General features: G+C 41.0%; 1 protein-coding gene and 1 pseudogene across 4 annotated transcripts; both read left to right on the forward strand.

The window, feature by feature from the left end:
- The first annotated feature begins 3,215 nt into the window (after positions 1 to 3,215).
- On the forward strand, positions 3,216 to 112,673 carry CDK15 (cyclin dependent kinase 15). 4 transcript variants are annotated; one of them, XM_055122780.1, is made up of 14 exons: positions 3,216 to 3,438; positions 4,141 to 4,290; positions 4,502 to 4,599; positions 13,037 to 13,116; positions 25,679 to 25,773; positions 26,675 to 26,737; positions 36,025 to 36,148; positions 38,381 to 38,501; positions 52,605 to 52,698; positions 60,957 to 61,020; positions 78,111 to 78,159; positions 83,534 to 83,673; positions 101,329 to 101,471; positions 112,039 to 112,673. In XM_055122780.1, exons 1-13 carry the CDS (start codon positions 3,313 to 3,315, stop codon positions 101,436 to 101,438), a joined length of 1,314 nt encoding a protein of 437 aa, XP_054978755.1. In that variant the 5' UTR covers positions 3,216 to 3,312; the 3' UTR covers positions 101,439 to 101,471; positions 112,039 to 112,673. The 4 variants fall into 4 exon arrangements, 3 of the variants coding, with proteins under 3 accessions (XP_054978755.1, XP_054978754.1, XP_054978756.1); XM_055122779.1 differs by lacking the exon at positions 112,039 to 112,673 and adding an exon at positions 106,275 to 108,774; XR_008627394.1 differs by lacking the exons at positions 83,534 to 83,673; positions 112,039 to 112,673 and adding an exon at positions 106,275 to 108,774.
- LOC129399597 (pre-mRNA-splicing factor SLU7-like) lies at positions 84,189 to 98,546 on the forward strand (annotated as a pseudogene).
- Positions 112,674 to 144,179: the final 31,506 nt, after the last annotated feature.

The raw sequence follows: 144,179 nt of genomic DNA on the forward strand, positions 1-144,179 counted from the left end.
TGGGTAGAGCAACTAAATGAGAGGTGGTTCTGAGCTGGCCTCCCTCCTTCCACAAAGATTGCTGGTTTTGCAATGGGAATTGATTGATTGCGTCACTTGGCCCATAAGAGAAAGTTGCTGGGAATTAAGAACTTCAGATGGTCTGTTCTGACTGGGTCTTTCCTTGGCAGTGAACTTCATTTGGGGGCTCTTTGGTCTAGAAAGTAGTAGAAGCAGTAACTTTGCTCCAGGACCACAGTAGGTTGATCTGGCCTCATTCACAATTAAAAACGCCCTCATTTGAGTCTCTATTCTTATTCAGAAATCTTAAGTAACAAAAGTGGTTTCAGACACAGAGCTAAAAATCATCTTTAGAAGCATCTAATCTTTTTTCTTGACTTTCAACAAGACCACAAGTTGTTTTTTTTTAAATTCTGAAGAGTATTTTATAGTTTTCCTCCCTTACTTATTCTAGTATCTATTTTTGTTTGTTTTGGGGCCACACTGGGTACTCCTCAGGGTTACTCCTCGCTCTGCATTCAGGGATCATTCCTAGAGGAGCTAGGGGGACTATTTGTGGTGTCTGGACCAAATTTGTGTCTGCTATGTGCAAGTCAAGTGTCCTACCCACTGTACTACCTCTCTAGCCTTAATTTTAGTATCTAAACATAATATTCTAACCATTAACAAAAAGCTAGCTATTCCATTTTAACATAGTTATTACTTGAATAATATTCTGAGCTAACAAAATCATCATTTAGGGGGTCAGACCAATAGTAGAGTGGGTAGGTCTTAGCCTTGCATGCGGCCAACCCAGGTTTCATCCCTGGAATCCCATGGGGTTCTCAAAGTACTGCCAGTAATTACAGGTTAATTACATTAATTAATTAATTAATTAATTACATTAATTACATCTCTGCACTTCCTGAGTGCAGATCCAGGAGTAACACCTGTATATCACTGAGTATAGTCCCAAAATAAACAAACACACACATACAACACATACAAAAATGCACATACAACAGCAAAAAAGCATGATTTAAATTTTCCAAAACTTTTGATAAATAGAAGGTGATAAATAAAAGCTTGCAATTCTGGTTTGGAATAAAACTTTTTAGTATTGCAATTCACAATCTCCTTTTTGGAATAAATCAGGTTTTGATAAAATGTACTATATACAAATTATGATAAACTCCAATAATATCAAGAATTTTTTGAGAAAGTAGCCACTTTTGTACTCTAATGATTGTTATTTAAAAGTTTAATAGTTTTAAACCAAATATTCTTTGCTTGTTTTATGTTTTTGTCTTTGGGCTGTATCCAGAGGTACTTCCTAGCTATACTCTAGGAACTATATGGGTTGGGGATTAAACCCTGAGAGCCATCATACAATGTGTCCACCTGAGTCCTTTGAACTATCTTCCTAGCCCTAACCAGATATTATTTATTGCTTTATTTATACTGGCTGGGAATCAAATCTAAGATTCAATCATACAAGGCAGGTACTCTATTGCTGAGCTATGTCCATGGCCCTAAATATTGTGTATTTATTTATTTATTTTTGCTTTTTGATGCACAGGGGTTACTCCTGGCTCTGCACTCAGGAATTACTCCCCGTGGTACTCAGGGGACCATATGGGATGCTGGGAATCATCACTCGGGTCAGCCACATGCAAGGCAAATGCCCTACCTGCTGTGCTATTTCTCCAGTCCCAATATTGTGTTTTTAAAAATTATTTTCAATTTTTATTTTCACTTGTATATTGTTTGGTTTGGAGGCCACACCCAGTAGTTCTCTGGCTACTTCTGGCTTAGCACTCTAGCAGGGGTCACTCCAGAGGTGCTAGACCAACCAGGCAGAGTGGGGAACGAGCCCTAGAGATTCTGCAAGCAAAGCGAGCACTCCAGCCGGTTGTTCTATGTCTCCAACCCAAGTATTCTTTTTTTTCATATTGCATAACTAGCACTTACAATTTTTACTAAATAACTGATTTGAATGATCCTTTGAATTTGGTTTGTTTTAGTCCTTTTGTGGCAATTTATAAGGGAAACCTCAATACATGGGCCAAGAAGACCAGAGAGATAGTGTGGAGGTGGGAAGGTTAGGGCACTCACCCAATACATGGATGGCTCCTTTTTGATCCCTGGCACTGCATACAGTTCCCTGAGCACCAACAGAAGTGATTCCTGAGTACAGAACCAGCAATAAGTGCATTGCCTGGTGTGCCCCTTCCTCCCAACAGTCTCATTACATGCTCATATTAAATTATCTGGAAGTTTTTTTTTAAGCCGCTGGAAAATTTCTTATATCAAATATCAACAAATTTATTGTGATAACAGATGTGATTCTCTATGTGTATGGTGTATGTATGCTACATTCTTTTTTATTCCAGTTAGTAGATTATTGTGACAATAACCTTAGAAGTCTGTCAGAGTAAAGAACATTCTGATCAAAGACTGCAAACTAGCTTGAGCTAGTTCCTTGACAAGCCATGCTATTAATATAGTAAACACTAATTACATTTATGCGGAAGGAAGGGGAAAGAGGAGGAAGGAGAGAGGGAGAAGAGATCTTTGCAACAAACTTTTCTCTTTACCACTGGGTATCATTGTTATCTGTAATAGTAAGAACAACACAGGTGCTCACTAGATAGTTTTGAATCAATGAATCTGGAATTGTCTGATACACACTATTGCTTGAAGGCAAAGAGATGAGTGGATAACTTCAGCATTCTTCCTGTCTTATGATTCTGTGGTTTCTGACTACTGAAAGTTGGCTTGGTCACAAATTTAAAGTCTGAACAGCAAAACACTTTTAGATGGAAGGCAGAGAGAAAATACCAGGGACAAGCAATGTAAATGCAAATGCTGTTTACCAACCACACTAACTTGCGGTTAGAATAAGAATATAAACTACGAGCTTTTATTCTAAACAATATCCCCTGTGCCATCTTTCAGTTGTGTATTTATGAATGTTGGCAGCTTTCTTTCCTACATATAGTATCTGTTTCCTTTTATTGTTGTAGGCGCTGTACTGTGCGGACTCAAAGTCCCTCCCAGTGGTGCTCAGGGGACCGGTGCGGTGCCAGGGAGCAAACCCTGGCCTCCCGCATGCGTGCGCTCCAGCCCACTGAGCGATCGCGCTCCTATCCCTGACGTTTAGTTTCTTAGGAGAAAAAACTGCTGAAGTCATGAGGCTCCTCCAGGCAGAACCCTCGTGTGAGTCAGATGCAAGCTTCAGCGCTGCTGACTTCTGGCAAAAAAGGGAGTGAACAGGAGAGGCAGACGGGGGAGAAGTTCAAGTGCAGGTTTTCTCCTTGAAACTAGAAGATTATGGGTCAAGAGCTGTGCGCCAAGACTCTGCAGCCGGGCTGTCGCTGCCATCGCTGTGGGGAGGGAGGCGATGCGCCCCGCTGCCCAAGGAGCGCGCCGGGGACCACCGCCGAGGCTGCCATCCAGGTATTTGCATCCCAGAGGAGCGTCTTCCTCTGCATAAGCCAAGTTGCTCAGAGACTGCTTTGCCAAAGCGGGGGCTGATCCTTCTGCGGTAGGTCTAAACCAATAAAAAGGAAGTTCTATTAAAGTCAAGGAGATTTACGGCTGCTGTTATCAAATGTGAGGATTTTTCTTGTAAACCAAAAGGGAGCCAGGGTCCTAGGCTTGGGCTGCTGGAAACTCACTTGTAGTTGAGAAAGTCCTTATTTTCTTGAAATCTCTGAAGGGCTAACCAAAGGACAGAGCTGAACCTCGGAAAAAGCAAGCTGCAGTACTGGTATGCTAAGGCTTCAAAATGTCCATTATTTTCTCCTAGTGATTAGCAATGCAGTACTAGGACTAGTAGGACGATATTCTCCTAAAGTGAACATTTAAATGACATGGAAAAAAAATAATAAAAGCCCGTGGTAAGCAGAGAAAAATTGGAAATCATCCAACAAAGAGATTTAAGGACAAATGACATTTTTAGGGGGGAAGAAAGAGGCTGGTGTTTCAGCAGAGGATACCACTTTTTTTTTTTTTTTGAGAGCTGGCTTAAAGGAATTATCTTGGGTGGGGGCTGTTTCAGGAAGAGTGAAAATTAGGCAAATAAAGAAAAAAAGTTTATGCCAATTTCTGAGTCTTGACTTTGCATACATTTTACTTCTGTGCTCTCTTTTTTCTTAGCTAACAGACCTAAAAGAAGCATCATGTTCCATGACTTCATTTCACCCCAGGGGACCTCAGGCTGTCCATTCCCGGAAGTTCAAGAGCAAAAGGCCTCGAAGTAACAGCGATTCTTTTCAGGAAGAGGATCTGAGGATGAGTGTTCAGTGGGTGAGTAGCAGCTGATGTTGATCAAGAAGAATGTGATGTGTTTTTGTGCAGGAAGGCTGATCCTTACTTCCAAGGCAGTTTCTGAGACACTTTCCTAAGTGCATGCAGTGGTGTAGTCTAATTTCTCTAGAGAGGGAAAAGTCAACACTGAACAATAAGTGCCTTTTCTTTCTTTCTTTCCCATCTCTCACCCCTCCCCATTGCCCTGCAGCAGAGGAAGAACCTCCCTTTTGGGGCAGCCTCATCGTACTTGAACTTGGAGAAGTTGGGTGAAGGTTCTTATGCTACAGTTTACAAGGGGATTAGCAGGTGAGTGACTCAGCTGGGAGAGACTTTGGAGATGGAGATGAGGTTACTCCCCATTCCCCTCACCCTCTCCAAACCTTCCCCCAACTCTCCATTGATCTTTCATTTCTTGTAAAAATTTGTCTTGGGGCCACACCCTGCGGCAGCACTCAGAGTCTACTTCTGGGCTGTTCCTTGGGGGAGGGGGGGAATGAGGGGAACCCCACCCCACGCCCACCCCTTTGCCTACGGAATAGCCCAGAAATAGACCTCAGCCAGGGTTCAAACACGGGCTCCTGAATGCAAAGCAACTGTTTAGTCCTATTGAGCCCTGGCCCTCCACTAGCCATTTAAAGCTAGGTGATACACGAAAAATCCAGAGTATTCAGGGTTTGTACAAGACCAGCACAGCAGGGAGAGACAAACAGGAGGATTGAAACAGTTTGGAAAGGAAACCAAACTTCCCATAGCGAAGTTTAATTGCCCATTAAGATGTCATCAGATTTTCTTCTTTCACTTAGTTCAAAGAAAGTTAACTTTCTCTATCACTGACCTAAAGAACATTGATTGTTCTTCAGTCTGATGGAAAGTGCACTTGAAGTATATAAAAGTATCTGAAGGGTTCCAATACCCCTTCCTGAACTGCAACCACTAAGGTTTGTGATGGCAACCTTGAGTTTTGCGCCTTTTTCTTCCACTTTGGTTTCAGAGATTCCTGGTGACACATGGTTCACTGAGCACTGCCCCCCAAGCACCAAAGCACAAGCAGTACCTGAGCACTGCTGAGTGTGGCCAAAAAGGCCAAAAGAATAAAAATGAATAAAATTAATAAATAAAATACAGAAACACACAAATTTTTTTGATAAACTCAACATCAAGCAGTAGTTTTTAACACTGTGTTTCTATGTCTAAAATATAACTATAGAGTGATAATTCCTCAATTGCTTACATACTTGTTTTGGTTAAATATTAGAGTCAGGGGGCTGGAGCGATAGCACAGCGGGTAGGGCATTTGCCTTGCACGCGGCCAACCCGGGTTCAATTCCCAGCATCCCATATGGTCCCCTGAGCACCGCCAGGAGTAATTCCTGAGTGCAGAGCCAGGAGTAACCCCTGTGCAATGCAGGCTGTGACCCAAAAAAGAAAAAAAAATTAGAGTCAGTACCTTTAATTAGATACTATTGATACGTCCATTACCCTTTATTGTTAAAGATTATCATAAACTTCCTAGCCATTGCAATGGAAAATATATGACTAACTATCAATTTTATGTATTAGAGAATTGTGTACCAAAGAAACAAAACAAAAACACCAAGAGAATCATCTAAGAAATCTTCAGGAATAACAAAAGTAATTAAAAAGTTAAAATAGGGGACTGGAGTGATAGCACAGCGGGTAGGGCGTTTGCCTTGCACGCAGCCGACCTGGGTTCAAATCCCAGCATCCCATATGGTCCCCTGAGCACCGCCAGGAGTAATTCCTGAGTGCAGAGCCAGGAGTAACCCCTGTGCATCTCCGGGTGTGACCCCCCCAAAAAAAGCAAAAAAAATAAAATAAAAAGTTAAAATACACCTATAAAAATTTGTCTTGTGCATTCAGTTCTTCTGCCCCTCTCAGAGAGCCCAGCAAGCTACTGAGAGTATTCTGCTCACACAGTAGAGCCTGGCAAGCTACCCATGGCATATTCGATATGCCAAAAACAGTAACAACAAGTCTCACAATGGAGACATTATTGGTGTCCGCTCGAGCAAATTGATGAGCAATGAGATAACATCAATGACAGTGATTAACAATAACCATGTGGAAAGTATATTAGAGGAAATTATTCACATACTAGCAATAGCAAAATTACCATTAACATTAAAAATGGGTTTATATATTGTGGCTGGAGCAATAGTATTGTGGGTAGGGCACTTTACTTTGCATGTAGCCAACCCAGGTTTAATCCTTGGCACCGCATATAGTTTCCTGAACCCACTAGGAATGATCTCTGAGCATAGAGCCCAGAATAACTCCTGACCACCACAGGGTCTGGATCCCCTTTGGTGACTCTTTACATCACCAAAGAATGTAGAAGCTAGAAGAGAGTCAGACAGTCACCGTATTAATATTTGTTAAGCACCTAATAGTTGCTGTTAGAGCCAGGAACTATTTTAGACATAACAATTCACTGGGAAAGGAAAGAGAAAAAAATCTCAGCTGTTATGGAAATTACAGTATAGTAAAATAAAACAAGCAAATTAGTAAAAGACTGTCAAGGAATGAAGAGACTTTGGATAAATCATAAAAAAAAAACCAAACCGAACTTAAGTGGAGAACAGGAAGTATCAGAAAAGAGAGGTGGGTGCTATGACTGCCAAAGAAATAGCCCCTGAATACCACCAGGTGTGGCCCAAACACAAACAAAAAACTTAATGAAGTAAATGAAAATAAAATAGTGATTAGAGGAAGCCTCACTAAAAAGGATATTTGAACAGACTGTGATACAGACGAGGAGTGAACAGTGTGCGTGTGGAAGAGTTCAGGCAGTGGGAACAGGAAGTCATAAATCCCTGACACAGGAGCAAGCCTGAACTTGGAGGGGAATAGTGGAAGGAGGTGATGGCAAGGAAGATTTGCACATGGGGAGATTGTAGATCACTCCAGGGACCCTTTTAAGTATAGGGTATTTGGGAAATCTAAAAGTGTCAAGATGTAATTGTTTCTCTAGTTTAGAGTTAGAAGATAGTCTAAATATGTTCAAGAGCTACAATAAAAACAGTGTGGCACACATACAAGAAAACACAGATCAAAGAATGTGACTTTTTTTAGGGGGCTGGGGGGAAGGCATACCTGTCAGTACTCAGGGATTACTCCTGGTTCAGTGCTCAGGGATCACTCCTGGTGATTCTTAGATCATGTGATGCTGGGGATCGAACCCAGGCCTCTTGTGTTTTGTACTTTCAAGGCTGTTCAGCGTTCTCTTTGGTCTCTAAGAAACATTACTTAAAAAATTTCAGACCAGTAATATATCCAACTACTAGAAAGATGGAATATTTAGTTATGTTGGCATGTGAAGTCAACAAGGAAAAGAAAAAATCCAATAAACAGAGCTGGAGTATTTATTAACAATTGGAAAAGAAGAAAACAGGCAATATAAATTCCCACTAGATAAAACATTTAAACAAAGAAGAAAATATACAGGAACTAGAATAAGGTAGTTCTGTGTAATCTTAGGACTCTGAAGGGACTATATTCACCACTTAAGTTAGAACCCATAAGGGATAATAGCAAGTGTCCATGGTATTCAATATCTGCAAGTATGTTCTAGGGAACCCCACTCCTGAGACACCTTAGGTGTTTTATTGAAATAGTTACATCTGGCCATTTGATAAGGAGAAATCAGAATCAAATATGATCCTTTATTATAGGTTTTCTCAGCATTAAAAAATGTTAGTGTATAAAAATATAATGTTCTCAGCATTAAAAAATGTTAGTGTAAACCATAATTATCTAAAAAAATTAGGAAAATTCAAAAGTATAAAACATTTTCTAGGGGCAGGACAGGGTGTAAGGGAGGTGGAAAGAATTTAGAAAATATTTAGGGAAATAAATAACATGAACTTCACAGGAAGGCAATGTGGCTCAGTGGCAGGGTTCATGCTTTGCATGTATGAGACCCTGGTTTTGATCTCTAACACTATACTAATACACAAAAATCATAGAAATTGTAAAAGGCCAAGTTCAAGGCTGTAATACAGAAGGAATTGGTAAAAATTATATGTAGAACAGTTGAATACAAAGTTGTGAAAATTGGTAAATCAGAAAAGACAGAAAAATTTTGTTTCATACTAGTTTAATAAATTAGAAATTAAAATATGCTCATACTTTTTACTTAATAAATTGTTCCCAAAATGAAGATGCAAGCATGTTCTCCCAAAACCCACACTTACAGGTCTCTGAAAAAGTTCCCAAAAGACTAAATTGGAACAAATAGAGCAACAAAATTAATACATGAGCATTAGTTTTTTTGTGTGTGTATATGTGTGTGATGCTGGGGATCTAACCCAAGACCTCAGACATGCAAGGCAAATGTTCTACTACTGAAACACATCCCAGGCTGCTTATTTTGTTACTTAATTCAAAGTAAAAACATATAAAAATGAGTTCATATAGATATAAATGCTCAATAAGTTAATAAATTGGAGAGAAGCAATAATTTTCCCATGAAGAATAATTCCAAACAATTAAAAAAAAAGAATTCCAAACACCAAACAATTGATACAGATAACTTCTTCAAGGGGGTGGAGCTTATCTGGACATTCCTAAAGTGTGGCTACTTGCAGTGTGTGGCTTTTGTCTGAAAGTACAATTAGCAATGGGGAGACGCTCTATAATGAAGACTCTTGACTTAAACTGTCTCAGCTCAGCGACTAAAGACCACATCAAAGTCAGTAGTTATGCTAATTGTATAAACACTTGCTATAATGTCAGAAAACTAATATTTTACCTGCCCTAAACCAGTTATCCCAGTCTAAACATAGAAAAAAACTCAGAAAAATGCCAGAGAGCTAGCTAGCTATACTATAAAACATTTGAAAGGTATCCCTCAAAACTGTCAATCAAGATAATCAAAAACAAAGGAAGTAGGACAGAAAGATAGTACAGTTTAAGGAGATTGCCTTCATATGGTTGACCCTGTTTGATACCCGACCCCCAGAGAGCCACCAGGAGTGAACTCTGAAGATAGACGAGTAGCAGCTCCTAAAACCAAAAATCAAGGGAACTCTAAGAAATGATCACAGCCAAAAAATGAGTAAATTGACATGAAAAATGTGACATACAGGAACAAAGAAAAATTTACGGTAAAAACAATGAGAAATCCTTGCTTATAAACTATAAATGATATATATGACAAATACATAAATCATATAATAATAAAATATAAATTATAAAATATCAATGTATCAAATGAGAATTTTGTACTCAAATTTATGATGCTTTATGTCAGATTTCAATTGATAATAGATTAAGATAAGTTGATGGATTTAATACATGTATACATATACATGAACACATATTGATTATTATAAACCTTTCCATGATTTTTCTATATGTCTCCGAACTTAAGCTTTTATTATGAATACAAAATATTCCATTGCATTAATTTACCGACAAGCGTTAAATTGGTTCTCTAGTTTTAAAAATAATTATACATTTCAGCTATTTCAAGCAGTTTTTTTAATTGAAACTAACAGTAGTATATATCTTTCATGCATTTGGAACTTTAAAAATATTTGTTAAATCACTTTACTGGGAAAAATTCCTGGAAGTGTTAATTTTATGATATTTCCAATTTTTTCTATATGCCGTGTTGCATTCCCTTCCCAATTTACCATTCAACCCCTAATAGACACTGTTAAAAAAATCGCTGAGGGGCTGGAGAGATAGCACAGCGGGTAGGGCGTTTGCCTTGCACGCGGCCGACCCAGGTTCAAATCCCAGCATCCCATATGGTCCCCTGAGCACGGCCAGGGGTGATTCCTGAGTGCAGAGCCAGGAATAACCCCTGTGCATCGCCAGGTGTGACGCAAAAAAAAAAAATCGCTGAGAAGTCCACAAATTCTGGATGATCCTACGTCAACATTAGTTCATTAATAATAACATGTATGGCACTAATATAAGATGCTTAAATAGAAGAAACTGGATGTGGTGTACCTGGGAACTCTCTGTACTATTGTTTCAATTTTTCTGCAAATCTAAAATTTTTCTAAGAAATAAAACATTAAAAATAGAACCAAAAAGAGCAAGCAACCCTGTACATTTTGGTCAACGATGTGCTGAATGACTGCTCTCATGACCTGTTGGTTGGTGGGCACTTGATGGCACAATTGGAAACATGGGTTCAAAGCAATGGAACTTGAAGCTGGAGTGCAAAGGCAGAACATATATTGTAAGCTCTATCTCACACATAGCATGTACCCCTGCCTTGGCTCAGCACCAACAATGTAGCCCTTGTGGTCCCTAATACACAAAGGAGTATGATGCAAACCCTGCTGGGTAGGAGGACCCCAAATCCTAAAAAATAAGAACTTGTACATTGCATGCTCCTTGATTTAGTAATACCATCCCTACCCTAATAAAATCATAGGAACTATTTATTAACTATTAATTTAAAAGATTTTTCAACTACTTCGATCCTCACTGAATTATTTTTTCAGAGTTAGGAATCACACCCAGCACTTCATATTCACAAGGTGTGGTCTGCTGATGAGCCACGCCCAGCCCTGTATCACTGTATTTTCATGAGAGTCAAAAGTTAGAAGCAATTTAAAAGCACCTGGTGTTGGCTAATTACATTTTAATATGTTTCTACGATGAGATATTGTCATTATAAGTAGCACATGGTGTAGGAATGAATAAAAGTAAAAATTATAAAAAGGAAAAGCAGGTTGTTAGTAATGTGATATGAATGCTGTTGCATTAAAAATGACATTTTATTCATCAAAACAGTATTTTGAAACTTGCAGTATAGTCTGTCATTTACCATACATCAATAAATGAAGTGATAAATGAGAGAAAAGCAGTGAAATAATTGCTCTATATCATGGAGTATCCAGAAAACCATCATGGAAATTTGGTTTTCATTCAGAGTGAAATGTGGAAATAATGGTGTATTTTGAATTGAGAATAGATTCACTTTGGCTTTTTCTTGAAAGGCTGTCCTGGGTTACTTGGTTGAGAATAATAAAGGTACAAATGTTCAAGCAGATAAACTGTCAGGAGTTCATTGCAATCTTGGTGGAAAGTAAGGATTTTCAAAGACATGTACAATAGAAGGGACATATATAGAAAATCAAAATCATAGTTTTATGAGAAGGAATTTGGTGCACGCATGTATGGGTCTTTATTTTCCTGGCCAAGTATCTCTGGGGGAGGGGTGGGCTTCACCAACACCTCCTGGCCTCCCATCTGGGAAGCAAGCAGCTGCTGGGTGCCCACCAGGGTGCCAGGACCTTGGGCCAGGGTCTTGGGGACTAAGATTTCAGGAGGAAAGCACCGTGAGGCTTTTCCTCTGCCACCTGAGACTGGGTGGGAGGGGAGTTAGAGTGAAGCTAGAAGTCCCCCCATACCCCCGCAAAGCTGACCCCTCCTCACAGACGTTCTCCAAGACCTTTCATCTTTAACCGAGGGCTGGGAGAGAGCTGGTGTGTTGCCCATGGGGGGAGGGGAGCCTGCAGTGAAACAAAGTCAGTGGCATGGAAGCTCTCTCACCTGCCACTACAGTAGACTCTGTGGCAACCTGGCTTGACTTGGTACAGCCGGGAACCTGAGAGGGGCCCAGCCCACACATGCCTGTAGTCATGGGAGCTCCTCTAGAGGGTCCAGAGCTTCTCCCAGTTCAGCAGCCCCTCTATTCTGAGGCATCTTTCGAAAGGTGCCCAAACCTTGGGCCTGCTGCCATGTGGGGTGGCCCCGTGGGACTGTCCAGCTTGGAGGAACCTAAGTGGTTGAGGTCCCTGTTCTGCCCTCTGCCAGGAGCGGCAGCCGGGCCTGGCTGGACAGAGGCTGGAGGGGGCTGGGACACAATTTTTATAGTATTTTTGTGTTTCTTTAGGGGGGTCATACCTGGTGGTGCTTGGGGGCTACTCCCACCTCTCTGCTTGGTGGGGCGGCACTCCTGGCCATACTAAGACCCTGTGGTGCCTGAAATCAAATCTAGGCCTCCTGTGTACAAAGCATGTGCTCCAGCCCTTTGAGCGATCTCCCTGGCTCAGTTTTTCTGTGATGGACATGTGTTGCTTCAGTGAAGAGAGAAAGTTTTGTAGGCATATCAAATATTTTGCTCTTACTTTCAAAACTCTATTTTGAAAAGAGGGTAGGAGCTGGATTGATAGTACAGTAGCTAGGGTGTTTGCCTTGCACACAGCTGACACTGGTTGGCTTCCCAGCATCCAATATGAGTCCACCAGGAGTCATTCCTGAGTGTAGAGCCAGGAGTAACCCCTGAGCACTGCCTCAGATGTCCTATATGTCCATTCAAAAGAAAAAGAAAAAGAAAAAAAGTATAGGTTCATTTCCTGGAATAAACTTTGAAGAAAAGCTACTTTTTTTTTTTCTTCAATGATTTTCTTTTGTCTAGTTTTGTTTTGGGCCACCCAAACACTGTTGATGTGGCTGGGTGGCAGGGGCAGTTCCCTCCCAGGAATTCTTGGCCACTGAGCTGGTGGCTCAATGTGCCTGACATGTGGTACTAATTAGACACTGTGATTCTAGGTATCCCCCTGGTGATACGTAAGGGCTGCAACTGGTGACTCTGGAGGGACCATATGGTGTTGGGGATTGAACTTAGGTTGGCTGCATGTGAGGCATGCAACAAAGCTTCAGCCCCTGTACTGTATCTCCAACCCCATATTGAACTATCTTTATTATAAATTGCTTCTATAAAACATCTCAATAAGTGTTCCACTAACTCTCCTAGGATCAATGGACAATTAGTGGCTTTAAAAGTCATTAGCATGAATGCAGAGGAAGGAGTCCCATTTACAGCTATCCGGGAAGGTAAGTATAATAAAAATAGACTCAAGAGATCTGTTTTAAGTTCTTGATTTGGTAAAGTACTAAGTGCATTGACTGTATTCAATATCAAGCTATTGTTATTTCTAAAAGAATAAAATTGCATTTTTATATTTCATACCAGATTGCCAAGAGTACTTACACTATCATCTTATTATTTATTCTTGAGGTAATTGAGATTCAAAATTATTTTTGGAATTTTTTTTTGAGATTTTATTAATTAATCAAGACTATGAACTTAATTAACATTTTCTGTATGTTTTGCGTTTGGTCCCTTGCTAAATGCTGTTTTCTATAGAGCCTCAAAAAATCATCGTAAAAGAGAAAAAACCCACATAATTATGAAAATTTTCAAGTAGGCAAATAGCTAAAAATAATTAATTGTACAGATAAAACATTAAAATTTAAAAATAAAACTCTTTGTGGAGCTGGCGAGATGGTCCAGCGGGTAAGGTGCTCGCCTTGCATGAGGAGTAACAAAAATACTGACATACCCTGAGCCCCGCTGGATGCCCTCCCGCTCCCCAAAGAAATGTCTTAGTGTCGTGTCTACTATGTTCCCTGCATTTGTAGTAAGCATATGAGAAAAATAACGTCAGATGAACTTGAATCTTAGTTCTATCAATCATTGGTGTTACATCAATAACTTGACCACTATAAAATTTAGTTTCTTGCAGAAAGAGAATGCAGCAACTATGTCATTGAGTTGTTATGCCAGATAAATGAGACTGTGCATGTAAAGTACTTACACAGAGCCAATTTTCAGAATTCAACAAATGTTGGCAATTATTGTTTCATTCTTGTTCTCTTCCCATGGTGATGATGTCTTGTTCACTACCAGACTGACTAAAAATCTATGCTGTAAAGTTCAATAAACCAATAAGGTAAAAAATAAATCATTAAAAGAAAATTAACTTATTTTTACATGAATCACCTGAAATAAAATGTTAGGGTTGTTACCCATTTCAGCAAACCCCAGACTATTCCCTGCCCTTTCTTTTTTTTATGAAACACATAATATATACAAACATGTTTCTGGGTGTTATAAAAGATGAGAAAAAAATAGTTCTGATCTTTATATCATCAGCAGCAGTCTTAATAGAACAGATGATTCAAGTTACAACAAATGTTATAATGAGGTTAAAAAAGTGCATTCCCAATTTCCCAATTAAGATGAAAACCAATTAGCCTCAGTGTGTCTAATAGAATCACTAGATTTTGACCTGATCTTGGAAGGATGGGCTATGTGAACAGGCATGCAGGAAAAAAATTAGAAAATGAGCTTATAACCGAATCCAGTGCCATTTTCAAGAGTCCTTCAAAGCCCCTGGGAAATATGTTATTTTTCATTTAATAGGAGGGACAAATGGCTCTCAGGCGAGCCAGGAACATAGCATGTAGGATCAGGTGCAATCTGGTCGTGTTTAACCTAATGGAAACTGCATATCCTAATGCATTTCTTAGTGGCCCCCATGACAGGATGATCAGATTTAGAAAGATATGTGACTCAGAGTTTTCTGGATAGAATAGAAAACCCTGGGCCAAGTGCATCAGTTCTCTGGGCTGGGTTTCTCTCAGCCTCAGGAGACATTGCTCCGCGTGCTCTTGAGCTCGTCCCTTGCCTGTAAGATCCACTTCGAGCTCCAACTCAAACTTTTTCGGTTGACTTGAGAACTGGGAAACCTCTTGTGGATTTTGCTAACAGATGGTTCTCAGCGTGGCTCAGAAAGGCTGGCTCTGTGTTCGCTCTGTATAGGAGATGTTTCTTTTATTGCACATTCACTGCGGAGTCGGCTCTGCATCACAGGTGTTTGCAATTACATGTGGTCTTCAACTGTGGACTTTCTGGGTTTGTTTTATGGACTTACCTTTCTGAACGCTTTGCTTGTATAATATAAAAAAAGAACCACAAAAGGATTTTTGACACATTGGAGGTCTTTAGGCGTCCAATTTCCAACAATGGATGTTTCTTTTCCACCAGTACAAAGGCTGGAGTCCTTGTGAAGGGGAGCCTCTGCCGCTCAAGAAGGTATCAGGCCTCATTTGAAAACTTTGGCTCTATCCCATTTCTCCTGTAAGAACTTTAAGGATGTGAGACCAGGGAAACAGGAGGTTAAATGAGAAGGGCTGGGAGGCAAAACAAGAACAGCTGGAGTTCATTAGTTAAAATCCAGGGTCATGAGCTAGAAAGGCAACTGAGAGCCACGTGCAGAGATGCTGAGAGTATCACAAAGTTCTTTAAAGGGCCTTGAAGAAAGAATGGCTCGTCCTGAGCAGTCTGACTGCTCTGACTGCTACAGAGTCTCTCTTCTCTCAGGAGAAGACATGCGACCACTAATTAATCTGATCATTTGGAATACTCTTTGATCTTAACATGTAATATTAAGAAATTAGCATAAATATGAACAGCAATAAGGAAGACATATCTGAATATATATGTGTATATGTGTGTATACTCTATATATCTTGCCAGAAACTTTTCATGCACTCCTTCTCTCAATCTTCTTAACCTTTGGAGAATGATATCATTATTCCTATATGAAGTTGCTATTCAAATCCAGTCTCTGCAATTCAAAAACTGCAGGTGATCTCTGTGTATTCCTTCTGTTTACTGAAAGCTCCTATGATGTGGCTCTTAGCTGACTGCTAGACACACAGTAGTGCCCACAATACACAGGTCTGTGCAGAGAGAGGACCTTGGACCCAGTCCACTGGGTCCATGCTATGGGATGGTAGAAGAATTTACCAGGAGAGTGAGATGGAGGTGACAGCAAAGTCAGTTTTTTATTTTTTGTTTTTGTTTTTTTTTTTTTTTTGCTTTTTGGGTCACACCCAGCGATGCTCAGGGGTTACTCCTGGCTTTGCACTCAGGAATTACTCCTGGCGGTGCTTGGGGGACCATATGGGATGCCGAGGATCGAACCCGGGTCGGCCGCGTGCAAGGCAAACCCCCTACCCACTGTGCTATCACTCCGGCCCCCAAAGTCAGTTTTTTAAAGACGGACACAGAGGAGTCCGAGAGAGAGAGAGAGAGAGAGAGAGAGAGAGAGAGAGAGAGAGAGAGAGAGAGAGATCCACTTAGCACAGTTTTGGGGAGTTTTACTATGTGTCTCTAGAGTGCTTAGCTTTTATGACTTAGTTCATTCTGTGAGCTGGGTGTGCAAGAGACACTGTAGTCAATCCTGGGAAGGGATTGAATTGTATATAAAATGATTTGAGCCAATCATAAAAAGGAATTGAGATGTACATAAGATAATTTGAGGCTATCCTGGGAAGAGAGTGATGGGGCCAATTCTTGGAACTGAGTGACAGTAGGGTCTCCTGGACAGAGCTATATAATTTTAACTTTTTAATCTTTATTGCTTGAGGTACTGTGACTAACAATAATGATGGTTTCCCATAACTCAAACACCAAACTCCTTACCAGAGTACCCACCTCCCTCCCCCAAGCTCCCCAAGACTCCATGCCTTCAATCCACTTCCCATATCTCTTCCAAAACTCAGTTGTGTGGATCAGTTTTCCAACTGTGATCTGTGATGCCTTTGCCCTTTTATTGCTATCCTGATATCTTAAGTCCCACATGTGAAAAAAGGTCATTCTGTACCTCTCTTTCCTTCTCAATCTCTTCACTTGCGCCAATTGTTTTAGCTGGGACAGCACAGCTGGAGATGCAGAGACAGCCTCAGCCTAGCAGGCATTTTAGATACAGGAATTAAGCTTGACGTCATTTTAGGGGTTTTATGCTAGATTTTTGTTCCCTGCCCTTTTTTTTTTTTTTTTTGCTAATTGAAAGTTAGTTCTCCTCATAGCAGCTTAGAAAATCTTTTGCAACTGGCTGTAGAATTTTATTTTAAATATTAATTTCTATAGTCAGGAGAAGACACTTTTATTTAGTAGACTAATATTTTAAGTTTTAATATAAGACAACATGTTTTATGTAATAAATACTGTATATAGAGATTCATGGTCTTATTTACTAAACTAATAGTTTTAGTACCAGCTAAATAATGTACTAGCTTTTTGATATGCACATTCTAATAATTAGATTTCTATAAAGTGGAGAATTTGGGTTAAGCCCAGGACCTTTGGTTAATATCACCATTTTTTAGGTTGGAGTCATATATTAAGCCTTACTGATATCTAGGCATATGACACAATCTTCCCTTTCTCCAGGTTAATCTTATTCTTTAACCCTTCGATCAATGCTAGGAGGTAAGGCTTGTTATTTTTGTTACAGAAAGAAGGAATCATAGTCTCAGAGAGGTTAAGTAACTTGTCTAATGCTTCAGAACTTGTGATGAAAGCTGTTAGGTTTTCGGAACTATCCTGTTCAAAATCCTTTCTGTTTCATTATGATAAATTTAGAAATCCTTAACTCATGCATTTTTCTTTTAGGTACAATCAAAGTAAAAATAGAAACCTGTTTTTTTGATATATAAGCAAACTGTGAAGTAAACATTTTAAAGAAAATATGATATAACATTGCATATTTGCCATTTCTGATTCTATCATCAACTCTATGGAACCGGTAATTGCTGTATTTAAATTAGAAGAAGTTTCAGCTAAGACTCTCTTAAGATCATTTTTCTGGTAGAAAACATTATAAAGTAATTATTCCCAGTCCATATGGGAGAAAGCAAAGCCAAAAATAGAGCAAGGAATCTTCCCAAGGTCATGCTCTGAGTATAGGATAGTCATTGAAACAGCTGAGCATTGATATCAGCAGTAGATTGTATCTTGCCCAATTGACAAAAGTCTTCCATGTGTCTGGAGGGATAGTACAGTGGGTAGGGCACTTGCCTTGTGTACAGCCAACCCAGGTTCAAAACCAGCATCCCATATATTCCCTCGAGCCCCAGCAGGTGTGATCCCTAAGCACAGATCCAGAAATAAGTCCTAAGCACCTCTGGGTGTGACCCAAAACCAAAAGGGGGGAGAGAGAGGGGGAGAAATATAGTAAGTCTTTCAGGGGAGGCAGTCATATCATTGACATTGCACTTTTGTGGTGCACAGTTCCATCTCTCACTAAACAAAACAAGGCAGGACCAATCTATGTCACTGAGATTGCAATACCAAAGAAATCAGATGATAGCTCTCTAACATTTGTCTTTTTTCTTACCTGAACTTATCTAAATGATTTCTTGGAACATATAATAGGAGTCAAGCTCTTGGTTTGTGACGCCAAGCCAGAGACAATGTAACATGAAGAATTATAAACACTTTTTAATCCAAGGTCCTATGGGAGTTGGGGAGTGAGCATTGACTCCTTTATGGACTCATTCCTAAACTCAACACAACTCTCCAGTCTTCATTAATTCACAAACACTTATTGGGACCACCTGTCAGGCCTGTACTAAGTGCCAAGATAGGTCAGGGCCCATCCATGACCGTAATGCTCACAGTCTAGGGGGGGGTTTGACTACAAGACTGTACACAGCCTTGCCTAAGATTTTGAGCCAGCCTACTTTTGTGTGTGTGTGTGTGTGTGTGTGTGTGTGTGTTAGGGGGGTGTTGGGTCATTGTACAGGTATGTTTGCCAGCTATGCTCAATGGGTCAAGGTGCCACCCCTGATGATGTTGGACCAACTAGGCCAACTATCAGTGCTGGAGCTGGGTAATCTAGGGCCTGGTGGTGCTAGGGGTCACCAGTTCATCCCATGCTTGCGGGTGTGGGGGGGGGGCAGCATGTAGTGCCAGGGATCAAATGTGGCTGCTTGTACCTATAAGGTATGCACTCTTGACTCCTGGGCTAATGCTCTGATCTAAGTGGACCTCTTCTTACTTGTTATTGTCATCTTTCACAAAACTAAGTAGACTACATCAAAATATTGTGAACACTGAACAGAAAAATATTAAATTCACCTAAACTTTCCTAAGCTTTAAACTCAAATTGATAAAACAAAGAAATTATTTTATCACTGGGATGAAAGTAATTTTTGTCAAGTTATTAAGTATTTTACATATATAAGAATCAAATTAGATTTTATTTAATGTGATGATAAGGGAGCTAGCTCAATGATTTGAGCGTATGTTGTATATATACAGGAGGCCAAGTTTGATCCCTGGCATGGCATTGTTTCCTAAGTACTGCTGGGAGTGACCCCTGAGAACTGAGCTGGAAATATCTTTCAAACATTGCTAGGTATGACCTAAACCCAATAACAGTAATAATAAATTTCACTTAAGGTTTCAATAGTTGGTTAGACTGAACACCCTTTTTTTTTGGGGGGGGGTGGTTTGGGTCACATCCAGCTATGCACAGGGGTTACTCCTGGCTCATGCACTCAGGAATTACTCCTGGCGGGGCTCGGGGGACCATATGGGATGCTGGGAATCGAACTCGGGTTGGCCGCTTGCAAGGCAAATGCCCTACCCGCTGTGCTATCGCTCCAGCCCCTGAACACCCTTTTGAATATTTCAAATAAATGTTCTAAAATTTAAAATGTTTTGCATTTTAACAATGAGCTGGATAATAACATTTAGTCATGCATCATTTTCTTTGATGTTTGTGATTATGTTCTTTTCTTTAGGTTCTCCCTTTGGCCTCTCAGGGTCACACCAAGTTACCATATCTACTATTCTTACTGATGTGTGGTAAATGCTTAGTAAAATGTTACTTGTTGTTATGTTTCCATCATCAGTAATTCCCAAAGTATTTCTCATAGTAATTCCTGGGTCTGAAGTTGTAAAGACTATCCAGTTTACCTTTGGGTCTTTTCTTTGAAGAAAAACAAAAATAAATATAATTAGAATGTGTGAGTTACAGGAAAATAATGTTACAGGAGTAAGAATCTCAGCTTTTAGAATATTTCCCCTATCTTGGCTGACTTTGTCTTCTCTGTGGATCAATGTAGAGAACAAACCATGTTCTATGGCAAAGCTTATGCCATGACCTTTAAATGAGAACACCTTTCCTTCTTGCTCATGAGATCTCAGAAGCTTGAGGCTATTGGCCTATTAATTAATTGATTTTTTGGGAGGAGGAGAAACTAGGGAAGAAAGGAAGATAGAAGAGAAGGGGGGAGAGGGAAGAAGGGAAGCTCTGTAGATCCTTTAAATACCTTAGGTGAATACCTTAGGACAAAATATACTAATGGTATGAGATAGAATCTTTAAGTATCAGCTATTCTTTCATGTAAATCCCCCGTATTACTCAGTAACATTAAGTTTCTATAAAGCATTCCAATAGTTCTGGAATGTTAAAAAAAACAGTCATAGGCATGGCCTTAACACATACAACTTCTATAACTGAAAGAGGAAGATAACTAAAAGAAACAAGGAATAAAATCATCTTTAGCAGAAACATTCCACACCTATCAATTCTAGGTATAGAAGTGACATTAACTAAATTAACCAGGGAACGTTAATTCAATAATAGATGTTTATTGTGTGCAATTATAATACAATATACATTGTTCTGGATATAGTAGATACAACAATAAGCAAAAAAATTGAAGTGCCTGTGCTTTTAATGTAATTTATATCATCTTTTTGGAGGGGCCCACACTAATTGTCCTCGGAGTTTATTCCTGGTTCTGTGCTCAGGGGTCATTGCTGGCAGTGTTGGGGGAAACATATGTGGTGCTGGGGATCAAACCTGAGTCTGCTCCTTGCAAGGGAAGTGCCCTGCTTGTTATACTATCTCTCTGGCCCAGTTTATATTCTTTTTAAATTTTGCTTTTGGGTCACATTCAGCAATGCTCAGGTCTAACTCCTGGTTCTGTGTTCAGGGACACTCCTGACAGAGTTTGGGGAACCATATGGGGTGCCAGAGAGTCTTGTACAAGGGTAGGTACTTGTTTTGCACATGACTAATCCAGATACCTACCCATTGTATGATTCTTTGTTATTGTTGTTGTTGTTTTCTTTTTGGGCCACACCCAGTGATGCTCAGGGGTTACTCCTGGTTCTGAACTCAGGAATTACCCCTGGTGGTGCCTGGGGGACCATATGGGATGCCAGGGATTGAACCCGAGTCAGCTGTGTGCAAGGCAAATACCCTCCTTGTTGTACTGTTGCTCTGACCTTCCCCCCTCCCGCCCACTGTACAATTCTTTTTTTTTTTTTGCTTTTTGGGTCACACCCAGAGATGCTCAGGGGTTACTCCTGGCTTGCACTCAGGAATTACTCCTGGCGGTGCTTGGGGGACCATATGGGATGCCGGGGATCGAACCTGGGTCGGCCGCGTGCAAGGCAAACGCCCTACCTGCTGTGCTATCGCTCCGGCCCCCCACTGTACAATTCTTAAGGAGATAGACAATAAACAGATATTTAACATGGTCCTATTACAGTGTGCATAGGCTCATCTATTCAAGCAGTCAAGATTGGCAGAATTCAGAAGGCATACTACTTAAAAGGATAGAAGGAAGGGGGAAAGGTCAGAAAGGCTTCCACAGTATGAGAGGGGTTTCCTAAGCAGGACCTCAGAGCAAGGCTTGTACTTTGAACTAGGACAATGAATGAACACTTGTTCTTAGGTTTAAAGTATTCTGGGTGGTAAGATAGGGGCAGGGAAGAATAGGATGTTGAGATGATGATCTTCTGCTGCTCCAGATGATTAGACCTACCTCATGACATTACGTCACCACATACCAGTAATTCCTTTCTTTAGACCCATTCTTGGTCGAATCAGAAACTCCTGTCCCTGTGTCATTCAGAGTGGTCAGTGCTGTGGCAAAGCACAGTGGGGAGAGGAGATCTAGGGCAGTTGAGGGGAGGGGTTAGAAAAACCAAGACTTCATATGTCATCTGAGCAGAGACCTGGATGAAGATGGGGAGGAAGCATACAGAGAGCTGAGACAAGGTGGGGACAGAGGCAGGTGTGAGACTGGGGAGAAGGGCAAACAAATGCCCAGAGAATGGCAAGGGAAAACCAAGAACCAAGTAAGAAGGTGGTACAGGTACACATTCAACAGCATGGGAAACCTAGTCTAAGCAATGAAAAGGTCTGTCTCATGGTCTCAAGAAGAATAACACAGCTGTGAGCCCACAGCCCAGACAGCCTTGTAGTTATTAGCTCTTGATAAAGAGAAGATTTTGGAAAACCAGTTCCAGCCAGCCACTGAAGCATGAAACATAACATAAATAATCTAAGATGTTAATCTGGTTGTGGGAGTCCGAGAAGCTGGTGACTGGGATAGTGTTCTTGTTTAACTATGTAGCATTTGCCAAGGTGCGGCACAGAGGATCTGACTCTGTCTTCAGGTCAACCCTTCAAAGTCTTTGGAGAAAAGGTGTTCTCTCTCTTTCATAAGGAGATGATCCAGACTTTTTTTAAAAAATTGAATTATTGTGAGGTACACAGTTACAAAGTTGTTCATGTAAACTTTGTATGATTTCAGTCATATAAAGTTACATCACCGAACCCTTTTCTAGTGTTGAGATGATCTCGGGTTGATATTCTTTCCTGAGCCTACGGGAAGAGAGTGAAAGCTTCAGGATGTGCCTTAAGGTTTCTGGCTCCACCGTTAGTTTCCTGTGAATACACACATGAGTATATGGGGAATCAAGTACAAACACTGGACTCAGCATTATAGTTGGTGGAGTGATGATATCCAAAGGACAGGAACAGTTAGGGATGGGGAGAAAGTATAGAGGTTAAGGTACTTGTCTTGCATGCAGTGGATTCTCAACATAGGCAAAAGTGACCCCTAAAAACTGGGAGTGGGAGTGACCTTCAAGCCTCCATAAAGAAAATGTTTCTAATTGTTATTTTTAATTTAATTAATTATTTTGTTGTTGGTTTTGGGTCACCCACCAAACAATGCTCAGAGGTTACTACTGGCTATGCACTCAGGAATTACTTCTGGCAGTGCTCAAGGGACAATGTGGAAAATGAACTGTGGTGGACTGTGTGCAAGACGAATGCCCTGCCTGCTGTACTATCGCTCCAGTCCCTAATTTTTTTTTAAAAGGGAAAGTTACCCTTTCCCCTTTCTCTTCCCATGTAGCCTCGAACCAGAATTAAGGACATTAAACTGTAAAACTGTTTAGCACATCTACAAAGCAATGATCTTGTAAAGGTGAAATAGTGAGTTTAGCTTAGAAGAATTTGGGGGCTAAAAGTCAAAGTTAGAGCTTGAATTATTAGAGGATTTAAAGGTAAATAGTCTTTTTTTTGTGGTAAGAGGTTCCCAGCTTCCAGCTAACATGAGCCAAGAAGGAAATTCACTGGCTCCCAGATCTGCTTGCCCTTGACACAGAGCATGTGATCTGGAAGCTATGTCTCTTCACCTCCCAACAGTTTCTCTCTGCCTCAGTTGTATTCCTAGGCATGTTCTGAAAAGGTGTTGATTCATCAATTTTATATTCTTTCATTGCATACAAAGGTGAAATCACCCATACTTGTCTTTTTTCTTTTGACTAATTTTGTTTTGAATAATTCCCTCAAGTACCTTCCATTTTGTTATAAATGATCATATACATTCATATATATGGTATATATACACATATATTATTCATATATAAGATATAGTATCCATTGTAGAAATGTACCATGTCATTTTAATCCAAATGTCTATTGATGGGCACTGTGGTTACTCATATTTCAGCTATTACAAATAACCATGCAATAAATATTGAGGTGGATGTAACTTTTTGTGTTAATTTTTTGCATTCTTTAAGTAGATGCTCAAAGAAAGGAATACTAAGCCATATGGTGTTTCTACCTTTAGCTTCTCCTTTCTTCTTTTAGATTTTGGGGCCATATGTAGTGGTGCTCAGAGTGCACCTTCCTAGCAATGCTCAAGCAGACCATGTGGTATTGAGGACTGAATCTGAATTTCTGTCATACAAAGCATTTACAAAGCCTTTTGGGCAACCTCTCTGTCCTATTTTTAGCTTCCAAAGGAATCTTCATAAAATATTGCAAAATGTTTGCCCCAACTCTTAATTTTATCAGTAATGAATAAGATTTCCTTTTTCTATATCCTTCTCCAATACTCGCTGAAGAAAGCATCTCTTTCTGATGACACCAGCAAAATAAACTCCCAGAGTTGGGTTTTGTGCCTGTCTCTGCACTAATCACTGTGTAGGAGGGAGCTGTGTTCTGACCCACCAACCTGGGTCACATGCCCAATTGTAGGGTGGTACCCACCAAACAAGAATTGCTTAGGCTGAATAGAGAGATTGTGGGTTCCAAGAGGAAAATAGAACTGTCCCCCTAATTGGGGGAATTATTTCATGGGAAAAATTGAGAGAAGATCATTCATTAGGATAAGAATCCAAAAGAATTTTTGTTCTAAAATTTTGCAGGGAGTCCTTAGGTTGGTTTTGAGTTTTCTCAATTCTGGTTGAGAGCTGGTGCAGGGATTCATGGTATATCAGCGTACCCTGTGTATTTGTTGGCGTGGATTTATCTTCAACGCTATTCCTATGTGAGTGAATGCCCTGAGCTGACTCCTTATCTCCTGGTTGTGCCTTTTCTGGTCTCTACTCTCCTGAAAATCAGGGGTCTTTTTAACTCTGGAGTCCCTAGAAATAACCTTGAAACTCCCTCAGGCCACTCTCTGACTTTTTGTGGTAACTTCTCAACCCTTTATGGCTGCCTCTTATTAATAATAAGCTGTTACTGAAATGCAAGAGAGACTCCTTATCTTCCCACTCCCACTTCTCTGTGCTCGCCAAGTTAGGTTCTCTTCTCTTCTCAGGTTTACTTTTGAATTCTTTCCACAGAAGTTGGCAACTCTCCCTTTAAGAAACCTCCTCCACCTTTTGTTATATTCAACAATTATTCATTCAGGGCTCTATCCCTGACTTTCACCAGTCACATCTGTGGACCCTAATGGGCCCTGGAGGATGCTGAATTTTGGAGAATGATCTCAGGTTGCAGAGTCCTGCTCTAGAAGGCAGAACACTCCATTTCCTGCTCTTCCATTGGCCTTTGTCTCTCCTGGCCTCCTGTCTCCTAGCTCCGGAGCAGAGATGATAAGATTCCCAAAGGAAAGCATTTGCAAAGTGCTTTGAGTGCTTTGATGAAATTGATTGGGTAAATGGAAACATATTTTTTGACTACTCTAGCCTGTAAGAAAAATAAGTTATGTTAATATAATGACTCACCATTTAACAAATAATGAAGGGTTCCTTGTAATTATGATTTCACAATCAGAAAATTCTTTTTCCATTAGTAAAATAAACCATAATACTTGATTTGAAATGTTTTTTAAAAAATTAAGTCTGCTTGATATCTTTAAGACAAATACTTTCAGACTGGGTATAGCTCAGTGGTAGGGCCTTGCATATGTGAAGCCCTGGATTTGATGGCGGGCAAGGAGAAAGGGAGAGGGGGAGGGAGAGAGAGAGAGACACAGAGAGAGAGAGAGAGAGAGTCTATACATGGACCAGGGAGTTGCTCAAAGAGCTGGAGGACGTGTTCTCTGTGCTTTACATGCAGGAACCCCTAGTTCTATCTCTGAATCCTCATGGTTCATAACCCCCTCCCTAGCACTGCAATGTCTCCTAAGCACTGACAAGTGTGGCCCCACAAAATAAAAATGAGACAGCACTTATTATTGATGATTAAATGGACATTTTCTTTAATTTTTCTAGCTTCCCTCCTGAAGGGTATGAAGCATGCCAATATTGTGCTCCTGCACGACATAATCCACACCAAAGAGACGCTGACATTTGTTTTTGAGTACATGGTGAGTTGCCCTAATGTTCTACAAAGAATGAGGGGAAAGTCTGGTGCTTGCATAATAAATGTGTTAATATTTTATGGCATGATAAAACTTTCATTGCAGCAAGGAAAGTGTCATGGAAATTGTCACTACTGTGATTAGTAGAGTCTATTGTTCTCATACCCATTCTTTAGTCTTGCTACTTAGCCCACATGTTTTTGCTGCCTTCCTGCTCTCTCACCAGGAATAATAAATAAGTACTATGAATTTGCCTCCTGAATAAATCGTTCGCACTTATTTCAATCTATTTTTAATCACCAGCGGAGTAGAAAGCAACATTTTTTTCATGACACAATATGCTACTCACAAGTTCTTAAAAATTTGTAGCTATGTTTACTAATTAATAATGAATTTTTTTATAGAAACACATTAAAACAAGCAGAAAAAAGCTGGAGAGATCATATATGGCACTTGCCGACTTGATGTGGCTGATTTTGGTTCAGTCCTTAGCTGCACACAGTCCCCTAAATACCTCCAGTAATGATGCCTGAACACAGAGCCAGGAATAAGTCCTGAGCACAGCTGGATATCACCCAGAAACCTAAATTAGAATAAAATAAAAGAAGAAATTATAAGTCATGTGTATTTGACCTGCATCGTAGAATACTAGTGGGTGAACAGTCTCTGGGTCATTTTATTCAGATGTACTCATTTCAACTGACTTCTCATTGCATTGGGAAGCAATCTTCTTCCTAAAAGCAGACAACTGTGCAACTGTGGTGCCTCGTAAAAATCTAGTTATATATTTTTGTACCTATTTTAAAAAATTCTCTAACTTTGTAATGAATTTGAGAACAAAGTCTATGGTCCACTTTAGGACACAGTCTAAGCACCACTGACATCTCTTTCTCCCGCCTTTGTCCAGCACACAGACCTGGCCCAGTACATGTCTCAACACCCAGGAGGACTTCATCCTCATAATGTCAGAGTGAGTATGTCATGGAACTATAACAGAATAAAATTATACTTAACTAAAAATTTCTTTCCTTCCCTTTAAACTTGATTATTTTATTCTCTTCCCCCTTTCCTTTCATTGCTATTACACACAGGTGGCATGTACCCATTTATTCCTGACCCTTTAGTGTAACATTTTTGTAAGTCACCTGTGTTATTGAGGATATCAGCAGTATATTGCAGGATTCTTTTCTGGTTTTCTCAGAGCAAAAGAACTTTGAAAAGCCATTGCAGAGCCATAGCCATGGCACTAATTAAGAAAATTAACATCATTGATATTTTAGAGAAAAGTTAAAAAGGCAAGTTTCAGGAAAAGAGAAATAGCCAGGAATATTCTCTGAGCACCACTATGTATCACTCAGAAAACAAAAGCCCCCAAACTAACCAAACAAAAAACGGCAAGTTGCAGGCCCTGGAAATGCTTAAATAAAGGGCTGGAGTTTATGCTTCACTATAGGAGCCCCAGCTTTAATGCCTGGCACAACATGCTCCCCTGAGGACCATCAGGAATGAGCTCACAATCACAACCACAACTAGCACTGTGCTAGGGATAGCGCCTTGATTATGTAGCCCCTACCACCACCATGACCCTCCTGCCCACCCAAGCAAGATGCTTTCTTGATATGGAGCCTTGATTAGCTGCTTTCTGGACTGCATAACTCAGTAATAATCCTCATGCTTATTATCTTTTGAAATAGCACTGAACTGCACTGTCATCCCGTTGTTCATCTATTTGCTCCAGCGGGCACCAGTAACGTCTCCATTGTGAGACTTGTTACTGTTTTTGGCATATCAAATATGCCATGGGTAGCTTGCTAGGCTCTGCTGTGTCGGCGGGATACTCTTGGTAGCTTGCCAGGCTCTCCGAGAGGGACGGAGGAATTGAACCCGGGTTGGCTGTGTGCAAGGTAAACGCCCTACCTGCTGTGCTATAGTTCCAGTCCATCTTTCAAACTATAAACCAATAAAAAATAAGTATATTGAAAGGGAAAAAGAAGTGCATTGAAAAGGAGAAAATGAAGCCAGGTTATAATAAAAAGAAATACCTTCTTTATTTCAGGCTGCTGTGGTCCATGATAAAGTTTGTGTTGAACTCACTTTTCTTGTCCTACTAGGGTTAGCAAATAACAAAGTGGCTTTGTTGGATCTTAGTTCATTACCCTTTTGCCTGTTCTATCAGATTCATTATGTATGGAGCCAATTTGTTTTCTTGGAATACAAATAAAAATGAACTTTTAACTAAATGTAATTCTGCATGTTATAATTTTTTATTTTAATTTAATTTTATTCTTATAAAGTTGTTCACAGTAATTCATTACATCTAATATCCAAACACCAATCCCACTACCATTGCACCTTCCTACCGCCATCTTTCAAATGTTTCCACTTCAAATCCCAAACTGTGTCCCCAAAGGCAGAACTGAAACAATTAATTTTGTATTGCTTATTATGAATAATCTGCTAAAAATGGTTCAGTAAATTTTCCTTAGAAGAAAGTGTGTAAATATTGTTGTATTTCATCCTGGAGCCATTAAGCCCTTGTGTAAGAGGTTACTAACATGTTTGTTAAACCCCATAAAATATTGTGTGCTACTCTTGGTACAATCAGTGGTATAGACTACGAGAGGTCGTGCTCCAGGAATTCTAAAATTTAGAATATGATTATACAGCAGATTCACTCATGGGTGAGGCTTGTCTGAGCCTGTGTAGAGCAGCTGTGAGCATGGCAGCAATTGAGTTCTGAAGGTTTTCGGCTGCTGGGGCTCTGTTGGGGCAGGGAGGGAAACTCACCCACCCACTCTGATTTGCCGTGGTTAAGACAGCCTGGTGTGGTGTCTGGAGGCATCTCTGTGCATGTCATTTTATGTTGCTCTCTTCCAGGAGCTCCATGTTATAAATTTTTGAAACCATTTGCAGCTCAAACTTTTCACTTCCTAATATTTTATTGGCACTAATTGACTAGCCCTTAGCATAGCTATATGAGATACATATGCAGTTTGCATTCCTTTATGTTTTCATTTGAGAAATATTTACCAAGAACTTAGTAATATTTTAAGTTCTGAGTTTTCAATAATGAATAAGTTGTGTTTCTTATTTTTAATGAGCTTGAAATCCAGTAGGATATGTGAACTTGGATAGACAGTAATAAACAAAGTAATGCAGGCTATTGGTATATTAGGTAGAAGTATGTGCGAATTCAGAATAAAGACTAATCCATTTTTGGAAGCAAAGAGGAGGGTTGTAGGGCAGAGTATCAAGGAGAGTAAAAAAAACCATTTAAAATGGCTATATGAGAGTGGGATGGAGGACTAACTAGAAAAACCAAGAAGGAATATTTAGTCATGTGCTAAGAACCCTACTGAGGATGCAAGCCTTTAAATTATCTTCAGGGTCATAGAATTTGTTTTAATGACAGTGTCTACCTTCTCTGAGAAGGTAAATAAACTGATTTAGAGTTAAGGTTTGTCAAATACAAAAGAAGAAATGACAGTTGGGGAAGAGTTTAGTAGAGTGTTGAAAGGTTAAAACAAAGGTCAGTGGTTTCTAGTGGATATAACCTAAGGGGAGGAAGAGATGATAGCAGGTACTGATAGGAAGGGATAGAGCAGAAGAATCAAATAGCTAGATACACTGATTAAATAGAAGAATGGATGGAGAAAGAGTAAATGTGAAGAAGATTTTCTGGCTTGTATATCTAACACATACCAGGAATTATACTAAATGTTCGGAAGGATAGAAAGGCATAGAAGACACAATTCTTGTCCTTCAAGGCACTTACAACCAACAACAAGATTTTTTAAAAATGTGAATACAGTACATTTGTAAGTAATGCCAAATAAGAAACAAGATAATGCTTTATAGATGTACATAGAAGTAAAAGCTATCTTCTCATTCTTTTTTTTTTTTTTTGCTTTTTGGGTCTCACCCGGTGATGCACAGGGGTTACTCCTGGCTTTGCACTCAGGAGTTACTCCTGGCGGTGCTCAGGGGACCATATGGGATGCTGGGGATCGAACCCGGGTCGGCCGCGTGCAAGGCAAATGCCCTACCCGCTGTGCTATCGCTCCAGCCCCTATCTTCTCATTCTAAGAGATTTTTGTTAAGCCAAGTCTTAAACCATATGCTGCATTTGAAGAGGTTGAAATAGGGGGACATATTACAGAAAAGATCTTTGCTTTTAGATGAAGTTCAGAGCAGGGAAGTAGAGGATATGTTCAAGAGGAACCAAGAATCGATGATCAGGGTTATAGAGACTACAATGATTTCCAGTCTTCAGGTTCTGACCCATTATTGGATTATAAATGTAATTTGATAATTAGCAACCAGCACTTTAGAGAATGGAATGAATGAGAAGGAATGACAACATATTATATTTTGTATTATTTTATAAAATCTTCATTCCAGCTGAAACTATACATATATGTTATATATATGTTCGCATATGTGTGTGAATAGTGGATATACGTAGTTTTACTGTAGGCTATATTTTTTTAAAAAGTAGCCTCAAAAGCTCTGGGTCACTCTAGCTTCTTTCTTTTTCAATATTGGAATCCGAAGCTCTAGAGGATATTTGGCCTGAGGTTATATAGCCCACTTTTGTCACAGCTAAAAGGGGTTCTCTGGTAAGATACTTTTCCTCTAGTGTCAAACTGAATCTGAAGTCCTGCTGTATACATAAGCCTATGGGGATGTTCTAGGAGGTAACTGAGATCCTCTTTTCCTAAGATGTGAATTTATTCCTTAATAGAATTCTTAAAGGGAATTTAGTTGAAGGAAATTTGTGTAACTGTTATCTATGGAAGGGATTTAAAAGAGGAGCCTAGAGTCAGCTGTTGTAGGTAGAAGTTTGTTGGTGTGGTCTAGCCTTATTAGTTGGAGAACTTCAGTGAGCAGATGAAAGGCTGTGGTCTGATGGTAAGACTAAGATGAAGCACAAATTTCTGAATCTCTAACATGCTTCAAGGTGATCGAGATGCTGCTGCTGGATTAGTAGCAAGATTCTACATAAAAAAGTTATAACTGATGATAGTAAAGGTATGGAAGAAAAGGAACGTGAAAAAGGAAACAGGAGTTCAGCTAGGGCAAGATAGCTAACTGTGCATGTAGAGGGAACAAAGGGGCTAAATACAGATTGTTTTGAGTTCAGGAAAAAATGAATTGCAAAAAAATAGATCCAGAAAAAGATGTTTTTATGGAAGACAAAGGAAGAGATCATTTTAAGCAAAGCCTGGCTGAGAGTATGTCAAACACCAAGAATATAGCTGAATCATGATTGACTGCAAGGACCGACCACATCATTGAGAGACACAGAATAGAGGAATTTATTAGGGGCACATGGGAGAACAAAGGAAGAAATCATCCCACCAATTTAAGTAGGGTTACTTGAATATAGACAGCGGTGACAATGTGGCTTGTCTGGAAACTGACATTATCTCCATTCCAAGAATTGAAGATAATTCAGTAAGGCTGGATTTTAGATTGAACAGAGTTGGAGATAGTTAGAGTTGAGAGCTCAGTTGGAAGCAGAATAAGAAGGGCCTAGTTAGATTATTACATATAAGAGTCACTAAGTGGTTTTAAATAGGAGGTGGTGAATTTAGATTTTCTTTCCATAAAGATTATTTTAATGACTTAAAGATGAAAATATTTCAAGGGTACCAGTACTTTTCAAAAAATGTTTGGACCTTGTCCTTTCCTTTATATTTATTTTCTTTCTACTCCCACCACATTCTCTCGTTTCCTGTTCTCATTCTCTAAATGTTGATGTCTGTAAGGCTTCTAGACTTGACAATAATCAGGACAGCCTTGGTGCAGATATGAGATGACAGAGGAGGAGAGTGGGTATACATGTGATCAGTTACATAATTTATGGGAGACGGAGGTGCCTGCAGTTTTTCTAACTTTTCATGTGGAAATGGGAAATGGATTTCAGAGGTCTATAGCAAGTAAAGCTGTTGACATGCTGGGTTTGAGGCCATTATGGGATGTATGGTTGACTATATGGGTCTAGGGCTAGAGACCGAACTAAATGGGCTGAAAATATGCTTTGTGTGCTAGAGGCCTGGGTTTAATCTGCAGGACCCCATTTACTCAAGTAGTTCTGGGAATGATTCTCCAACCCCACCAAGCAAAGATTCAGAAATAGTGCCCAAAAACTGCCATAATTTTTTCATGGTCCACCCTCCCAAACTCCAGTGCCCCAAAACAAGACTCTGTGGGTGTAGAATTGAAGAAACTGATCTGAGTTGGAGATAAAGATGGAGGGACAGGTTGAGCCACAGCCTAGTGCTCTGGGGGATATTTCTGGCTCTGTATTTTGGTGGTTGCTCTCAACAGCGCTCAGGGGAGCTATGTGCTGAGGATCAAACCAGAGTTGGCCTCACGTAAGGCAAGTTCCTTCATACCTATGCGATACTGCCGGCTGTGAAGACAAGGGTTTTTAACCAAAGTGTATTTGTGGTCTGGAGAGATAGTCCAAGAGGCCAAGGCACTTGTTTTGCATGTGGCTGAACCAGGCACTACATATGCTCCCCCACAAGCACCTGGGGTGATACCTGAGCACAAAGCCAGGAATAAGCTTTGAGGTTCATGAGGTGTGACTCCCTTCCCTCAAGCACCAGCCAAATGTAGGTGTTAACTGAAGCAGTGTCTGTGAATAAGATGACTGAGGGAGAGTATATAGGTTTAAAAGAGAAGGCTAAGGAGAGAGCCCTCTGGGTCCAATCTCCAAAAAAAAAATGGTTTCTAGAACATTGCTAGGAGCAAAACCCAAACACTAAGCCAGGATCCTCTAAGCACTGCTGGGTGTGACCACCCTTCCCCTGCTACTGCCCCAAAGTCCTATCATACCCTAAGGAATAACAATATATTAGAGATTAGTAGAGATGAAACCTATGAAAATAACAACCAGAGGTTAGTTAAAAATTAAAAAACAGGGGCTGGAGCAATAGTACAGTGGGCAGGGCATTTGCCTTGCACGCGGCTGACCCAGGTTCGATTCCCAGCACTCCATATGGTCCTCTGAGCACCGCCAGGAGTAATTCCTGAGTGAAAAGCCAGGAATAACCCCTGTGCAACACCGGGTGTGACCCAAAACGAAAATAGAAAGAAACAATAGGACTGAAAAGATAGTACAGTGAGTAGGAATTTTCATTGTACCTGGCTGATTTGGATTCAATACTGCACCCTAAATTATACCCTGAGTCTGCAAGGAGTGATTTCTGAATGCACAGTAAGCCATGAGCACATCTAGGTGAGATCCCAAAACAAAATAAAACAAAACAAAAATGAAGAATGTGTAAGAGGAGGAAGAAGGAGGAGAAGGAAAAAGAAGAAGGAGGTTAAGAAGGAAGAAGAAGGAGGATGAGGAGGAAGGAGAAGGATAAGGAGAAGAGGAAGAGGAGGAGGAAGAAGAAGATGATGATGACAATGAGAAGAGAAGATAGTTTTGGAAAGGAAGATAAGGTCAACAATTCCAAAGGCTGAAAAGAGAAAGAATGAGAAAAGCCCTTCAGATTTCCATAGCTAATAGCACCACTGACGAGAGTAAAAACATTATTTACTAAGTGATCATTGCAAAAATCCTTTAATAGATAAAAATCCTAAAATGTAAAAAATGAATTTTTACATTTTAGAGGACCAATGTTTGCATATGATTGCAAGACCTAGCCTGTGACTAGGTGAGATGCTGACGTGGATCAGAGAATAAAGTTACTGGAGCTGAGGAGATTGACTGCTGTTCATATATAGGCACTGAAATTAAGGAGGCAACACCTTTGATCCAGGTGCCCAAGCCTTGAAAAAAATGATGGAGAGTGGTGGGGAGATCCATGATAACAGGGAAATTAGGAGTAGAGGAAGATGTAGCAAGATGGAACAAAAGCCCAAAGGACAAGGCAGTGAAGCAATGGTCTTGAAGTGTCATTGAGGATTACAGAGGTAGCTAACTGCACCTTGCAGTGATCAGAGGTCTGAGGAAATTAAAGAAAAACCAACATTCAGTTAGAAATGTGTAAAGAAGAGTAAACTCAAGGTCTCATTGAAGGAAAAGAAGCCAGAAGGAAACTGAGGGAGTTTTCTAAGCAGAATTGACCAGTGAGGAATGAACAGTGCAAAGCTGTGGGGCAGGGAGGAACAACTGATACTTAGAAATCACAGAGCCATAGAGATGAATTCATGGGAAGGGAAGGAATAGTGAGAAAGGGTTCTATTTTGAGCAGTGAACTTTATGGAAGACAGGTTGGGAACCATGTAATGAGACTAGCCAGGTATAGTACTGGCTCTCCATAAATGAGTCCCAGAGTGAGTGAAGATTCTAGCTTCCCTGCAGAAGTTGGCGATCTGATTTACTTGTGTTTTTTTGGAGACCTAGCCTGAAGAGTTTTGAAGACTTTCTAGTTCAACGGCACTAGCCCAGTGGAATTATTTTATTCCTAAGAATCTCATTGTGTTGGAATCACAATAAACCTCCAGGGAATGGGAAATCTCCCTGGAAGGAATCAGCCATGATCTGTTTTGGTCACATGCAGCCTCAATGGTGTTGAAAGAAAAATCCAGGTTGGAAGGGATTACGGGAGTGAGAGGGTGTCGAGATTAGTCAGTTTTGAGAAGGGTGGCTGAGAGACATTCTTTAATACCTCCTGCCTTATCATTCCCGAGTGCTTGCAGACATTTGTGGAGCCAGAAGGAAAGGGATTGAAGGAGGAGGGATGACCAATTAGTGAGAAGAGTTTAACCCGGGGACAGGAAATCAACATCTTAGGCTGTCCCCTGAGAATATCAGCCTCTGGATCAGCTGATCAGCTCGCCTCTTCCTATCATGTTTTAATTTTTTTACTTTCTTCTGATTTCTCAGGATGGTGTAGCAGAGTTAGGGAGACTTGAATCTGAGTACTGATCCTGAATCTTTCTAGGCACATCACTAAAGCTTCCTTGAGGCAGATTTATTTATTTATTTATTGGTTCTTTTGGAGGCCATGCTTGTTGGTGCTCAGGGCTTGTTCCTGGCTCTGCACTCAAGATTCACTCTTGGCAGAGCTCACGGGACCATATGGGGCCAGACATGTGCAAGGCGAACACCCTACCTGTTGTACTATCTCTCCTCCCTAGCCCCATTTTTAAAATTTGTTCATTGATAAGAAGCACCTCTTCTTCCAAGGGCTGTTTTGAGGCTAGACAAGATAGCTGTGCTATCGTTTTGGTGCATAATAATCACAAGCAACATGTAAAAATTTGGACTCAGATGTGTTTTTCCTTTTTTCCCCTTCTTCTTTCTTTATTTCTTAATTTCTTTTGATTTTTAAAAATTGTCTGATGTATGTTGATCTTCAAATTTTAAACTTTAAGACTTCAAAAAGCTTTTGTTTGTTTGTATGTTTGTAGGTCATATCTGGTGGTACTTAGGGGTAAATCCTGGCCTAGCACTCAGGAATTACTCCCAGTGAGGCCCAGAGAACCACATGGGATACTGGGGATTGAACTCTGTGGCCCTACGCAAGATAAGCACCAACATGCTGCGCTATCACTCTAGCTCCAACATTTTAAAAAGTTTTAATAAGTTTAAAATGTTCCTTTATTTCCTAACACCACCTTAGGACAAACTCCCCAGTCTGATCTCCTTGTGTTGATGTTTTTAAAAGGGTTTCCGATCAGAGTTCTTGGAAAACATAAAGCATTTGTAAATCTTAGAATAGCATCTTCAGGTCAATTTTTATTTTATATTCCAAGTTCATTGGTGAGAAAAATATTAAATCTCTCGCATCTCGATCAATAAGTAGTTTTCCAAGGGAAATGTCTAAATTACACTTTAGATTTTTTTTTTTTTTTTGCTTTTTGGGTCACACCCAGCGATGCTCAGGGGTTACTCCTGGCTTTGCACTCAGGAATTGCTCCTGGCAGTGCTTGGGGGACCATATGGGATGCCGGGGAATGAACCCGGGTCGGCCGCGTGCAAGGCAAACGCCCTACCCGCTGTGCTATCGCTCCGGCCCCATACTTTAGATTTTTAAGGAATTATAGTTCCTTCGGATTCCAAGAAATGAGAATTTGGGAAAGCCAGCCTCCCTCTGTTTAGGATATGGTCAGCTTACTTGACTTTCTTTGTCCTTTATTTACCCCTTGAAATGAAAGAGAAAATTTTTTTTCTTTTTGTCTCTGAAGAGATATTTTACTATAGTCTTTTAGAGAACTGTTTTTGATTTAGAGGAGAAATCAACACATTGTGGTTGAAATCTGCTTAGATAAGGTGTTCATTTCTTCCAGCTTTTCATGTTTCAACTTTTGCGGGGCCTGGCGTATATCCACCACCAACACGTTCTTCACAGAGACCTGAAACCTCAGAACTTACTCATCAGTCACCTGGGAGAGCTCAAACTAGCTGATTTTGGTAAGTTGTCCCTTGAGTCTCTTTTTTTGGGTTGTGAACAATAATGCTTTTGTGTGCACATGTTTAAAGCATTGAGTAGACCTAGCTTTTGAAAAGTAGACGCCACTGGGGAATATAGTGCATTTTGAGGATATAAACTGCCATGTAGGAAGTGTGAAGCAAGAAAAAGGGGAGATCAGTAGCTCCCATCAAGGATCTCATCAAGCCTGACTCTAATTCAATCCTAATATATGGGCATCCATACTACCCCACTGTCATTTTTATTTATTTTTAATTTATTAAACTAAATTAAAAGATGTTTTTGCAGTTCTGGGAATTGAACCCAGGATCTCAACCCATACAAAGCAAGTGCTTACCACTGAGCCATATTCCCATTAGCACTGCCATTTTTAATGCAGAGAGATTCATAGAGTGAAATGTAAACTGTCTATGGTCAATTTGCCTAAAGCTGAGTGGATATACAAATTTTATAAAAAGGCATGCAGCTAACCATAGGATAAAGAGGCAAACCCCAGACTGAAGGGTAGACTCTTATGAGAATAGGTAGGGACTTAGAGTTCCCGTTCTCGCTTATTAGTGTATTGAGACAGATCTGACCCTGTGTAGTTGAGATTATAATTCTTTGAAGTGATGAAGATCTCCTGAGGATCACGTTATATTTCCATTTTAGCACTTATAATTCCATATATGAACATATGTTTGTATGATGACTTGACCTACTCTGTAATACTGTATGCATTATGAGGATCATGAGTACCTTTTAAAAACAATTTTTAATTATTTTTATTTATTTATTTAATTTTTGCTTTTTGGGTCACACCCGGTGATGCACATGGGTTACTCCTGGCTCTGCACTCAGGAATTACCCCTGGTGGTGCTCAGGGGACCATATGGAATGCCAGGAATTGAACCTGGGTTGTCCGTGTGCAAGGCAAATGCCCTACCCGCAGTGCTATCACTCCAGCCCCAGCATTTTTAAATTATTTTTTAATGAATCACTGTGATATATAGTCACAAAGCTTTCATGATTAAGTTTCAGGCATGCAATGATTGAACACCCATCCCTCCATCAATGTACATTTTTCACCACCAATGTCCCCAGTATCCCTCCCATCACCCACCCCCTACCTCTATGAAAATTTTCTTTTTAATATCTCTCTACTAGTCCCTTTTTTGCTTATAACCATAACCATAATGACCTCTACCATAAAAATTAATATTGCTTGAAGTTCTGGTTTTATGTGAGTTGAGGAAACACTCCTTTCTGGTGGATGACAAGTAGAGACATTATAATTGTAACCCTTTAGTCTGAGGTAGCAACTTTTATCTGAGATGGTAGCATTAAAGTATTTAACAGACATCTATTTATCAATTCCCAACAACTGCAAATTATGTTGAATTTTTTCAGCTATAGATTATGCAATATTATAAGAAAAGTAGCTAAGGGGCAAAGCATACTTTTATTTTGCAGAGAACCATTGAGAATGATTTGTCTAAAGTTCCTCCAGTCTAATTTGAATTAGCAGTTGCCATTCAATAGCAACTGAAAGAGAGGTTTCTAGACTGAAGAATAAAGGATAGCCTTGTTAGTTGGGATTCAGCTGATGTTACAGAATTCAAAAATTGTGGTGTAAACACACTAGAAATTGAACATTTTCACACTTAACATTGTAACCCCAAACATTCCAAGTTTATACAGTAACCCTGTAGTATCCCGTGTGTGTGTGTGTGTGTGTGTGTGTGTGTGTGTATGATGCTGGGTCTTGAACCCAGGGTCTCACACATTGAAAACAAGTGCTTTATTATTGCATCCGCCATGGTGTTTTTGCCACGTTCCTCTTTTGTGTCCCCACAATATTTAGAGTATTCTAAATAGCTGCATATTTCAAGATTGCTACCACCTTCTCATCTTTTGGAACACAGAGGAAAGGGAAGAACTCATAGCTCCCCCTTTCACATCTCACTGTGTTCATAGCATGTAGGTAAGAGTGTAGTTACTCAGTTATACTGCCCTATTGGTGAAGGCTACTTCTAACACAAAATTTGAACAATTCACTTTAGAAAATAAAAAGGATCAAAAAGTTGGATAACTGTAATAAAAATACCAAATTTATCTTATTTTAAAAGTAGTTATTCTGCCAGTTCTATTCTCCTTGGTGGAATTCTCTTGGATCTCTGTGGCTGTCCAGAAAATTCAGGGCAATTTCTCTCTGTGCTTTCCCCTTTGGTAAGGCCTTGCTCGAGCCAAATCCGTTCCCAGCCAGACATACTCCTCAGAAGTTGTAACCCTCTGGTATCGTCCTCCTGATGCGTTGCTAGGAGCCACAGAATATTCCTTTGAACTGGACATGTGGTAAGTGTTAGACCTCCCAAATGAGGAAAATTTACTGTATCCAGAGTCATTGACTTCTCACTTGCCAACTCCATTTCTAGACCTGTTGCCTGCCAGTCAACTGACGTAGCTGTCAGCACTTCTTGTTTCAACAAAGACCCTCATGCATCTTGGGCTTTCTTGGCTCCCAAGTATACTTCACACACAGAATCAGGCTTTTCTCTTTGGTTCCCTTAAACTTTACTTTTTTTTTTTTTTGCTTTTTGGGTCACACTCAGAGATGCTCAGGGGTTATTCCTGGCTCTGCACTCAGGAATTACTCCTGGCAGTGGTCGAGGGACCATATGGGAGGCTGGGAATCTAACCCATTTCGGTCATGTGCAAGGGAAACGCCCTACCCGCTGTGCTATCGCACCAGCCCTCAACTTTGCTTTTTTTGATTTACAATAAAAACACAGGTACTATGTATTTACATCACTAACTCTCAACCAAAATCGGTTTTAATCTCCTGCACCCCCAGTTCACTGACTCCCTAAGAGACAGTGGTGATATTTGAAGAAAGCTTTTTTTTTTTTTGGTTTTTGGGTCACACCCGGCGATGCACAGGAGTTACTCCTGGCTCTTCTCTCAGGAATTACCCCTGGCGGTGCTCAGGGGACCATATAGGATGCTGGGATTAGAACCCGGGTCGGCTGCGTGCAAGGCAAACGCCCTACCCGCTGTGCTATCGCTCCAGCCCCTGAAGAAAGCTTTTATTGTCACAGCGATATGAGGAGCACCCGTGGCATAGTGTAGGTAGAGAGGCTAGTGATGCTACTAAATACCTATAACATACAGGGTGAACTCCCACAACAGAGACTTATCCAGTCCCAAATGGCAGCAGGAATGCAAAGGAGAACCTTGTTAAAGATAAAGAAGCTTTAATAAGGTGAACTCCACTAGCTCACCCACAACCCAGGGAAACACGGACCTATCATAAATGCTGTATATGTTGCCACTCTCAAGCCCCCACACAGAGAGGTTTCTCTCCTCTGTGCAATTCTTCTCATCCTTCCCTCATCCTTTTAAAATGAATACTGCGACATTTTTGTGTATGTTAGAATGATTTTTCACTTAACTTGTTGTTTTCATTTTTAAAAATTATATACACACATATTTATGTATGTATATTTTGTTGTTCTGGTTGTGTTGCCCATTGAACCTAGAGCCTCACACATACAAAGCAAGTGCTCTATTTCTGAACCAGACCCCCGGTTCTTATGGTACACTGTTTTCAGTCTTATGTGACTTGCATTTTTCATTCAGTAAGTTCTAAAGTTCATCCATGTTGATCTATGTAGCTACACTTATTTCCTGTTGATGAACATTTGAATTATTTTTACTTTAGTTTTCACTGCAAGTATACTTGATATTTATATTTCTATATTTCTAGTGTTCTAACTTAGGAGTAGATTGGCTATAGTGTGCAATATATATAACAGATGTAAGTAACAGATATATACATACCTCTCGGAGAGCCTGGCAAGCAACTGAGAGTATCCCACCCGCACGGGCAGAGCCTGGCAAACTACCTGTAGCGTATTCTATATGCCAAAAACAGTAACAATAGGTCTCATTCCCCTGACCTTGAAAGATCCTCCAATCATTGGGAAAGACAGTAAGGAGAGGCTGCTAAAATCTCAGGGCTGAGTGTGATAGAGACATTACTGGTGCCCGCTCAAGTAAATTGACAAACAGTGGGATGACAGTGATACAGTGATATAGTGATAGTGTGCAATAGGATATATGAATGTTCAGCTTTGCAAAAGAGTGCCAAATTGTTAACAAAAGTGAATGTTACAATTTATATGCCAACAATGTCTCTTATCCTTATCTGTACCAACCTGATTGGATTTCTTAACTTTAATTTCTTTGTTTTGTGCATGCGCGTGCACGCACGTGTGTGTGTGTGTGTGTGTGTGTGTGTGTGTGTTGTGTTTGGTTCTTATTTTTTTTGCTACACATGGCTACACATGATACTTAGGGGTTATCTCACTTCTGTGCTCTCAGGACTCTGTGGTGCTGAAGATTGAGTCCTGGGTCCCTGCATGTGAAACATGCTTTCAGCTCATGGAGCTATATCTCCAGACTCAACATTAGCTTTAAATCTAGAGCATAGAATTTGTATCATGCAGTAATCTAAGTTTGTATTTTCCTAATTTATTTTTTAAAAAATTTTATTTTTCCCTTATACCTTATACTAGCACTGTAGTTTACAAAGTTGTTCATGACTATTTGTTACATTCAATATACCAACACAACTCCCACCACCATTGCACCTTCTACCACCTTTATCTCCAATTTTCCCAACCACCCCCCAAGCCTGCCCCCATAGCAGCCCCTCAATAATTTATTTTATATTTCTTGTTATAATTTGCTAAAAGAATGATCAAAAAATGTTTACTCAGAAGAACATTAGTGAAGATTGTATATCTCATCATGGAGTTATTAAGTCCTTGTATAAGAAATTACTAAGATGTTGTTACAGGTTAAGCCTTATAAATTGATACTTTGTTAATTGAGATTTGATGCCTGCTATATTGCATCCCATCCAGAAGTACAGGGAGTTGGGGGGAGGTAGCCAGACTCTGTGAGAGCTTGGAGGTTTCAGTTACAACCTGTATGCCTGAGTTTCTCAACAGATTAATTCCTCATGAGGCTCGTTCGAGCAGTGGAATCTGGCCCGGAGCATGATGTCGATTATGGAGTATGGAGGTTTTCAGCTGCTTGGGCTCTGTTTGGGTAGGTGCTAGGTTTACCTGCCCCGCTCCAGGGTATCCAGATGACTCAGTATTGGATGGGGTTTGGAAGAATCTCTGCATCCTATTGAGCTCTCTTGAGATTTATTTGTTTCTGGATCGAGGCCAGTTATTTTCCTAATTTCTAATGAACTTGGATATTCTTTCAAGAATTAATTGCCTTTTGCATTTCTCTTTCAAGAAATATCTGTTTGTATCTTATTTATTTTATTTTGGTCTCTGACTCTGCCTCTCTCCCTCTCTCCTTTCTCTCTTTATTGACTTATGAGAGTTCTTACATTCTGTGTATTCATCTTCTATTTATGAGTGTTACAACTAGCCTCTATGGCTTATGTTTTCATACCTTTCTGCTATCTTTTAGAACAAAAGTTCTTAATTTTAATGTTTACAACCTCATCAATCAATCTTTTCATATTATGATTAGTCCTTTTTTTTGTTATTTGAAAAATCCTTCTTTCCTTGAGGTCAGAGTGGTATTTTCCCAACACACTCTTTTAAGAGTTTTAAAGTTTTTTTCCATTTCCTTTAAATCCTTTATATACTGGAGATTGACTTTTGCATGAGCCAAACAATTGTCCCACCCCAATTTCTTCAGAGTTCTATGATAAACCTCATGATAAATCTCTTATATATCAAGTTTCCATAAATGCATAGTCTCCTTTTGGGCTCTGCATTCTCTTCCTTTGTGGTCAATTATCTGTCCCTATACCAGTGTCCCACTTTATTAATTTTATAGCTTTGTGATAATACTTGACATCTTGTAGGATGAGTCTTTTATTTATTTCATCTTCAAAAGTGTCTTGGGTATTTTTTCTTCTTTGATTTTTTTATATGAACTTTAGATTCAGTGTTTTAGGTTTCATGAATGTTTCTAGTGGTATTTTCACTTGACTTGCACTGAAGCTATAGAACACAATGAGGGTACTTAAAACTTTTATAATATTATCTTCCAGTTGTGCAATATGGTATAATATTTCTCTATCAATTTACTTCTCTTTAATATCCTTTTAGTAAAGGTGTATAATTCTTTCTCTAAGGTCTTACATATCTAGAGCAAAGATTTCCATAAAGTCTACTTCTGTTGTTTAAATTTGTTCTTGCACATGGCACCTTTTCCCATGCAGATTGAGTTGTTTGTGACAGTGATATGCTGATTTTCCTTGGAATTTAATTTTTGGAGCATTTTTGAGACCTGAATAGGATGATGTCTCTTGGAAAGGATTTACACTTTATTTTATGCCCATGTATTAAAAAAATTAATTCAGGGCCAGAGTGATAATACAGTGGGTAAGGCACTCGCCTTATATGCTGCCAACCGGATTCAATCCCTGGCATCCCAACTGGTCCCCTGAGTACCACCAGGAGTGATCCCTGAGCACAGAGCCAGGAGTAAGCCCTGATCATAGCCGGGTGTGGCCCTAAAGAAAATAAATTAATTGTTTTGTTTGGATGCCACATTGGGTGGTGCTCTGAGGCTACTCCATGCTCTGTGCTTGGGGAATCATGTGATGCCAGAACTGAAACAAGGAATCTGCACGTTAAGGATGTGCTCAGCCCATTCAACTAACTCTCTGGAACCTCATTATTGTATTTTACATGAAGGTTGGTCTGCTATTTAGATCTTGATTTCTTAAGCCCATTTCCTACTAATAGAAGTAGAATTTTGGGGGAGGGGGTGGATGACAAGTTCTAAAGTTGGAGAGTTGGGGCAGTGAAAATGTGAAGGGCTTGGTATGTCTTGTTGGACCAGAGCAATATTTTGACAAAGTGTTGAAAAATGATAATACTATGTCAGAAGGACATGGGAAATAGTAGTTACGTTTGGAATTTTTTTTTTTGCTTTTTGGGGTCACATCTGGTGATGCTCAGGGGTTACTCCTGGTTTGGCACTAAGGAATTATTCCTGGCAGTACTTGGGGGACCATATGGGATGCTGGGGATTCAGCTGGGTCAGGGCCACATGCAAGGTAAATGCCCTACCTGCTGTATTATTGCTCCAGCCCAAGTTTAGAAGCTTTCTTTTCTTCTTCTTTTTTAAAAAATCTTTTTGACAAAGGATGATAGATGTTTCTTGACTCCTCAGATATGGTAAATTATGGGGAGGTAAATACGTGGGGGAATCCTTAATTGTAGCCATAGGTCAGTTAGCAAGATTTATGTAGTTTTCCAGAGGCTACTTGTTGGTGATAGGGCGCTTCTTCCTCTCTGCTATGGGAAGGGTGAATGCCTTGCTTTGGCAGATGGATGATGCCTTGCTTTGGCAGATGGAGAGGTCAAGGGTTCATCCTGTGTTTGCTTGCTGTTCTCTTCAGCTCAAAGTAACACTTATACCAGAGTAGCATATTTGAGCGGTGACATATTCTGTCCTACGAGACAAAGTTATAAAAGGTACAGGAAAACTTAAGAGCAGTGATAGATTAAACAAAACCAAAGAGACACACCAACTAAATATACTTTAATGTGTAGTCCTAAATTGAATTTTGAGGAGAAGGTAGCAAAATAAGTCTATGGGGACAATAGGTGAGACAATAAGTGATATTTAAATATGGACTATGGGGTAGATACTGGTATCATATCAGTATTAAATGATTTGATCTTGAAAATTTCAGTTTTAGGAGGGGTTTAGCATATCTACAAGTGCTAAACTAGCTCTCTGGCCCCTGCATAGTTGTTTTTAAAACTAATTTATTGAATAATAAATAATTTATTGAACACCATGAATTATAAAGTTATTTATAAAATAAAATTATAAATTATAAAGTTATTTATAAAATAAAGTTATTTATAACAATATTTATAATTAACTTCCAGGGGTACAATGTTCAATCACTAATCCTTTCACCTAAAGTAGAAATAGAATAAGCACCTTTCATTGAATTTACTAAAATTAATTCACTCTCATTCACTCATTCACCTAGTTGTTAGATATTTGGTGTTTGCATTACATCTCATTCTGTGAGATACTTCTTACCCTCTTCATTTATTTTTCTTTTCAGAAAGGAAAGAAAGGAAATGAATAGCAGATTTTCTAATTCAAAAAGAAAAAATATATAAGGAAGCAGGGGATCCTATTGTTTTAGGCTTTGTAACTCTGTAGGGACAAATTGAGTACCTGGGTAGGAGGCAAATGACTGTTGGCAAGCTTGAGAGACTTTGTCTTAGAGAAATAAATTCTAACGCATAATGGCAGAACCTCTCCTACACTTGAGCCCCAGTGCCATTGGGAAACTCCAAGCAAAGTATTAGACTATAGAAGATGGACACAGTGGTTAACCCTAACACTTGCAGCCAATGTTTTCTACCCACTACATCTTTTCTGTATTATTCTTCTAAAGCTTCAAAGATTCCATTTGCAACTTCAACAAGAAAAGCTTCCATGTTTTAGAATGATTATATTGTTTTTACTTTTTTGTGTATTGTGCTAAAATGGACATAACATGCTATGGACCATTTAAAAATGTACAATTTAGTAAAGCTGAGTCCTTTCACAGTGTTCTGCAATTATCGATCACTTCAGCCATCTCCAGACCTTTCATCACCCCAAAGGATACTCCGAACCCATTAAACAAGAGCTCCCTGCACTTTACCTTTTCAGCCCCTGGGAACTTCAATTCCACATTCTGTCTCTCTGAATTTGCAATTTACCACGGATTCAGACAGCTGCTGGTTTCAAGATTACAGGAAGTTGTTCCTGCCCATGAGAATCATTGTAGCTGGATTTATGAACACAAACTTCCAAATACAAGTAATGGCCCAGGGAAAGACACATGGAAATATCCAGCGATTGCACTCTTAATTGCTGCTCTGAACAGCAGATTTTATTTATTTTTATTTATTTTTCAGTAGGGAAAAAATAAAATACAGATTCATTTCTCCCTAAAACATTTTTATATGCTCCTCGCACCTCTCAAAATCCTAGAACTCCTGAGATATTTTCTGTCCCCCGAGATTGCCAAAGGAATCTGAGGAATCTTTTTCTCTCTTGTGGAAGAATTTGTTCATGCTCAGAATAGAGAAAAGGTTAGTAGGAGAGCCAGCAAAGGCAAGAAACATGTAAGATGCTTCCTTGAACTTGACTGAAGAACCACAGTTGGAGCAATAAAATGACCCAGCGCATCTCTCCTTTCTGGAAGGATTCGCTGTTTGAAGCCATCAGGCTTTTTTCCCTGCATGTGAAGTTCCCCTTCATCTCCATGAGCTGCCCCAAGGGTATCTCCATACAGCAGAAATCCTCTGAGAGGCCCAAAGATATGTAGGGTAAGAAGAGCCACAGGAATGAAGATTAAGGAACAAAACAGAGGAATAAAAGGAAATAGGAACTAGTTCCCTATCTGAACTTGAATGTTCAGAATATTGAACATGTTTGCTTACGGCTCGTCTGGGGTAGGCAAAATGGATGATAGCCACACCACATGTATTCTTAAGTTTAAGAAGCAAATAGAAAAATAAAATCTCTCTGAAGAACAGATGAAAAAATAGGAAGATGAACTTTACAGTTTTAAAAAACAATGCTCGCACCTAGATAACATCTTTCATCTTTTTGACTTGAGATTCACAAATATATTTTCTTACCCCTGCATTGATATATAGGGCACTTAGAGATATCCCAGGTACTGAAACAGAGCTGAAATAGAAATTCTATCTGACTTTAATTCTAAGTGTGTCCACATATGTATACATGCATGCACACACACACACACACACACACACATACACACCTCTTATATATGTATGCTTTGGTTGTAGTTAGGTTAGAGAAGGAAGGTTTTAATCTGTCCTTAAAACAAGTTTAAAAAGTTGGGGCTGGAGCGATAGTACAGCAGGTAGGGCATTTGCCTTGCACGCGGCTGACCCAGGTTTGATTCCCAGCATCCCATATGGTCCTCTGAGCACCGCCAGGGGTGATTCCTGAGTGCAAAGCCAGAAGTAACCCCTGTGCATTGCCAGGTGTGACCCAAAAAGAAAAAAAAACACGTTTAAAAAGAAACAGGTAAAAGAATGCCTGTTACTTAACATACAGCTGCAAAAGGAGAATTTCCATCAAATATAAATATTTTTTTTGTGTAACACAAATATCTGTTACTCTGAAGTATTTACATCTTGTAGTTGCTAGTAACCAGAATGGTTTTGAACCACTATACAGTTTTTCATTCTATTTATTATATTCTGTGTGTGTATGTGCGTATGTGTGTGTTTGTGTGTATGTATGTATTCATGCCATAATAGGAGGTGCTCAGGGCTTACTCCTGGATCTGTGCTCAAGCATTACTCATGAAGGGACTGGGGGGATCATATGATGTCCAAGGGATCAAACATGGGTCAGCCATATGCAAGGCATGTGCCCTCTCCAGTTCCTATTCTTAATAGATTGTTTATGTCTTTAATATCTGTTTCTTTAAAGACAAGAATCTTTTAAAAAGATCATGAATATTTATAAACAAATAAATAGGTCAGAGAGATAGTTCAATGGACTAAGTGCAGGCTTTGTATTCAGGAGGCCTGGAGTTCTATCCCTGATATCATATTCCTGACACCCCACCCCCAACATTGCTAGGACCAAACCCTGAGCACCAAGCTGGGAATAGTTTCTGAGCATTGCTAGGTGAAGCTCCAAATCCCTTCCTTTTCCTAAATAAAAATAAAGACAAGCCAATTGGGAGCTTCATTATTATTATTTTGGTTTTGGAGCCACACCTGGAGATGCTGAGTGGTTACTCCTGGCCTTACCCTCAGGAATCACTCCTGGCAGTGCTTGGGGGACTATATGGAATGCTGGAGATCAAACTTGGTATGGCCATGTGCAAGGCCATAGCTTACCCACTGTACTATCATACTGGCCCCCAATTAGGAGTTTTAAAATAAAATTTGAGGAAAGAGGACTCAATGGGGTAAATGCATGCATGCAGGAAGACCCAATTTGATTCCCAGCATTGCATAGTCCCCCGAGAATTGCAGAAAATGATCCCGGAGCAGAGAGCTAGGAATAGCTCCTGAGCACCACTGGATGTAGCCCCCAAACAAAATAATAAAGTAAAATTTACCTTAGGACAGTATTTATCATATTCTTTTGTCTGTTTTTACTATTCACCAGATTTTAAAGTTGCATTTATCTGATCAAAGTTCTTGTATTAGGGACTGGAGAGATAGCACAGCGGGAAGGGCGTTTGCCTTGCGTGCGGCCAACCCAGGTTCGATTCCCAGCATTCCATATGGTCCCCTGAGCACTGCCAGGGGTAACTCCTGAGTGCAGAGCCAGGAGTGACCCCTGTGCATCGCTGGGTATGACCCAAAAAGCAAAAGAAATAAAAAATAAAATAAATTTTATGATAAAGTTCTTGTATTAGATATCAAGATATCTCATTTTTAAAATCAGTAGAAAGAAAATACAGTAGTCATTATATACAAAATAATTTTCTATTTATTTGTGCTTTTGTTTTTGTTTGGGGGTCATAACCAGCTGTGCTCAGAACTTACTTCTGGCTCTGTGCTCAGGGATCACTCGCTCCTGTTTATGCTTAAGGGAACATACTCAATGATGAACTGGGATCAACTGTGTGCAAGGAAAATGTTTTTTTTTTTATTTTTTTAATTTTTTTGCTTTTTGGGTCACACCTGGCGATGCACAGAGGTTACTCCTGGCTCTGCACTCAGGAATCACTCCTGGAGGTGCTCAGGGGACCATATGGGATGGGATGCTGGGAATCGAACCCGGGTCGGCCGCGTGCAAGGCAAACGCCCTACCCACTGTGCTATTGCTCCAGCCCCTGCAAGGAAAATGTTTTACTCTGTACAATGTACCACTATTTATTCCTGTGGCAAAATAAAACAAATATTGGGGATGACAACCACATCTTGCTTGGAGAGGAAAAAGAAAATGGCCTGTGAAACTCAATCTGATAATATATTACACACACAAAAATCTAATGTATGTGCATATATAGGTATTATAATTCTGTATCACTGTATGACTGTCATCCCATTGATAATTTATTTTCTTGAGTGGGCACCAGTAACGGTCTCCATTTGTCCTAGCTCTGAGATTTTAGCAGCCTTTCTTTACTTGTTCTTCTCAGTGTGCTGCGTTGGAGGCTCTTTCGGGATAAGGAGAATGAAACCCTCATTGTTACTGTATTTGGTATATTGAATATGCCATGGAGAGCTTGCCAGGCTCTGCCGTGTGGGCAGTATGCTCTTGGTACCTTGCCAGGTTCTCTGAGAGGGAGAACTAGGATATAAGAGGTTGAGTGCTTCCAGGGGCGTTGTTTTATAGTCTCTGAATGGATCTTGGCCGTTGATGGGATTGCATGGCACCGGGGGCAGTTTATGATTGTGGCTGCCAAGCTACTGGAAAATGGGGGGTCTGGGTGGAGGAGGCCTAGTCCCAATCTAAGCAGGCTTGGAGATCTCAGTCTGATCTATGAACTAAATTATATTATTTTTATAATAATAATAAAACAATGCATAATGGTGCCAACTAAAAATATAAATATTAGGTCATTAAAATGGTTTTTAATATTTTTTGACATAAGATACAGTTAAATTTTAATCTTTCAGGGCCAGAACAATAATACACAAGTAGAGTATTTGCCTTGTAGGCAGTCAACTCAGGTTTGATTCCCTGCATTCTATTTGATCTACCCTGTAACACTAGGAGTAACTCCTGAGTGCAGAACCAGGGTGAGCACTGTCAGGTGTGGCCCAAACACCTCTACCCCCGCAAATTTCAATCTTACTTCTAATATATACTCTGTTCACAAACCAGATGTAATATAAAAGTTATTTTTAAACTTGTTTATCAAGAAATCTACTTCACACAATTTAAAACAAATTAAAAAGCATGTATTTATAGCCAGATGGAAAAGGTAAAAATTATTGTATGTAATAGATACATATGAATACTATTAAGAATAGTATTTTTTTGGGGTTTTTTTTTTGGTTTTTTTTGGGTCACACCTGGCGATGCACAGGGGTTACTCCTGGCTCTGCACTCAGGAATTACTCCTGGCGGTGCTCAGGGGACCATATGGGATGCTGGGATTTGAACCCGGGTCGGCCGCGTGCAAGGCAAATGCCCTACCCGCTATGCTATCACTCCAGCCCCTTAAGAATAGTATTTTAAGTGACTTAATAATAAATCTTGAATACTACAGTGATCTACAATAAAATGTTTGACTTAAGTATTCTTTATCATACCATACAAAAATGTCAAGATGATTAAGGGAGTTTGCAAAATTATGTGTATGGTGAAAGGGATTTCGAATTTAAGTATTGGACCATGGGGATAATCTCTGTAATCAGTCACCTGAACCATTTTTTATCACTCAAAAGACTTAAGAGAATAAAAAGTACATTATTAGTAAAATAAATCTTACTCCTTACTGTCTCCCAGGAATTATCCTCCAGTTCAACTGCACAAGAAAGAAAATTTTTATTTCACCCATTTCAAATCTCATTGCACACACACATTCTTTGTATCTCAGTCTCAGTAACATCTCACCAGTATTGTCAGGCCACTGCCGATGTGACATGTTACCTCTGCACATGTGTGAACATCAAACGTGCCAGCATCAACACTTAAGAATGGGTGTCGTGATTTGCAAGAAGTCTTGCATACAGAAGACTGTTTTTTCCCTTCCTTGCTTAATCCCTAGAAACCAAACGGTTGTAGAAATGAATGAATCAGACATGTTTAGCAACATTCCTTAAGCAGGAGTCAAAAGTGGATAACTACGTAATTACAAGTTCAGCTTAGGAGCAACATCAATGACTCTTAGCTCTTTGATGGATGATTTGAAGAGATGCTGCATCATCATACTCCTGAGAGAGGATAAGCTTATGGAGAGGCAGGCGTCAAAGAATTGGAATCAAATGCTAAGTGTGGAAGGATTTTAATAATACCCAAACAAATTTATTTACGTTAGTGTTCCTTTTCTTTTTTTGCATGTACAGTTGGGAAAATTTGTTTATGATTATAACATCTCTTTAACTAAAGTTTAAAGGAAACATTCTGGTCATGTCAGTTTAATTTGAAGGGTCTTTTTTATTAATAGTACAGAAAGTAACGGTGCATGTTACAATGATAGCATCTTAGATTTTGTGAAAGAGCGAATTCAGTTGGGGTGCTCAGTGCTGTCCCCCATCTTCTCATAAAATGGATAGTTAATGAGCTTGAGTAGGTTCAAATGTTTGCTTTGTATATTTAAGGCTGGTTACTTTCCATGTGAACAAAGACCCTCAAACAGTTTTTATTCTAATTTCACATAGGGACTTCAATTTGTTCAAGCAATTTTTATTTATTTAAAAAATTATCAAGGCACCGTGATTTACTAAGTTATTCATGATTTAGTTTGAGGCATACAATCGTCCAACATACCAATTCCTTCACCAGTGCCCACTTCCCTCCACCAATATCCCAGTTCCCCCCTCCGCCCCCCGCATCTGCCTCTATAGCGAACAACTATAGTTTCATGCAAAGCATTTTATGACCTTCCAGAACTTCTCTTTCCCCTCCTCTTCTTCCTCCTTCAGAGTGCCCACTTTCGTTGTCAGTGTTCAGTGTCAGTTGTCAGTGTCCCACTAATCCCTAGTGGGATGCTTCCTACTGAAAACCAGTTTTCATGTTCTCCATTTCTATTGCTTTTAGGCATTTGTTCTTCTACAGCATGTTGTTGATGACGTTTATTTTTTTTAATGTCATGGGTAAAAAATGAAAAGAAAAGAAAAATGTTTTTCTTTTAACATTTTCTTTTAACTTTTTAATTGAATCACTCTGAGATAGACCATTACAACGTTGTTCACAATTGGATATTTGTCATAGAGTCATGGGGAATTTTATAGGGAATTCTTAAATGTTGTGGATATTCTTATAGGCAATCTGTATAATGAATCTGTATAATGCTTCAGACAGCATTGTCATTTTGACCGTGTTAATCCTTCCTATCCATAAAGAGGGGAGGTGTTTCCATTTCCTCATGTTCCCTTTTATTTCAATAGTTTTTTGTAGTTAGTTTCCTTTTATGGCTCTCTCACCTCTTTCGTTAAGCTGATTCCTAGTACTTGATTTCTGAGGAACAGTTGCGAATAGAATTAAAAAAACATTTCTGGGGCTGGAGAAATAGTAAAGCGGGTAGGGTGTTTGCCTTGCACGCAGCTGACTTGGGTTTGAATCCCAGCATCCCATATGGTCCCCTGAGCACTCAGGAGTAATTCCTGAGTGCAGAGCCAGGAGTAACCCCTGTGCATTGCCGGGTGTGACCCAAAAAGCAAAAAAAAAAACCATTTATCGGGGCTGGAGAGATAGATAACACAGCAGGTAGGATGTTTGCCTTGCACGCGGCTGATCCAGGTTCTATACCCAGCATCCCATATGGTCCCCTGAGCACCACCAGGAGTAATTCCTGAGTGCAAAGTCAGGAGTAATCCCTGTGCATTGCCAGGTGTGACCAAAAAAGCAAAAAACAAACAAAAAACAAACAACAACAACAAAAACATTTCTCTTTCTTCTATTCCATTGTTTGCATATATAAAAGTCATAGATTTCTCTGTCTAATTTTGTAGCCTGCCATTTTACTGTACAAGTCCATTGTTTCTAGCCTTGTTTTTGTAGTCTTTAAGGCTTTCAAAATATAGTATCATGTGATCTACAAATAGTGAGAGCTTAACTTATCTTGACTTATCTTTCTTATCTGAATGCTCTTAATATCTCTTTTTTGCCAAGACACTAAAAAAATATTTATTTTTATTGAATCACCATGAGTTACAAAGTTACACAGTTACAAAGTTGTTCATGGTTGGGTTTCAGTCATACAATGTTTCAACACACACACTGACCCTTCACCAGTACATTTCCCACTGTCACCATTGTCCTTTTCCCTTTCACCTCACTTTCCTCCTCAGCCTGCCTCTATGGCACGTGCTTTTCTTCTCTCTCTCTCTCTCTCTCTCTCTCTCTCTCTCTCTCTCTCCTTTTGGGAATTATGTTTGTAATACAGGTACTGAATGGTTATCATGTTTGTTTGTTCCTTTACCTACTTTCAGCACTCAGTTCTCGTCCATAGTGATCATTTCCAACTATCATTGTCATAGTGGTCCCCTCTCTATTCTAACTCCATTACCCCACCACCACTTGTGACAAGCTTTCAACTGTGGGTCAGTCCTCTTGGCCCTTATTTCTACTGTCCTTGGGTATTAGTGCCAAGAGATTTTTAATAGCATTTAATTGCCAAAAAATATTTCTTGGAGAAATGTTTGTCATTAAAATGTTATTTGAGTTTTATTTATATGACTTCCTTTGTAGCTTTGGGTTGACTCCGGTTTCCTTTGCTAGGGGTGCAGGCTGTATCTTCATTGAAATGTTCCAGGGCCAACCTTTGTTTCCTGGGGTGTCCAACATTTTGGAACAGCTGGAGAAGATCTGGGAGGTAAGAAAAAAAATTCCTGGCTTTTTCTCCTCTGGAGAAGTCTGTGTTCTCTCTTAAACACCTCTCTCTCTCTCTCTCTCTCTCTCTCACTCTCTCTCTCTCTCCTCCCATCTCACACTTTTCTAAACTTCTTTCAATAAAACCTGCTTTTGCAGAGAGAGAAGGGGTGGATGTAGATTTATTCCTAGGAAAAAATATGTACCTGCATTACAAACTTTGAACTAATCTTCTCTTCAAGACAATGAAGTAGTCCATCTGCTTTAAGATACTAAGCTGCTTTGGGCCAGAGACACAGCTTATTAGGCTGAGCACATGCTTTGCTTGCAGGATGCTTAGATTCAACCACATGGTCCCTTGAGGGCCACAAGGATTGACACTGAGTATCAAGCTGGGAATATCCCCTGAGCATTCCTGGGTGTGACCAAAAATTAAGGCTGTGGAAACTGATATTTGTTCTAGGTATCAGCACCTTTGGAATGGATGTCAGGAACCCCTCTGCTGCCCATCAGTAGTCCAGAGATCCATCTGTCCCATATTCTGATTGCTCAATGTCCTGAGGCAATTTCTGCCATCATTACTTAGATGAATGTACTGTGCCAATCCTACCATGTATTTGGTCCTGGACTTTGTCAAATGAATATGACATGAAAATCTAATAAGACAAAGATTTTCTTTGTCAGTGTGAGAAAAGTATACTCTTTATTATGCAATTCCTAAGGAGTGTGTGTGTGTGGAGCCAGAAATCAAACTCAAGATTTCACAGATGCAAGCAAGTGCTTTGCTGCTGAGCTACCTCCCTAGCTCCCTAGACCAAATTTTTTTTCTCTGGGACTGAGAGTATCTCCCAAGCAGTGCTCAGGAGGGTCAGGTGCCAATCTGATGACTTTCTGTGATCTAGGCTGGCAGTTCATTGCAAGGACCCAATGTGGCACTGCTTTCATTCAGTTCCAGGGATCACCCAGGCTATCCTGGGGGTTCTGGAGGGGTGGTGAGCATACAAAGCTGCACCTGGTGACATTCCTGATACTCTGTGGTGCTGGGGATTGAATTGGTATCTTGTGCCTTAAGCCCTGTACTATCTCTCTGGTCCTCCAATATAATCATTAATGTGTGTATGATTTGATTTCTTGATTCTTTATTTATTCTTATCTCATTTAACTATAATATCCTTTCTTGTTTTGTCCCTTGTTAGTTCTTGTGCCATGTACTGTAGTCATTGGTACATGACTTGACTTTTTGATGACCTTTAAAATTCTGCTAAAACATAATATAAACCTATATAAACTTGACCATTTTAACTATTTTAAGTGTCCATTTTAACTATTTTAAATGCATAGTGTATTGGCATAATTACATCACAACCATCATTGTCATCCATTTTCAAATTTATTTATTAATTTTTTAAAATGTTTTTGCTTTTTGGGTCATACCCAGCGATGCACACGGGTTACTCCTGGCTCTGCATTCAGGAATTACTCCTGGCGGTGCTCAGGGGACCATATAGGATACTGGGAATCGAACCTGGGTCGGCTGCATGCAAGGCAAACGCCTTACCCTCTGTGCTATTGCTCCAGCCCTCAAATTTATTTTTTAATCATCCCTAAAAGGTGCCCTGTACGCTTCATCTTTCCTTCTCCTTGCCCTAATCCTCTCATCTACATTTTGTGTCTGTGATCGTAATTTTAGATATCTCATATAAGTGGAGCCTTGTAGTATTTGTCTTCTATATCTGACTTATTTCAGTGAGTAAAATATTTGCAAGTTTCCATAGCATAGAGTATGTCAAATTCCTTTTGATTGTTTGTTTGTTTGTTTGTTTGTTTTGGCATGGGGAATGTGAGAGTATGGGCCTCATCCTGTGGTACTCCGGGTCTATTACTGACTCTGTACTCAGGTGACCATATATGGCATTAGGGATTTGAACCAGAGTGACAGCCAGTACAGTTGTATTCAAGGCAGGTGTCTTACCTTCTCTCCTATCTTTCTGACTCCTTAAACTGCTTTAAACTGGAAAAAGGGTGTTTTGCTTACTATTATCCAACCTGCTTTTATTCAAGTTCACTTGCTCAAGCAGATATCTGCAGAATGTTCATGCAGTAAAGAGTACCTATGCAATATTCTGCTACAAAGTGAGCAGGAGGAGAAGTGCAGGTGAGGAAACTTGTCTTCTTTCAAGGTTTCTCTTTAAAAAAACAAACAAACCAGTTTTATTCATTAAAAAAAATTAATTGTTTTGGTTTGGGGGCCACAGCCAACAGTACTCAGGACTTACTTCTGACTCATTGATCACTCCAGACAATTCTGGGGAAATATGGGGTGACAGGGATCAAACCCAGGTCAGCCGTGTGCAAGCCAAGCACCCTGCTGCTTTTTTTGTATTATCACTTCACCCCTTTTAAACAGTTCTAGTCTATCTATCCCCATTTTTTTTTCCTGTCCAGTTGTGTCATACATTTTTATTTTCAAATTATGTTCCCACTCTGGAGCCCTTCATTTATTTCTTTTTAAGTTGAGATTATCTTTAATACTCACAAAGATAAGAAATATTTTCAGGGAATGTTTATAAAAGAGGGGAAAGATTTATCTCTTGAACACATATATATCTTGATTGCTTGTCTCTGTTTCTTTGCTTACCTTTTTTCCACTCTGGAGAAGCCTGAGTGCTCTCTCTCGAACATATTTCCTCTTCTCTCCCCTCATATCTTTCAAAATAAGTTTCAATAAAAACTTTCTTGCTTCCGGAAAAAAAAAGATGTAGTTACTAGTATAAAGGGTAATAGACTGACTTCTGTGAAGAAATTGTATGGAGAGGAGATTATGGTTAGGGAAAGAAAAATACTCTATGCAAATCAGTCTACTGCTACACATTTCTGACCAAGGAGACATTATTTTCTAGATTTTAAAAAATGTTCTTGTGAATTGAAGCCACCTTATAGAGATTAATTACTATCATTACATTCTCTTTTGGAAACATGGTGGGTATTATGGGCCAACATGAAAAAGATAAATTGGAAAGCATTTCCCAACTAATGTAAGTTTTCAAGCCAAAAAGATTCTTTCTCAGAACTCTCGAGCAAGACAGATAAATACTGTCTCCAAACGGCATTATGCATCCTGTAACATCATTTAAGTTGAAGGGAACCTAATGTAATGATTTGGAGTATAATCTGGCTTTGAATTCTATTCCCTTCTGGCTAAATGAACTTGAATAAGACATGTAGTCCTTCAGAGTTTCAGTTTCCTCATTTGTTAAATGGGAATGGAGATAATGACTTTCTATCCTTACTCTGAGAATTTCATAAGATCTAATACATAAAAAGCTCTATAGAGCTGGAGCAATAGCACAGCGGGTAGGACGTTTGCCTTGCATATGGCTGACTCAGGTTCGATTTCCAGCATCCTGTATGGTACCACCAGGGGTAATTCCTGAGTTCAGAACCAGGAGTGGCCCCTGAGCATCGCTGGGTGTGACCGAAAAAGAATAAAAAAGCTCTATATACCAAAAGTGTTTAATAACTTAATTTGCCATTTAATTAATATACAATATACCATAAGTAATGGATATATATACATATGCATGTATATATATATCAATGGGAATATGTATATATATTTATATCAATAGCCTCACAGCTAGCAAAACTTTCCTAATATTTAACCTATGTGTTCTTGCCTTCTACCTAGTATTTTTTTTAATGTAGGAATACTGCTATTTATTCAGCCATTGATTAAGACCTTCTACCTGTATTACAATTGTTGCTCATAATAGATGAATGAAGCACACTTGGAACTGCCTACACTTCACCTTGAAATGACATTTTACACATTTGAGGGTTTTTTTTTCTACTTATTTTATCAGGAAGCAACACTTGGACACTCATCTAAACTGCTCTGCAAATTTTTAAAGTAATTTAAAAGGTGCAGGGAAAAGGAAAGCTAGGAAAACACATTATCTGTGCTTCCAAGTGTTGTTCAGTCTAGCTGAGGTGATGGGTGAATATATATATATATATATATATATATATATATATATATAAGAAACCCCACAAACTATATATAGTATAAAAGACTGTATAAAAGACTGTCTGTGCAGATAGTTATTATACAAATAATCCTGAAATTAGCATGCTATTAGGATACTTTATAAGTTGTTTTTAAGCTGATTTCTCAACATTGCTTACTATTTTTAAATCATCATGATCATTTTACAGTTCTTTACTTTTGGCACAGCACTCAAGAGACAGAAAGAGTTAGCCCTTGACTATTGACTCAAGTTTGTAGAACTGACCTTGGTGGCCAGCACTGGCCATCCGAAGGATCTTTAATGTAGTAAATGGAAGAATTTGGACTAAAATCTCGACATAAAGTTTTGAAACATGAGTGGCACAGCAAAAACAGACATGTCTGAACAAATCAGTCCAACAGGCCCGCCCAGGGAAGCCATACTCAGTTATACCATTATCCTTATTACACTGCAAGAGATCAAAGGGTCTTTATTTTGACATTTATGACAACTCATTACAAATTTTAAACAAGTAAACATGTTAGAAATAACACTGGCCTGGGATGTGTGTGTGTGTGTGTTCTAAACCCCTTTCTAACTCAGATTACAAGGTAGAGCAAGTTGCATAATGAGCATCTTTAGATTTCCAGAGTCTTATGTTCTATTTGATTTTCTGACTACATGAAGGTATTTGTAACTTTTTTGAATAAGGTATCAAATTAACATTATATATGATATAAAATATTTAAATATAATTTTAAATATCATCATTTTAAATCATAATATTCGTCTCTGTTTTTTAGATGCCCAACTCCTGTCTCCCTCTCTCCCCCACTCTCTTGAGCTATTTCTCAAATTTTTTAAATGTGTATAGCTCATTGTTGACCTTTAGTCTCTGCTGATTAAGAGAGTTCCAGTTCTGTGCTGGGTTACTAGGCTTGATGGTCACTGGCAAGTCAGGTTCAGTAAGTCTCATTTCCCCCTGGTCCTGTCCAGGAAAATAGAGGCTATACATTTATTCTTACATCTATAACTCCACACTCTGAGGGCATAGTCACCACAGTGAGCATTAGATTGATTCTATCATAAGCAACTTAAAATTATTTTAAAGAGACTACAAATAGCTCCTGAGTTTGTGTGTTGCTAAATATGGTTTACACAGATCAAAATACGAAGCTATTTGGGGTTCTAAAAGAGTTGATGGGGGGATTGCTTCTTCGTAAGCAATGGCTTTATCTACTTCTCCTAAAGTCTGACCACAATTTTTTCCTCTAAAGTATCTCACACTGAGGAATAAAGACATAATGAGAAGTCTTGAATTTTTAAAACCATCTTTTGAAATGCATCTCTTGTTCACTGGTGACTTTTTAGAATCTAATTCTTTCAACAAGTGTATTTTTTTTGCTATTTTTTAAGTAAATGATATCAGAGGTAATCCTAAAATCAGAATAAAAGAACTAGACAAACTTTAAATCCATTAATCAAAAATACCTTCAGTTTCCATTCCAAGAAAGGCAGATAAATAGTCCCTGTGGCTCACTGTGGCTTCAAACATTACACTCACTAGCTGCTTTTTAAGAGTCTTTAGGGAGGGACTAAATCAACAATTTTTGGTTTTCAGTTTCCCAGAGAGTGAAGTAGAGATTTAGTAATTTTCTCATATGAAAAAGAATTCAATAACTTTCAAACAGAAACTGAGCATCATATGTCCAAATAAAGCATGTTGAATTATTATTTAAACTTTGAAAATTTTTGTAAAATTTTAATAATGAAATGTAAGTGTTAGCATATTTCAGAAATGTTGGTAGCTATTTTGTTGGCTTTAATTAAACACAACTCAAAGCAACCAACAATTCTGGTAACTTTCACTTGAAAGAAAATGATATGTTCATTATTTATTTCCTTTGTAGCTTTTTCTTCTTTATCTTTTCTCTTTTTGTTCATTGTGTTTTGTCACCCACAGAAGACTGTGCGTACATGTGAACTACACCCATTTATTTATATGCACATCTGTGCAAATGCTTAAGATGGTAGGTCAAAAAAGAAGAATTAGCTTCCCATCCTCTGACCTTCAGCCACAAAAGAAGAATTAGTTCAGTTGGTTTTTCAAAATGGATTCCAGGATTCTTCATGTTCCCTCAGGCTCAGGGAGGTTCATAGAGAAAGCCCATAATCCTCTCAGCAGCTTTTCAGTTTGTTTGGGGAATGGATCAAAGAGAGAAGATTTTACTGGGTGGATGATTTTTTTCATTATATAAGGCAAAATAGTAATCCAGTGTCTTTTGTTTAAGAACAAACTGACCAGACACCACAAAGTATACCTCTCAGCTGGAATTCTAGTCAGCAAGCTGGTAGATCTAAGATTCAAAATTCCTCATTGATTATGATCAGTTGTTGTTGGGCATTTGACTTTCTGCCATCGCAATGGGCTAACAGTACAGCCAGCATTTTCCAAATGAATGTTTTAGAAGATGATGCTTCTAAAAGAATTATATTGAGATGTGCTTCTAAGAAGAGTTATATTGCTATAGTATAATGAAGCCACCCAGTGCTTTTTTTATTTTTCATGAAATAATTTTATTATAATCCTAGATAAAATGAACATTGATTAGGTTTTTGTAATCATCCTAAAAGAATGGTAAGAAGATGATTATTAGAGAACTCACAGAAATTATGTCATCCAAAGTCTGAAATGCTTTGGCTTTGTATTTCAAAGACTGATTTTCATGTTAATTAAAAACTAGATTGGTTGGGAATGTAGCTCAGCAGTTGAGCACTTGCCTTGCTTGTGTGAGACCTTGGGTTCATCCCCTGCAGGAAAAAACAAACTAGAGCTTCAATTCATTATTATAAAATATAAGGATGCTCTTTTTAAAGAGATGATGTTACTATTACAACGTACAAGTTAAAAACCAAGTACCATTGTCTGCTAGCCACAGAAAAAAAACAAGCAGTTGAGATGAATTTTATAAAACAGACTAAAATTAGGTTGTGGAATCATTTTTAGCCAACCTGATGCTGCCTAAAGGTCAATAATCCTAATTCATTTAAATTCACGCACTTTAGGGAGTAGCTGAATGCCCAGGAGTCACAATTTTTTAAACTGTTCAGAGTTTCTTCACACACACACACACACACACACACACACACACTCAACATAACCTAACATAACTCTAACATAGCACCCCAACTATGTATGATTCTCATATAGTAGATGTTTAGTGATGAGAATATAAGACTTTACGCATGACTGTATGTTTGCGTCTGATCAAGTGAGTAAATGAAATTAAAGGCTCAGAACTATGTGTGTTGGGGCTCTTTAGAAAGCCAGAAACAATAGGATATATATGGATATATATGGGTTTATAAGAGAAAACTTGATTATGGGAACTACCTTATATGATTGTGGGGACTGAGCTATGTTGCTTGCAGGCTGGGGCACCTGAAAGATCAATCCTATAACCTAGACTCGGGCTGAAGACACCAGGTGTTCTGATGTCTAAGAACAGGAGAAGAAAAATGTCCCAGCTCAAGAAGAGAGCATTTCTTCTTTGTTTTGTTGCTGTGTTGTTGTTGTTTTGTTTATGTCTTTAATAAACCCCAAGCTCATATTGGTGAGGGCAGATCTCTTTACACAGTCTATAATTCAAACACTGAACTCGAAGAAGCCAGAGAGATGGTACAGGGGGTGACACTTGCCTTGCAAGCAGCTGAACCAAGTTTGATCACAAGTTATGGTCCCTTGAGCACCACCAGCAGGGATCTCTAAGCACAGAGCCAGGAGTAAGCTGAGTACAACCAGGTATGGTCCAAAAATAAAAAACAAACCAATCAACAAAACAAGCAGATGCCTCATAGACACACCCAGAAATATGTTAGTTTTCTACTGCTGTTTTTGTTTTCATGGTATTGGGGGATCTAAGCCAGAGACTCACACAAGCAAGGCAAGTCCTCTTCCACTGAACCATATCCCCAACTCCAATCCCATAAAGAATGTTCCACTAATTATCTGGCATTTCATAGCCCAAACAAGTGGACATATATAGTAAACCATCACAGAACCGTGGGAATGCTCTACAGTTTTTCCACAAAACTGCAAACGAAACTACAAACACTAATATTTATTCCTTCTCTATATCAGTAGATATAACGAGATCTACTCCTCATTCTCCCCGATAGTTCTCCATGCCTATACATCTCTCCATCCACCATATCTGCCTTCTCCCTCAGTCTCCTTTTCTTTGACTTTTTATAGGTTCTAGGAGTCCCTACAGAGGATACCTGGCCTGGAGTTTCCAAGCTACCTAACTACAATCCAGGTAATATTAATTTAACCTTCTGAATGCTTTGAAAATGAGTTTTGAGAACATTGGGCAAAGTGTTATGTTTTTAGGTTGCTAGCTCCATGGCAAGATAGGTCTAAAGGAGTTTTTAATATTTATATTCTCTTCTATGGAGGATACTGAAATGGTCAGTGGGGTTTGACCAGTTCACCTTTGGAAAACACAAGGAGCAAACCAAATGTGAATTTTAAATTATCATAATTTGTGGGTTCCACATCCATTTCCAAATGTCCCGTAATCCACTGCCCAATTAAAAACCAACTAAGGTGGACAGGAACATAGGTCTGTGGCAGGACACATGCCTTGTCTGTATAAGGCCTGGATTTGATCCTAGCCTTTTCACCACCCTTCCACACACACAAAACAACTCAAAAGGTAGTCTCATTTGGAATGCTGTCACTATAATTGCAGTTGCTTGCTAGACTGGTATACCCCATAAAGCGTAGAAATGTAATACAACAAAAGCTGAGGCATAAACATTCGTTCATTGCCTTTAGATTTGACACTTGGTCATTTTCAGTCATGCATGCTATCTTCCAAGACTGGCTCCTGGGTTTATAAATATTGGAAATGTTTTCAAGAGGAAAGTATTTGAGGACTGGTCTGAGAAATAGTCCCTAGGCTATGTGAAAGGTTCAGATTGCTCAGAAGTCCCTGAAGTAAGGATGTGATATGAAAAATAGAGAGTCAAGTGGTGAGCTACCACACCAGAAGCTGCAGTCTCACATTGTTGTCATGTGGCAGCAGGATTCTTGTTGGGAATTTGAAGAGGACATAATTATGTATAGATAAAGAAAATATTACAGTGAGTGAGGGTCAAGTAACACTTTCTAGTCTTTATAGTGTTATGTTGTGCCATAATTGTCATTTTTTTTTTTTTTTGCTTTTTGGGTCACACCTGGCGATGCACAGGGGTTACTCCTGGCTCTGCACTCAGGAATCATTCCTGGCGATGCTCAGGGGACCATATGGGATGCTGGAAATCGAACCCGGGTCAGCCACATGCAAGACAAAAGCCCTGCCTGCTGTGCTATAGATCCAGCCCCAATAATTGTCATTTTTACCTTTGATATTGACTTAGCCTGATAGTGTTTTATGAATGCATGAAACTGCAGGCAAAAGCCGGAGGTATAGAGCAATGGTGGAGCACTTGCCTCATATGTATGTGGCTTTGGATTTGATTAAGAAAGAGAGAGAAAAGGAGAGAAAGAGGGACAGAAGGAAAGAAAGAAAAAAGAAGGAAGGAAGAAAGGAAGGAGAAGTGAAGGGAGAGAAAAGAAGGAATAGAAAGAAGGAAGGAAGGGGAAAGAAAGTGAAGGGAGGAAGAAAGGAAAGAGGAAGGAGAGGAGGGAGGAAGGAATAAACAATTTAGAAAGGTAAATTACAAGAAATTAAAAAGAAAAAAGATAAAGGAGACTTTCATCTTTTCTCCACCATCCAATTCCTTAGTTCAAACAGCTAGATATAGAAAGCAGATGATACTTGTAGTTACTAAAGATGGAGTGAGAGTATGAATGACAGATTGGAGGAAGGTACATAAAAGCACAAACTTCTAATTATCATATAAATACTAGTAAATCAACATATAACACAACTACTATAGCAAACACTGCTGGATAGAACATTGATAAGAAAGTAAATCCTAAAAATTATTACAGATACCAGGTTTCCCCTTTCATGTATCTATGTCAGAAGATGGATGTTAATTAAACCCATTTGGTACTCATTTCACCATATATGTAAATCAAACGATCATAGGTCTATGCATGTGCTTTTATAAGATGCATATAAATCATTTCTCAATAAAGCTAGAAAAAAATGAAAGCACAGCTATAAATAGAGATCACACACCTTGAGTTGACCAGAATTTTGCAAACTCTATTGCAAGATTTAAAAAAATTCTGTAAAGTCATTTCAACAACTCTAAGAATCATCATTTATATTGATATATGGCTTTTGGGTCATTTACAAGGTACGTATATGTTCTAGGTTTCTGTTTTGTTTAGAAGACCAATCTGGTGTGTTCAGGGATTATTCCTGGATCTGTGCTCAGGGATCACTTCTGACAGTTCTTGGGGGAACATATGCAGTTCTGGGAATTGAACCCAGGCCAGCTACATGCAATGCAAGCACCTTACCAGCTGTACTATCTCTCCACCTCCACATTCTAACCATTTTGCTGGAGGTTATTGCCTGATTAAAATGCTACTCCAGACACACAACTTTGAATATTCCCTTTTCCCTTTTCCTCTGTGCTACAAAAAAACAACAGGCTTTTGTGGAAACCACGGTTCTGTCTTCTTTTCCTTTCTCTGCCTGTGGGTGTGCATTTCCTCTCTTCATGAACTCTTCAATCTCCTACACAGATACAAGTAGAAATCCAAAATTATAGCTGATTTGTTGAAAACAATTTGGATGTTTCCAACACAAAATGCTCTGGCACATATAGGCTGCTCTCTCAAACTTCACATACTTGGGTCTCGGGTTAGTTCAGGTAACACACAGTAATCTTTTACACAGAATGACTTAGCGAGAGCAATAATGATAGAAACTTGGCCAAAATGCTTCCCTGCCAGATTCTGTACTAAATAGGATAACTATATTCCAATAAAACAGTGTAAACTAGATAAGTAGTTTCCAATAAACTGAGAAATACATTGCTTTTCACATTTTGCTGTCTTTTCAAATTAGTGTACAATATTATAGTTATGAAGAGTGTTTTCCAGGCCCTGCATCTTAAGGTTCTTACTTGGCATTGCTTTTCTAATGAATATTTAATTCAATTAAGTTAAACATTTTCAAGCACCTACTATCCATCAGGTGCCTTTTTATGTTCAGCCTGCACAGATGGATACATTATATTCTTGGGTCTCTAAGAACTTGGGTTTGTACTTATTTGTCCACACTCTGCCACCAGCTCTTCTTACTCCTGGGGCCCTTGTTTGTGAGCCCTGCTGCCATGGACTGGGCAGTGTATTGCTGTCAGGCTAAGGGAATTGTAATCTTAGCCACAGCCAAGATGTTAAGCCAATATTTGCTGGGTAATCATTTTGTTTGGTTGGTTTGGGGGCCACACTTGGCAGTTCTCAGGACTTCCTCCTGACTCTGCTCAAGGATCTTTCCCGGTGGGATTCAGGGAACCATAGGGGGATTAAACATGGGTCAGTCACATGCAAGACAAGCACCCTTCCTGCTTTACTATCTCTCCAGCCCCTTGCTGGACAGTCTTAAAGTCCAGCATTGACAGGGCATGGGGCCAGTGTTATTGGAAATTCCAGTCATGAGGAGTATGCTTTCAGAGTCACCAACTTCTGACTTCCAGGAACATGCCTCACGCAAATCAGCAAGTACCTGGTATCTAGCACTCCACACTTTCCACTCCCCACTTCCCCCACTTTCACACACTTGAACTCCAGTGATTAAGGGAGAAGAAGAGGGATGGGAGCCAGCACACGCCCCAGAGGGAGCTGTTCACACCATTCTGGCTAAGGTTTCCATTCTTTTCCTTTCATGCCAAGCTGTAGTAAGAGCCCCCAGACTTAAACTCTACCGAATGTGGAGGAAATTAGGGACCTCAGAAAGTGAGAGAAGCATCTAGTGTCATCTCTATCCACAAGGTTCAGTTTCTGATCCTACATACAGATTTTTAAACAAAAACAAATTACAAAACAAAAACCAAGCCTGGCTGAGCCCTAGCTAGGTGTCTCAGCAATTTTGCAGGTGCAAATGGAAAGGTTGTATGTTTATTTTCCTTTCTTCTGCTTTTTTTTCTACTTTCCTCCTTCCCTCCTTTCTTTTCTCTCCCTTCCTCCCTCCTTTTCTTCCTTCCTTTTCTCCCACCCCCCATTTTAAGCAAGCTGGCTGAGAACTCTGTGTCCTCCACTTCAAAGGGCCGGTTGTCTTATTTTGATGTGGGCAGATTGAAAAGTAGGCTTTGAAAAGTATGCCCCCCCCTTTTTTTTGTTTAATCTTTTCTCCTGGGATAGCTTTCAGAGCAATATATCCAAGTGTCAGTGAGGGGGTTCTGACGAGCACGGATTCCCAGACTCTCAGCAGGATCATTCTCTAACAGAAATATAAAAGTGAAATATTAAAAACCCTGGAACGTGAAATCCATCTGCAGAGTAGCCAGTGTCTTTCCTGCTTGCACCATGGGAAAAAAAAATTGCCTTGAAAAAAGAGGGAGGGGAAAAATAGTGCTTTGAGTAAGAGGTTTACAGGTTTAGTAGAGCATAGTAACATCCCCTCAAAGAAGTGGGTGTTGCTCTGTGACCCCCCAAAATGCTCCTCCTTTGACTCAGCCGCCAGAACACTCACCCTCCCTACCCCCCCCAACACACCCCCTTTTCACATGCTAACTGAGGTGCCTGTGATTGGCTGAACAATAAGCTGGTCACACTTGCTAAGGGCCTGCCATCTCTCACACAATTAGCCAAGACACATTAATCAAACTGGCGGAGACCCAGGGACTGGCTGAGGGAGTGTGGGGTGGGGAGAAATTTTGATGGTCCTTAATAAAAATCCACAGAAGCAATATTAGAGGATGTGAGATGGAAGTGTGTCTAAAAGGATGAAAGCCCCAACTTACACAAAATCTAGATGTGCTGGGTTTTTGTGTCTCGGATCTCAGACGGTTAGAACAAACTGAAACATGATCTTGGTTAAAATCTGCTCGTACAGAGATAGAACAGGGACTAAGGGGCTTGCATGATACATTGTCAACCTTGATACAATCCTGAGCAACGTCAGTAGTGACCCCTGAGTAGAGCCAGGAGTTGGCGCTGGGCATTATTGAATGTGGCCCAACCTCCCCCACCCCTCAAAAATAGGAAATTTTCTCATAGAAGACAGCAATGTAAACATAAAGATATTTATTTTATTCATTTATTTTGCTTTTTGGGTCACACCTGGTGATGCACAGGGGTTATTCCTGGCTCTGCACTCAGGAATTACTCCTGGCATTGCTCAGGGGACCATATGGGATGCTGGGAATCGAACCCAGGTCGGCCGCATGCAAGGCAAATGCCCTACCCACTGTGCTATCACTCCAGCCCAAAGATATTTTTACAGGGAGTGATAGCACAGGGGTTGGGCGTTCGCCTTTCACTTGGCTGACCTGAGTTTGATTCCTCCACCCCTCTCAGAGAGCCCAGCAAGCTACAGAGAGTATCGAACCCACGCAGCAGAGCCTGGCAAGCTACCCGTACGTATTGGATATGCCAAAAATAGTAACAATAAGTCTCTCAATGAGAGACGTTACTGGTGCCCGCTCGAACAGTCATCTTCTTCTTAATACCAGCTTAATTTCTCCTTCTCCCCTTGGGAAAATGCACCTAAGCCACTCTCTCTCTTGGATCTTCCCTCCTTTTAGATCCAAATAAAATCTATAGGAACAGGCATATATGAGAAGCAGAGTATTCTTTAGAATCAGTTAAAGGAAAGAGTAAACTGGCAAAGTGTTGTTGTAAACTTATTCAGAAGATATTAAAAATTGTTAATTTTATGAGGAGAAAAGTTAGCTGTTGTGTTTTCACTGATAACATCTCTTGGTTTTACTTTTCTAAGTTCCCACTATTTTCAAGTGCAATATAGAGCTAATAAGATCATACCTTAGAGAGCAGTTTGCTACAGAATTGTGTCAGGCTTTTAAGAGAATCAACTAAATATTTAGACATTTCTCAGCTAAAGTAAACGGAGGCCTTACTTCTCTGGAGGTTGTCCAGTCACCATCTCATTAGCCACCAAGATCCCGTGATAAAGAGAAACTTTTTTTTCTGCCCACATGATTGTGGCCCAGTTGTGGTTTTTAATGTGTCATTGATTGTTTCATCCAACTCCTTTTGCTCCACTGAAAGGGTCTGTCGTGGCTCTGTTTGCTTCCTTAAACACGGTTTTTGAAAGCGCTCATGCTGTGTGAGCTCAAATCCCAGCATTAATGTACTGCTGGGTTCATTTCACCACACTCAAAAGCGCTGAGTTTAAATCCCTCTCAATTCCATTTGAGGCACCAGAAGACTTTATCCTTCTCCACTAATGGTTCCAAGTTTACATCTAGATACTGGGGGTCAAGGACAGGAGAGGATTTAGAAATAACAGTGCATGACATTAGTCAATGCATTTGCCAAATTGGCAATTAGTTCCTGATGTGCGTGCAAAGCATTTTATTCCTGCCTCTTTGATGCTTGTTCCCATTGAGAAGGGAATAGTGTCCACCGAGGCCTTCAAACTTTTAAAGAAATATCTGCTGAAAATCATGCCTGATTTGTGACATGGGCTCAGCTGCAGGGAAAGCATTGGAGATTAGCCTCCTTCTTTCAGCCCCAGGAAAGAACACTGCGCATGGAAAGATTTTTTCCACTGGAGGAACGTAGTGGAAATCAAAAGGCAGGAAAGCAGTACTAAAAGCCCTGCAGGGACCCAGGATCAGATGTACTACAAAGGATAGGCAAATGGATCTTGCTGATGTCTGGTCATTTTCAAACTGCCTGCTTTTTCAACTCTTGACCACCAGGTGGAAGCAAGAAATAACGGGGGTTGGAATACCAGCATAAGAGAGAATTATATACTGCAAACTAGCTTTAGTCCTGGAAATGTTTTTCTTTGACCTGAAATCCAGGGCGAGAGCTGCACTTCATCTGACACCACTACAGGACAGATAATGATTACAATCTAAAATGCTCTTTTTCTCAAGGGGAAATGATAAAGAGCCCCATGTTTTAGGTTCAAGGGATTCTGAACATATCTTCCTGTGTTTGCCGTGAACACAAAGTACAATCTACATCAGCCTCCACTCAGTTGCATGGCCTCTGAGCAGAGGGAGTTATCTTTGAGTTGAGCTAAGGAAAAGAGGTTTAACTATGTGCATTGACTCTTACATGTGATGCAAGTCCAAACCCCAGGTTTCCTCTCTGGGACCTTTACGGAAGCATATACAAGCATTTATAATTGTTAATTCTTCCCCCTACCTGCCAGGCTCCATTAATGGTTGGAATAGCCCTAGGAAACCCAAAGGAAGAGCTCTTTCCTAGATAGATCAATCTGTAGCCAAAAAGGGTTCTCTTTCTATTGACTAAACTGTGTGCCTCTCTCACCGTGCAGGAAGACTCTAGGAGAGTAAATAAAATTATTTAGTTGCAACTGAAATAGCACCCAACATTTTTTGAGATATGATTGATACTGAACACTGCATTTTTATTTGACAGTATAGCATAAATATTTGCTATGTTGTAAATACTTTGAAATGAGCACCACAGTGAGTTAACATCCATCACCATACACAGGGCCTAACTTTAGTAGATGCCCAAGGAGAGTTAGTTCTTAATTTATGTTTCATGCTATGTGGAACTTGATTCAACAGCTCAATGATTTGCCAGGATTTAGACTTCTTAACAAATCCTGGCAAATGTGTGAGAACTGATGCTATGTCTTTTTATTCAGCTTCCTCGAAATGTCAAGTTCACCTCCTAGGACCAGAACCAATTTCTGACTTTGCCTGCTTTGGTCTAAACCCTACCTTAGTTACCACACTCTTTAGGGGGAAGGGGGGCACATTTGTCAGTGTTCAGAGCTTACTCTTGGCTCTGCAGTCAAGGAATTGCTACTCCTGGTAGTGCTTAGGAGACCATATGGGATGCTGGAGATCAAACCCAGGTTGTTTATGTGCAAGGCAGATGCCCTACCTGTTGTACTATTGCTCCAGCACCAAGTCCTCACATTCTTAATTGCTAAACTGTGGTTTTCAGACTCAGACCTGTGCCAGTACCATATCTGTGACAGCTCTCCCTGTTAATGAGGGTTCCACTCTACTTCTCCACCCGAACTCTGTGAGATGCGTGTGCACTCTGAGAACCTTTGATATTTAGAGGCTATACGACAGCTATTCCTGAAAGACCACCAAACCACTGACAAAATTCTGTGATTTATTTTCTCATCATTAATTTTTCCCAAAGCAAATGGTAGTGGAAAGCATACAGAAGCTTTTTGTAATTGAAACTTGACCATTATGATTATTTCTAGTATTTTATATCTGTTCACTTACTGGTACCTAATTGTCAATAGATATATCTTAAATGAGATCAACGACTAGGAATGAGTTAAAGCTGGGTTCTTGTTCTAATCTTAGAATCCATCTAGGATTCTAACAATCTTTGTTTGCCTGCTTTGCCAAGAAAGTGCACACCAGTTATTATTCATCTTACTGATAGACTAACTACTGTCTACTGAGAACTCACTAAGAGCTAGGTACTTTATATCTGTAATTTAATTTTGATTTCATAGCAGCCCTATCAGATAAGAGTTTTGTTCTCACCCATACTTAACAAATGAGATTGCTGAGTTTAGAAAGCTGAATGTCTGGCCTAATCAGTAAAGCGGTAACTGATTTGAGTATTCAAGACTTCAATGTAGTGTTCATAGCAGTATTCCTCTTTACCTTCCAGTGGTGAAAGGGGAAAGAGAACGTTTAGCTAACAGAACAATGCCTTAGCTTAGGGACTGGCTGCTAACATTTTTCCAAGTCTGTTTTCAAATGATTGTCCTTCCACTCAGACTGCTTTTAGGACCTGTGTGCTTGGTGACATATTTCTGAAATGTAATCTGAGTGGCGTCTTTGCCCTGGGACTCCTGAAGCCCTCCCTCCCTCTGGCTAATAAAGCTGCAGCAGTTCAGGGAATCGATGAACCAAGATTGGACTCATTACCGCGCTTCTGGAGCACTGCCGAAAGCTCCTGGGGAGTTACTATTAACATCTTTATTAACCCGGCCTCCAAATCAGTCAGGGAAATTCATTTAGAAACACAGGCCTCTTTGATCTTCATTAATAGTTTCTTCTAGTTTCTACATTTATTTTCAGTTTTCTCATCTTTAATTTATTTGGAGACGATTATTAGTTTTTATTGCAGGAGGTGACAGGGAGACTACACGATCTTAAAGTAGATAAGATTAGGCAAAATTGCAAATGAGTGAAGAAAAATTTAACTAAAACCTTGTCATGATCCTTCCAGTTTAAGAAAAGGGGTCTAGCTCCAAACGCTGTCTTATTTTCCCCAAAAGCCCCTTTTCCTTCCTCAACTTTATGGTCACTATGACAGCCATGTACTACCAATCTCTCTGCAAGATAAGCAAATAGTATCTCCTTACATTTTAAAAAGGTTTTGCGAATTTGTTTCATTGCAACTTTTCTTCCAAGTATAAATTTTTTATTCACTCAACAAATATTGAATACTAGATACTTGGGACTGGGAAATTCAAAAATAAATAAGACATTGGTACCTGCCCTCAGGCAGTCTAGGGGAGGGAAAATAATAATCCAATGTGAAAAGTATTATTATTGTGGCACTCACTAGGAAACTTGAGAAACTCTATTAAAAAGAATCCATTAGTTTGGAAAATTTAAGGACTGTCTGAGAGAAAGTGACAGGAACTGGTTCTCAAAAATGACTAAGTGGGTTTTCCCCATGTGAGTAAAAGGGGAAATGCATTTCAAAGAAACTTAACCTAACAAGCTTGGAAACAGGTTTATTTGGTGATATATACTAAATAAGTGAGGGCGGGATACTCTTGGTAGCTTGCTGGGCTCTCCGAAAGGAATGGAGGAATCAAACCTGGGTCGGCTGTGTACAAGGCTCTACCCGCTGTGCAGAGCCTGGCAAGCTACCCGTGGTGTATTCAATATGCCAAAATCAGTAACAACGAGTCTCACAATAGAGACGTTACTGGTGCTCACTAGAGCAAATCTATGAACAACGGGACAACAGTGCTACAGTGCATACTAAATAGGTAAATGGGGGGGGGGGGCTGGAGCTATAGCACAGCGTGTAAGGCATTTGCCTTGCACACAGCCATCCTGGGTTCGATTCCCAGGATCCCATGTGGTCCCCTGACCACTACCAGGAGTGATTCCTGAGTGCAGAGCCAGGAGTAACCCCTGAGCATCGCCAGGTGTGACCCAAAAAGCAAAAAAAGAAAATTGGCAAATGGTTCCAGCAGCTAGAATTTTGGTTTGTGGTGGCCTATTGCTGGAAATTTCACCTGGAATGGAAACTGGGAGCCAGACCCAGAACTATTTTGTAGCCATTTTAAGAAGTTGAATTTGAACCAATATGCAAAAATAAAGTGTTGGATAAATTTTTGTTTTAGCAACAAAGTGATAGGGCAGGCTGTAATATTTCATATTGCTTAGAAAACTGTATCTGGAATTAAACGGACTATAGTCAAGACCAGGAACAATGGGGCAATGCTCTACGTTCTAGGAGACAAATAGGAAATCTGGACTAGAGCAGTGACCATCTGTGAGAAATGGAAGGAATAAATTAAAAGTCATCTAGGAGATGCAATCAAAAGGAAGTTGCCTTGGCTCTGATTGTGACAAGGAGACCTCTCTCCAGTGGGTGCGGGAGCAAGGGTGAATGGCACAGAGTGAATGTAGAGTTTTTGTGGGGAAGATCATATGATTTAAATATTTTGAGATTAATATATCTGTGAGGACACCAAATGGATATATCTAAGAATCAATCGAAACACAGGCTTGTGGTTACTGGAATCCAATCTGAAAATACAGGCTTGGAAGTCATCTGTTTAATGTGCTATTTAAAGAATGAGGTGTAAAATCAGTTGTGTGTGTGTGTGTGTGTGTGTGTGTGTGTGAGAGAGAGAGAGAGAGAGAGAGAGAGAGAGAGAGAGAGAGAGAGAGGAGAGGTGAGGCGCTACAGGAAAAAACTATGATGGAATGATGGAACCCTGATAACCAGTCCTGAAGGGTCAGGCTGAGAGAATGCAGTCTTTTAAGCTGAGAAATAACAGAAGGTTTGGAGATAATAGTAATTGTAATATCATGGAAATCACATGATTACAAGTGGGAATAAGGCCAAGTTTCATGTCTGTATGTCCCAGTGCCGAGCAACAACCAGCATGTGGTAGCCCTTAAATATTTGTGAGACTACAGGGGAAGTGGTAAATGTCAAATGATGCTTCATTAAATACCATCAACACCAACTAGCATGATCAAACCATAGCTCAGACTTCATACGGAGGAGTAGACAGACATTTAAGCCTGCACTACCCCACAGGAGAGGGGAGACCCCCAATTGTCTGTTTCCTCTACCTCCTCCTTCCACTCCCCAGGAGCAAGGGCCTGACCTCTCCTTCCTCTGCAGAGACCGTGACCCTCGGAGCAGCCCTCTGAAGATGTGATGTTTTCTTAGAATTCACAGAAGGTTTTGATGTGGACTTAAAAAGTGACATCCACGAATATGAGTTGGAGTGCATGGCTCCCATGCATTAGTAGCAGATGATGGTGGCCCAAGCAGGAATTTCTAGCCTAGAAAGACTGAATAGCTGAGGAACTGAGCCGAGACTCCTTGAACCAGAGACTAAGGGAGATTGCAGTCAGCTGCCTGAGGGAGAGAGAAACCAGAGGTGGAAGGGGGGGAAGAACTACAGATTTTTGTAGTGTGGTTCTAAAATTACTGCCCAAGATAGTAAAATCAGGCTGACAACATTATCAACTATTTAAATATATGGTATCTCAAGAATGCATTGTATTCGGGAAATTCCAGAGAGGCAGTTCAGTAGACCGCAGCATAAGATAACCTTCCAGGGACTGTGGCAAGTCTATAGTAACTAGAAAATGTTTTACCTTGAGCTAAGACTCAAAATGATCCTGGTGATGTTTTATCAATCAGCCAACAGACCTCTGTTGACTCAGGTTACCTTACATGAATCAGCCGTGAACTGAGGTTTCTTACACATTTCTGCAATTTCTGTTTATGGAGAGTGGGGACAAGAGCTCTGTCTCCTTTTCATTTCCCTCCAATTAGTTGGGAAATTAAAATATTCAGTTTTTAAAGTTTCCTTTGGCACCTTACTTTGCTTTCCTTACCTTGCATTCCAATTGAACTCAAATGAGAACTCTTAAAGCCAACTGCAGAAGGCGGGTGGTGAAAACTCTGGTCTAATGATTTACCATCCTCTGGAAGGAGGAGGACAAAAAGGTACCCGCAGCCCTTATTTTTATGGATATGCAAAGCCAGAAAAACAGAGGCCTCTTGAAATGGTGCTGTGTAAAATGCCTGTTTGTGGATCATTCTCTCATTGATCGCTTGCAGTTTAACTACTGAGAAAAATCAATGAGGAATGGCAAGGTCATTCCACATGAGGTTATCTGCATGAGGAGAGGGTGCAGGGCAGGCCACAAACAGGCCTGGGACTTTAACTCAGCTTCATAACAGTAACTCAGCTGACCCTAGACTCATAAATCCCTCTATCTCAGCTAATGTAGCTGCAGAAGAGATGCTGGAGGAGACAGAGGCACAATCTGGGCCAGACCCCGAAGCTCAAGTTCAGTGTCACGACTGCTGGAGCACTCTGCCATGTCATGCTTTACCAATAGAACTGGCGAGCACCAATTTCCCCCTTATGCTTCCACTTCCACATTGTGAGAAACATATCAAGTTTGTGTCAGACTCTGTGTTTTGTTTTGCCATTTTTATATCCATTGATCAATTGAATTCTCCTGAGCTCACTTGAGGAAATGAGCCTCAGAGAAGTAGTATCCGTAGCTCTTCTCTGCTCGACCAAGGTTCTCTGCCTCACTCAGCACCACACCAGAAACATCTGGAGACTGTTAAAGACAATAATAACACCACCACAACAGACTGCTCCCTGGGACCGCCCCGACTCAGAATCAGACTGAGGGTGGTGGCGGGGAGAGGTGGAGCCAGAGCTTCCTTTCTTTCCAAAACTTTTGCGGGAAATGCAAAGCTGAATCTTAGCTAGAGAACCCCTGTGTTAGACCATGCTCCTGCTACAAAATGGAGGGTTAGAAAATGAGAGAAGAAAAAAAAGGAGCAAGACTTAACATGTGTGGAGTTCATACTACACATCAAGTGCTTCATCTTAACTCATCCTCTCAAGCAACCAGAACAGTATTCCCATTTTATAGATTTGAAAACTTCTAAGTAACTAGAGATGCTAAGTGATTTTCCCCCAATTCCCAGAGTTTAAAAGTGGTTAGGAGAAGACTGGAAACCTGACCTGAGTTCCTGTGGTACACTAGCATCACCCAGCCAGGACACATGTCTGGCCCAAGATGAGACCTCCAAACAAATAAATTGTAGGAACTCAAACTTGAGTAAGTTGAAATTTCAGTAGAATAAAACAGTACATCACGGTAGGTTTCCTAGGAGAGCAGTGACATAGATATCCAAGAGGAGAGTGAAGAAAGAAAAGCATTGTTCATCAGGTCAGGGAAAGAAACAGAAAGAAGAGACAGAGGTTGAGGAAGGTCCTATACTTACTCTCCTAAATCTCACAACAATGCTCTAAAGTCAGAACCATAATCACTCTCCTTCAGCAGATGGGAAACCTGAGGTGGGAAATACCTCTCGGGTTACAATAACTGGTGAGTGTGAATTCATAACCCAAATTCACGGTCCTTACCATCCTGTGCAATGCCATCCAAAGAAAATAAATGGAAAAAGAAGAAAATAGGGTTGCTTTTGCCTAATACTGTAGGGCAGGCACGTTGCACACGTTAGCTCAATGAGTCACCTCTTCCTTGTGAGGTGACTATACATCCAACTTTAATTACGGATACAGGTTGGCCAAAGTAACACAAGGACTAGGGGGATCTAAAGCAGCAGATCAAACTGCTGAATTCAGCGTGTAAGCAAATTCAGCTAATTTCCTGTCTCACAACATCAATACTAAAGTTAGAAATAGTATCAAAATACTGAAGGTGAAAACACAAAACATAGAGTTCTTAAAAAGGAAGAACATGAAGACAGTGGAAATGGATTTCATTATGGAAATCGGGATATGACTGAATGAGAAAATATTTGAATGTTATTTGGCCAGGGAAGAATTGTAAATAGGCAGCAGAAAGTGGTTGAGAAATAAACTGACTAAATTAATGCCAGATTTTCTTATCTTTACTGGTTATTTTAATTTAGGCATAATCATCTGAACAAAAAGTAAATAACCTATACATGAAAGTGCTTCTCTTAGTATCCACCTGGGACTATAAAATACCAGCAGAATTCACATTGGATTGCATTTGACCTTGAGAAGTCAGCTTAAATCACTTTCTTTGATCAGTCCTTTCACCCTACATCTCTTGGCACTGTAAATTCCATTTTTAATTGAAGTACTTTCAAAATTACAAAATCATGTGTGCTTTTTATTTTAAAAATTAATTTAAAAGAATAAGCCTGTAAGTAAAAAAGTGTCAGCCCCAGGCCCCACCCCTAACCTCTGGCGTGTAGTCAGTCTTTCCAGTCTTCTAGTCGCACACAGATGTGCATGAATCAGTGTTATCAGAAAAAAAAATTGCTATGATTAAGCCTGCTTGAGCAAATCGATGAACAATGGGATGACAGTGAAAGTGCCACAGTGCTATGATTCACTGACACTGTCATCACTGTCATCTTGTTGTTCGTCAATTTACTTGACCAGGCACCAGTAACATCTCTATTCCTCCCAGCCCTGAGATTTTAGCAGCCTCTCCTTACTCGTCTTTCACAACAATTGGAGGCTCTTTCAGGGTTAGTGGAATGAGACCTATCATTACTGTATTTGGCATATCTTGAATATACCATGGATAACTTGCCAGGCTCTGCCCGAGCGGGCAGAGGCATTTGTATATATGTAAAACTACTGCATCACTGTCATCCCATTGCTCATCTATTTGCTTGAGTGGTCACCAGTAACGTCTCCATTGTGAGACTTCTTGTTAATGTTTTTGGCATATCGAATATGCCATGGGTAGCTTGCCAGGCTCTGCCTGGGCGGGCAGAGGTATATGTGTATTAGATATAGATATATACATATATATTACTCTCTATGATTTGTTGCCTACTGTCTGAACTCCGTCAAAATGACAAAACAGAAAAATAGGAAAACAAATTAAGTTATAAACAAAGTATATAGGTTCCAGAGGGCTGGAGCATGTGCTCTGCACGTATGAGTCCTGGGTTAGGTCCCTGGCTTGGCACAGTCCCAGAAGCACCCTCAGGCTCTAAGCACAAAACAAAACCAACAGGAGTGAGAATGATAAATATTAATAAGTGATAAAGATTACATTCTATTTTACTAGCACCGCAACAAAACTGATGCAAAACTGCATTTATAGAATTCATGTGATTATTAATTATCATAGGGAAAAATTCCCTCTATGGTTAAATTACAATTAAGTTTTTTTTATGAAAAATAGTCTTGTTGTCTTCCATTCCTACACACGATGGAAGAAGAGATTTTTTTTCAAAAGCAAGACAATGACATTTCAGGTTCAAGGAAAAAGATAAGGCAGGAACAACATTTGAAATGAAAGCTGAAATATTCTTTTCTCCACCAAGAGTGGGAACTAAAAGGGTATCATAAAGAACACCAGGTTATAAGCTCTGCAGCTCTGCAGATTCACTTGTTTTCAGGCAAGAAGCCTTGTTTCTTGAGTGAGTGAGAGGTTTCCCTATTTTATGGTGGTTTTCATTTAGGTTAAATAGTCACAATACCAAGAATAAATCATGGAAGCACATTTTTATGTGTCCATGTTCTAAAGAGTGCGCCAAGGAAAATGACAAATAATATTGTCATCTTCCATTTAGGATTATTCTAAATTATTCTAACTAAGGCTGACTTGCATTTTCACCTCAAGAGACATATAAAATTAGCCTTATTACTTTTTAGCTTGTCGGAGACTTCAAGCCAGTCATTCCCCTGTCATGTGACTATCTGGGCACTGAGCTTTGTTCTCTCACAGGATTGTGGGCTCTGCCATGGTGGAGAGATCTCTTCATTTCTTCCAGATTTCTCCCAGCACTTGGTACAAGTACTGAACATAGCATATACATTAAGTCCATGTTAGTTGAATTTACTGAATATTGTGAACTTCATTTGCCAGTGCCACAATAACGAAGCATACTGGGTAATCCGAATCCCAGGAATTATTGTGCCATGGATCTGGGGCTAGAGCTGAAACTGAGGTGCGGGTAAGGTTGGTTCCATCTGAGGGCTTTGAGGGCAGAGTCTGTGTTAGACTTTTCTCCTCAGTTTGGGGAGATTGTCTCCTTGCACCTCTTCACATTTTTACCTGCTTGGTGTGTGTGTGTGTGTGTGTGTGTGTGTGTGTGTGTGTGTGTGTGCTTGTCTCTCTCTTGTTTCCTTTTTAAAAAAAGGTTACCAGTCAGATTGGATGGGGGCTAACCTAATAACTTTATCTTAACAGTATATCTTCAATGACCCTATTTCCACATGAGGACAAATTCAGAGATACTCAATGCTTGGAAATGGAAATATGAATATTGCAAGGACACAACTGAACCCATAAATAGTGACTTTTCCAGAACATAATAAAAGTTCAGAAAAAGACTAGAAGGTAGTTCAAGTGATAAAACAGAGGCCTATCCTATGTGAGTTCCTGAATTTGATCCCTGGCTCCAAATCCACCCCCCCACACACACACACACCACACACACACACACACACACACACACACACGCCAGCATCATTAAGTGTGACCTAGCTAAGGCCACCCATACTAAGAAATTTTTTCAGAGAGATAGCACAGTGGGTAAGGCTCTTGCCTTGTAACTGACTGACCTGGGTTAGCATGACCAAGAGGGATCCCTGAGTACAGAGCCAGGAATAAGCCTTGAGCATAATCAGGTGTGGCCCCAAAACACTCCCCCTACAATTGTTTTTCCAGAGGATGTCTTACAATCTTTGTACTCAAGTTCTTGAAATAACATTTAGGGCTGGAGCGATAGCGCAGCAGGTAGAGTGTTTGCCTTGCATGTAGCCAACCCAGGTTCGATTCCTCCACCCCTCTTGGAGAGCCTGGCAAGCTACCGAGAGTATCCCGCCTGCACAGCAGAGCCTGGCAAGCTATCTGTGGTGTATTCAGTATGCCAAAAACAGTAACAAGTCTCACAATGGAGATGTTACTGTTGCCTGTTCAAGCAAATCGATGAGCAACGGGATGACAGTGAAAGTGATTTTCATAGTATATTTGTAGCAACAGGAGTCTAGAATTGTTTTTTCAATTTTTTTTTTTGTGTGTGTGTGCTTTGCAGAATGGTTTCCATTGCTTAAGCCTCAAAGCCTTCAGAATGTCTGGAACAGGTAAGTCCCATCTTGGAAAGCTTTTCTTTCAATAAAGTTGGAGGGCTGTGTCCCTGTACCTAGCCCACTGAACTCCCAGCCCAGGAAGATGCTTCGGGGAGTGCTAGCCACCTGTGGGTGTTAGTTTTTCTCTAGGAACCATTTTACTTTTAGTAAGTTTGGTCATTAAAATTGTTTTGTGCCCCCTCAGACATGCCCGAGGCCCTGAGAACTAGGGAGTGCTGGCTTGCAAGAAAACCTAGTGGGTTTATTATTCTCCAACACAGAGAAACCAAATAACATCATTGAGGGGCTATTGGAGGGGGGCGACTTGATTCATGGAGGGTCATGCTTTCCCAGGCCCTCTCCACGCAGTCTCAGCTCCGACCAGGGCAGACTTTTATTACCAGCTTTCAACAAATCCCTAGTTTCTTTTGCAAAGTAAAACAGATAATAGAGACATTCCGGGAATAGTTAGCTAACTAAGCCGTGCCAGGCAACCTCCGGGCTAAGAAGAACTCAGTGTTTTCGGACAATGACCAATTACAATAACCAGTATTATTTGATCTGAGAGTAATTAGCCGGGGCTCTGTTCTTTTTGCTTCAGTGAGAAGGCAAAAAGGGCAGTGAGGAAAACATCAGAGACAGGGGAAATGAGCTCAAATGTCAAAGAAAAACACCCTTTTGCAGGTGGGGAGAAGGGAAAGAGTTTCACTAGCCAAGATCCTCACTAAACATTTGATCATTGTTCTTCATGAAAACATGGTGAGTTTAATGTGTTGGATTAAACATGAGAAAATGTGGTGGGTTAAACCATAGTTTTGTTTGATTTCCCTGTACCAACCGCTCTTGTTCTCTGAAAAGCATCTGTGTAGAACACAAGGAGTGAAACAGGTTAGAGCACAGAACTCCAGACCGGCAAAGAATCTCTCTCTGGGAGAGACTTGTCTCAGCAGGATGTCCACACTCTCCACTCTTATTTTCAAGCTGCTCTCTGGAACACCCGCTGTTTGGGAGGCAGGTTCCGGAGAACTACTCTTTATCAGTATAGCCAAGATGTGCAGGCATCCACTTGCCAGCAGTCTCGTTCCTCAACCCCTAGCTAGACAGAGCTGGCTTTTAGAGCTGCCCACTGACTTTCTTTCACTTCATCACTGCTTCCAAAGTGAACGATAACTCCAAACCACAAACCACCTGAGTACTCTATGCTGCTGCTGTTGGCATTGTCCAAGACATAAAGTACTATTTGTCTCCTGCTAATGCCCCATCAGGATATTCTTTCTAGGGCTAAGCAGGACTTAGTCACATGGAATATCCCTTTGAATTTTTTTTTTTTACCCCATGCAATACCCACTTCTGTGTTCTCAGAAATACCTTTGCCTGAGTTAAGAATTTTCTTTTCAGTATCCTCAAAGCAAGGAATAATGTCTAGGGATATGTGGTCTATAAAAGTAGCCACTAGCCACATTTAGCCATTTAAGTTCAAATTAATAAAAAGTAGGGTCAGGGCAATGACTCAAAGAGCTGAAACACATCCACATGCTTTGCAATGCAAAGGGCTCAGATTTAATCCCCTGGGCACTAATAGGAGAAACCCCAAGTGTGACAATCTCCCAACCCATTCAATCATTCATGAAAATCACAATGGAGATATTACTGGTGCCTGCTTGAGCAAATCAATAACAACAGGACGACAGTGCTACAGTGCTACGGTGCTACTTTTAGCCCCATTTCAAGGCCATAATAGCTACACAGGAGTAGTGACTACCATGTTGAACAGTGCAGAAATAGGATACTTCCATCATCATGGAAAGTTCTATTAGAAGCGTGGCCTAGATTATCACATGAGAATATTCTTAGCTATGGAAAAAACTTTGCCATTCAAAGGGAACTAACATTAGGTAGACTGTTTTGGTTTGCTCCTACTAGATTATTTGCTATATTGTAGTTTTAATTTTCATCAATCTCAGACCCATTCCAAAGAGGAGAAAAGGGACTTGATTCATGGAGGGTCATGAATCAAGACCCCAGAAGGTAAGTAACTTGGCTGAGGTGGTCAAGCCAGGGGTTAGCTGATACACAGGTCTTTATGGCTTTGTGGGGTTGTAATTGTGATGAGTCAAGAGTATTTTGCCATAAATGCATGACAGAGCCTTCTCTGGCACTTGATGGGGACCCCCTCCTGTTAACATGAACCGAATAAGGGCATACTTTCTTTGGGAATTGCTTAGAAAATTATGGGACAGCAACTGATTCTTTGTTTCCTTACAACTGATGGAGTGTGCCTGCTTTACCACATCCTACTACGACAGCATTTAAAAAAAGAATGTACTTTTCTAGAACAATACAACAAAGAGTTCATTCTTAAAAAAAAAAAAACATTGAATAAAACTTGTAGACTAGTTGATGGTATTGTGCCAGTATTAATGAAGCAAGTCCTAAACAAGCAGTCATCATATCACTGATGGGTATCTACTCTCCTTTCTTTCATTTGCCAGGGAAAATTGTCCTTGGTGGTGTTCCTACTTGCCCTGTCAGCTACATTAGACTTTGGTGGATTCCCCAGGCCCCTGACATTACCCCTGTCTGGATAAAATAGCATACAAGTCACACTCACACAAGCTCAAACCCAGTCCCCTGGCCTTTCTTATCCAATCACACTGCAGCTCCTAAACTCCTTTCTCAGAACAATCCAGAAACAATCCAATTGTTAGTTGCCAGTGGCTGGGAGTGTGCAGAAATTTAATTGCTGGTTGATGTGGGAGTATGCGGTGGGAGTAGATAGATATTCTTCTCCACTCACCACCACCAGCGTCCCCTGGAAATTCATAGATTAGATTCAAACCCCAGTTTTGACACTCACCTCATCTCAGTATCTTAAAGTGAGAGTAAATTATTTATCATTTATTTTTAGTTTGGGGGCATACCTGGCAGTATTCAGGGGTTACTTCTGGCTCTGCATTCAGAAATCACTCCTGGCAGACTCGAGGGACCATATGAAATGCTAGGGATTGAACCTGGATTGGCTGCAAATAAGGCAATCACGCTGCCCCAGCCACTGTGCTATCTCTCTAGTCCAAGAGTAGATTTCTTGGGACTGGAGCGATAGCACAGCAGGTAGGGCGTTTGCCTTGCATGTGGCCGACCCGGGTTCTAATCCCAGCATCCCATATGGTCCCCTGAGCACCGCCAGGGGTAATTCCTGAATGAAGAGCCAGGAGTAAACCCTGTGCATCTCCAGGTGTGACCCCCCCCCAAAAAAAAAGAGTAGATTTCTTTTTTAAAAATAGAGATCTCTGTTTATCTCCTTTCAGTCTGATACCAAGCCCAAGTGATGCACACCAGCTTCCCACTCCGCCCTCCCCCCACCCCCAACCACAATTTCATTGTCCCTGAATATCTGTGCAAGGCAGGAAAACCTGGATGGAGCAAGTCCCACCTGCCCCTTCTTAGACCACAGCTACAAAAGGGTGGTCTCAGCTTCCCTTTGTTCCTAACCGCCCTGCAAATTTGGGGTCTGATGTCTTTCTTCTCCAGTTTAACAGTCTGGAAAGCAAATCACTACCAACTCTGAGAGTTATGTTTTTAAAAATACTTTTATGTCCTGGGAATCAGATACCTGAAAGCTTCTTATGCAAATCTTAAGCAAAAAGTCACGCAAATTACAACTCTGGGCTAGGACTGCGGGTATCCTGCATTGTGGCACCTGGGAAGGGATAGGAAAAGTGTTCTTTGTGACTCCCACTTGGCATGTGTATCCCACATTAAGTAAACCTGTCTCTTTTTGCTTAATTGGCCATTTGCATGACTGTGCAATTTAATTTTGAATGTCAGCCGTTATAAGTCCCCTGGTTAATTGCCTCCTGGGATCTACTTGGCTCTCTGTGCAGTAGTTTCCATTTGCAAATCTGCTGTAGGCTCTCGAGAAGGGTCTACTTAAATGGTCAGCAATAGACTAGTGAAGGCTTTCTAGCATTATAAGTCAATAGAGAATATGAAGGCCCACAGGGGCTATACAGGGGCTATGGAGACAAACCCTGCCACCCTCCTACCTTCCAATATCACCTTCTCTCACCTCCCACCCCACTTTCTCAGCCCCAGGCCATCCCACTGATCTTTCTTCTCTTCTTTGAATACATTTCCCCCTTCCTCTTTCCAAGTTTGCAAGAACCCACAGACCTTTGCCTGCCCATCTCTCTCTCCTCTGTACCAATCTCTCAGCAATCAGCTCAAATGCCACTCCTTTGATGGGGGAAAAGTTTGGACCACATCTAGAGGTGCTCAGGAACTATTCCTGGCTCTGTGTTCAGGGATCATTCCTGGAGATGCTGGAAGACCATGAGGTACCAGGGATTGAACCAGGGCCAGCCACATGGAAGGCAAATCCCTTGGCCCCTAAATGATCTCTCTGGCCTTTCAAATGCCTCTTCCTCAGGACAGCCTTCCCAAACCATCTAGTCCCATGCTGAGTCAAGTAGCTGGGCTTTCTCCCTTCACTGCTATAGTTAGGTATGGATATAATATGACAATTGCCTAAGTACTCCACTAGACAAAGCTCTTAGAAGACAGAGTCTTACTTGTACTTTCCAGTGCCAATCACTTAGTAATTGTTCAGTTAATGGCTAGACTCATGTCTGCATTAATAATACAACTTGAGGACTTGTCCTTGTGGTAATTTGGGGTACAGTATCTGAAAGTAGAATAGTATGACTATTAATTTATACAGAAATATTTCATAGAGACTACTCTCAGTGATATTTAGGTGCCACCATGGTTATTTCCTGGTATGTCAGGACTTTGCTCTTACTAGGTATGTGTTCTACTACTGGAGATCTCTTCCCAGGTCCTGGAAGAATGTTCCCAGATCATAAAAACTACTTCTGCCATAAAGGAACACTCTACTTTCAGATAGTGAAGGGAATCTAAATTCTTCCAGGGCTCTACCTCAGGGCAACCCAGAGAGCTTTAGATCATAATCCTGGGAGTTAATGCTTAGAAACACAGTAGGTCAGTGCCCTATCCACCCAAGCATCACTATCCAGAGTCATTTCTTTCTCTCTTCCCTCAAGATTCTGTGCTTACAGCCTTTGGAATCCAGAGCGAGGACCAATCTCAGTTAGGCTCTTCTGTTTTGTAGGGCCATCCAAGTCCCTCAAAGAAAAAATCCTTAATTACATATTTGTTTGCATAATTATAATTCTATGTACTTTATGGCTTCAGAGCCTGGTTACATAAAGCTGAGATTTCCCTCTATGTCTGAGGAACAGAACAGGTCAAGAGATGCAGTGTGGGAATTATTTGCCCACTTCTATCACCTGAGTAATCCTAGGGAAATTGAATATTTGTGAGGAAGGAGGCTCCTGGAGACTCTTAATTTTCTCTCCCATTTTTCCAGTTTGGGCAGAGTCCCTGAAGCTGAAGACCTGGCCTCACAAATGCTAAAAGGTTTTCCTCGGGATCGAGTCTCTGCTCAGAAAGCACTCATCCACGATTACTTCCGAGACCTGCCCCCTCAGCTGCACCAGCTTTCTGATGGTGAGGGGGGAGGGGATGGTGAGAGAGAAAGAGAAGAGAGAAGAAGAGAAAGGAGGGGGGGAGAGAGCGAGAGAGAGAGAGAGAGAGAGAGAGAGAGAGAGAGAGGAGAGAAGTGTTTATTTTGGATGTGTTTCTGTGTTTGTGTGCATATATACACAATCTTAGATCTTAGATATGGGAGGAATTAAGTGCTTTCTCTGAGCACTGGAGAATCATGAGAGAATTTTCAAAACTGGAAGTGAATTTTGAGGTGGGTTTGCCTGGGGAAAACCCAGACAGGACTCGATCTTGTGTGAATTTTACAGGAGATTCCCTGAGACTTGCAAACACTCCTGGGTGGAGGAAACACAGACCTCCTTGCAATGATCTCAACATTTCCCAGGCATACACTTAAACCCTTAGAAATGGGATGAGATGAAAGTTGCCTCGGAGTTGTTTGCTTTAGCATCTGCCAGGAGAAGCAAAACCCTTTTATAACCACCCCCTTCTCTCTGCAGAGTAAGGTGATAGGTGACATGGGTATGTCAGGAGAGCAGAGGAGAGCAAGGCCTTTCCTGATTGGTAACCTGACACAGCCAAAGGAAATGGCAGGAGGGGCAGTAGGAGGAGGGAGCCTCCTTTCAGACTGGAAACTCGGGAAACACAAGTTGCCCAGAAATCAGCATGGTGCCTGGGCCGGAAGTTATCCCCTGAATCTAAAATCTACCGAGGCATCATGTGGCTGGAACACTCTAGTTTTTCTCAGAGTGGTAAGGAAGGGCTCTGTGAAGGCCGTGGGCAGAGCAGTCATGGCCTGGACTACTTCCAGGGACTGCCTTAGCGGAGTATTTTTTTTTAATCCTCTACCTCTTCAAATGTTTATGAAAGTCCAAAGTTGAGAGAATGAAGGTGGAAGGGACTCAGACTCAGAAGAGGGTACTGGGATAGGATGCAGGGTGATGAGGGTTGCCCAGGAGCTTTAGAGAAATGACTGGACCACAGTCCATGGGGTTTGCAAATGCAGCCCCACTGTCTCGAGGACATTACACTGCAACAGACCAGAACCCTTCGTTTGAGACTTCCTGAGAGACTTTATTTTTAAAGCAAGCCATTTAGGATTTCCCAAAATAACCATAATCCTACAACTGGGGTTAATGTCTTACTTAACCTTGTAAGAAGAGTCAGGCATCGGTATTTATTAAAATGCCATTAAGTGTCAAGAACATATTAAGTGCTATAAAAATTGAGAGGAAGAGGGCCTTGTCCTTGACCTCAAAGATCCTACGGCGTGGGAGGAACGGAGGGCGAGGAAGAGGAAACAGGGCACCCTCGTACACATATTAGCACAAATCATATCTAAACAGCCCCAGTCTGGCGTAATCAGCTACAGATGTTCAAAGAATATGTGGGTCTAAAGGCTGTTCTTGGGAGCAACCGGATAACTCCAGTGAAGTGGATTAGGCAAAGATGAATCTGGAGTGGGCTGGGAAGGAAGGAGAGGTTCCATTTGGCATCTGGCTAGAATAAAAGATGATCCAGGCAGATCTGGAATTCTCATCCCCTTCCTGGTTCCTCGCCCCTACCAGTTCCCCACTCCCATTCCAGTACCGTCTTCCCAGTCTGAATCCTGGAAGCCTTTCTAGCTTTCTTCTCTAAGACTGGAGATGTCTAGCGGCAGCTTCACCCGGTGCAGTCCCTCCTTCCCCTCAGGAAGTCTTCCCCATCAGTCAGTCCTTTCTCCAGGATCTGTTATTCTACCTACAGAACCATAACACAAGCATGGGGCTCTTCAAAGAGTCCTGGTGCCAGCTTTTGTCCGGTGGAGAGTAATCAGAAAGAAATAGTCACTGTCTGAACCAGGTGGAATTGCCAACATGAGGTTGACTCTCCCTGGTCATGGGAAGCGAAGCCACCAACGGAGGGACGGAGCCCGCCGTTGTGTGCGCATGCGTGTAGGTAAAAGAAAGACCCATCTGTATTCCTTCTCTGTCCTCCCAGCCACAGAGCCCAAATCTACTTTGACACTTTTAGAGAAATGAAAAGATGGAGTCTTGCAGGAGCCAGCCTGTGCTGGGGCGGGGGAGCTGAGGAGTGTGCACAGCAGGAGGGAAGTTGACTTTTCTTTATACATATAGGGGTTTTTCCATGCAGAGTTTAAATTATGCCTGATAAAAGGACTTTCGTGGATGTTTCAGTTCTTTCAAATTCTCCTGGCTTCCTCCCAATTAAATGAGGTTTGTCAAAGCCACAGGGCTCTGCTGCTGCTGCCTGGGCCGACAAGCACTTCCTGCAGCGACATCTCGAATCCCTGAGGGAGAAGATGAAAGGGCCAGCGAACACCAAGAGACAGGGGGCGGGGAGGGGGGAGAGCGCGTGCATGCACGTGTGTGCGCGCACGCATGTGTGATGGGCTGCAGAAATTGATTTAGAGACAGACTGACAGATAGGACTTGAGACAAGTAGACAGGGACAGCAAAGCTACCGGGGACAGCAAAGCTACCAGGAAAGCTGGACAGAAAAATAGAGGAAGAGAAAGAGAGAAAGTTTACCTTGATGCCAGTGTCCTCCATCAAGGCACATCTATCTCTGTGGCATGCAGTCCCTTAGCTAGGCAGTACCGGCCAGTTTTTTATTCCATTGGTGCCTTTATTAGGTGTCTCCTTGTAGGCCAGGAGCCCGGGCCCCCCAACCTGCAGAGACTCTAAGGCATTATTTCTGAGGAGGCCTGACCCAGGCAGGAGAACTGTGTAAAAACAAAAACAAAAGCAAAAAAAAAAAAAACCAAAGCAAAATAAAAAATAATTCCAATGGAGTTTTCTGTGAAAGCTTTGGAAAGAGAGATTTCCTGCCATAATTATGCAAGAAATTGTGATGTCTGGTGGCATTTCAGAGTGGAATTGTTTAAGGGGATATATTTAGAGCATTTTATTATTCTGGTGTCTGGATAACAAAGTTGTCACTTTAAAATATATTCCACTTCCACTTTGATGTGGGAGATGCCAGTCCTTCTTGTCTGCCCTCTGAAGAAGACAAATGAAGCATGAAACCTGTGGCTGGGAAACGTGTGGATGTGGAAGGTGGAAGTGGGAAGTGGCCTGGAAATTCTCCTCCACTCAATGCAAGCATATTCCCACCCATCCGAAACTGTGTCCTGAACACTTTCTCTAGTCTGTGGCTTTGAGTCACAGAGGAAATCAGGACATTACTGGCCACAAAAAAGCAGGACATGAGGCTGGAGAAGGTAGTACAGCAGGTAAGGCACTTGATTTGTTCACGGCTGACCCCGGGTCTGATCCCCAGCACTGGTTCCCCAGAACCTCCAGGAATGATCTCTGAGAACAGAGCTAGGGGCAAGCCCTGAGCACAGCTGGGTGTGGTCCAAAAACATAAATAAAAACAAAAGAAAGACATGCAGGATTTGTTCCTTCTGGAGTGCATTCTTAAGTGTGGAAGCATGACTCTCAGAATGGTCTGCATGTGGGAACTTTTGCCAAGAGTTGACATTTCCCTTACTGGCTCTTGAACACCTGAAGAAACATTTGTCAGAGGAGAAATTATTGGTAGTCACTCTCCAAACACACCCAACAGCCAGCTGATGGTTTTTGCAGATGGTTGGGGGCTGCTCCCTCTGCCCACTCGGTCACCGGCTTTCAGCCCCACTTGAGGTTCTCTGGCTGGGCCAACAAGGCAGGATGTCAGCTGGGCAGCCAGCAAGGACCTAAAATTAGGCTCCTGGCAAATCTCTAATCTTAGCTGCAGGTTCAGCTTCTTCACTTAATTCCCCTTGCCCTCAACGTGAACTTGGGCTCTGGGAAAGGATCAGTGTTTAATGATTGGGGGAGTGGGGGGGTGGGGGAGTGTGGAGAGGAGAAAATCATTAAGTTGCCCTTCTAGAAACTGGCTCCCCTCTGTTCTTTCAAGGACTCTTCCTAATGTTACCTTAGAAAGTTAAGACTGATTTTGGAACCTGGCCATTTTGAGTCACCGACACTGATCCACAAAAGGTTTTTTTTTTTTTAATCTGGGGCAGTAAATGCCACGTGATTTAAGAGTCTGGTCCATAAGCCGAGGTCCTTGATCGGCAGGACATCAAAGGCTATTTCGCTCAGTGGGTTGGTCCTATTTTATTTTCCAAATCCCAGGCTTGAGTCTCTCCCATTCTTTCCTGGACTAAATCCCCCCTTTTCCTTTAAAACAGATTTCAGCATCTTAGTGCGGGGAGGAGGGGAATCTTTTTTTTTTTTAATTTTTTTTTATTAGTGAATCACCATGAGTTACAGTAACAGACTTATGAACTTTCATGTTTGCATTTTGTTTATATCCCTCCACCAGTGCCCAGTCCCCTCCACCAATGTTCCCAGTAACCCTCCCACCCTCCCACCCCATCTCCCCAACCCCACGCCACCTCTGTGGCAGGGCATTACCTTTTGTTCTCTCTCTCTCTCCTCTCTCTCTCTCTCTCTCTCTCTCTCTCTCTCTCTCTCTCTCTCTCTCTCTCTCTCTCTCTCTCTCTCTGGGGGGAATCTTAAAACGTAAAAGCTTGCAATTGTTTCTTAAGTAACTTTGCAAAAACAACATCCCAAAGGGCTTCTTATTATTATATACTTCATGCTTGTAAGGATGGAAAAAGTTCTGGTATCTATATCTTTGAAGCCTTTAAGATGCCTTATGCATTTTGGCCCCTTAAAATTTAATACATTTTTTTGTTTTGTTCCAACTTCAGGGCTTTTAATATTTTTATCTCTTTAAGATCCTTGGAGGTCTTTGCTATTCCTTTCCTAAGCTCACTTCTGTTGGTTAAATTCCCTTCCTCCTTCATGTAGATTTTGCCATTTTATTTTATTATTTTACTGTGGACCTGTCCCACTCATTTGCTTGTACCAGACTATAGATCCAATATACTCAGGCTCTAACACAGTGGGAGAATTATGTTCCAGTTAATTCACTGAAGATTCATTGAGGATCTATCAGGTGTCATATTGAGAAGTACAAAATGAGCTAGTCATAATCCTGTCCTCAAAGAGTTTGCAATCTATAGGAAAAATGGGACAAGGATATTAACAACTGCAGATCAAGTGGTGAGGTGCTCTGAGTGTTCAAAGGGGGCAATATTTTCTCTGCGGATTCACAATGGCTTTGTGGACAGGTCTTGAAGTCTTTCCAGGAAGAGTAAAGTAAAATAAAGTAAAGCTCTTTAAACCATCTCACATAATTTGAAGGTGTCCTCTTTTTAATAATAGTGGCACAATCCTGATGTTCCGTCTTAGTTTTTACTTATCATTCTATACTTTCCTGCCACAAACCTAATATGTGCTAATGAAATTTAACATTTTTATGCTAATAATTTCAAATAGGTTCTTGTAATTATTTTTATTGTTTGGTGAGTTCAAAATTTAACCAGAATATATTCTCATTCTAGAGATCATTCAGGTTTCAAGAACTGGGGATGGTGAGAGAAAGAGAGATGGTCTTGTAATCTAACTTAAAACATTCTACCTCCAAATCCTCTGTTAATCAGTACTTAAGAAGCAAAACATTAAGAAGCATGTTTTAAAAAAAATCCTCCATAGCAACTGGAGAGATAATATAGAGATTAAGGCACTTGTCTTGCATATGATTGACCTGGATCCAATTCCTAACACTACATATGATCCCCCCTAGCACTGTAGGAATGATCCCTAAGCACAGAATCAAGAGTAAGCTCTGAGCACCACTAACTGTGACCTCCAAATATATATGTATGTATACATATATGTTACTTTATAACATACTTTGTCCTCTATGCTTGAAGAAGTTATCTTCACTCCATTTTAGTGCATTGGGCATGGTTGGTTTGAACGCTGGTTGTTGGTGTTGCATAGAAAAGTGTTGCTAGGGACCAGAGAGATTATACAGTGGGTTGAGTGCTTGTCTTACACACTGCCAACTGGGTTATATCCCTGGAATCCCATATGGGTCCCCAAAACCTACCAGGTATAATTCTTCAGTGCAGAGCCAGAAGTAACCCCTGAACACCACTGTTGTTGCCCCCTATGCCCTGCCCCCCAAAGAAAGAAAAGTGTAAAGGAAAGTGTTGCTAGAAGTCTGGGTAAACCAAGTTCCTTGGTCCTACCTAGCTTTTAAGTAATTGAATTTATTAGCATCATAATATGCTCATGCTATCAAATAATAATATTCCAAGTAAAGGTAAACTTATACCAAATAAAGATAAACCCTCAGGAAAGGTAGCACAGAGGTAGTGTGCTTTTCTTTACACACCTGACCCAGGTTCTATCCCAACAACATTTGTGGTCACCTAATTCCCTACAGGAGTAACCCCTGAGCCCAGAGTATGCCCTGAGCACAGCCAAATGTGGCTCCAATCCCCACCCCACCCCCCAAATAATATTAATAGAAACCCAAAGGTAAGAGATAGAAATCCTTAGAATGGTAGAGTCTTAGAGATTAGCTACTCCTTGTCTTCATTATATAGATGGATTTGTGACACCCACAGAAGAATGGTAGTTATTGGGCAACTATCCATGCACTTTGAATAAATTTTCACAGTCTGTATATTAATTGTTTTGATGGGGTTATTGTCCTTGTGTTACATATTAGGAAATTGGGCTGAAAGAGGCTAATAGTTCAAAGTTATGTGTCCTCCCTCCTTCCTTCCTCCCTCCCTCCCTCCCTCCCTCCCTCCCTTCCTTCCTTCCTTCCTTCCTTCCTTCCTTCCTTCCTTCCTTCCTTCCTTCCTTCCTTCCTTCCTTTCTCCCTCCCTCCCTCCCTCCCTGCCTCTCTTTCTTTCTTTCTTTCTTTCTTTCTTTCTTTCTTTCTTTCTTTCTTCTTTTCTTTCTTTCTTCTTTCTTTCTTTCTTTCTTTCTTTCTTTCTTTCTCTCTCTTTCTCTCTTTCTTTCTTTTTCCCTTTCTTTCTTTCTCTCTCTTTCCTTCTGTTTTTGGGCAACACTTAGAGGTTCTCAGGAACTATCTTGGCTCACAGTGCTCAAAGGCTACTCCCAACTTCTTGCTTTGGGGTAACTTATGGCTGTACTCAGTGGACTATGTGGTGCCAGTAATTGAACCCAGGAGGTCTTTTGCATGCAAATCTGGTGTTCTGCCCATTCAGCTAGCTCTCCAGCCTTTGGTTTTTAAGACTTCTTTTTTTTTTTCTTTTTGGGTCACCCATCGATACACAAGGATTACTCCTGACTCTGCACTCAAGAATTACTCCTCACAGTGCTCAGGGGACCATATGGGATTCGGGAATTGAGCCTGGGTTGGTCGTGTGTAAGGCAAACACCCTATCCACTGTGCTATCGCTCCAGCCCTAGTTTTTAAGACTTCTTAAAGTTTTGTTTTTGTTTACTATTAGCTCAATTTCATAAAAAAACAGAAAATACCTCAGGAATCCAAATTAAATTGGGAAAAAACATAAAATAGCAGTTTTCTATGAAAAAAAAAAAGATTGCACCAACACAATTACACAACACACAATACACCAACAGAATTAGTGATTACATAAATACAAATAACTTAGATTGTTTTGTGTTTGGTTAGTTGGTTTGGGGGCTATATCCAGCCCCTCGGGGCTTAATTCCTGGCTCTGTGCTCAGAGATCACTCCTGGCAGGGCTCTGGGGAACATATGTGGTGCTGGGATCAAACCCAAGCAGGCTATGTGCAAGGCAAGAATCCTACTTACTATACTATCCTTTCAGCCCTAAAATAGTTTTTCCCCCTTTACCTAATTACTCCCAGTGTTGGAGTCTTTGTTGATGGTGATATAAATTGAGATAATCTTTGCAAACCATTTTTGGCAAACATAGCAGAAACCATAGAAACAGTCACAACCTTCAAATCCACACTTTTCCCTCCCTGGAACTTATCCACAGGAACAATTGAACCTCAGTGCATAGGAATATGAATTTTTAGCATTGTTCATGTTTTAGTTTTAATTATAAAATTATAAAATCAAAATAAAATAAGATTCTAGATATTAAGTCTGGAAAACCAATTATACAAAAATATTAATGTTGGTATATGGACTCAGCACACAAGTACTCTGTAAGTAAAGTATTACATCACTGGAGTGTGTGGTAAAAAGAAAATGAGCTAAAAGAAAATACGATACAGTATTTCATCTTGTGAACCAGAGAGCAAGTACAGAGTGTCAAGACCCTGCCTTGCATCCTGCCAGCCCTGGTTTGATCCCTGCAACCACATAGGTCCCCCTGAGTATCACAAGGAGTGATCCCTGATGACAGAACCAGGAGGACATTCTAAACTCTGCCAGGTATGGCTCCAAACCAACCACCCAAAATTGCATGCTGTAATGAAATCTATAAAATGTATAATGTGCTGCAAACAAACTGAGGGGGCTAATGCACAAAAATTAAACTCTTGAGGTCAGAGAGAGTTCAGAGGCTGAACATAGGCTTTGCCCAGGTTTCATCTCTGTTAATATATGGTGCCCCCAGCACCTCTGGGAGCAACCCCAGAGAACAGCCAGGTGTGGGTCCTACCCCCTCAAAATAGTTATTCTAGCTAAGGGGGGTTGTAGCTATTTTCTCCTTTCCCCAAAGTTATAGTTTTTATTTTGGGGGCCAAACCCAGCTAAGGGTTTAATCTTGGCTCTGTGCTCAGGGATCACTCCTGGCAGGTTCGGGGGACCATCTGAGGTGCCGGGGATCAAATCCTGCTCGGAGCATGCAAGGCAAATGCTCTACCTTTTGTTCTATTGCTCTGGCCCCCAAAGTTTTCTTTAATATTAATGTTATTGTTGAAAAGAATGAGTGAAGACAAGTGGTACAGGGAGCTCACGCTCTTGCTTGGGAGCGAAAGGGTCTGTTTTCCCCTTTAGTAATGCCATTGGCCTTCATAAACCTCAATTTCTCAATCTATACAACGGATTAATACTAGCCCGCTTTACCCTAGATTATCAGTATGTTTATTTTATAAAGCTTTTAACTCACTGCATGCAAGGGTTCGTCTAAATGTGATCCTGGGAGAAGGAGAGGCAGGAGGGAGAGGAAAAGATAAATAGGCACTAATTAATTTTAAAAGGAAAGATCATTTGCTTTCATCGGAAATGCATATGTGCTGTGCCCCTAGTCAGAGTTTTAAGTGCACTCCGTGTTAGTTAGCAACTTCAATTTAAAGTACTGTGTGATCCTTTGGGCTTTGAAGATATGAAGCCTATATACATACACATGAGCTAAAATTACAGTGGAGTCGGAGGCAGTGTGCACTCTGAATAATGAAGTGCATTAAGCAACTCCAGCTGATGGACAGAGGATGTGTAAGAAGAGCCCAAGAACCACGTGACAAAAGAAATTACCAGACATTTTGAAATGATGATTTAATTTCCAACCGTTCTTTTTAACTGGTGCTTTCTCCTTTTTGCCATTACAGACAAGTGGAGAGATTTGATTATCTTGTTTCCTGTGAAAGGTTATTTAGCTCCTCAATCCCATTAAGTCACTTTCTGCACTCCAGTGCACACAGCCTTCACCAGGTTATCAGCCCAGGAAGAGTAAATGGAGACACCAGGATCAAATTTCTAAAGAAAGGAAAAGTTAAAGCAAAGTTTGAAAGGGTGACAGCCAACAGCCCTGAGCTTAAGGAACTCAATTAGACTGAAAGACAACTATCTCATTATCTTGTTCAGAAATGATCTAAATACATAAGAATCTCAAAGTTTTAAATAAACTTGTCCTACTGACTGTCTAGATGACTGAATTCCCCTTCTCAAAAATTTTTAAACACCCGCTTTGGTATTTATTTATTCTAAACGCGAAGCAGCTGCGATAATTATGCTGTCAGGTTCGGGAAGCTAATGAGGAGTCAGCCCCACAGAAGGCTGTGTTTTTGGGAAACTGCTGCTTTTGGGAAACGGCGCGAGGCTGCTTTTTTCTTCCTTCCTTCTTTCTCTCCCCAATTTGTTTTCTTCTAAGAGTTGTGAAGGAAATTTGGGCAGCTCACAGCCAAACTGGAATCCTTGGTTAGTGGTTGCCTTCTCAGCACTGTTCTGCCAGATAATGCATGTAATGTTTTATCTCCCTATCTCTCTTTCTTTCTCTCTCACTCTCCCTATCCCTTTTTCCTTTTCTTTATTTTTTTTGTTTTAATTTTTGGGCTACCACTGGCTGTTCCCAGGGTTTACCCCTGGCTCTCCTGGCATGGCTCAAGAACCGTATGTGGTGCTGAGGATCCAACCTGGGTCAGCCACATTCAAGGCAAGAGCTCTACTCACTGTACTATCACTCTTTTTCTTCTCTCTTCTTTTTTCTTTCTCCTCTTTTTTTCCTCCTCCAAAATTCCTGCCCTCTCTTTTTCCTTCCCTCCATGATTTGGTAGAGGGGCAAGTTGCCCTAGGAAATTTCAGCCCCTCCCAGAAAATTTTCCAAGGAAGAGATACGAATGGCTAAAAGGTACATGAAAAAATGCTCTGCATCACTAATCATCAGGGAGATGCAGATCAAAACAACCATGAGATACCACCTCACACCACAGAGAAAGGCACATATCCAAAAGAACAAAAGCAACTGCTGTTGGAGAGGATGTGGGGAGAAAGGGACCCTTCTACACTGCTGGTGGGAATGCCGACTGGTCCAGCCCCTTTGTAAAACAATATGGATGCTTCTCAAAAAATTAGAAATTGAGCTTCCATTTGACCCAGCAATACCACTTCTGGGAATATATCCTGGAGAAACAAAAAAGTGTAGTCGAAATGACATCTGCACTTACATGTTCATTGCGGCACTGTTTACAAAAGCCAGAATCTGGAAAAAACCCAAGTGCCCGAGAACAGATGACTGGTTAAAGAAACTTTGGTACATCTATACAATGGAATACTATACAGCTGTTAGAAAAGATGAAGTCATGAACTTTGCATATAAGTGAATCAACATGGAAAATAACATGCTAAGTGAAACAAGCCAGAAAGAGAGGGACAGACATAGAAAGATTGCACTCATCTGTGGAATATAAAATAACAGAGAAGGAGACTAATACCCAAGAATAGTAGTATATAATACCAGGAGGTTGGCTCCATAGCTTGGAAGCTGGCCTCATACGTTGGGGGAAAGTCATCCCAAATAGAGAAGGGAACACCAAATAAAATGTGATTGGAGATCCCACGCAGGAAGGGAGATGCGTGCTGAAAGTGGACTAGTGACTGAACATGATGGCCACTCAATACCCCTATTACAAACCACAACACCCAAGAGGAGAGAGAGAGAACAAATTGGAATGCCCTGCCACAGATGCGGGGTGGGGTGAGGAGGATGGGATTGGGGGTTGGGAGGGATACTGGGTTCATTTGTGGTGGAGAATTTACACTGGTGGAGGGATTGGCTCTCGATTATTGCTTGAGGGAAAAACAAGCATGAACATGTGTGAATCTGTGACTGTACCCTCACTGTGACTCACTAATTAAAAAATAAAATAAATAAAAATAAAAATAAATTTTTATTAGTGAATCACCGTGAGGTATAGTTACAAACTTATGAACTTCCATGTTTGCATTTCAGTCATACAGGGATCATTTAATACTGTTAATAAAAAAAAATTTCAGCCCTTCCTCTCTCCATTTCTCTAAGACATTGATTCCTCTGGGATGCTCCCAAGATCATTTGGGCTGCAGTTGCTTTGAGAGGACCCAAGTAATATACCACACATAACTGGCTGTTCTGGCTCTGACAGGAGCTAAAAGAAAGTGGAACACAAAATTGATTGTAAAAAATGTTGCTGTGAAGATGATTTCTGTGCCTTGGCAAAATGTGCTACCTCCCTCTCAAGTCAAGTAGCTGTGTGACCCACAGCCTCGTCCAGTGAGGCAGAGGGCTCTGCAGGGTTCCCACTTCCCCTCTGTGCCAGCAGCTTCCTCCAGCACATCATATTGGAAGTTTCTCCTTTTGAGAAATGTACCATATTTTTTTTTTTTTTTTTTAGAATGAGCCAGACCGTCAGGTTGTAAACCTAGGAAAAGCAATGTCCAAGTGGAAGGCTGTCCTGAGCAAGCTTTGTGGCTGTGTTTCGCTAACAGTGGCTGTTGCCACCTCCTCTCTTTCTCAGAATGTATCTATGCCGATGCTCTCAGCATAGCTGTGGGTTATAAAAAAAAAAATAACACCAAAGCATTGGGAGTAGCTACTGAGCACTGCCAGATGTGAGCCAAACCTCTCCACCCGTCAAGATAAAGAAATAAAAATATATTGTGTGTCAGGAACAACGTAAGATGCTTTTCATATATTATCTCCCTTAAAGCTACCGAGAGTATGGAGCCCGCGCGGCAGAGACTGGCAAGCTACCCGTGCGTATTGGATATGCCAAAAACAGTAACAATAAGTCTCTCAATGAGAGACTTTACTGGTGCCCGCTCAAACAAATCGATGAGTAACGGGATGACAGTGACAGTGATCTCCCTTAAAAGTATATCAACCGCCAGCAAGTTACTTTTGTCCCCTTATTGCAGGATGAGCCACCTCCAGTACTGACTTTTGGAGATGTTGGCCCTTAGTTTCTGCATTGAAAGCACTCTAGGGGAGAAGAAAAAAGCTTAAGTGATCCTCACCTTGATTCTCAGATAAAAGAATGAAATGGTTTCCTGTTCCAAAAGCTCTGAAATTCCTGTGATTTTAAAACAAAATGGCTGTTCTGAAGTTGGGAGCCTAAGAGGAAGTGTCAAAAAGCTCTTCACTCTCACTACCCATGGCAAATAGCTGTCGAGGAACTGTCCAAGGCCTCTCGAGACTGACGTCACTCATGGTGCAATCAGCACCCAGCACCCCAGTGTGCAGGTACATGCCTCCAGGAAACTGCTACAGGGGTCCCCCCAAGAAGGCAGGACCTGGAAATAAACAGTGAGTGATTGGTTATATTTTTCTGTTTTTTGGTCACTTGCAGCGACACAAGAAGGTCAGATTACCATAGCTTCTGCTGCTATGGATGCAGCTAATGCTGCTCCACTGTCAGGATCCAGGGAAATGAGTTTGGAAAAACCAAAGAAAATGACCAGAGAGGATTAGAGAAAGAAGAAAGAGCTGGAAGAACAACAGAAACTCGGTAATGCTCCTGCAGAAATTGATGAAGAAGAAAAATACATCAACTCTCATATTCCTCAGTATATATCTTCAGTGCCTAGATATGTTGATCCATCAAATAGACCTACTTTAAAGCGCCACATCAGAGAAACAGAATTAGTAGAGCTCATCTGGAGAATGGTACAAGAAGGGTCACTGTCACTGTCATCCTGTTGCTCATCGATTTGCTTAAGTGGGCACCAGTAACGTCTCCATTGTGAGACTTGTTGCTACTGTTTTGGCATATTGAATACGCCACAGGGAGCTTGCCAGGCTCTGCTGTGCAGGTGGGATACTCTAGGTAGCTTGCCAGGCTCTTTGAGAGGAATGGAGGAGTTAAACCCGGGTCGGCTGCATGCAAGGCAAATGCCCTACCCACTGTGCTATCACTCCAGCCTACAAGAGGGGTTTAAAAGAGAACTACATAGCTATCAAATATTGCAAGGGAGCATGTGAAAATTGTGGAGCCATGACACACCCCAAATAGCACTGCTTTGAGAGACCGAGGTGAATTGGAGCAAAATTTACAGGGACTAATGTATCTCTAGATGAACATGTTTAGCCTCAGCTGATGTTTGATTATGATGCAAAGTGGGATCGGTGGAAAGGCTACAATACAGAGGAACACATGAAAATTGTGAAAGAATATGCCAAAGTGGATCTGGCAAAGCAAACACCGAAAGCTCAGAAACTCCAAGAAGAATTAGCCTCAGGAAAATTAGTGGGACAGGCTAATTCTCCAAAACACCAGTGGGGAGAAGAGGAACCAGCTTCTCAGGCAGAGAAGTACCATAATATTGAAGTTGAGGATGAAGATAAATATGCAGAAGACATTGACATGTCAGGACAGAACTTTGATTCCAAGAGATGGATCACTGTCTATAATCTCAGGATTCGAGAAGATATTGTAAAAATATTTGTGGAATTTAGATCCAAATTCTACCTACTATGATCGCAAAACCAGAGCAATGAGAGAGAATCCCTATGCCAATGCAGGAAAGAATCCAGATGAAGTGAGCATTGTGGGTGATAACTTTGCTAGATACACAGGTGATACCATTTCAATGGCTCAGACACAGTTGTTTGCTTGGAAAGCCTATGACAGAGGATCAGAAGTGCACCTACAAGCGATCCTATGAAACTCAAACTGTTATATGTTCTTCAAAGTCAAAAAAGAAAACCTCAGAGAACAGCAGAAATAAAGCATCTTAGAGAAGTTTGGTGGCCAAGAACACCCTCCAGCTGAACTGCTCTTAGCTCAAGCCGGAAACTATGTAGAATAGTCAAGACATGTGACAGTCATCAAAGGGCAGGAATGGGCTGTCACCTGCTCCATCTATGAGAAGGAGGTGAAGATCCACAATCACACGCATATTTGGGGATCTTACTGGAAAGATGGTCAATGGAGATACAAATGTTATCACTCCTTTTTAAAGTATTCCTACTGTACTGGAGAGGCTGGAAAGGAGGATTGCTAATTCAGAGGATTCTATTCTAAATACAGCTGGAAAAGAATCAGTGAAAAAGCCTCAAACCCTTATGGAGATACATCAGGAAAAACTAAAAGAAGATAAAAAAGAAGAAGAAGAAGAAGTGCCTAAAGAGCAGCTCAAATAGTGATGATGAAGAAAAGAAATAAGAAAAATTGAAGAAGGCGCTGAACACAGAGAAGGCCTGCCTTCTTCGTGTCAAAGAGATCATGCAGATTGATGAGAGGAAGCGGTGGTACGATACTGTATATGAAACCCAGGAGCCCACAGAGAAAGAAATGGAGACCTATAGAATGAAATGTCAGAGGCCAAACAACCTTATGGCCTCATTCCTAGGACAGTAGTGACTAGTCACAGATGTCCCCCAGATAAACAGTGGTGGTACTCTTCTCAGCTGCTTGCTGAAGATGGTAGGTGGCAAAAATCATGTCTGCTCTTCATGCTGCCTGACGTAATAAAACTTCCAGAAGTTGCATAGTAAATTTATTCCTCTCAACGTTAACAAGACAAAGTAGAAAAAAAGAAGAGGTACATTAAGATTGTGTATGTTGGTGGGGGGGTGGGGGTGGGCAGGAGAGAAACTGGAGACATTGGTGGTGGGAAATGTACACTAGTTAAGTGATGGGTGCTGGGTGGAACATTATATGATTGAAACCCCCCAAAAAAGATTGTGAGTGTATGTGTGGCACATACACATACAGCTGGAGAAGAATCAGTGAAAAAGCCTCAAACCCTTATGGAGATATGTCAGGAAAAACTAAAAGAAGAGAAAATGAAGAAGAAGCACTAAATGAGCAGCTCAGACAGTGATCAGGATTAAACCCAGGGTCTAACATGTGTGAGGCAAGTTCTCTCCTACTGAGCCACATCTCTGACTACTTTAGATAATATTTCATTTCCAGTTTTATATTAGTGATGTAAGAGCCTCTTGTTCTGCCTATTAAGAATACCTTCTCAGTATTTATTAAGTCTCAAACTATGCCCTTAATTTTTATATAGCCTTTTAGTGTTATCATACATTTTGAAGGAGGATTATTTTTTCCTCAAAACATAACTAGTAACTATAATTAGAGTTATCTGACAGTCACTTGTTATTTTGCCTTCTGGGCTTTTTCTGATCTGAAGCTAAAAACAAATTATTCTGTCTTGAGCTTTGGGTCATTGAAAGGAAATCTGTAGGACATGTGAATAATTTTATCCTCTTGTGTCACTCTGTATAATAATTTTGTTTTCTACTTAGTTATGCAATTTTTATTTTGTAAAGTAATTCCTTGTACTTCACACTGAGAACTGAACGTGTTAGCTTTTAAATGGAAAATATCACTACATTGTCATCCTGGAGTCCGTGCTCACTGATCAGTGACCATCTGGACGTGAGCCTCTGGACAGAGAAATTCTGTCCTTTATCAAGAAGGATACAGTCTATCATGCTCTTTGTTCAGAATAATAATTGTTGGACCAGGAAGATAAGCTGAAGCGCTGGAGTGCATGCTTGGCACAGTTCTCAGCCACCCTAGCACCACTGGGAAACCCTCTCTCTGCCCCCACCAAAGTGATTGCCCATATGTAATAACTGTGAATATTAAATCAGTTTTTAAAAGATTTTTTTAAAAAAGAAAAAGCACTCCTGGAACAACATGTGCTGAACAAACCCCAGCATTCGCCAAAATACAAAGTGTCTGTATTTTGAGACCAGAGGGATTGTATAAGTGGCAGGATACTTGCTTTTCATGAGGCTGACTACGTTCCATCCCTAGCACCCCATATGGTCCCCCAAGCTCCACCAGGAGTTATCCATGAGTACAGAACCCAGAGTAACCCCTGGGTACTGCCAGGAGTGGCCAAAAACTGAAAACAAATGAAAAAAGATTTCAGCATTCTGAACTAACTAGATGCCAGAATCAGAAAAGACAGGACTATTTAATAAATAAATAAAATAAATAATATACAGGCACACATATATATATATTAAAACTATACCATAGTTGCACTTTAGAATCTTTTTAAACAGACAATAAAATATGTAACAGAATTTGAATGTTTCCCAAACATGTCTAACCCAGTATGATGTTCATTGCTTTTCATCACTGGAACAAAGTCCACTTTCCTGGGCTTGAAAGTAACTTCCTTTACATCGAGTTTCAACCCATTTTGTCATGTGTATTCTTCTCTGACAACTGCCAGACAATTGCACTTTTCTCCAACACTTTCCTGCACACACTTGTTCCTGTTTGTCCTTTGTTCCTCTGGAGAGGCCCAGCCTTTCCAGACTGTGAAGGGAGAACAGTTATGTGCATTTCCAGTCTTCTCGGCTTTCAAAAAAGCAATAAAGGGGCCAAAGAGATAGGAAAGCAGATAAGGCAATTACCATGTATGTGTATGACCCACATTCAATCCTTGATAACATGTATGGTCAGTCCCCTGAGCACTGCCAGGAATAATCCCTGATCCTCAGCCAGGGATATCCTCCCTAGAAGTTCAGTCATCATAGACTGGAGAGAGAGTAAAACTGCTAAGGCCTTGCATGTAGTCAGCCCATGTTCAACCCCTAGCACAACACCACATCTCCAAAGCCTGCTAGAGTGATCCTTGAGCACCAAACAAGGAGTAAACTCTGAGTCTATAACCAGGTGTGGTCCAACCATCCCCACAAAACAAAAAACAAACAGAAAAAAAATACTAAAAAAAAAAAACAAAAAAATCTTTCAAAATTTTATGGGAATTTTTCTGGTTTTTATTTTTGGGTATTCCTTAACACATTTACAAGAAGGGTTGCCATAATTATCTGTTTACAACTCACTTTTGCCCCTTGTTAGTTTATGTCTTCCTGTTTTTTCGTATTTTTTACCATCTTCAACATCTTAACATAATGTCCTACCCAAGTAAGGCTTATTGATAAGTTTAAATTGAATTGAATTGCATTGAAGTGAATTGAATTGAGTGCACTTGGCAATAATTCAGTAAGGTGACTAGGCCATGAGTCAGTATAAATTATTGGTGAATAATTCTGGCTATGCTTTGCCATTTTTTTCTAGTGATAAATATTTCAGCAGTTATAAAAAGTATTCTATGGGAAAAAATTCCAGGAAATAATAGATAATTGCTTTTCTCTTTTCCTCCTTCCAGGGGAATCTTTGTTTACTGTGTCAGGAGTGAGTCTCAAGCCAGAAATGTGTGACCTTTTGGCCTCCTACCAGACAGGTCACCATCCAACCCGGTTTAGCAAATGTTGGTGACAAGAAAGGGCAAGATCAACAAGATCCTTCCAGGTAAGTGCTCCCAACTGTGAAACTCTTCACTGAATGAAGATAAAAGCAGTTGGTGCAAGGTGGAGGGGACTATTCCCTGACTGAGGGCCCCTCTGTGTCTGTCTCTTCATTTCCACACTTGGGACAAGTGGCCCAACCTCTCCAAACTGTGAAGGGAGAACAGTGATATGCATTTCCAGTCTCCTCTACTTTCAGAAAAGCAGTAAAGGGCCAAAGATATAGGCTGGCAGGTAAGACACTTGCCATGCACGTGGCTGACCCACATTCAGTCCTTGACACTACATATGGTCGGTACCCTGAGCATTGTCAGGAGTGATTCCTGAGCACAGAGCCAGGAAGGTGTGACCCCAACACCCCAACTTAAAAAAAATAGTGATAAAGAACCTTCAGGTAATTGTGAGACCCACAATTGACAGCTGTGGAAAGAAGGATTATAATGGGCATATTGAATTTCCCTATCCACATCATTCTCTCAGTCAGCAAATAGAGTCAGAGGTCACAGTGACCAACCATTCTAGAACTCTTGTTAGGAATAAGGCTAGAATGGACACAGTCCCACATATTTCAGGATGATCAGTCACTTGAGTGCTACAAAGGACCACCTGGTCCACATACAGGTGCCAGAGAAAACCTGGTTCATCTTCAACACTATACAGGAAATCATTCTAAAGACCCATGAGAATCTAATTATTGCAGCCACCAGTTTCTTAGGCTGCAACTTCTGCACAGCAAGTTCCTTCTTCAACCTGACTGCTTGGGGTATAAGAGCCTGATAGAGAGGCAAGAGCCATTCACAAACGTCACTGATAAAACTGTTCTCCAGAATTTCCATAATTAGAGCATCCCAGCCTTCTAGGGTCGTCTTGAAGAGGAAGGGGTACCATATAGCATTTCCCAAATGCCATTATACCCTAAAAGGGTTCTGCACAGGAAGACAAATGGCCACTGCAAAAGCCACCATAACACAGACCCCTATAGATGTTGCAAGAAAACCTCCCATGGACCTTTGCTTGATGGGTCAAAGGGACAGTAGTCTAGATAGAAGAATGAAGGTGGAACCTATTCCCTAAGTCAACCAGATTGGTCTATAGGTGACCTGACTATAATTAAAACATAAGAACTAGACTATGTTTTGGCCTCCCATTTGGCAGCTATGTATTGGCTATGCTTCCTAACAGAACCTGAGGCCCTAAATGACAACTCCTGGCCCTTGGATGTTACAGACCCACACTAGCACCTCCCACATTGTCATTCTCATGAATTGGTTTCCTTCAATGGTATATGTCTTCTGCATCTTCAAAGAGCACTTCAGTTAGAAATTTGGTGTGATAGGGGAAGTTTAGAATTAAAGATGTTCCTCATAATATTTTATTAAACCCCCCAGTGTGTATTTTGGCAATATACAATTGGAATTAGAATTGGCTATACAATAATACAGTACTTCCCAAGGAAACTATTTTCTAGAATAAGAGATTTTACCATATAATTATGCATCTTAAATCCAATACTTAGAAGAAAAGAATGTACTTTAGTTATATCCTATACAGGGATTTGTTCTTTAAAGACAATGATGGAGATTGTCTAAGGTGGTGGTACTCATTTTTTTGTTATATATATGTGTATATATCTATATCTATATCTATCTATATATATATATATTACTAAGCAGTCAGAAGGTTAGGAGATAGTCCGGCCTGTTTACTAGCCCCTCCTCAAAAATTTACTGTAGATATAAATTGGTCATATTGGAAACTCAGTTAAATATATCATGTTTAATTTGGTACCTTTGGTACCTTTTTAAGCATTTGGAGATAGGAAGAAGCAGATTTAGATTCTCTGGGCATAATCTCAGGCTGTCTCTAGGCCCTTAGTGCTAATGTAAGGGGATAAATCCCATGGGAGATGAAGAGGAGCTGGAGAATTTTAACTGTTTAATTCAAATTTGGGATTGGCAAAATCTGCAAGTGCTAGAGTTAAAGAGGGAAAGTGCATTTACATGGGCACTTGAGACCTGTAAATCTTTTCCTCTAAATTCATATTTTAGGAGATTGAAAATGTAAGTTAGGATATTAAAGCTTGTAAATTGATAGCAACACCTGAAAATTAAGGTGCTAAAAATTCTCAAGAGGCTGCCTGTGTGTGTGTGTGTGTGTGTGTGTGTGTGTGTGTGTGTGTGTGTATACAATGAACTATACTGGTCCAAGTCTTTATACCTATTAACTCAAAGCCCAGTGTATGACAGGTATAACAGGTAGGTATAATGTGGTGAGTTATACCTACATGTTGGCACACAGATATTGATTGTTTTTAAACCTTTTAAATTATTAAAAGGAGTAAGATGTGCCTCTGTTATACTTCATTATTCCTTTTTATCAATCTGTATCATTATATCAGTAACTTGACAATCATGTTTAGCAGATTTCCTTTATATCATACATACTTGTTTACATACTTATTCTTTATTATTTTGACTTTCGTTTTTTTTCTTTCACTTCAGGGCTATAATAGGGCTATTTCAATTTTACATTTGTTCCAGCTTAAGATGCTCAAAATCTAACTCCATGTTGGACGAGAGACTTTATACCATCACCTGTAACCTTAAATATATTAAATATTAAAATACAATGATAAAGGCAGTGGTTAATAATGCTTTAAAAAATAAAAAGTAGGGTGTGGGGAGATAACACAATAGGCAGGGCACATGCTTTGCATGTGGAAGGCCCAGGATTAATCTCTGGCACCATGTGCCCTCTGCCACAAACACACACACACACACACACACACACACACACACACACACACACACACACCTCAATTTCTGCCAGGAGTAATTTCTCGCATCATGCTGGGAGTAGTTTCTAAGCACTGTTGAGTGTGCCCCCCACAAAAACAAAAAAAGAAAAGTTATTCCTAATGTCATTTGCCTAGAGTTTGATAGTGATTAACTCAAAAATTAGATAAAACTGAAATAATCTAAGAAGAGGACTTACAAAAATGCTGTTTTTGATAGAGAGATCCCTCGGTCAGAAGGAGGATTTCCTGATAGGACAGATAAGGAGATTGACAATTGAAAGAACTTGGAGACACAGCTGGTACTTCTAGAGGTTTGTTGTTCCTGTGCTTACAAGTGTCCCAACAAAAGGGCTTCTGTGACAAGGAGTGGATTAGTCTAAAGTTTAGAAAGGTTTCCAGGGAGTATGGTTTCTTGGATAAAGTTGTCAATAAAAGGGCTTACTTGTTGAAGGGATGGGTTCCCAAACTTTGTATGAGGGAAGTGTGAGCACAGAAGTGTATAAATCTGTAATTGTACCCTCACGGTGATTCTCTAATTAAAAATAAATAAATTAAAAAAAAAAAAAAAAAAGGGCTTACTTGAGACTTTTGTTGTGATTTCCTAGGGGTTGCTTCTTCCTTCAGAAACTGGATTATCAAAATACAGTACCACCCCAATCCAATTGTTGGAGTTTGAAACCAAAGTAGTTATTAACATGAAATTTCTGACTTTTTCCTTCTACTAAATACTAATTGTTTGTGATGATGGAAAAAGTAATGTGGAACCTAAACTCTGATTTAATGTTAGAGATATTGAGTAGAAAGAAGCAAAAAGTCTCAGAGATACTATTCAAGCCCTTTTGCGCCATCTAACACATGTGACTATGCACACACAAACATGGCCCTCAAATAAAATGGCAGATTTGTCTTCGCAATACATGCAGTTTTCTACAATAACTTCTGAAAGAAGCTAAGGAAACTCAAATTACTTCTGTGTAAATCTACTCAGGAAATGTGGTAGCCTAGAAACCATGATCTCTATATATCCTGTCGAAGAACAAGGAGGAACTAATTAAGAGAGAATTTAAAAATAGTAATTATCCACCCAAAGTCTGAAATGAAAGAAGGAAAAGTACTTACAGATAGTTCAAAGAAATCTACCTTAGTGAGCATTTGATTTTTGTAAGGCAATTGACAAAACCTGCTAAATACACCTAAAAGATGAAACTTTAGGCGGGATGATGAGGCAAATATGGCAGTATAGGGATTGATATGGCTGAAACTTAGCCTCTTTATGATCAAATGCTTTTCATTAATCACTCAATTAATGGGCCCAGAAAGATACAGTATTAAGGTTCTTGCTTTATATGCAACCAGCCCTGTCAATTCTAAGCACCACAGCTAGTTGTCTGAGCACCACCAGGAATGATCCCTTAGCACAGAGTTAGGACTTAGCCCTCAGCACCACCAATTGTAAACTAAACCCACTTTCCAAAAAAAAAAATCACTTTAATAAAATCAGACCAGGTACATAGTTATTTATAAAATTTATGAATATAAGTAGTTGTTATTTTATCTCTTCCATTATTATGAAAGAAGAAAATGAGGCTCAAAGAAGTTAAAACTGACTTCTATAGTAGAAGTTAAGGTGAATTTCATGTTTGCAGTCTTCAGCACCTTTTAGCATTTCATTAATCATAGACCTCTCAAATATGTTGAAAATACAACTTTCAGATAATATGTAGCATTGGATCATGAAAGGTTAAGACCTTGCCAAAATCCTACAAAGAAACAGCATTACATTCTATTGAGCATAGGGAGCATACAGGAACTTTCCTCCATGGCAGAATAACAAAATGGTACAATTATTTTAGAATAGGGTTTAATTATTTCTTATAAAACTAAGTAGACTCTTATGTGCTCTTTGAAATTTACCAAAAAGGTTGGAAACTTACATTAGCACAAATGTTGATAGCAGCTTTATTTTATAAATTGTGTAAACTTAAAACTAACCAAAGTGTTCTTTAACAGGAAATAAATGGATGAATGCACTGGGCTACATCTGAACAATGGAAAATTATTTGATAATATAAAGAAATGAGCTCTCAAGTCATAAAAAAGAAATGGCAAACTTAAAAGAACTGTATTGAATAAGGGAAGACAGTCTTTTTTTTTCTTTTTGGGTCACACCTGGCAATGCTCAGGGATTACTCTGGCTATGCTCAGGAATTACTCCTGGTGTTGCTCGGGGGGACCTATATGGAATGCCTGGCCGTGTGGGATGCCTGGGATCTAACCCTGTTTGATCCCATGCAAGGTAAACACCCTACCCATTGTAATGTTACTCTGGCCCCAGGGAAGACAATCCTAAAAGATTACATATTCTATGCATATGTAACTGTATGACATTCTGAAAAAAACAAAGCTGAGGAAGTAATAGAGACAAAATCCTAGTTGTCAGGTGTTCAGAGAAAGGGAATGATGAATAGGGGAAGAACATAGTGATTTTAGGACACTGAAACTACTCTGTGTAGTATTAAAATGGTGAATACATATCAATAAAGTTGTTAAAACCCATAAAATGTACAATATAAAGAATTAATCCTAGTGCAAACTATGGACTTTGAGTGATAATGATGTTCATTATTAGTTGCAGGAAATGTACTTGTCTATAAGAGGAGATTGATAATGGGGAAGGTATGCTTGTGTAGGGAAATGGGACACATTGGAAGTTTCTATAAATTTTGCTCAATATTGCTATTAACTTAACATTTTTCTAAACAATACTCAGTGGAAAAAATAAAAAGTATAATGAGCAATAAGCTGATAGAACATTTATTCATGTCAAATTTTATCTGATTTCATTTCTTACCCTGTCAGCTGAAAAATGTCAACAATTTATGTTAGGTTGTGATTTAGTGACAAGTGGCATTTGAAGTGAATTAATAGTATGCCTGGCTGACCCCACCCTACCACACAAAGATAAAACTAATAGGTGATAGGGATGAAAGGACATGTTGGTACCCCAGAGAAGGGATTTGCTCTCTACTGATCAGATCAGATCTAAATTACTTACCACATTTCGGAAGAAACAAAAAAATTGAAGTAAATACTTGTTGTGCATTTATTATGTATTTACAGATCTACTCCTGTTTAACCCTCTTAGCAAGTTTGAGAGGAAGGGCTAGATGGAGGTCGGTTGCTGGTGTCTGATGGATGCTGCTCAGACTCTGTGTGTAAAGTCTACCGTGTTCACCCCAATCCAGATCTGTGCGGCATCCTCTACGGAGAGTTACTGGAACAGAGAGTCTAGGACCAAAGAACAAGAAAAATTAGTCCCCAAAGAGAAAACACAGGGAGAGGGGAGGGCCAAGTGTTCTCAGAGAGCAAAGAGTCTGTCTTTTGCTAGGTCACTGCAGAGCCAGAACAAATAACATTAAAAACTCAGCCATGTTGCTCTTGTTATGGTGAGAATAATTCTCCAACAATTTCATCTGTCTGCCAGTGAAATGAACTCATCATTGTAGTGGACTCCTTTTCACCCCAGAAGTGAGAAGGAGCTGTAGGAGGGATTCCAACATTAGATATTATAATTAGATATTATAGCTAATGTCTAAGGTCCTTGCTAATTTCAAGATTAGTCCAATAATGACATTTAACTTTGGATATCCAATTCTTAAAGTTATAGTAAGTTTTTTTTGTCATTGTAAAAATGGTTAGACTTGTTTTACCTTTTAAAAAATATTTTAAAATGGAAATTGACTAATAAAAACTATTCTCTTTAATCATGTTAAAAATAAATAATGCTGGGCATTCATTTTTTTTCTTTGAAAGTTATTTGATTTTCCTATTTAAAAGCATAATCAAATTATACATAAAACACCAAAACATCACTGAATCTTCCTTTCTTAACCTTGAAAGAAGCTTTCTTGGTGCTGGTGAGATAGTTCAAAGGTTTAGGTGTTTGTCTTACATGCAACCAACCCAAGTTTAAACCCCCACCCCACAAATGGTCCTCTGAGCACTGCCAGGAGTGACTTTTGAGCGCAGAGCCATGAGTAAGTCCTGAGCACCACTGGGTGTGGCCTCCAACTGAAAAAGGATTTAAAATAAGATATAAATAAAAGGAGCATTACTGAGGCCTACAGGAATCACGCAGTGACCCAGAGGACCTGCCTTGCAAGTGTATGAGCCACAGTATGCATCAATGGAGTCTTGAAGTGCCCAGCCAGGACCTGGCAAATTTGCTCTGCTGCATGTGATCCTGAGTTGCCCACAAGCAACCATGACAGCCAAGTGTATGTGAGCACCGCAAAGGTACAAACCTCACGAGCATCAAAACTAAAATGTTGTGCAAGTGCTGCAGGCAAGAAGCACAGCCCTGATGAGAATGTGTGTGACCAACCCTGGCAATTTCTGCTGAACACAACGGTAACACATTCACCTTAGGTAAAGAGTATGATCCCCAAGGAGACCATTGCATAAGCCTTGGTAATCATTGTGGCCAAGTGTGTAAACACTAAAACTGATGAGCAACTCCCAGCCAGCACCACAGTTAAAACGGTGAGCACCACAGCCAGGTGTGTGTATGCCTCCAGTTATGGCAACAGCATCAATGATGAAGAGATCGGACGTGGTTAAAAAAAAATTAGCATGCTTGGCACAAGGGATGTGGCTCAGTGGAGAGCACCTGACTAGAATGTGTAAGTTTAGATCCTCAGAGTAGCAATAAATAAGAAGTATTTCTAAAAATGAAATCACTGTATCACTGTCATCCCGTTGTTGGTCAATTTATTCAAGCAGGCACCAGTAACATGTCTATTCCTCCCAGTCCTGAGATTTTAGCAACCTCTCCTTACTTGTCTTTCCCAACAATTGGAGGCTCTTTCAGGGTCAGGGGAATGAGACCTATTGTTACTGTTTTTGTCATATTGCATACACCAAGGGTAGCTTGCCAGGCTCTGCCCGTGCAGGCAGGAAGAGCCTGGTGTGGAGTCCCAGGCTAAAAATACCCATGGAAGGGTTGGCTGCATGTAAGACAAACACCTAAACCTTTGAGCTATCTCACCAGAACCAAGAAAGCTTCTTTCAAGGTTAAGAAAAGAAGATCCAGTGATGTTTCTTCAAGAATGTGGAAGCAATCTGGGGGCTGGAGCAATAGCACAGCGGGTAGGGCGTTTGCCTTGCACGCAGTCGACCCGGGTTCGATTCCCAGCATCCCATATGGTCCCCTGAGCACCGCCAGGGTTAATTCCTGAGTGAAGAGCCAGGAGTCACCCCTGTGCATCGCCGGGTGTGACGCAAAAAAAAAAAAAAAAAGTAAAAAAAAAAGAATGTGGAAGCAATCTTGGCATGTGTATGTATGTTTTTCCTCCCATGATTTTGTTGATTCCTTTGTGATATATAGTGACATTTTCTTTTTCTTCTTATTGAAGTAGCATGGTTTATAATAATGTTTATATTTTGGGTGTTACAAAGTTACTGCACCATTCCCATTGGCAAAATGCCTAAAACACTCCACCACCATCCATAGGTTCCTTCTTGTCTATCTCATTCTCCCCCAGAAACCCCCACCCCCTGCTTGTTAGAGTCAAGAGTTTGTTTTTATTGGACGCTATCTAGTCCCTTGTTTTGTTTCTCTATATACACAGATAAATGAGATTATTTGATCATTTGTCCTTCCCCATCTGACTTGATAAATATGACATCCTCTAATTCCATCCTACTTTTAGCAAACTGCAAGATTTCTTTTTTTTTATTTTATTTTTTTATAGCTGGGTAGTATTTCACTATGTACATATGCCAGTTTCTTCATACACTCATCTGTTGATGGGTATTTGTGTTTCCAGATCTTGGCATTGTAAATGGTGTTGCAATGAACTTAGGTATGCACATATTTTTTCAAATTAAAATATTTTGTGTGTTCTTGGGAGGGATGCCAAGAAGTGCAATCACTGAGTCATACGGAAGCTTTGTTCTTAAATGTTTTTGAGAAGTCTCCATACTCTTTTCCATAGAGACTGAACCAGATGACATTCCCACCAACAGTGAGTAAAGATTCCTTTCACCATGTCCCCACAATACTGGCTGTTTCCAGCACAAAAGTTGTTTTAAAAGGTCGTTTAAACCAGTGTGAAATAATATCTAATTGCTGTTTTGTTTCAGTTTTGGTTTTGGTATGGGGCCATACCCAGCAGTGCTCAGGGGCTACTCCTATCTTGGTGTTCAGAGGTAATTTTATGGTGGTGATCAAGGGACTGATCATAAGTAGTGTGAGGGATTTAAACTCAGGCATCTTACATGCAAAGCATGTGCTCCAGTTCATTGAGCTATCTCTCATCCCTCATTATTGTTTTTATTTACATTTCAATGATAATCCTTATGATAAACATTTTTGCATATGCTATTGAGGAAGTATCTGTCAGGTTCTTTCCCCATTTTTCTGATGAGGGTTCTTTAATTTTCTGTTGTTGTTATAAGTGCTTTGTATATTTTGGCTATTAGCCCTTTGTTAAATATGTGGTGTGCAAATATTTTCTCCTATCTACTACAGTATATTTTTATTTTAATCACTTTCTTTCACAGTGTGGGAACTTTTTAGTCAATGTAGTTCTATTTATGTTTGCCATTTTTTTTGCCAATCACTGAATATCAGTGTCAATATCATAAAGATATGCCTCTCTTTTCCACTGAAAACAATTACTGTCTTCTTTGTTTTCCTTGATGTATTTTATGAATTTTATATCATATTGAGGTTTTTTTTATTATTCAATATGCCAAAGACAGTAACAAGAAGTCTCACAATGGAGACGTTACTGGTGCTCGCTCGAGCAATTCAGTGAGCAATGGGAAGACAGTGATAGTGTGATACAGTGATTGAGGTTTTTAATTAATTTTAATTAACCTTTGCATATGTTGTGAGGTAGAAGTCCAACTTCTTTCTCTATGTTCTTCTTGCAGATGTCCAACAAGTTGTCCCAAAACCTATTTTGAAGAGACTTTCTTTCCTCCACTTAATGCACTTATTAACATTTTCTCGTAAATTAATTGTCCATATATCTGAAAGTTTACTTTTTGGACTTTCATTTCTGTTCAAGTGGTCTAATAATCTGCTTTTATTCCAGTATCACACTGTTTCGATTATAATAGGTTTATAGTGTAGTTTAAAGTTAAGGAATGCAATGACTCCCATCTTTTTTTTTCTTTTTTAATGAAGTAAAGTGGGTTTATTTAGAGAAAGGAAGAAAGAAAGAGAGAGAGTTTTGTGTTCCAAAGAGAACATGGACTGGGGCTGGAGCAATAGCACAGCAGGTAGGACGTTTGCCTTGCACGCGGCCGACCTGGGTTCGATTCCCAGCATCCCATATGGTCCCCTGAGCACCGCCAAGAGTGATTCCTGAGTGCAGAGCCAGGAGTAACCCCTGTGCATCACCAGGTGTGACCCCCCCAAAAAAAAAAGCAAAGAGAACATGGACTTCTCCAAAAAGGAGAGAGCTGAGAGTACACATCTCAGGTTAACAAGTGGGCAAATTTCCAAGACACAGAATGCCTCAATTTGATGTTTTAATTATTTTAGTAGTGCTTACTTATTCAGTCATTAATGCTTTTCACCTAATATTTCTCTCTCTCTGTCTCCATAAGAGAATAGTACTTCCTGGCCCTCTGATGGGTGAATAAAGCTGTATTATTAGTGCTGGTCAGTGAGTTGTAATGGAAGGATATGTCATGGTTATGTCACCCATTCATTTACCTTGGAAAGACTTCCTGATTTCTTTTATTTTCCCCTCCATTTTAGTGACCAACAGCATTGAAGAATAGAAGAATGGAGAGATGTAGAACAGAGCCTCAACAAGGAATATGATAGTATATACAAATATAGAGTGAAAGAGACATAAGACTTCATTTTTTGTTATTTGTTACTACAATATAAGCTGCTTCATAATTAGTCCTGACCAGTTCTGGTGCACATGAAACTAGCCATGCCCATCATGTGACCGTGGACTCTTGTGGATATTTGTATTTAAATTTGATTTAATTGAACATCTAGTTTCTTGGTCACACTAACCACATTTCAAGGGCTCGATAGCCACATGTAGCCAGTAGCTACCATAATACAAGCTACAAATATACAACATTCCTATTTTTGCAGGAAGTTGTACTGAAGCAACATGACAGAATGTGATAGAGTTTTTTAAGAGAATTGGTAATTATATATTCTAATATTACTTGGTATTCTAATCATGCTTCTAATATCACCTTGGAAATAGTCTCAAAAGTGTCTTCTTTTAAAAAATTTGTAAAAGCACCCCATGAAGGTTGCCCTCTGCAAGAAAATAAATTACTCTGAACAATGACATTTATCAGAAACAAAGGTTTTTATTTTTTTCTTGAAGGTTACATTGATTAATGTATTGTTACATTAAATTTCTGCAAAATTAACACTTATTGGTCACTCTTTTTTTATGGTGGGGAGAGAGTGGGTGCCAGGGATCAAACTGATGGAGAGAGTGGTATTGAAACATTGTGCACCTGAAATTCAAATTCAATCATGAATAACTTTGCAACTTGGTAATTTGTGGTGATTTGATACATTTGTTTAAAAAATATAAACCCTCCCCAAAAAAAGGATTTCTGACAGTGAACTGGAGCTTCATACAGTGGGAAGAATACATCATATCACTGAGAAACACCTCTGGTGCTTTGTTTTCTAAATGAATTCCCAAGGGGTTAGAGGCAGAACAAGGGTGTGGTTCCCTGAGAATAGATCCAAAAGGAGCCCCCCGAGCACCCCAGGGTGTGGCTCCAAACAAAGAAAAGTAAAGAAATAAATCCTCAGGCAGTTTTATTTTAGCTCAGCATTTCTAAAAATACAGACATTTTCTGCTTCTTTCTCTTCTAAGCCTGAGTAGGTTAATGTGTACTTCTGGCATAAGATTATTCATTCAAAGATCTGAAGTGCTTGGTTTGCATCATACAGAAACCCTAGTTTCTGTCCCTGGCCCTGCACGGCCACCCAAGCACTGTGGGTGAAGAAGGAAAAAAAATCTATGGGGCTGGAGAGATAGTAAGTTGGGGAAGGCCCTTGGTTTGCATGAAGCCAACCTGGGTTCAATCCCCAGCATTCCATATGGTCCCCTGAGCACTACCAAGAATGACTCCTAAGTGCAGAGCCAAGAGTAACTGTTGAGCATCACCAGGTGTGTTCCCCCGCCAAAAAAAATTCCAAGACACTTAAATAGGAATTTATCCAATTTTATCATAATCTTGGTAAATTATTTCTACCATAAAAACTATCACTGAATACTACAAGAAAAATCTTTTGGGTGCCCCAGCTATTTCCCAAATTTAAACTGTCACTGTATCACTGTCATATAGTTCATTGATTTACTCGAGCAGGCACCAGTACATCTCCATTCGCCCCAGCCCTGAGATTTTAGCAGCCTCTCCTTACTCGTCTTTCCCAATGATTAGAGGCTCTTTCAGGGTCAGGGGAAGGAGACCTGTTATTATTACTGTTTCTGGCATATTGAATATCCAAGGGGAGCTGGCCAGGCTTTTCCAGGTATGGCCCCAAAGCAAACAAACAAAAAACAAACAAACAAAAGTTTCTGGGGTAGGCTGATGGCTGAGGAGGTACAAGGACAGTATCCATTAGTGAAGAGATGCCGGTAAATACAAGAAGGTCTGCCCAAATTTAAACCTAGGCATAAAATAATTCTTCTCCTCTATTCACAAATTCATGCTACAAACATCTAGGTACTAAAAATACAAAAATTATAGTTAAAATAAAGATCTAAAAGTCAAATAGAGTGTCAGGTGGAAATAAATACAAGATACAACTACATACCAATCTGCGCTTTGATAGAGAAGCTGACCATTAAGCTGGGTCTTGAAGCAAGTTTTTCAGACAGGGAATTGAGGAGGGGATAAAAGATCATCTTGGGTGAGGGAAATACAGAAAGGACCACGTGATTCTTGCCTGTAAGAAACTGGAAACCTCGATTCAATGGCTTAATCCCTGAAGATATTACTTCACCCCTGAAGATGTTACTTCACCCAATAAGTGTGGAAATAGGTGCTTCTGGGATTTGCTGTACTTGATGGATCAGTGATTTCATTAACCACTCAGATTCTTTCTGTCTTTCTTGGGTGCATCTTCTAGGATCTGCATTGCCTTCCTTCACAGGCTGATTCCTGTCGTGGAAACAACGTGTTGTCATAATCCAGAGATCATAAGACAATGGTCAGTAGAAGATGGGGAATCTCTTCCTGTGGGCGTTTCTTTCCATGAAAGCACGGTTCTTTCCATCTCACTCTCCAGATGTCCTATCTCCACTCCTAAAGTGCTCGCTAGCACCACCAGGTTTCACCTATGAGCTCAGAAATGGCCAGAAATGGCCCCTGAGCACTGCTGGGTAAAACCCCAAACTCCCAAATAAATTTAAATATTTGTGGGATAAATTAATGAATCCATGAACATAGGGGGGAAAAATAGATTAAGAGCCTGTAGGTGCCTTGGACAGAGCAGAAACGTCTTCTGACAGTACATGGGTAAAGAAAAGAGCATGGCTAAAGATTCTGAACATTTCTCAAGATTGCTTTGTTCTGAGCAGGTTCACAAAATCAGAACCCAGACTCTTTTTTTTGCTTGGATGTGGTGCTGCTTCTAAGTAGCTGTGAGGTCTTGGACTTCATTTCTCTATGCTTTTATTTTCTCCTTTGTAAAATGGATCGTAATAGTACCTATCTCCTTTTATAAGGGTTGTTTGAGGTTGTTTGTTTTGTCTTTGTTTCTTGTGGGGTTTTTTTTGGGGGGGGTCTAAAGGGGAGTGGATTGAGGGTTATTCCTGGCTCTAACTCAGGGGACCATACATGGTGGTAGGGCTAGAACTGGGGTATCTCTGGTCCAAGTTTCTTAGAGGGATTAAATGAGTTATTTATATTTGAAAATTTTGAAGCAGGAACATTGTCAGCATTGTGCACTAGTATCATTAGTGGCAGTGGTGTCAGTAACAGCTGAAGTGTCAGCAGTAATGGTGATAGACGTGGTAGTGGCAGTGATGAGAGTGGTGATTATGTGACAGTGGTGGTGGGAGCAATGGTGGTGCTCAGCCTGGGGAGGGACATAGCATCAGAGGAAATCAGGAGAGCCCACAGGAAGTGTGGTGTGAACACTCTGGGGTCCAGCAAGTGAGAGGACAGTAAGAAATCCAGTGAAAGAGCAAAAGAGGTAGACCGGGATTTGGAAGGAAATTGGGGAAGGATGGTAATAACATCTGGTTCTGGTTCTGGTTGTGGCTTTGGTTCATCATAGTGAAGCTGGCCTGTTCCCTCGCCAGCAGTTTCATAATGAGTATAACTGGGTTATATTCATTTCCTGCTGTAATAAGCATTCAGATATGAAGATTAGTGTTTTAAGTTATCAATATTTCCCCCTCCAAGTCCTGAAAATTTGTATATATTATAATCATGGCTTTTTAAAAAATTTATTTTTTTGTCCTAGCTGAGGTTTTCTTTTTTTTTGTCTTTTGTTTTACTCCTGTAATTTATTATGCTTAAACAATGCCCATGGAAAGACCCAGGGGTATTCAAGGAGGTAAACACAAAAGGCCAGCAAATTGTGCTAACAGGACCACCACAATGACCACAATAGGCCACACACCTCTAGAAAAAGACAATTCCCCAAAAGGGTGGCTGGGGAAGGCAGATAAAAGGCAGGAATGGGGTCACGTGACAGCTGTCACTTGAGGAACAGTCCTGGGGCCAGAGATAAAAGGCCGCTTCTCTGCACACGTGACACAGCTTCATTACACTCCCAGCGGGGGGTTAGAGAGTCTGGATGCCATTTTTACTTATTTATTTATTTGTGTTTTTTTCCCCCTTATTCTGTGATAATGAGAAAATGTTTAAACTCCCATCTCTGTGTTTAAACATCTCTCCCTGCTGACAGCAGCGGGAGACCCCTTGATCAACTGTCAGATTGGAAAGTGCAATTTTTCTGGAAAGTAAACAGCACGCTAGCTGGTTGGAAATCATTTTCTGTTTATTGGTAGCTGTTAGTCCAGGAGTGAAGGAGAGCCGTGACAGCTCTTGTCAAAGGAGGAATGAGAAACACGTTTGGAAATACCTCTAAGACACAGCTCTAGCAATGAGGCCTGATGTTTTTTTGATAGAAATGTCATCTAAAAAAAAAAAAGTTAAATTAACTGAGTGAAAAATAACTTTTCCAGTGTTACTAGCTCCTGGAGATCTTCCTGGAAAAAGTGACATGGGATTAGAGGCCAACCTCCAATAGCTGGAGGTAGAAGGGCCCTTGGCAGTCACAGAATCCAAGCCTCCCGTTCACAGCTGGGGAAACTGAGACTCGGTCTGGGACTCTTCTCACAGAAGAGAGGAAATTGTGATCATCATTCATGTGATCCAGGATCAAGTTCTATTGCTTTAAAAGTTCACGTGTGATGATAAATGGATAAACAGATGAAGACAGCTTAAACACTTGACTTGTGCCTACTTAACAGCCAGGAATAGTGGTTTCTATATAACAAGAACCTTCTTTGTGTCAATTTTTTTGCAGAATGCCTAAAAGTCCTTAATTGATTGGACATGTGGGGGGATGCTATAATAGAATATATGGAGAGACAGATACTTTCAAGGTATGCAGTTATCAGTTCATATCTATATTGAATTGAACAAAATTCTGTTTTATCCCAGAATTCATCTAATTTCTTACTTGGAGCTAGACAAGAATTTCTAGCTGCGGGTTTTGTGCCTTCATCTCGGTGTTTCTGACAAGATGTCAAGGGCTGCATGTCCTAATGTCTTCTCGTCCATATCATAAATAATACAAAAATGTTCTTTTCCATTCACATTTTGTGTTTCATGGGCTCCACACCTGGCAGTGAGCTTTGGGATCACCACAGGTGGTACTCAGGGGGCTACATATGTTGCTGGGAATCAAGCCTGGGTTGACCACATGTAATGCAAGCAGTTTAATTCCTATCCTATCTCTCTGGCTCCTCCATTTCTATTTTGGTTAATAGTACCCCCAGCTGTCCAGTGGCCTCGCACCCCTCTTTCTTTTAAATGCCACCCTTCTACCTTCCCTCCACCTTCACACCAGGCCACCACCCATTTTTCTCAAAGAAGGGCCCCTGTACCTGGAGCAGCAGAAGCACCCAAAGATCTGCCTTTTAACCTTACACTGATAAACTTGCCCTAGTTGTATTTTCTTAACTAGACTCCATTGTCAATTTTCTGAGAGAGAGAGAGAGAGAGAGAGAGAGAGAGAGAGAGAGAGAGAGAGAGAGAGAGAGAGAGAGAATGATGCCTGAATTCCAGGAATTCTTGCATACTTGCATTGTGGTTAAAGTGGGGAATTAAGCACAAGGATTTTTTTTAATACTCCCCATGTTCTTCTAACATGCAAGCAGGGCCCTTATCACTATTTCACGCTGCAATCAAGGTTCTCTTGTTAAAAGAGAAATCAGATGATGTCACTAGTCCCCCTAGAAAAATCTTTATCCATCATAGGGGAAGTTCTGAACTGGGTTCTTCCACCAGACCCAAGGCCTCAGAAGTCCCCAGGGGCAGTTTTCTGCTTATCTCCCAGGCTTTTGCACTTACTGCTCCTTCTGTGCAGAACATCTCCTTCCATCTGCCAGACGGATTCTTGTTCATTCTTCAAGATTCAACTCAAGAGTTCCTCTTCCTAACTCCTCCTCCCAGAGTTAAATGCTCTTCAGCAGAATCACAGAGCACTTAGAGCAATGTCCCAGGCTTGCTGTTTGGCTCTCTCTGTTGGGTCAAGGTCTGGAAATACTGTGTAAGAAAGACATGTTTAGATAGAGCCCATATTCTCATACCTTCATTATAATTCTTGTTATAACTATTCTAAGAGGGACTTTGGGGCAGAGACATAGTATAGTGGGTAAGGAGCTTGCCTTGCAAGCAGCTGACCTGGATTTGATCCCTGGTACTGCATATGCACAGAGACAAGAATAAGCCCCGAGCATCACTGGGTGCAGCCCAAAATCCAGAAAGAAAATGAGGGATTTTATTGGCAGCAAAACAGCTTCAGCTGGGAAAGATGTCCACCAGCATGGGCTGGAGAACAGTTTCAAAGAGGGAGTAGGGGGTCTGGTTTTATGCCCAGCAGAGATAGAATGACCTAACATTTATACATATTGTAGTAGTTTTTCAGGAATCTCATACGTATTCATAAGATAGAATGGGAGCATGCATAATAGAGGAACATACAAGATACGTAAGTTGCAGGTGTAGGAACAGTGGAGAAACATATTGGTGAAAGGTGTGTTTTAGTATGCAGATAGAGACCAAGCAAGCAGGCTAGCGGTCAAGAAATCTCAACTGGCTTGGACCATCTGGCCAGTTGCCTGTGGGTCACAGCAGTGTAAGATGGTCTTAAAGCTCACTTTGGTCCAGTAAGAGCCAAGAGATGCATGACAGCTTCTCCCAGAAAGAGGTGGCCACACCCTCCAAATAATAAGCTTCAGGCTAGTCAATTTTAACTTTTCCTAACCCAAGAACCCAACTTGGGGTGTGGGGGGAGAGAAGAGACAAATTTGTATAGGGGGGAAATATGCTATACGTAGGGTTCAGTGTTCTCCAGACTTTTGGTATTCATTGGCATTTTGCAAAGCACCCTCCAGATGTGCGGGGGGAGAACAAGCTATGTGTCATGTGTCGCTGTATTTTTTTTGTTTTAGTATGATTTTCAGTTGATACTTGTTGATACTCGCCACTAAAACTGCACTGGTCAGAAGGATTCAATACCTTTTGTTGTTGCTTATGCAGGAACCACAACAGGCTGTGCTGAGGAGAGGCTGGAGGGCATTACCTGGAATCACAGATTAGGTGTGTGCCCTGGCACTTGAGCGTCCCCCCAGGATGCTGAACTTTGGGGGTGGGAGGGAAGGGCTCTGAAGCAGTGCTCAGGAAGCCTAGAAGCCCCTCCAAGGTACCATCTCAATGATTCTCAGCTGACAAGGCCAGAGGACACATTTTCTCAGCCACTAGGCCCTGAGTGTAGAGGAGCCTGCGGTGCAGGGCAGGAACCCGGCCTGCAACCCTCAGTCCTACTATCTCTCTGGCCCAGGAATGCTTCACTTTCCTATTTTCATCCCCAATGTCTAGTTTAGGTTGGACAGTGAGAGAATATTCAATAAATGTTGGTTGAATGGATCAATAGGAAACATAATCAGCAACACTTGCTGCTTTTCATTGAGGCTAAATTGAAACGCCATTTGGTTTTTCTTCCCAGTGGCAGCATGCCTCCAGCTTTTATTATATAAGTGACAAGGGGTCAACCAGTTCTGTCATCTGCTGGCCTTTGTGTTCTAGTCTTTACAATGGTTTGCATAATACCTACAAAGCACAGTGAGTATGAGGGTTCTGTGTATAACACCAAGCAGCGTGCTAGATAAAGTTTTTACTCTCATAATAAGAATAACTAACTGAAAAGAGAGAAAGTTCAACTGAGCAGCGCATCTGTTTGTGCATCTGTCTCCCCTTTAGCGTGTGCTCCTCCAACAGGCACAAACTGTCTTATTTATCTGTGTGTGTTCCCTGGGGCTGGGAACGCAGTAGGCATTCATTAATTAATTCACTCCTTCTCTCAACAACATTTATTAAGCTAATGAAGGAGAGGAATAATATTTGCATTAGAATGATAGCGTGCTGTTTAGGGGTAAAGAGAGACTCACACCTTGGCCCATTTTACAAAAGCGAGAGTCACAGCTGAAAGGCATCTTGGAGATGGGTTTAAAAGTTTCTCAGTTACAGGTGAGAGAGTGGGGCTGAACAAGCAGGAAAGCATTTGACTGTCAGCATTTAATAAAGCATTTCTGAGCTTTGGGGGATGTCTCGGGCCCCCTTCATTGCAACAGTGCTTCATCTCCAGCACTTTGCCAGATACATGTAAGCCCTGCAACTGAAAGATTAGGGAACCAGGCAGCCAGGAGTGTAACCCCCAGTGAGCACACGTGCCAGCATGCCCACCAAATGTGTCTGGGACCCAACCCCCCAGGCCCCTCCCCTGCCCCATTATCACAACACCGACAAAGGGAAAGGGAAGGGGGAAGAATTTCTGGATTACTATCTCATTGGCATGGACCAAGTTGCAATACAAGTCTATGTGTGGGGAAATGCACAACAGCTGGAAGATGCCAGCTTTTCCGTGCGGTGAGAAACTGGGAGTCTGAGAAGAATTTTAGGGGATGCCCGGGGGGTAAATATGCTGGTGACAGCTTTGAATGTTTTTTGAATCGTGGAGTTTTCCTCTCTTGGAAATGAGGCATCTTCTACCCAAAATGTATTTAAATCTGTTGTTCTGTTCTTTCAAAAGGCAGATGCACACATGAGGCTGACACCCAAGGACAGTAGATATAAGGGCCAGGGGGATTTCCCCATAGCTGGAAGACTGCTTCATGAGTGGAGGGGAGAAGGCAGATGGAATAGAGAAGGGATCACTAAGAAAATGATGGCTGAAGGAACCAGTTGGGATGGGAGATGCATGCTGAAAGTAGATAATGGACCAAACATGATGACCTCTGAGTGTCTGTATTGCAAGCCATAATGCCCAAAAGTAGAGAGAGAGTATGGGGAATACTGTCTGCCACAGAGGTGGGGGAGGGTTGGAAAGGGGGGTATACCCAGGATATTGGTGGTGGGGAATGTGCACTGGTGGAGGGATGGGTGTTTGATCATTGTGAGATTGTAACCCAAACATGAAAGCTTGTAACTATCTCACGGTGATTCAATAAAATTTAAAAAAATTTTTTAAAAAAGGCAGATGCAGAGGGCACAAATTGGGTCACTTAATGTGAACAACAGTAAAGAATGGAGAGAGGAAACATCTGGCAGATATCACTGCATAAACTAGTCTCTTCTGCGAAAGTGAGTTTCCTCAAAAGACTGTCCAAGGTCTGAGTCTCTCTTGAGGGGCTTGCAGCCTGTTCCAGCATTCTGGGGAGCCCAGTGGGGCATTGAGGGCTAGGAGGGGGGTGAGCTGGTGGTGGTGAGAGTAACTGGATGTGGCCTCAGGAAGGCCAGGAGGGTGCCAAGCTGCCAGTCCCAGTGTGGGCCAGAGACATGCAAGAGGAAAAGTCCAGGAGGCTCTCTGTGCAGAGGGCCAGCACCACCCAGCCCGTGTGTTGAGTTCCATGAAGCAGTTCCATGCAGGACCCTCCTAGGAAAGTGCCTCCCCTCCCCGACAAGCTGAAGATAAAATTGAACCCTGAGTCAAGTTTGGGGTAGAGGGTTGCCATACTCAGGACCATAAGCCAGAAATATATTTTGCAACAGTTCTATAGACCAAGAGGTTGCTCTTTCTCTCTTGGGAGGCCTTTCCTTCACTTGTGGGTCACTGATTCACACAACAGTCCCTTGGTCTGTGTTGCCTGTGGCCTAATGGCCTTTTAGAAGGACACCAGTTGGATGTCCTCCTTTGAGCCCACTTGAATGCCTCATTTTATCTTACATGCCTCTTGAAAGGCCTATCTTTATATAGTCACATTCTGAGATACTGGAGGTTTAGATTTCAACAAATAATTCTGAAGAGAACAATTTAGATTTTAGTAGATCCCTGGGCTGCAGGACTGGCTGTTTGGCTTTCCTGTGGCCATTGTGGGTTTTTGTTGGGGGCATACCTGCAAGTGCTCAGGGGCTACACCCAGCAGTGTGCTTGGGAGCTACCTCTGAAAGTTCTTGGGGAATCATATGGTGCCAGGGATCAAACCCAGTTTTCCTGAATGCAAAGTATGCATTCAGCCCAGTGAGCCAATCTCTCAGTCCAGTTCTTTTTACCCTTTGCCACTATGTGAAAAGGTCCAAGGAGGGAATAGAAGGAAAGGCAGAGCGGGGGAGTCAGAGGCGAGAGCTGGGGGCAGGAGGCAAACCCCAGTCCTAGATAACAAGCTACTCTCCAGGAACATGTGTCAGGAAAAGTGCTTGATCAGAGTGTCAACTTGTAGGCCAAGTAGGAACACTAAGTGGTTTTGTCTGTCACCTCCTCCACCCACATTGGAATTCGGCCATCATCTGATGGAAACACTTTGCCCACTTGGAGAAGAATTCCCCGCTATCAGGCAGTCTGTTTTTCATATGAGGCTATCACCACAGGCTTTCAGAGCAGCACTCATTCTGCCCTCCTCCTCTTGGGAGCGGCATGTATATCTTAAGGACAGGGGGCCGGGGGCCCCCAAAGCCATTCTGTTCGGAATGTTCACTGATGATTTCACTCACAGTAAATTACAGGCATTTCTTGAACTCACTCAGGCCTAGGCACTCCTTCTGCAGTCTCTTGACATTGATCCCACGTTACCTTCAAGAAAACTTGGGAAGGCTGCATGACAGACAAGTAGGTGGGCTGGCACTCATGGTCAAACACAGCCTTTGTGATTCCCAACATCTGTGCCTGAACTCCTATTCCAGTGATCACAGAGGTTGCTGTGAGTGAGGGCAGCAGATTTCTTACATGACAGTGTAAGAAACAATCAATGGGGCCAGACGTCAGAATGCCTAGGTTCAGGGCCAGGGAGATAGTGCAAGTGGGTATGGTGTGGGCCTTGCTCATGCCTGACCTGAGCTTCATCCCTGGCACCCCATATGGTCCTCTGAACAGTGTTGGGATGAATCCTGAGCTCAAAGCCAAGAATAAGCCCTGAGCTCTGCTGGGAATGGAAAGTTTATAAGTAAGAATGAATAAATAAGAATGCTTGGGTATAAATCCTGCCTACCCCCCAGCTTTGTAGCTGCATACTTTAGGACAAGTTATTTTACCCCATTGGAACTTCAAATCCTCATATGTGAAAGTGGGTTCAATAATAGTTTGGTCTCCACAGGTGTTAGAATGAGGCATGAAGGGCCTGACTGACCCAGGTACTCAGTTTATGTTAGTAACTGACACTGTCCTACCATCACAAATACAGACAATACTGTGAATTCATTTCAACCTACATGTGAATATACATGTGCACTTGTGTGTACAAATGATGGCAATGAATAAAACAGCACTATTTGTAGGGCTCCTACTATGTGTTTTGCAGTAGACTAGGTTTTTTTAATATGAACAGAATTATTTCTGGTAGCCATCCTCTGAAGTAGTTAATGTTATGACTGTCCGATGAAGATGAAGAAAGTAAAGCTAAGAGATGTTAAGTTACTTGCTCAAGGACACACAGCTAATTAAGAACGGTGCCAAACTTTGCTTGCAACACAGATTTGAATTCTGTACTTCTAATTTTTAAGGTAGTATCCCCCTGAAGTAATCAAATTGGAAAAAAATAAGGTGGGTACTAACCTTTAACCACATATAATCTTTTTGTTGTTTTTTAAAAATCCTTATTTCAACACCATGATTTACAAAATTGTTCACAACACAGTTGTTTCAGGTAATCAATATCTGAAAGTCAGTCCTACCAACAATGTCCTGACATCCACCAATGTCCTTTGTTTCTCCCACCCATATCCCAAGTGCTCTGTTAGTAGGTATTAATTAATTTACTTTGTATTGCTTATTGCAACCTATATCTCATAATGGTGTTGCTGAAGTCATGGCCTGAGGATTTACTGAGCTGTTTCTTAGGTGTGAGTTGAGCCTTCTGTGTTATTGTTTTCACTCATTGAGCTTAGTGGGTTTCTACTCAATTTTCCCATCTAATTTTCTTGTTTTTCCTGGGCTGTCAGCTCTGGGAAGTTTGAAGATGTTGGGCTGCTGCGTATGCGGCTGTTCACTTCGGGGGCTTTGGATCTGGGACAATCAACTGCAGGTGTCTCTCTTGCCTCTCTGAGATCAGTCCTTAAGTTGAGCCATTTCTCTGGCATCAATGGGAGCCAGATGTGTGCGGATGGGTGGAGTGCTGGGCCTTTGGCAGGGATTGGTTTTGGTTTGGAGGCCACACACAGCTGTGGTATTACTCCTGGCTCTGTGCTCAGGGATCATTCCTGGTGGTGCTCAGGGGACCAAATATGGTGCCAGGTATCAAACCCAGATGACTGTGTGCAAGGCAAGTGCCTTACCTATTGTACAATCTCTCTGGCCTTCTATGTAATCTTTTTAAGAAATTATTTGAAAGGTGCCAACTTATCTCATCAATGCTGCCATTGTTCTACTCTTTGGCTCTCAGAATTATCCTCAGCCTCATGTGAAAACTAGTTTCATTCAATTATATTTTCCTCATTTTCCCTCTAAATGGTATTACTTAACCTTATTATTCATCTTATTCCCAAGACTTTGATCTAAATGAATTTTGTCTGTTGTTAAAAATCAAATCCACCTTTAAAGGATAAATATTTGCTCCCATTGAGATACTCCAAGGAATGCACTTAAGTGTCTAAAAAGAAATGATCCAGAGTGTTTTTAACAGTATCTTTGGAATAAGTGATTTGTCTTCCAGGGAGATTGCTTTGAAGGGGAGACTCATGTGGGATGCATAAGCCCTGGTATGTTTATTTAAAACATACCTAAAATATCCTTATATATATATTCACAAGTAACTTGCCAAAAAGTTCCAGAAACTCAAATCTGCTAAGACAGGGGAAATTGATTAGGTCACAAGTCCTTTTGCCTTGTATCTTGCCTGAGCTTTCAAGGTTGTACTCAGTGATTATTAGCATGAACAAAAAGATTCATTGAGGACCATGTCTGTTCCCCATCCCAAATATATACCTCTGTTCTGCAGTCCTGAGTCCAAAAAAAGGAAATTTTTGTTAAAAGCAAGAGAGAGAGAAAGAGAGACAGAGACAGAGACACAGAGAGAGACAGAGACCAAGACACAGAGAAAGACACATAGGAGACAAATAAAACTATTGGGTACACCTTCTTATGTAGATTACAAAGTCCCTCATTCATGGCAGTACCCTGGATTTGAAATGCTTCGTAAATGCTAGAGACCCCAGTCAGTGCCACATAATATTTTTGTTGTTGGACTGGACTGATAGCACAGCGGGTAGAGCGTTTGCCTTGCATGAGGCTGACCCAGGTTCGATTCCTCTGTCCCTCTCAGAGAGCCTAGAAAGCTACTGAGACTATCCCACCCTCATGGGCAAGCCTGGCAAGCTCCCCATCACATATGTTATATGCCAAAAACAGTAACAACAAGTATCACAATGGAGATGTTACTGGTGCCTACTCAAGCAAATTGATGAACAACGAGACGACAGTGCTACAGTGCAGTGCAGTTTTTTTTGACATGCCAGAAATGCTCAAGGCTTACTCCTGGCTCTGTGTTCACTCCCTGCAGAGCTTGGGGGACCATATGGGGTACTAGGGGCTGAAACCGAGTATCCTGTATGCAAGGCAAGCAACTTTCCTGCTATTCTATCTCTCTAGCCCCCAGTGCCATGTAACTTTTGAAAAAAATTCTCCATGTGATGATTTTTACATAATCTGTTATTTGATTTTACTTCAGTGCCAGACTCTTGGTACTCTTCTTCTATGGTTTACTCAGTCTCCAATAGTTGATAAATCTGGGTGACTTATCCAGCCTCAAAGACATTCTAACTGAGCTTAGTCATACGTCTAATCCTATTTCAGTCCTTCCTCTCAATTTTACTCTAATCACAGCCTTTTTTGCTTTTTACAGGGATATAATGTTAGTTTAAGCACTTGCTCTTTTGGGTTTTGCCTACATCTCTCCCTGTTCCACTCACAGGTCCCCACTTTATCATACTACACTTCCCAGATGCTCACAACCCTGAAATATCCCAGATGATAAAATGTATTCACACTATAGTTGTCCAAGTAAATATATCTTCACTTAGTTTGGTCTGTTTCCCATTTGTTTTATGAGTTAAGTAGTAAAACTTTGATTAGGATGGAAGGTAGATGAATTCCCCCAGCTCCATCCAAAGACACTCCAGGAACCTGTGAATATATTACATTACATGGCAAAGGTGAATTGAAGTTGCAGATGGAATTAAGGTTACTAATCAGCTGGCCTTAAGAAACAGGGAGATATTCTGGACTTTCCATGTAAGCCTAATACTATCACATAATCATCAAAGGTGTAAAATACTGGCAAAAATTCCAGTTTACAACCCAAGTGCACAACAACAAATAATGAAGATGTGGTACTTATAGACGATGAAATACTTACTACTCACCTGTAAGAAAAGATGAAATCTTGCTATTTTGCTATGAGTGGGGCTGAAGGAATCATACTAAGCAAAATAAATCAGAGGAAGTAAGACAATTACCAACTTTATCTCACTCGTATGTAGTATATAAAGAAGTAAAGCAAAGGAAGATACAATGTCCAGTGAGAACTCTAATGATAGGTTTGTGGTTAACTGAGGTGCTGGGGAAGCAAAGAGAAGGATCCCATGGACAGTGACAAAGGGGTATTAGCACTTGGGCAGTGAGTGTGGTATGGTAGCATTGCACCTATAAAATATATAGATATTTATTTATTGGTGCCCACTTGAGCAAATCGATGAGCAACTGGATGACAGTGATACAATGATTTGATCAAACCTTGATTTTTAGCTCAGAGGTTCACTTTTAGACTTATGAACTATGTAAGCTCAGATGATACATTTATATTGCTCTAAGCCATTAAATTTATGATTATATAATTTGTTGTAGCAGCAATAAGAAATAAATATGGGATCTAATTAGCCAGAAACACCGTTTAATGATATTTTTAAAAAATTATTAAATCTCAAGAAAAAGTTAAATTATCCATTTACACTTAAGGAAGATCTCAGATGGAATGTTCTTGAAAGAGACTCCAACATGGAAAATTTTGGGCCCTGAGTTTATTGGGGAGAATCCTTGAGCGATGGGCAACACTCAGCTAGTTGTTCACAGCTGTGAAAGTCAGCTGGGGTAGCCCTAAGGCACACTCACTGAAAACCATTATTATTTTTAGCATATGTCCTGAGGTCCAGCTATGTCTTATTGAGTCTTGATATAATGAATAAAAGCTATTCATCTGGGACCAGAGAGGTAGTCCAGTAGTTAACTTTTCCTGCCTTGCATGAAGCTGACTCTAGTTAATCCCCAGCACTGTTTATGGTCTACCAAGCACCATTTGGAGTGAGCCTATAGCACAGGGTTAGGATTAGCATCTGAGCATTGCCAGCATTTTTTTTGGTGAGTCCCCCACCAAAAAAAAATAATCTGTTGTTTCTTGTACATACTATGCTTAAGAACTTTATACTTGGGCTGGGGAGATAGTACAGGGGTTAAGGTATTTGCCTTGCTTGTAGTTGACCCTGTTTTAAATTTCCAGCAATGAATGTGGTCTTCTGAGCACAGTCAGGAGTGATCTCTGAGTGCAGAGCCAAGACTAATCCCAGAGCATAGCTGATATGGTTAATGTGAGTGTGTATTACATATGCATTATATACCTATATATAGTGTGTTTGTATATATTACAACTCTTATAGTAGCAGTAATAGTTCTTAGCAAGCAACTACCATTAGTTCCATTATACAGATGAGAAGAGAATGTTTGAGCTCAAAGACTCAGACTTGTGAAGCAACTTGTCCCAGGCCACCCAGCTTGTTAGGTTGCAGAGCCGGGTTTTGACTTCAAAGCCAATGCACTTACTTCATCCGAAGTCCAGCCCAGAGCATAGGGAACTTGACCTCAGGAAGTGAAGTTAACGTTTACAGACATCAATCTGACATTGCAAGATTCTGGACCCTCAAAGAAAGATAAGATCACATTCAGTAAGCTCTGTTTCCTAAATAGGAAATGGAGCCCAAGACCCATGGGGAAGATATTAAACAAGGATTCAAATGAAAAAGAACTTCTGGTGGCCCAGTAGGGTTGAGTAGATCAAGGGTGTAGAGCACACTGTAAATCAAAGTTAATTACATTTTTGCTCTGCATTGTACGTGGTGAATTGGGTCATAACTTTTACATGTGCCTCAGTGTTCTCTTTCTGAATGGAGGCTCCTCAGGGAGAAGCTTTAAAGCTTTCTTCCTTTCCCTGCCTGGCCCCAGCACCATGTCAGCACAGGACAACACATAATAAATACCATTTGATGATTTTCTTCTCTCAGTCCAATAGCAGTTAATGTGGTATCATTTGCTATAGCTTTTTCCCTATGGAGCAGGTCTAGAAAGTCTGGTGCTCTGGAAAGTGCTGTAAAAGCTCTCTTCTTTCCTAAGGACTCCGGTGTTCTCTGATGGAAGCTATAAACCAGCAGACTGGCTGGTGTCTTCATAGCTGAGCCGGCCCATTAACAGTGTCTGGTTCGGTGGTAACCTATTTCATATCCTGGAAAAGAGAAGGTGGTCACCGAGGGCAAAAGCGAAAGCATTTCTTATAAATAACACTAGGTGACCCCTGAGTAAACACAGCTGTGCCTTCATGGTGTCTTGTCAGGGGTGCTCCCTTGGGAGATTAAAGAAATCCATGTTTTATGGGGGCCATCACTTCTTCTTATATACACCCCAGGAAGCTGCCTTTCCATCCAGCTTCACTTGTTGCTTTAAAGGTTTTGGGCCCTGAAATTCCCTGTGGCAAAGACTTCCCAAAATCCCTTCTTCTTGCCTGTTCCAACATTTGCAAAGGAGACTATGTATCCATTTCTATTTGTTTCTAAATGATGCACATTGCATTTCTCCCCTGCCAGTTCCTTACCTACTCTCCCCAGCCCCCTCCTCTGTGGTTGGGGCCTGAGGAATGAGCGAGAGAATTTCTCCAGGAGTTGGAGCCTGGTTCTGGCATAACCAGCTGTGAGTTTGAGGCTGTTTTTTTAGCTCACTGAGCCTAATTTTTCCTCCTGGAGTGAGGAAAGCAAACTCTGCTACTTGGAGCTGTGTTTAGTTAGGTCCGTAGTGCCCAAATTAGGAGGTGAAGTGGGAAGGGAGTAGAAAGACAGGATAGGATGCTATAAGCTGCGGAAGTAATATATATATATATATTACTAATATATAATATATTATATATATAAGTTATATATATAATTTATGAGCATTTAAAGTTATAGAAATACCGCTTATGCTTGTGTATGTATAAAAGTCTTGCTTGATTTTACAGTCATGCAGTGAGTGCAGTCATGCACACATGATCTGTAACTCACTGCATTGGGGTGAGCTGCATGGGCCACTGCAGAACTCAACAAGGCAGCAGCTGCAGCCAGGGGGCGTTGGCCTGAGGCCTTGTGCTCATGCAAAGATTCCATCATTTCTCCAATTACTTCTTCATGGATCAGGATTAGGCACAAAAACTGAACCCTTCAGTCTTCTCTACTAGCTGACATGATTAAGACTTTCTGTCAACATTGAAGGAGGATTATCCTGAGTCAGAGTGGGAGCTTCATATGGTTGGTACCTATGTACTAGAACTAAAGCTGTAACTGGATTTATTTTTCTTTTTCAGGAGGCAGTGGGGGAGGGGATGTTGGGCCATACCCAGATGTACTCAGGGTTGCTCCTGGTAGTTTGTGGGGGAACCATGTACTATCAGGATAGAACCTGGATGGCTTACACATAGAACATGTGCTCCAGTCCTCTGAACTATCTCTCCTGAAATAAAACACAAGTTCTATTCAAACATGAATTTGGTTACCTTCCTCCTCTCCACAAGCAAACAAAAGTGAACTTATAACCTACTAAAATAGCACCTGTCCAAGCTCAGGGTTCATGAGTGCCCATTTCCTTATGTTTCTAGGGCGCATGATGTGTTTGACATGGTCTAAAAGCCCTGGTAAGATAGATAGATCTCCAAGACGTCCTCCAGCTCTTGATGGGCTCGCAGTAGTATCAGTGAGATGGAGAAGTCAACAAGAATGCACAAAACATGTATCAAGAGATGAAAATTGGACAGGGTGCTGGGCACCTCTGAAGGCTTTCCAGAGGCTTCTGTTTCCTAAAGGGTAAGTTGAATTTTCCAGAAAAGGAAGGTAGGTCAGATGGAGGGAGCAGTTCATCCATGAAGGCATGGAGCTGTAGTGCTCTCCAGGATGGCAGGGTAACAGTGGCACTGTTTTGAGTGACAAGAGTATAAGAGGTATCTGTTCTTAGGAGGAATATCGGGAGATGACATAATAAGTGGGGCCGTTTATTTAAAGTTGTTTCTGTCCTGACGACATTATAAGCCAGGAAGAGGAACAGAAGGCTTGTAAGGAGACAGGCATGAACATGCACTGGGTATGGCAGGGCGGAGAGGGACCCCCTAAGGATTTAATACACTTTTTCTTTTTTTTTATCAGTGATTTAAAGTTATTGGGGATGGACTTGGGCACATTATTCAAACTTAAAATAATTTTATTGTTTTAAGTGTTTAGTCATTTAATTATCAGAATATCATAGACACTGTGTAGGATGTTATTCTGTCATCACAGTTAAGGCCTGCTCACATACTGTGTGTACAGAAAACTACCTTGGACTTGCCATGTTCAGATTTCCTCAGAACTGGAGCTCATCCATTTGAATTTTAAATGTTCTAATAGTTTTGCCTTGAACATTTTCTTAAGGTTTAATTAAGTTCATACAATTCATGAATATGAGGTACATAATCCAATAATTGTTGTTATGTTCATAGAGTTGTATAACCAATACCATAATCAAGTTTAGAACTTTCTCATCAACCAAAAAATCTCATGGCTCTTAGCCATCACCTCTAACCTGCCCAACTTAGCCTGATTAGGCAACCACTAATCAGCTGTCTTGATTTGTTTACTTATTTTGACATTTCAGATCAATGAAATCATGCAATTTGTGGCCTTTTGTGATGAATTTACTTCACTTAAGTTTTTTCTTTTTTTGGTGTCACCATATCTGTAAGTATACATGTGGTCATTCCCAGCTCACAGGACCATGTGGTGCTGTAAGTAGAACTTGGGTAGCTGGAAGACTGCTTCATGAGTGGAGGGGAGAAGGCAGATAGAATAGAGAAGGGATCACTAAGAAAATGATGGCTGGAGGAACCAGTTGGGATGGGAGACGCATGCCAAAGTAGATAATGGACCAAACATGATGACCTCTCAGTGTCTGTGTTGCAAGCTATAATGCCCAAAAGTAGAGAGAAAGTATGGGGAATATTGTCTGCCTTAGAGGCATGGGGAGGATGGGAAAAGGAGGGTATACCCAGGATATTGGTGGTGGGGAATGAGCACTGGTGGAGGGATGGGTGTTTGATCATTGTGAGGTTGTAACCCAAACATGAAAGCTTGTAACTATCTCACAGTGATTCAATAAAATTAAAAAATTTTTTAAAAAAGTAGAACTTGGGGGTCCTGCAAGTAAAGCCTGAGCTCCTAGACCTCACTGAATATTTTCAAGGCTCATCTATGTACAGATCACATTCCTTCATATGGCTGAGTACTATTCTGTTGTATGGATATAGCATATTTTATTTTTTCATTTTTTTCATTATTTGTTGATGGATATTTTAGGTGTTTCTTTTTAGCTATTATAACCCAGGCTACTATGAACATTCATGTTTAGGTTTTACACGAATGTTTTTATTTCTCTTTAATTTAACACCTAGAAGTAGAATGATGGAGTCCTGTAGTATCTCTGTGCTTAGTATTTTGAAGAACAACAGACTGTTTTCCAAAGCAAACACATTATTATACATTCCCACCAGCAGTGTATTAGAGGAGCCTATTAATTTCAATGCCAAACTCATTAACTGCTAGAGGAATTTCCCTTTGGATAGAGGGACTGGGTCTTGACCCTTCATTTTGAGGGAAGAGGTAGCCATTTTTGCTTTCAGCTCTGCTTGGAACTTGCTTTTGGGTGTCCAGGCCACCCTCTTTGTTTCAGGCAGCCTCAGCCAATGCGATGGTTGGAATGGATTGCTTATTTTCCTGTCTCTTAGCGTTTTGAGGAGGGAAATTCTTTGCGATCCTTGGAATGGAATCGCAGAATTTTATGGAGTCTGTTGGTGGTAGTTGCCATAACAAAACGAAGAGCTGTAATACTTCAAATGATTGAATGTTAGCCTTGGAAAGGCATAGTGGGGAACCCATCTAGTCCAGGCATGGAAAGTAAAGTGTCACTCCCAAAATGTCCAATTTGTGGTCGGTGGGGTTTGGAGATCAAGAAAGGGGCTGGGCTTGATTAGTCATGTCTACCCTGATGACAGGAGGCATCGGTTGTGGCACATCTGCTACTGATTGGTCTTCCCTGTTTGGAGCCAAACATCACACAGCTGAGGGTGCAGTCAAGGTCATACAGCTGGGAACTAGGGGGATTGGAACTGGAATCAGTTAATGGTTTGTCCTCTGCACGGTGCTGCCCCTAGTCTGAAAAATGCTGCAGAGAACCTGTTTAGGGACCGAAATAGGATCACCCTGCAATCAGCGGGTCACTTTTTATCCTAAGTTCACACAATTCCCATCAGTGCTGTGGAAATTATTCCATTGGGGCAATGAGTTAATGATTATAAAGACTTGGTAAATACTAACTAATAAAGAGGGGCCATTTCCACCGCCTGCACCCCCATATCTCCGCACTCATGTGGAACACCCTTTGATGTTCTCAGAGTGACTACATTTGTACACAAGGAGCATTGAGGAGGAGGGGTGTGGGCCAAGGAAAAGAAGTTAAACCCCTTCTAATCTGAGAGGGGATGACTGTTCTGTTTTCCATTGGAACAAAGAGAATAGGAGTTCTATACTCAGCCTTAGCTCAGCCAAACCCCATTTTTTTAAAAAACACAACTAATAACCAAGGTCATTATGGTACATAGAGATAAACATGATTTTCCTACAGGGAAGAACTGAATATGGATGATAAGAGATAATTTTCATTGTTATCTTGTTTGGGGGCCACATATGACAGTGCTCAGGGCTGACTCATGGTTCTACATTCAAGGATCACTCCTGGTGGTACTCAAGGGACCATATGAGGTACCAGGCATCCAACCCTGGTCAGCTGTGTGCAAGGCAAATACCCTAGACCCTGTCTGTTTGGCCCCAAAGAAAACCATCTTTTAAATCCTCAAATCTATTGGTATTTTAGAATGTAAAGTATGCTGTGATTTTCCTTTTCACTGTTACTAATAAATTCACTACCAAAAATTATGTAGGAACACTCAGAGATATTTTGTAACTTACAAAGAGAAATATCTTTTTAATATCTTCACTGTATCACTGACATCCCATTGCTCACCGATTTGCTTGAGTGGGCACAAGTAACGTCTCCATTGTGAGACTTGTTGTTACTGTTTTTGGCACATCGAATATACCACAGGTAGCTTGCCAGGCTCTGCTGTGTGGGCGAGATACTCTCAGTAGCTTGCCAGGCTCTCTGAGAGGGGCGGAGGAATCAAACCCGGGTTGGCCGCGTGCAAGGCGAACGCTCTACCCACCGTGCTATCACTCCAGCCCTTAATCCTGTTTTTCTCCTATTCCTCTAATGTCACCCCTTGTCCTTTTCCTCGATAGTTAAGCACCTCCTATACGTGCCACATCATGCCAGGATTTGGGTAAAGAAGCCAGAACACTCCCTATTCCTGGAACACTCACCAGTCAGTTCCCAGCCTAGGAAGAAGGTAGAGACCAACTCTCTGGTGAAGGGTAGGTGAGGGAGAGCTCTGGAAGACAAATGGATGATCAATGGACAGAGAAGCAGGAGAAAAACATCTCATGATCAGTATAGTAAAGACATAGAAGTTTTTTAGAACTTTGGCAAAAAGATGAAGATAGTGGAGCAAGGTGGCTATGGAGAAGGGACATTATAAGGAGAGAAGTGGGCGGAAGGATAGTACAGTGGGTAGGGTGCTTGCCCTGCACACAGTCAACCTGTTTGATCCCTGACACCCCATCAAGTTCCCAGAGTCCTTCAGGACGGATCCCTGAATGCAGAGCTAGGAGTAAGTCCTGAGCACCGCTGAGTGTGACCCAAAAACAAAACAAAAACCAAAAAACCTACACAGACAGAAGGGAGCAAAACTGGAGAAAAAGGAGTTTATTTGTAAAGAGCATCAGTGAGCCTGACTCCAAAGGTTCAGTGGAGATTAAATGCTGAGAACAGGAGAAAGGGTATGTGTTTGTGTGTGTGTGTGTGTGTGTGTGTGTGTGTGTGTGTGTGTGTTGGGTGGGAGTGGGGTGGGGGAACGAGAGAGACAGAGACAGAGAACAAGCAGAATGACACACTTTTATTTTCCATTCAATCCATGATGTACATTTGGATTGTTTGCACTCAAGACTCTTATAAATAATGCTGCTCTGAACATTGGTGTACAAGTTTTCATGTGGTTCTATATTTTCATTTCTTTAGGGTATAGCTGCAGGAGTGGAGTAACTGAATCACATCAAACTATGTATGACATTCTAAGGAATTGCCAGACCACTTTCTCATATACCTTTCAACATCTAACTTAAAAATAATTTTCAACCTTCAAAATACATAGCTTCTCTCTAACAATGGACCACTTTTGTTCCTCCAGGGCTATGTATTTATCATAGACACAGGACATCTTTCAGCCCTGTACTTCAGGCCTGGAGCATTCAAGGGGGCTCTGCCTGAAAGGCTCTCTATCTTCCCAGGGGAATCGCAGGTGAGTTTCCTGCCTGGCCTATAATCTTTATGAACGTATATAGAGGTATTAGCTTTTTACCAATGCTCATATCGCTTAGATCTTCTCTTCCCCTCTATAGTGGCCAACCTGTATAGTATCAATTAGGTTCAAGACGAAGACCTGGATAGTTCTAACATGCAATACAGGGACCAAATGCCAATTGTTGCCCCTCATCATAACCAGATCTGGTCTTGACTGGTTGGATTCCAAAAAAACAACTGGGAAAGACAATGGAATGAAGAATCTTGTCACTGAGCCAGATAATAATTAGCCAGACAATGAGCCTGATCAGGTGTGGAGGGCCTGTTCTGCAAAGCTGACTGGCCTCCCTATCACCCCCCTTCCCCCCACTGCTTTGTGCCAAGTGCTCTGGGCTCAGCTCCTCATCTATCTCCATTTCCATATCGACAAAACCAAGAGCTCAAATAAATAGAAAATCAAGAGTGCAGGTACCACACTGCACTCAGCCCACTCCCCCGACCCAACTGCAGCAAATACACTGAATTAAAGATGGAGAAGGTATGAGTATCCAATTTGGCCTCAGAACTGGGCCACCAGCTCTGTAATGTGCAGCCTAGTCTCTAGAACAAGAGCAAGGTCCTTTGTCCGACATGTCCATTCCACACCACTCAGGGAGCTCCAACAGCTGGGAAGCTGGCCCTTCCCAGCCCATTCTCCGGGCACTGCAAGCCACTGCTATTTTGGAGGCAATCATATATTTTTAATGACCTGCAAAGCTCCCTGTGAGATGGGAGGGAGAGTTGAAATTAGGGCCAAGCAATTTGCATTGCGAATCAAGTTAGCTTTTTCCCTCCCTGCTCGGCAAGAATATGCAGAAATAAATGCCTCCTAATGAACCCTGGGGGGCTAAGGCTTTGATATGGATTCTACTGGAGGGGTAGAGAGCTCTAGCCAGACTGTGACCCAGCATGACGCTGAAGCAAGAGAGCCAAACCTGTGCTCTTTTCATAGCAAAAGAGAAAGGAAATTGGATTATCTTGCTAGCAGTTGGTGGGTTCCCCACCCCATCTCAGTCCTTAAACTGAGTGTTCCCCTCCTCTATGCAAGAGAACTATTTCAGCCCTGTTTAACGAGACAACTTCTCACCCCTCCCCAGCCCTGACCCAGCCTCACTCATCAACCCTTGAGCTGCTTATAGAGCCCCTGAGACTGCAGAAACCAGGAGCTCCAAAGACTTGACTCCTCCAGAACTAAAGACTATTGAGAGAGACAGACATAGAAAGATTACACTCATCTGTGGAATATAAAATTAAATAACAGAATAGGAGACTAACACCCAATAATAGTAGAGATAAGTACCAGGAGGTTGGCTCCAAGTCTTGGAGGATGGCCCCACATGCTGGAGGAAGGGGCAGCTTGCATAGAGAAGGGAACAACCAGGTAAAGTGTGATTTGAGGACCTGCACAGGATGGGAGATGCACTCTGAAAATAGAATATAGACCAAACACAATGGCCACGTAGTGCCTCTGGGGAGAGAGAGAGAGAGAGAGAGAGAGAGAGAGAACAAGGAGGAATGCCCTGCCACAGAGGTGGGGTGGGGCGGGGGGATGGGATGGGAGGGTGGGAGGGATACTGGGAACATTGGTGGAAGGGACTGGGCACTGGTGGATGGATATAAACAAAATGCAAACATGAAAGTTCACAAGTTTGTAACTGTAACTCATGGTGATCCACTAATAAAAAAATTAATTAATTTAAAAATAAATAAATAAAAAATAAAATCCTCCCCCCCCCAAAAAAAAATAAATAAAGATGACAGATAGCAGGTAGGTGGGAGAGAGATGAAGGATGAACATAAAAAGATAGAGGTCTGGAGAGACAGTACCACAAGTACAGTGCTTGTCCTACGTAGTTCAATCCCTGGCAACACACATGGTCCTTCAAGCACTGCTAGCAGCGATCCTTCAATATATAGCTGGGAGTACACCCTGAGCAGCTGGGTCGGACTCCAAAACAAGACAAACAAGAAAAGATAGACAGACATGTTTTCTATCTAAAATCAGCTCATCTTTAGTTCTGACAGACTCCAGGATATCACCCACTCCCGTCTGCCCTCTGCCTCCAGGGTCTGCGTTTATTCGCTCCCTGAGATGTGTGTGGCCACAAGCGGTGCCTGTAAGGATGAGCCTTGTGGGGGCTGGTCCGCCAGTGGAGCAGTGTGGGTCTGACGGCATGTGGATATGGTATTTGTGTGGGCTTGAGAGTGTGTGGTAATGCTGGTGCGTGTGGACTTGTGAAAGAGAGAAGGTGGGGAGGCCTCCCTCTGGGAATTCATGGGGATGGGCATTGGCCCAGCCTGGACAAGGGAAACCCACAAAGATCCAGGGCTCTTGGACAGGCTCTGCCTCTCGCTGCCTCCTGGCCTTCCCCTTTCCCCTGGACATGCATCAGAGCTTTCATATTTCTCTAACAGCCTCTGCCAGAGAGGAGTCCAGAAGCCCCACACAGCCCTGAACTTCAAAAGGGGGAGCAGCTTCCTCAGTGATGCCTCAGGTAGATGTGCTCATCAAGCAACTTGACTTCAAAGCCCAGATTCAGGGTGAAGAGATAGTTCAGGGGTTAAGGCACCTGCCTTGCACATGGTCCACCTGGATTCCATCCCCAGCACCCCATAATGTCCCCCCAATCCCTGTCAGACATGATCCTTGAGCACAGAGCCAGGAGTAAGCCCTGGTTACCAAGTGTGATCCCAAAACAAAACAGACAAAACCAAACCCAGCTCAGAAAAGACAAAACCTTCCTCCATTTCCTCATTTGAGAAAGAGGGATAGTCAAGCCCTGACCCAGGGAGTTGTGGTAAACACCGGTGGCAAATGTGAGTTGGAATTGGGATAAAAAGGTGGGTAACTTCTCAGCATTCGAGGCTTCCTTATTACCACCACTACTGGGATAGCAGGATTTAATCTGAAACTGTTCAAATGGACAGTAGGCAAGGGCTCTCGACTAGGTCCATAAGAGAATAAATAGCTTATCCATGGTGTAATGAACGTCTCTGCTCCCAAGAGGGCTGGCAAGATTTTCTTGCATAGTGTACATATGTTGGGGGAAACTTGTCCTTGTCAAGATGGTCCCAGACAAGTAGGGAAAGAGGAAAGAAACTAAATCTTTTTAAAAAGGCATGAGAGTCATGAAAGTAATAGCATGAGGATCATATCAATCACATGCAGTTGGGAACATTGATGAGGTAGTTTAGGTAACAAGGTTACAATGGTCTTGATGCTTGTGGTTTTGATGTACAAAGTTACTGTACCTTCACCACCACTAGGTTATCTTAAATTAATTCCAAAGTATTTTATCATTACACCCATGAAGAGTTCAGTAGATTTCCAAAGAATTTAGTACTATCTAGTCTGTTCATGATCATAATCACATCTGAAAACATTAATAATTCCTTTATATTCTCTAGTAACCACTGTGTTCACATTTTCTTGATGGCCCTATAGTTTTTTTTAATAGCTGATTCATTTAGGAGCCAGCTAGTTGGGGGGCCAGTTTGGGAAGCAGATGGTGAGACTGGCAATATGGTGTTTCAAGACATTCTATTATATTATTTTCTCTAATGCCATGTTTGAGTATTTCCATAATTAGTACTAAAGGGTAAAAGAAGATGCCCCTGTGGAGCCGCCCCTCGGAGGGCAAGATGAAGGGAGGGGAGTTTCCCAGCTGTGCTTTCTAAGACTTGTCAATCAATAAGCACAGTGAAAGCCATTGAGCAGGAAATATGTTAATAAGAGAAATCTGGTTTAAATAGGTCATTTTACTGGGGAGAAGGAATGGAGGCTAATGGCAGAGAGGACACCCTGGCAATGAAGAGGTTGATAAGGGTACCATGCCCTCCCTTGTAGGCAATTGTTGAATTGACTTAATATTGTCACCACCTCAAACCTTTTCCAGAAGAGTGGAGGGGACAGCACATATAGACCTTGGAAGAGCCTTGGCTTCTCCCACCTCTCCTTCCCTTGGCAGAGGCAGGGCAGGCCAGCAAGGGGGTGCAGGAATCTGTATTTTAGGAAGACCACAACTGGGATATAGCACTGTTTCTCATGCCTGAGCCAGGACAGAGAAGTGAAGAGAAAAAGAGTCACAAGGTTTCAAGGAGAGTGACCTTCACCAGAGAGAAAAAGGAAGCCTACCTAAGAGGTAGGACTTGTTATTTTTCCACTGCATCTGTGCAGGGCCTTCCATGTAGAAGGCAAGCGCTCTACCGCTGAGCCATATCCCCACTGAAGAAACAGTGCTTTGGAAGGGCATCTTTGTTTCTCTTTTTCATTCATACCCAGTGAGGTTTAGGAGTTTCTCCTGGCTCTGTGCTCAGGGAACCTGGTGGTCCCAGGGATCAAATCCTGGTGGTATAGGATTGAATAGAATTCAAGTGCATGCAAGTCACTTATCTCTGTCTTTGCTAAGGCTCTCACATACAAAGCTGCACTCTGAGCCATCTCCCCAGCCTTGGAAAAGTACCCAAGAAATACCCTGTGAAATAAAGAATGTATCTTAATAAATAATGGGAGGGCAGTTGTGGTGAACCTGCCCTCCAAAGTGGTTCTTGATGACAGTTGCCTGGGAGTGTCATGTGACTCTGCAGCCATGACACTCAAGGAACAAGGCACAAGCACCTGAGTTCAGGGCTCAGGCATGATAGGCAAAAACAAAGGCCCTGAGTTCTTTCTCTTCTTAAGGTACCAGTGACCCAGGGCAGCTGCAGGGCTCAATGCAAGAGCACTGAATTGAGGATCAAAACACCTGAGTTCCAGTGGTGTTGCTGTTTGGTCAAACATTGGACAATCAATCTCTGAGACACTCTTGGGCCATTTCCCTGCCAGATGTTGGGCTGGATGATACCAGATCTTTACAGGGTAGTGGTAGAAGGATGTTTGTGCAGTGAAAAGCATGCCATATTTGGACACAGCATACCATGGGGGAATCAAGGGCAGACATCCCCAACTTTAGGTTGTATGACTTGGATCTGCTCGTTGGGTGTCTCTGATGCTATTTCTTCAGCTAAAAAGAGAAGAATCATTCTGACATAAATACCAAAGTGAGAATAAAATACCAAGGGAGAATGGAATCAACGGACTGGGCATGGTGTGCCCACCTGGTAAACCGTCCACCATGCTAGTGATTGGAATTAGTAAGAATATCAGCGTTGATTATAAAACATAGCAATATGCAGTATATTCATTTCGGTGTTGCAAGAATATAAGCATGAAGGACAAAGTAGGCTGAATGTGGGAAGTTACTGAGAGTGACACTATTATATTATTTTCTCCAATCCTGTGCTTGAGCATTTTTATAATTAGTATGAAAGAGGAAACAAGAAGCCTGCATAGAGCCACTGCACTGGAAGAGGAAAGCTCTGCTCTTCCCAGCCCTGGCTCTTGTACTATTGACCTTATGTACTTGGGGTTTTTTTTGGGGGTGGGGGTGGGGGAGGGAGGGTTTAAGGGGCCACACCCAGCTGTACTCTGTGCTCAGGGATCATGCTGGTGGAACTCAAGAGACCATAGGTGGTGCTGGGGATTCAACCTTGGTTGGCCACATGCAAGGCAAGCACCTCTGTGCTATTGCTTCACCTCCCCTCCATACTCAGTTATCATTCTTTCATTGGTGCCCAGGGACTGCCCAGGTTTATTGCCAATGCCCTGTGGCTCTGCTGTGCTACTGATGGGAGGTGTCCACTGACTGTTGACTAAGATCTTTCTCCATGGAGGATAGATCCAAAAACTACACCCAGGGTATGACCTGAGGTTCAGGAGAACAGAAAGGGAAAAGTGTCACCATTCGGAAAATAAAGGCAGAGTGTAAGTTTTCATCTTTTCATCTTTAACTGGGTAGTTTCAGAAATTTATTTCACAGCAGCAGAGATTTGTAGGTCCCCAAATCTTAGCCCCCAAATAAAAGGGGGTAAAAAGCATCATGTTTGCATTATTAATCTTCTGGGTCTCTAAAGAGCTTTCAGGGCACATAGACAGGCATCTTTCCCAGAGTTTGTCCCTTGTGGTTACCAAAGAGACAGTTGTGACACCTCCCTTGCTAAATTAAACCTCATCTGCTTCACCCACATTTGTTCTTGGCTCCTGCCACACAGTAACACCCCTCCTTCCCGTGGCCCCAACCCTGCCCTGGCTGGTCCCCTAGCCTCCCATGGAGCAGAGACGACCCCAGAGAGATGGAAGGATGTTTTAGAGAGATGGAAGGATGTTTTCCTTCCCGTCTGCCCCCTGGGACCCCTGATGGGAGACGCCCAGCGTGTGAAAGTGCACACCTACGAAGTTGGCCTTCTGGGGCCTCCAAGGAAACCAACAGCTCTGCGGTTTCCTGGGGACAGAGGATTCTGTGAATGAAACAAATCTCATCCATCTTCCCCAGTCACATATGCCCAGCCCAGCGGTTGAAAGTTAACAAGCAAGTGACATCAAATCAAGACTGGGCTGAGACCCCAGAATTTAAAAATAGGTGTTCAGACGTCTCCTTCCAGCTCACATGCCTTCCTGCTACTTCTCAGGAGGAAGTATTGAGGGCAAGACGATGCCCTCCTGATGGGAGAGGGGGGATCCTGCTGCCTCTGGTCCCTGCTTATTGCATTGCTCCTGTTCTTTTGTCTCGAATCCTTCTGCTCTGCAGGCTGATGATACGGCCAGAGCTGGGAGGGATTTAAGTGACCACAGCTCAGCCCAACTGACCTGCAACAGCTCAGGCCAGGAGGCCTCAGGGCTGAGAGTGCTTTTGACATGGAGATTAGCTGCCATTTGTCTCCTTCTGGAACTCATCAGCAGGGCTGTTGAAATACGACAACTTCTGCTACCACCACTAATGCCCCAAATGAGGAACAGGCGCTTCGGGTCACATCCCACATAGGATGGTCATGTCTCATCTCAGGGATCCCCACCCTCACAGTGAATGTGCAGGGAAGCCCCTGCAGGATGGCAGGCAGGGGTGGCTGCCTCTGGTTGCTGCTTGTGCAGGGCATTTTAAGCAGGCTTCTCTGATGAAGATTTTGAGGATGTGAAATCTGACAAAAAATTGAAGCAGGGCAGACAATGAAAGCAGGAGGCTCAGAATTATCCAGTGAAAGGTTGTATCTTAGCTTCACCCTTCACAAGCTATGTGACCGGTGACCGTGCACCATCACTTGTCCTTTCTGAACTTATTTCATCAAAACACAAAATCCCAGAAATACTAAGAATATCAGAATTGATCTGCGGGTTCCAGGTAAATGTCGAGCGCCTGATACCTTGGAGGGACTCCTAATGAAAGCTATTGTAGTTGTTTTTATCTTAGTGACTGAGACTCCTCAAAGATTCCCACACACCCTCCCACCCCTCCACCCCACAATGCATGTGTGCATTTCTCATGCACATGTGCACACACACACACACACACATAAACACACACGCCACAAGACCATGTCAGACACACTCAGTGGCCTAGTAAAATAGCTTATGATTGACATTTTTCTCCCCACTCACCCTGGGAAACAAGATGGAGTTCATAGTAATGATAACAACCAACATTCGCCTTTTCCTTTCTGGCATATAAAGCACAAACATCCACACCCTGTTATTTAATCCTCAGAATGGCCTTGTGTGTTGTATGTGTATCCTTGTGCATTGTACGTGTATGTTTTGGTGGTTTGGATTTGTGGTTTGGCTTTTCAGAAGAGAAAGCTAAGACTCAGAAAGATAAAGGGAGATACCCAAAGTCACACAATTTACAAGTGATAGTTCTGGGACTAAAGTCACCACTCACTCTCCCACTCCAAATTCCTGTCCCACACCAGCGCAGGGAGATGAATAACCTAATTGCTCCAATCCTGTGGCCATGCAGAAACTGCTGCCAGTGGATTACTCTTCCTGGGTAAAATATTTGCATCTGGATGTGGATCATTTATTGGATGTGGGTCTTTTATTGACTTAGACTTGATTCCATCCCTCTGTACCCCCATCGCACCCCGCCCCCCACACACACACCAAATTCACTGCAATGGGAAATTTCAAGCCTTTTGTGTTGATTATATTTACCCCATGGGCAACTCTTTTCCTTCAATATAGATTTGTGCCCTCACATCAAGGCTAGGACCACATGAAATAGAGTCACCAATCTTTAACTCTGCATAGCCAGAAATCGGGTCACTTACCCCATTTTCTCACTCAACTAGATTTACTAACTAGGCTCTGAGCAACAAGGGGCCTCTTCAAAGTGTCTGGGCTGAGCTGAGGGAAATAGGAACTTGTCAATCATATCTATCATGTGTTGAATTTTAGCAATAGTTCACAGGAGGAAGGTGCCATTTTTTCCTTGGATAGAAAAAGATGCTAAAAGGTACATTAGCTTCATGAAAGTGTCTTAGATCCGAGATCAGTGTGTAAAAGTGTTCATACCAGCCTCACCCTTTCAGAATGATGTCTCTTCTACTTCTTCCTGTATATCCACACTTTCTGGGAGTTTACGGAATGAAGAAGTCACAAGTATATCCCCCAACTAAGTGAGATATTGACCAACACTTGATTCTGCAGATGCAACTGTGAATCATGGAGACTGGGAAAATCCACAAAGACCACCATGTCCACCACCACATTGCATTAGACCCTCAATTCCATTCTGATGTAGAATGTCAGATGTTTTTGGAGAGGCTCCAAAAACAAATCCCTCCCGCAAAGAGAAGCAATGAGAAACTAGCCCTTAGATGTCTTGGAGTTAGGAGGGGAAAGGTCTGATGGTTACCTAGTTAAATTTTCTTAGAATGTCAAGACAGGTAGTTAAGACCATGTAAGAAACTGTAGGTTTAGGGGCTGGAATGATAGCACAGCTGGTAAGGCCAGGAGTAATTCCTGAGTGCACGAGCCAGGAGTAATCCCTGTGCATCACCGGGTGTGACCCAAAAAGCCCCCCCCCAAAAAAAAACCCCAGAAACTATAAGTTTAAAGCATAGCAGGAAGATAGAGTCTAGGCATCAGATGGAACTTTCATGAAGTTCAAGGAAAGCTGAAATAGGGGGCATCAGAAAAATAGTACAGTGGGGAGGGCTCTTGCCTTGCTTGTGGCTGAACAGGGTTTGGCTTGATCCCTGGCACCTCATATGGCCATATGGTCCCTTGAGCTCTGATAGGAGTGATTCTTTTTTTCTTTCTCTTCGCTTTCTTGGGTCACATTCAGCATTGCACAGGGGTTACTCCTGGCTCGTGCACTCAGGAATTACTCTTGGTGGTGCTTGGGGGACCATATGGACATTGGGAATCGAACCCGGGTTGGCCACATGCAAGGCAAATGCCCTACATGCTGTGCTATGGCTCCAGCCCCAGGAATGATTCTTAAACACAGAGTAACCTCTGTGCATCTCTGGGAGTGGCACAAATCCAACCCCTCCCCCTGAAGATAGAGAAGCCAAAATAGATTTATATAAGAAAT

This window comes from Sorex araneus, chromosome X (assembly GCF_027595985.1).
Source record: "Sorex araneus isolate mSorAra2 chromosome X, mSorAra2.pri, whole genome shotgun sequence".
Lineage (NCBI taxonomy): Eukaryota > Metazoa > Chordata > Mammalia > Eulipotyphla > Soricidae > Sorex > Sorex araneus.

Excerpts from the sequence above, each read along its gene's own strand:
- CDK15 (XM_055122780.1), top strand. The coding sequence starts at position 3,313 with ATGGGTCAAGAGCTGTGCGCCAAGACTCTGCAGCCGGGCTGTCGCTGC. Across the intron at positions 25,774-26,674 it reads CATTTGTTTTTGAGTACATG|CACACAGACCTGGCCCAGTA; the intron begins GTGAGTTGCCCT and ends GCCTTTGTCCAG. Across the intron at positions 52,699-60,956 it reads AGCTGGAGAAGATCTGGGAG|GTTCTAGGAGTCCCTACAGA; the intron begins GTAAGAAAAAAA and ends GACTTTTTATAG.